A 144,179-nucleotide genomic window follows, 5' to 3' on the forward strand; every position below is an offset into this window, starting at 1 on the left:
AGAGACCATCTGCCACTTCAACCACCCCCTCCTCTCCCTGCCCCTGTCCGTGGAAAAATTGTCTTCCACGAAACTGGTCCCTGGTACAAAAAAGGTTGGGGACTGCTGCTTTAAGCCACTTCCTCATAGCTTAGAGCTACTGGATAGATATGGCAGTTAGTAATCGCTTTATTATTTCTAGCTCTTGATTCTTTTGTAAATGTCCACTTGCTGCATCCACTAATTGCCCCCCTTGCCTCTCTGAAGTAGGCATTATTGAGTCACATCCAGAGTTTGCTTAATTAGGACCAATAAACTGAATTCACAGGCTGATCTGATATTTAATATCCAGAAGAGGGCAGTAGGACACAGAGATTAAAACCTACTTAACTAGATGCTATGACTAACAAAGGTTGCTATCACCTACTCAGTGTTAGATCAAATCGTTACCACCTTCCCTTTGGCATATCATGGGCAGCGTGGTGTGGCTAAGAAAACAAACTAACACTTACTGATCTCCTATTACATATAAAGCACTAACCAGTTATTTTTCATGTGTTAAGTCATGACAGTCCTGAGATGTAGGTATTATATTATTCTCTGTTACATTGACAAGAAAATCAATGTTCAGAGACTTTAGGCAACTTGCCCAAAGTCACACAGCAAACTAAGGTCCAGACTTGACCCTACAGGCTCTGCTCATCCATATCAAGGTTTGGTTACTGACACTACCACTCACAAATTTATTGACTTTGGGAAAGTAGTAATTTAACCATTCAGTACTTCAGTTTCTTCATCTGTAAAGGAAGACTAACTATCCTCTTAGTCTTTAAGAATTTGTCTCTAGATCAACTTCTCCATAATCAGCTCTGCCCAAATGGATAGATTTTATCCTTGAATGATGTTTTAAGTTAGAATTTAAAAATTGTACAAAATTAAGTCTAGAAAGGATATAGAAGAGCTTGTCCAACCCTTTTAGAGAAGATGAAACCAATGCCTGGAATGTTCAAATGACTTTAAACTCAGTAGTGACAAACACTAGAACTCAGGATTGACAACTTTTACCCAGATCTCTTTTCTTACCTCTCTTTATCATTTGTTGGGGATACAGACACATAGATGTTGATGATGGCAATGCTGATGATGGGGTAAAAATAACAATAAGTGTACCTTAGGAAATATAGAAGAATTACTTTATTTTGGAAGTAATTTATTTTGTTAGGAAGTCTTGGTTCCCTTGTTCCATTTAAGAGGCCAATATATGTGATTTGTCTTCAGACTTCTAGTCAACAAGGCGGGAAAGGTAGGGTATGCACCTTTAACATACTCTTTTTTTTTTGAGACATAATCTCACTCTGTTGCACAGGCTGGAGTGCAGTAGTACGATCTCGGCCCACTGCAACCTCTGCCTCATGGGTTCGAGTGGCTCTCCTGCCTCAGCCTCCCAAGTAACTGGGATTACAGGCACCTGTCACCCCGCCTGGCTAATTTGTTTTGTATTTTTTTTTTTTTTTAGTAGAGACGGGGTTTCACCATGTTGGCCAAGCTGGTTTCGAACTCCTGACCTCAGGTGATCTTCCTGCTCAGCATCCCAAAGTTTTGTGATTACAGGTGCGAGCCACTGTGCCTGGCCAACATATTCTTTAAATGAGAAATGCTCACATGTGGGCTCCAATCAATGCTAATCTTAGATTCATATGATTCTCTATTTATCAGTCCATCTACCTGGCTTTCCCAAGGATCTGTGATAGAGGGGCTGGCCACTTAGAAGCAATGTGGGCAATTCATTTAATGTAGAAATGTCTCCTTTGAGAGATTTTGAGATAACCAGCCATCTTTTATTTCATTTCTTTTAACTTTTTCCTTTGTGAATTTGTTATAACTTCCTAGTACTCAAAGTCTTGCACTCATGAGGAATTGGATAATAGGAGAAAAAACAGAAAAAGGAAGGAGGAAAGGGAGGGAGAGAGAAATGCTTCAGTCATCATCATCAAGAGGCTGAGATGTCAAAGCACCTTGTTTATGTGTTTAAAGGATTCCCCAGGTTCCATTGGCGTGTGGATTTACGGACTATACCTAGGAAAGCTGATAGTCAATTAAATAGATGCAAAGAGCGTTCTATTTTAAAATTACAATCAGAATGACTTGCTCCCCTAATTTATCCAAAGCTGGCATTTTATGTTAGAAATTGTTTGGAAAATGGTGATTTCTAATAGTTTAGGTCATCTATCTCTTTGCTCACCTTGAGGGTGGTTTCCCAGATCTCACACCTTCCCCTTAATCATCAAATCCATAAGGCTCTCCCTTTTCCTTTCCCTTCTGGAAATAGAAGTTCTCAGGGATGTGGCGAAAAGCAGCTTACGTGGTGAGCCATGAACATATGTCCTAAGCACCAGGACATATTCTGGGCTGTCCTGGAGGCTGAGGGGGAAAGGATGGGTGGAGACCAGTAACGTCATTGCTTCTGAACTCAGCACCTGAACACCTGCGGAACTCATTGACAACTAGTCCTGTGTCAAAGCCTTTCCAGTTTTCTGTTATCACCAGCCAAATTTATATTTTATTTGTGTTTTCTGGCCTGATACTTTGCCTCCATTCCAGGTATGCACAATCTGATCTCACATCCAGCACCTAGAACAGTGCCATGAACACAGAGTTACAGCCATACTTATTAGTCATCTCAAATGACCCATTGAACTGGACACTTTTGACCTCTGCTAATTTACATGGACTTTTTGGGAAACTAGATTTTGAGATGTGAAGCACAAAAGTAAAGAAAGAAAAGAAAACAGTGTTTGGCAATGCAACGTGGTCCCTTTAAATGCAGAGTTTAGCGTATTAACAAATCTGACATATTGCCTGTAAACTGCTGAAATAACTCTTGATATATTTCTCACTGGATGGCACCAAATTGTGGTACAGGGTTGCCAATGATAACCCTTTGTGAGAGGTGATAGGTTCTTGAGGGTGTAGCCTGCCCATTCTACATTGTACAGAGGTCCTGCTGACTTGGTATACTATTATTTCAGTATGATAGATGTTTGATTCAAGTTGTAATAATTTTATCTCCCACAGAATTCTTGGAAGGAAGTTGATGGAGACACACACACACACACGCGTGTGCGCACAGACACACACACACGGAGGCGTGTGCATGATTTTTCACCAAGAAGCCTTTAGTTATCCATAGAGAGATTATAATTTCAGATGATAGAAGGACCAGGAAAAATAGCAGATAGTAAAATTTGAGAATGAAATGACCACAATAAGCATTAAATGCTTGTATTGTCTATGATAACAAATGAGGGCTGTTGCTCCTTAAAACATGGTCAGTCATATAAAAGGTTAACGTGGTCAGTAGTGTTTAATACAGATTAGTGGCGTGTTGAGTTATGAGAAGAACAAAGGTCTGACTTTGCCATTTTTACAATAGGTCCAATGATGGATATTCAGAATATCCTGTATCTCATCACCCTGTAATACCACTATCACTTTTATCATAAAAGAATTATGTTACTCCATATATGAAAAATGCATTCTTGAACCACTGTGAATTAGTTTTTAATGTACTGTGACCTTGGATTGCCCTGGGATATTAATGTTAAATGATTACTTCTGAATGCTTTTTGAATAGCTGCATAGTGCAATTAAATGTGCAATACATCATGGATGACATAGCTAAACGCCTCTTCTGGTCAAGGAACCCAAAGAGGCCTTGGGAATGATGGTAATTCTGCATTGCTGAGGATAGGAGAGAAAAGATTCTTTTGTTAGTAGCAAAATAAGTACAGACTGAAGTAGATGATAACCTTTTCCTGGGGTTAGTCAATGGGAAATAAATTTTTGATTAATAACCATAAAGGAAGATGATTTTTGATTACTGACAAAGTAGTATTTCATTATATCTGCCAAATGCTCAAAGTGAGTAATGGTTATCAGTCTTTCTGAGTGACAAGTTGCCAAATAGTATGTGTGGGCACATTGTGTGTGTGTTTGTGTGTGTAGATAAAAGAGAATTTGGTTCATATTCTAGACCGTTTCCTAGGATGGGCTTATATTGAATTACAATTTGTGTCAGTGTGGAACCTTGTAAATCTTGCACTTAATCAAATCTCTTTTTATCAGATTATTAGGTTTTGGGAAATTATAACAGATGAGTGGATGGCATGGTAGAGCCATGATGAAGTAAAGGACCTTTGGCCTATTGATCAGTGACTTAAATCCAACCATGTTGGCTGGTGGCTGAAAGTGATTACTGTCCTGCTAGTTGTGGACAGGTGGTCAGAACCTAGTTGTCAGCTGACCCCACAGTTGGTGGCAAGGCCCTTAGTCCAGTGAGACCCCAGACAGAACTGGGCTTAGCTGTCTCACAGATGCTCCTCTCCTTATCCTTTAGGTGACAGGAGTGACTCTGAAAAGTCTGCTTCAAAAGGACCCAACATTTGCTGGCAGGCTGGCGGGCACCTTGTAATCCCAGCAACTCCAGAGGCTGAAACCAGAGGATCCCTTGAGCCTGGAAGTTTGAGGCTGCAATGAGCTATGATGGTGTCACTGCACTTCAGTCTGGGTGACAGGGTAAGACCCCATCTCTTAAAAAAAAAGAAAAAGAGGGCCCAATACTAGAAATGTGATCTGAAGATTTCAATCTTTGAGTTGTCAAGAAGAGGAAATTTTAACTACTGCAGAACTCAATTTTTATTTAACTTGTAACATTTGAGAAAGAAAGTATTAATAAGGATTTTGGTTTGGTGTCATGAAAACAAGCTGCAGTTCTGCAAGTTAGCCCAATTTCAGAACTCAGACTTAAGTACATCAACCCGACCAGGTCTACCCTAGCTGTGGCCTCAAGCAAGACCTACTTGAGGGGCTGAATCAATATTGAAGTGCTCCAATGAGCCTCTCCCAGAGATCTCCTGGAGATTTTATGGGCCTCATTAAGCCCAGAGACAGAAAACAAATTTCCTTGTAGGGTAGACTTCCTTATACTGAACCTTTTACTCTTTGTGCCTGCAACTGTAAGCCTTATTTACTGTTTGAAGACTGTGACCTTATATTTTAAATGTTAGTGTGTTTGAGTAATAGCACCAGCCTAGATGTACCAATACTGCTTCCCTAGAATGATACTCATATAAATTAAATGTCAATATATTCACACTTTATATTAGTTTTCACATTGCTATAAAGATACTACCCACGACTGGGTAATTTATAAACAAAGGAGGTTTAGTTGATTCACAGTTCCACATGGCTGGAGAGGCCTCAGGAAACTTACAATCAGGCAGAGGTGTAAGCAGGCATGTATTACATGGTGGCAGGAGAAGGAAGCATGAAGGAGGAACTTCCAAACACTTATAAAACCATCAGATCTCATGAGGACTCACTCACTATCATGATAACAGCATGGTAGAAACCACCCGCATAATCCAATCACCTCCCTCCTTTGACATATGGGGATTACATGTCCCTCCTTTGGCATGTGGGAATTACAATTTGAGATGACACTTTGGGGAGGGGGACACAGAGTCAGGCCATATCACACTCCCATCTCAACTGACTGACTGACTTCTCTGGGTTAGTCTCCTGGGACCTTTCTATGTGTACACATATATAGCTGCTATTCTAGAGTTTTACTTGTTTATGTATTTATTATGTGTCTCCCCATAAGACTGCCAGTTTCATAAGGAAACAACAGTGTTTTGTTCATCCTATGCACCCTAGCACAGCGTTTGCCACATAATGGGTATGCAATAAATATTTGTGAAGTGAATAAATGAGTAAATATATAGACACACTTGTTCGGATCACATTTACATGCCTGTGTGAATGGAAGAAAGGGCCTAGGAAGAGGAAAGGGTAGAAGATTAATTCTTTTTACCTAATCAAGTTGAGTTTGCAACTTAATTACAAAAGATACAATGTGAATCAAAGAAATTCAAAGCTTTTTCATGAGGCAGAGCAGAATCAAGGAATCTTTCAGTGCTTCCTTGCTGGCTTTGCAGCTCACTAGCTATGAGCTAATTCCCTTCTTAAATGTATTTGAGAAGCTCTATTTCTCAAACAGAGTTTCTCAAATTTTGATGAGAAACATTGGGATTATGGTGAGAGCTCTTTAACTTCTCTGATCCATGAGTGGCCAGAGAAATCTTTGCAAAATGCAAATCTGATCATGCCACTTCTCAGTTTAAAACCTTTCAGTGGAACCCAGTTCCTGTTAGAATAAAATCCAAACTTCTTCATGTGGTTCACAAGGCCTTTCTTGACCTTCCCTTTCTCTAATGCTGCACCCTCTTGTCTCACTCCTTCTGACCACCAACTGCAGTTTCCTGGGAAGCCAAGCTCCCCTGCTGCTCTGTGCTTTTGGAAGTGATAGTCCCTCCCTCCACTTTCTTTTGCCTAGTTAATTCCTTTCTTTTCCTTCAACAACAAGTTTAGGGTTTACCTCATTTTGATACTCCATCCATACCTTCCCATTACCAGGATCCAATATACCTCTCTCCTTTATGCTCCATGTACTCATTTGGGTCCTTTAGCTCTGTTGTTGTGTGGCTTTGGCCTGTTATTTCACCAGATGCTGAGCCCCTTGGGGGCAGGACTCTTCCATCCCTGACTCTCTGGTGCTCATGTAACCTGCACATTCTCATTGCTTGTGCTGATCCCTGCTTCCCGCTGTGTGTAGCCACTCATTTCTTTCTGTGTGTTCCATACTTTCTCACCTATCTTGGTCCATTTGAGCTGCTATGACAAAAACGTCATACACTGAATAGCTTAAACAGTTCATTTCCCATGGCTCTGGAGGCTGGGAAGTCCAAGATCAAGGCATTGGTGGATTCAATGTCTCGTAAGGGTCTGCTTTCTGGTTCAGAGACAGCCATCTTCTTGCTGTGTCCTCATATGGTAGAAAAAGAGTGAGGGAGCTCTCTGGGGTCTCTTTTATAAGGGCACTAGTCTCATCCATGAGGGCTCTGCCTTCATGACCTTATCACCTCCCAAAGATGCCACCTCCTAATGCCATCATCTTGGAGTTTAGGGCTTCAACATATGAATTTTTGGGGGACACAAATGTTCAGTCAGAGCACCACTTTAGTGTCTTTTATTTGGCTGTTTCCTTTTTCAGGGATGATCCATCTTCCCATCTGCATATGTTCAATTCTTTCCCAGTCTTCTTTCACAAAGTCGTCCCCTGATCACTTAGGGGATGTAATCAACATCTACATTCCACGCTCTTGTTTGTTAGAGACAGTCTTGCTCTGCCACCCAGGCTGGAGTATAGTTGTGTGAACATGGTTTACTGTAGCCTCGACCTCTTGCTCGAGTGATCTTCCTGCCTCAACCTCCTGAGTAACTGGGACTACAGGCCTGTACCACCACACCCAGCTAATTTTTTATTGTAGGGACAGGGCCTTCCTATGTTGCTCAGGCTGGTCTTCAGCTTGTGAGCTCAAGCAGTCCTCCCGCCTCAGCCTCCCAATGGGCTAAGATTACAGGCATAAGCCACTGTGCCCAGTCTCCACGCTCTTTATATTCTTTTAGAAGTTATTTGTTTCATCTTGTTGAGCAGGTTAAGACCACAGGCTATGTATAGTTAAAATTGAATTTGAACTAAGGGTCTGCCACTGAACTACTTCTTAAAAGTTGGGTGAATTTCCTATCTTCTGAGTCTCAATTGCCTCATTTATAACTAGAGGTTAATAATGATTGTTTCATAGGATATATCCTCATATGATATATATTCTCATAGGAGATATTTGATAAGTTATATAAAGTGATTTATCACTTTGGTAGTCATTACCCAATATAGTTATGTATTTACTAGATAGGATTTCTCTGCTTCCCCTTTCTGTCCCCCTCAGGAACATTGCACAGAGTAGGTACCATATAGATATTTGTTGATTGAATGAATGAGCGAAGAGAATGATGCTGGCAAGAAGACCATAAGCTCAACTCGCAGTGAAATTAATGATGTTAGACTGAGACTTGCTTCTTTTTCCTGGCTTCTTTTTTCGGCTCATTGCCAAGATTTCTAATAACTTAGGCCCAGTGGTGGCTTTCCCAGATCCAGTGGTAGGGTGGAGAGAGAGATGGAAACCATTACAAAAACACTTAGAAGATGTCTTCTGGTGGAGGAGCAAAGAAAGTGGAATGAAATATTCTCCTAACATACTTGCAATAGGAAATTACTGTTCAATGACCCCAGATAAAACCATTGTATGTACCACTCCAATAGTTTACTAAAAGTGTCTTTTTTTCTTCAAATTATTGCAGATTGAATATATAATTATTTCAAAAACTGGGTCTAAAATTTGCCTTGCAAATCCTTGACTCACTGAAGGCATTTATCAAATGCTAAGTGGCAACTCCAGAGCAGTAGTTTACCGGGTAATGAAAATACTGAAATGAAAAATCACAAGCAACATATTTTGGAAATCTTGTAAGATACTAGTGCTTTAAAATAAGTACACTTTATTTTTTATAAGCCATAAATAGAATCACAGCTCATCTTAAAGCACTATGTTCATTTAACAATCCAAAAAGTGACTTGTAAATCAAGCTAAGTGTTAACTACTTTATTAAATTGGAATGTTGTCAAATTCTTGGATGACTGTCCCTCCAATGAGGACAACCTAGGAACTGTATGAGCACCAGCAAAGGAAGAGCCCAGATTCTGGCAAGGCTGGAAGCCTCAACCCAATGCTAGAGTGCGACATGGCCTCTTGGTTGGTGCTAAATGTGGAGATAACTTGATAAACATTTTAGCAAATCAGGTTCTTTTTCTATGCCCTGGGTATTAGTTTTTTGTTGCCACTGTAGCAAATTGCTACAAATTTAGTGGCTTAAGACAACACAATGGCATTCTCTTACAGTTCTGGATGTCAGAAGTCTGAAATGAGTCTTACAGGGTTAAAATCAAGATGCTAGCAGAGCTGGGTTTCTTCCAGAGGCTCCAGGGGAGAATCTGTTCGTTGCTCTTCCATGTCTAGAAGCTGCCAGCATTCCCTGGCTTCTGGCCGCATCACTCCAACCTATGCTTCTGGAGTTACATGGCCGCCTTCTCTACAGTAGTCAAAACTCTTTCAACCTTTTGTGATTTACATTCAGCCCTGCCCAGATGATCCAGGATAATCTCCCTATCACAAAACTCTTACACTTAATCATATCTGGAAAGTCCCATTGCCATATAACATTCAGAGGTTCCAGGGATGAGGGCATGGACATCTTGGGGTGCCATTATTCAGCTCATCACACCTTGTCTTTCAAAAAGCTTTTCTGTATCCAGACTATCATACTGACTTTTAAAAAACATTGACTTTCCCAGAAAGGAAAAATAAGGCGTTTCAAAAGACTATGGGTTTTTGAGGGTAGAGAGTAGGGCAGGAAGGTTCTGATTTTGCCTCTGAATTGTGGCTCATGTGGTTTGGTTGCCACCAGTATAGATTGTCTCTGTCACTGTGAGCTTGTGTTTGCTTCTATATGCAAATCTAAGTGGCATATATACATCATTATGATTTTGATATGAGAACCATCATAGAACTCACTTCATCTTGCACAAAATGGATCTGTAGGCACTTAATGGTCTAATCAAGTATTTATGTAGTCCCTCTGCCACACCACCTATTATCCCTGTGCAATCTTAGGGTACTAGGGTCACACTGTAAACCTAGTAAATTACTGCTCAAAGTGGAATTGATTTTTAGTCTGCTTGAAATTAGAAATGGAAAAATTCATCTCCACCTTCTCCAATTATTGTATCTTTCCTTATAACTCTGGGTAGAGAATAGTTTAAACCTTAATTCTGATAGTTCTTAATTTTATGAGTTACACTAAAACCCCTGGGAGTCATTTAATTTGATGGAGTTCAATGCTAATATCCAAATGCATTCTTTCTGAAATACATTTTTACCTTCTATTATAGAGATTGAGCTCCCATTTTTAACACATATGTTCTTAGTGCTTATGCAAATTCACTGCTTATCTTTAAAATTGGCATATCATTGTTATTGTTATTATTGTTATTATTATTGTGTATTGGCCAAGTTGAATGCCTCATTCTCAAGGGATTGCTGTCAGAGTTATATAATACAAGAACAATGGGTGAATGTTGTTCATTTTAAATGTGAAATTATAAATCAATTACAGTGGTGGCTAAAACCCCTTCATGACATGCCACAATTTACTTCCAATGACATTTAAACCTATCTCACATGCTGAACAATCTGTAATAAATTATGATTTTTTTTTTTTTTTGCTTCTGAAATGAAGCTATAATTATGACAGTTGAATTCTTGTTCTGGGAAATAAGGTGGCATTTAATTCCTTGAGAACAAATGACACTCACAAAAGAACAGTTAATTATTCTCAGCTGCAAAGGAAGGGAGGAGGGGAGAGAAAAATTATGAAAAAGAACATGGTAGCACTTTATGTGAAGTATCTATTAACTAATCCTTAACTAAGGCTGAACTACAATTGAACTTCTGGGGCTGTCCCCAGCCCAGGTAACACCTTTTATGATTTTCATTCTCAATAAAACCTAACTAGGAGGAATTAGCAACCTGAAACTTTCTCTGTTCCTTGCAAATTATAATACAAATGTTCCACAATCAGCCTTTGGTTCCAAGAAGGCAGACACTCTAACCCAGTTAAATGAGATCTGGGGGTGGGAGGTAGCATGGTATTAGTTTTCAATTATGACTGTCCTAATTCAAATCTTCAACTGCTGTAGTCATTCAATCCATATTGCAAATAAGGGAAAGGAAAACATCGTGCCTCAGAAATTTTTGTTGTGTTTGTTTCTAGTTTAAACAGCAGCTACACTTCCATTGGCTTTTCTCTGATAGCCGTTTCCTGTTCATTCTGGCAAGAAGCCCTGATGCAATTGAATCTGCCAGCAAACAGTAGGCCACTCCTCGTGCTAGTCCTGACACCATCAGCTGCAATGTGAGCAGCCTGCTATTAGAAACGCCTCTTTCTTTGACTTCCCTTTCTTCCTTGGGAGGAATAGATACTCTAGAGAAGGGCCCTGCTGAGTGGAATTCCCCATTTTGACTGCAATTAAGGATTGTGACTTGATTGATTTGGGGGCTCTCTGAAATGTAGCAGGATCAACACAGTTGCACACAAAACAAGGCATAATCCACTGGGTTAAATTAACGTTAAATCAGAGATGATTGGATTAATTGCTATTACATTTTATCTTCTGTGCACATGTGCTGTTGGCAAGCTTTCAGAGTCTTTTTAAAATTAGCTTAGAACTGGATGAAAATGGTACAGGTGCAAATGATTTGTGCACTGGGTCTTTCAAGTACACAGTGGGCTCATAAGAAGGTGCATTTTTTTTCCAAATTATATTTTGGATGTGATTTACAAAAAACTGCATGGAGAATAAACTTGGCATCAATGTACAGAAGCTATAGATGTGTTAAATGACAAAAGGACTCTGTTGGCTGGAAGATAATTTGGAAAATGGATCTCCTTCAAATTGGTGGCCTTGGCACTGTCCATCTGTTCAGTTTGTTCCCCTCGCGTGATTTTCTTCCCTTGTGGGTGTCTTTAGGGTCCTGGAGACCAATGCAGCGGAGTGCTTAGCATAGCATCTGATGTCCTGGAATATACCCTTCCAAAGCTGTACCCCTTCAGCAAATTTTAAAGGTAAAATGTTGGCATGATGTTTGTTAACAGGATAAATCTGTTTAAGGGAAATACTTCAGTTATGTGATTGAAAGCTTAGTGCAGTGACTAGATCAGGGACACAGCAAAGATAATCAAAGGCTATAGTCTTTTTATGTGCTTGTTTCCCCATCAGCCAGTGGCCCAGGCCCACTGCAGGGCTTACCATGTGAAAACTTATTAAGCTACTTGAAGGAAAGGTTATGTGTTTGTTTATGTTTTAGGAAACTGGGTGAATCAACAACTCTCTTTTAAAGACCATTGTGTGCACGGACTATAAACAGGTACTGTGGAGGAGACAAAGACTTCATTCTGGGGCTGATCAGATTTTGGATCAATACAAATAGACTAGTAAGAACATGATGTCTTCCGTCCTTGGCCCTTTAAACTCTGCTGGTAATGTCAGGCTCCTGATTGCAAGCTGTGAATATCAACAGCGTTTTCTTTCCTGGGCCATCTTCCTTCTGCAGGTCCTTTATAGCTTATGCATTCACTTTTGTCTAGTTTCTCTGACCTGTACTTCTTGGCTTCTTATCTGGCTTCATCATTCCTGCTGCTGGCTCTGTTCAGGCTGGTAACCATCTGTACTTGTGCCCTCCTTTCATGAACTTGTCTCTGCTTGCCTCTTGGCTTTCAGCTGCCCTTGTTACAGCTCATGGGCACTTGTTTCCCAGCCTCTACTCCAGGCCATATCAGTTTCTCCAAGAAAGGACGGTTTGAGATATATATATATATATATATATATATATATATATATATATATATATTTATTCCATTGTAACAAACAATTTTTGGGAGCTGGGCTCACAAAATCATTTCAACTTATTAAAAAATATATCATCTTTTAATTTATTATTTTGAAAAAGTAACATGCACATGATTAAGTTTACATGAAGGCAACAAACACCATTAAGAAAAAAAAGCTCTCTTTCCACCCAGGACCTCTAGTTTCCCACTTCAGAGACAGCCTACTGAGTTGTATTTTTTACCTACTCTTCCAGGGACATTGAATACCCATACTGATAGGTATTCAAGTAGTTTTCAGTCTTTTGCTTTCATGAAAAATGCTTGAACCTAATTTTTAATACACTTATGCATCATATCTAAATAGTAAAATTTCCAGAAATAAAATTTCTGATTTAAGGATATTATTACAAAATTTTAATTTCTTCATATGTGAAATAAACACACTTAAGAAAGGAGGACAAAGATATATGTGCTGGCTCAGTGGATTGCACATGGAACACCTGTGTAATTACTGCGTAGGTCAAGAAAGAGATTGTTGCCAAGACCCCAGAAGGTGCCTTCCTGTGCCCTTCTGGTTTTTACCTATTTTGCTTCTCTACTTCCTTTACTTTAATATTGCAGTTTAGGTTTTCATGCTTTTGAAGTTTCTGTAATTGATTTACACAGTGTGTAATTTGTGTGCCTTGCTTCTTTTATTTCTCATTGTGTTTGTGAGGATTGTTCATGTTGTTTCATGTAACGGGAGATAGGCCATTTTCCCTGGTGTATACTATTCTATTCAATGGATATATCACAGTGCATTTATCCAGTCTTCTGGGTTGTTTCCTAATTTGGCTATTTGGAATAATGCTGCAATGATCCAACAATCCCACTTCTAAGGGTAAATATTCACTGTCATTGGCACTGCCATTGGGTATATACCCTCAGAAGTGGGGTTGTTGGATCAGAGGTTCTATGTATGTTTGACTTTACTATATAATGCCAAACTGTTTGCCAAATTTGTATTCATACCAGTATGTATAAGAATTCCTATTGCTTCACATTCATGCAAATATCACTCTTAAATTTTTTTTTTTTTTTTTTTTTTTTTTAGACAGAGTCTTACTCTGTCACCCAGGCTGGAGGGCAATGACTCACTGCAACCTCTGCCTCCCTTGTTCACAGGATTCCCATGCCTTAGCCTCCCAAATAGCTAAGATTACCGATGTGCATTACCTTGCCAAACTACTTTTTTTTTTTTTTTTGTATTTTTAGTAGAGATGGGGTTTCAGCCATGTTGACCAGGCTGGTCTTGAACTCCCGAACTCAAGTGATCTGCCTGCCTTGGCCTCCCAAAGTGCTAGGATTACAGGCATGAGCTGCCGTGCCCAGCCAATTTATTTTGTTTGTTTTAAGCATTATGGTAATTTCATAGTAATATCATTGGAGCTTTAATTCATATTTTTTTTATTACAAAATAAGTTGAATGTGTTTCCTTATTTAGATATACTCTTTCTGAAGGGCCTGTAGAAGTTTTTTGCCTATAAGGTTGTTAAGAACCATGAGAGTGTTTTATATATTCTGGATAGAAGCCCTTTGTTGGTTTAATAGATATGACAACATTTTTTTCCCAACTTATGGCTTGCTCTTTCACATTTGTAATGCGGTCTTTTGATTAAAATTCCCTAGGTTTTGTAATTCAACTTACAAACTTTCCCTCCATGTTGATTCTTTTTCTTGTGGCACATGTGTTGCTTAAGAAATATTTCCTTACCTTACCATAGTGAAGATATTCTCCTGCATCATAAAGTGCTACTGTTTGCTTCTACTTACTTGGAATTTATTTTTGTGTGTGGTGTGAGATAGGAGTTACGTCATTTTTCCCATAAAGATATCCAACTGATTCAGCATAACTTACTGAAAAGAGTATCCTTTTGCCTCCAAATTGCGTTATTATGTTGTTATAAATATCCATATATTTGTGGTTCTATTTCTGGACTTTGTTTTATTTCATTGGTTTATTTATCAAACCTTGCAACAATATTGAATTTCTTCTATCCAAATACTAACCAGACCTGATGCTGCTTAACTTCCGAGATCAGATGAGATCAGGTGCATTCAGGGTAGTATGACCTTAAACCAATATTACATTTCTTAATTACAGTTGCTTTCTAGCAAGTCTTGCTATCTAGTGGAGCAAATTCTCTCACTTTGCTCTTTAAGAAACTTTGCATATTCTTAGCCACTTGCATTTCCATATAATTTTAGAATTGGCTTGTTGATTTCCTCATGAATAAATGTTGGAGTTTTGTTTTAGTTTTGTAGAGACAGGATTTTGAGATTTCCCAGGCTGGAGTGAAGTGGCACTATCATAGCTTACCACAGTCTTGAACTCCTGGGCTTAAGTGGTCCCCCACCTTAGCCTCCTGAGTACTGGGACCACAGGTGAGGCTACAGCACCTGGTTAATTTTTTTTTTTTTGATAGAGATGGGGTCTCTCTTTGTTGCCCAGGGTAGTCTTAAACTCCAGGCCTCAAGCAATCCTCCTACCTCAGCCTCCCAAAGTGGTGGGATTACAGGAGTGAACCACTGTGCCCTGCTAATGTTGGGGTTTTTAATAAGATTTCTTTGACAATCTGTAGAAAACCTGAGGGAAAACTGATATCTTTGTACTGAGTCTTGCTATCTATGTGTATTATTGTAATCCTATGTTTATCTGTAAGATTGGCCCATAATTCTTCTTTTTTGTAATAGTTTTGACAGGTTTTGGCATCAGGATTATTATAGTCTCATAAAAATGAAATATTTTTATATATTCTCTGAAGAGTTTGTATAGAATTATACCTATTTCTTAATCGATAAAACCGGAGCCTCAAGTTTTCTTGGTAGAAAGGTTTTGATTTACAGATTTCATGAATTTAATAATTATAGGACTGGGGATGATCCAAGATGGCCGAATAGGAACGGCTCTGGATTGCAGATCCCAGTGAAAACTCAAAGGCTGCTGCAGGTGATCCTCAGACAAGCAGGGTCTGGAGTGGACTTCCAGCAGTCCTACAGCAAGGGGACTTACCGTTAGAAGGAAAACTAAGAAACAGAAAGAAATAACTTCATCAGCAACAAAAAGGACGTCCACTCAGAGACCCTGTCTGAAAGTCACCAACCACAAAGACCACAGGTAGATAAATCCACAAAGATGGGAAGAAACCAGTGCAAAAAGGATGAAAACCCCAAAACCAGAACACCTGTCCTCCTCCATGGGATCACAACTCGTCACCAGCAAGGAAACAAGGCTGGATAGAAAATGAATCCAATGAATTGACAGAATCAGGCTTCAGAAAGTGGGTAACAACAAACTTCTTTGAGCTAAAAGATCATGTTCTAACTCAATGCAAAGAAACTAAGAAACATGAAAAAAGGTTTGACAAAATGTTAATGAGAATAAACAGCTTAGAGAGGAATATAAATGAATTGATGGTGCTGAAAAACACAAGAGAACTTTGCGAAGCATACACGAGTTTCAATAGCTGAAACGACCAAGCAGAAGAAAGGATATCAGAGATTGAAGATCAACTCAATGAAATAAAATGAGAAGGCAAGATTAAAAAAGAGAAAAAAGAGTAAAAAGAAATGAAAAAAGCCTCCAAGAAATATGGGATTATGTGAAAAGACTTAATCTACGTTTGATAGGTATACCTGAATGTGACAGAATGAATCCAAGCTGGAAAACACTCTTCAGGATATTATCCAGGAGAACTTCCCCAACCTAGCAAGGTAGGCCAACATTCAAGTCCATGAAATACAAAGAACACCACAAAGATATTTCTCAAGAAGAGCAACCCCAAGGCATATAATTGTCAGATTCACCAGGGTTGAAATGAAGGAAAAAATGCTAAAGGCAGCCGGAGAGAAAGGTCAGGTTACTCACAAAGGGAAGCCCATCAGACTCACAGCGGATCTCTCAGTGGAAACCCTACAAGCCAGAAGAGAGTGGGGGCCACTATTCAACATCCTTAAAGAAAAGAACTTTCAACCTAGAATTTCATATCCAGCCAAACTAAGCTTCATAAGCAAAGGAGAAATAAAATCCTTTATGAACAAGCAATTGCTCAGGGATTGCATCACCACCAGGCCTGCGTTACAAGAGCTCCTGAAAGAAGCATTAAACATAGAAAGGAACAACCAGTACCAGCCACTCCAAAGATGTACCAAATGGTAAAGAGCATCGACACAATGAAGAAACTGCATCAACTAATGGGCAAAACAACCAGCTAGCATCAAAATGGCAGAATAAAATTCACACATAACAATATTAACCTTAATGTAAATGGGCTAAATGCCCCAATCAAAAGACACAGACTGGCAAATTGGATAAAAAGTCAAAACCCATCAGTGTGCTGTATCCAGGAAACCCATCTCACATGCAAGGATACACATAGGCTCAAAATAAAGGGGTGGAGGAAGATCTACCAAGCGAATGGAGAGCAAAAAAAAGCAGGAGTTGCAGTCCTAGTCTCTGATAAAATAGACTTTAAACCAACAAAGAATGAAAGAGACAAAGCAGGGCATTGCATGATGGTAAAAGGATCAATGCAACAGGAAGAGCTAATGATCCTAAATATTTACGTGCCCAATACAGGAGCACCCAGATACATAAAGCAAGTTCTTAATGACCTACAAAGAGACTTAGACTCCCACACAATAATGGTGGGAGACTTTAACACTCCACTGTCAATATTAAACAGATCAACGAGACAGAAAATTAACAAGGATATCCAGGACATGGACTCATACTGGGACCAAGCAAGCCTAATAGACATTTACAGAACTCTCCACCCCAAATCCACAGAGTGTACACTCTTCTCAGCACCACATCACACCTACTCTAAGATGGACCAAATAATTGGAAGTAAATCACTCCTCAGCAAATGCAAAAGAATGGAAATCATAACAAACAGTCTCTCAGACCACAGTGCAATCAAATTACAACTCAGAATTCAGAAAGTAACTCAGAATTGCACAACTTCATGGAAATGAAACAACTGGCTCATTTCATTTCACAATGAAATGAAGGCAGAAATAAAGATGTTCTTCGAAACCAATGAGAACGAAGACACAACATACCAGAATCTCTGGGACACATTTAAAGCAGTGTCTAGAGGAAAATTTATAGCAATAAATGCCCACATGAGTAGCAAGGAAAGATCTAAAATTGACACCTTATCGTCAAAATTGAAAGAGCTTCAGGAGCAAGATAAAAAAAACCTCAAATGCTAGCAGAAGACCAGAAATAGCTAAGATCAGAGCAGAACTGAAGGAGATAGAGACACAAAAAACCTTTCAAAAAATCAATAAATCCAGGAACTGGTTTTTTGAAAAGATCAACAAAATAGACAGACCACTAGCCAGATTACTAAAAAAGAAAAGAGAGAAGAATCAAATAGATGCAATAAAAAATGATAAAGGGGATATCACCACCAATTCCACAGAAATACAAACCACTATCAGAGATTACTACAAACAACTCTATGCACATAAACCAGTAAACCTGGAAGAAATGGATAAATTCCTGGACACTTGCACCCTCCCAAACCTAAACCAGGAAGAAGTCAAAACCCTGAGTAGACCAATAACAAGGGGTGAAGTTGAGGCAGCAATTAATAGCCTACCAACCAAAAAAAGCCCAGGTCCAGGTTGGTTCACAGCCGAATTCTACCAGACATACAAAGAGGAGCTGGTATCACTCCTGAAACTATTCCAAACAATCCAAAAAGAGGGAATCCTCCCCAAATCATTTTATGAGACTAACATCATCCTGATCATAAAACCCGGCAGAGACTCAACAAGAAAAGAAAACTTCAGGCCAATATCTATGATGAACATAGATGCAAAATCTTCAATGAAATACTGTCAATCCGATTGCAACAGCACATCAAAAAGCTTATCCATCACCATCATGTAGGCTTCATCCGGGGATGCAAGGCTGGTACAACATATGCAAGTCTAGAAACATAATTCACCACATAAACAGAACCAAAGACAAAAACCACGATTATCTCAATAGATGCAATAGATGCAGAGGCAGCCTTCAGCAAAATTCAACAGCCCTTTATGCTAAAAACTCTCAATAAAATAGGTATCGATGAAATGTATCTCAAAATAATATAAGCTATTTATGACAAACCCACAGCCAATATCATACTGAATGGGCAAAATCTGGAAGCATTCCCTTTGAAATCTGGCACTAGACAGGGATGCCCTCTCTCAACACTCCTATTCAATATAGTATTGAAAGTTCTAGCCAGAGCAATCAGGTAAGAAAAAGAAATAAAGGGTATTCAATTAGGAATGGAGGAAGTCAAATTGTCTCTATTTGCAGATGACATGGTTGTATACTTAGAAGACCCTATCATCTCAGCCCCAAATTTCCTTAAGCTGATAAGCAACTTCAGCAAAGTCTCAGGATACAAAATCAATGTTCAAAAATCACAAGCAGTCCTATACACCAATAACAGACTTAGAGAGAGCCAAATCGATGATGAACTGCCTTTCACAATGGCTACAAAGAGAATAAAATACCTAGGAATACAAACTAACAAGGGATGTAAAGGACCTCTTCAAGGAGAACTGCAAACCACTGCTGAAAGAAATAGGAGAGGACAGAAACAGATGGAGAAGCACTCCATGCTCATGGTTAGGAAGAATCAATATCATGAAAATGGCTATACTGCCCAAAGTAATTTACAGATTCAATGCTGTCCCCATCAAGCTACCAATGACCTTCTTCACGGAACTGGAAAAAGCCACCTTAAACTTCATGTGGAACCAAAAGAGAGCCCACATAGCCAAGTCAATTCTAAGCAAAAAGAACAAAGCTGGAGGCATCATGCTACCTGACTTCAAACTATACTACAAGGCTACAGTAATCAAAATAGCATGGTACTGGTACCAAAACAGAGATATAGACCAATGGAACAGAACAGAGGCCCAGAGGCAATGCCACACATCTACAATCATCTGCTTTTTGGCAAAACTGACAAAAACAAGCAATGGGGAAAGGATTACCTGTTTAATAAATGGTGTTGGAAAAACTGGCTAGCCACGTGTAGAAAGCAGAATCTGAACCCCTTCCTGACACCTTACACTAAAATTAACTCCAGTTGGATTGAAGACTTAAACATAAGACCTAACACCATAAAAACCCTGGAAGAAAACCTAGGCAAAACTGTTCAGGACATAGGCATAGGCAAGGACTTCATGACTAAAACACCAAAAGCATTGGCACCAAAAGCCAAAATAGACAAATGGTGTCTAATTAAACTCCAAAGCTTCTGCACAGCAAAAGAAACAATCATTAGAGTGAACTGGCAACCAATAGAATGGGAAAAATATTTTGCAATCTACCCATCTGACAAAAGACTTATATTCAAAATCTGCAAAGAACTAAAGCAGATTTATAAGAAAAAAAACAAAGAACCCATTCAAAAGTGGGCGAAGGATATGAACAGACACTTCTCAAAAGAAGACATATATGAGGTCAAGAAACATGAAAAAATGCTCATCATCACTGGTCATTTGAGAAATGCAAGTCAAAACTACATTGAGATACCATCTCATGCCAGTTAGAATGGTGATTATTAAAAAATCTAGAGACAACAGATGCTGGAGAGGATGTGGAGAAATGGAACACTTTTACACTGTTGGTGGGAGTATAAATTAGTTCAACCATTGTGGAAGACAGTGTGGCGATTCCTCAAGGACCTAGAAATAGAAATCCCATTTGACCCAGCAATCCCATTACTGGGTATATATCCAAAGGATTATCAATTGTTTTATTATAAGGATACATGCGCACGTATGCTCATTGTGGCACTGTTTACAATAGCAAAGACTTGGAACCAACCCAAATGCCCATCGATGATAGATAGGGAAAATATGGCACATATACACCATCGAATACTATGCAGCCATAAAAAATGATGAATTTGTGTCCTTTGTAGGGACATGGATGAACCTGGAAACCATCATCCTCAGCAAGCTGACACAAGAACAGATAATCAAACACCTCATGTTCTCACTCATAGTCAGGTGTTGAACAATGAGAACACAGACACAGGGCAGGGAGCATCACACAGTAAGGTCTATTGGGGGTACTAGGGGAGGGACAGTGGGGGGTAGGGAGTTGGGGAGGGATAACATGGGGAGAAATGCCAGATGTAGGTGACGGGGGATGGAGGCAGCAAACCACATTGCCATGTGTGTACCTGTGCAACAATCCTGCATGTTCTTCACATGTACCCTAGAACCTAAAATGCAATGAAATTATATATGTGTATATATATATGTGTGTGTGTGTGTATATAATAATTATAGGACTATTCTGACTTTTCTATTTCTTCTTAGTTATTTTTGTTTCTTAGGACTTGTGTATTTCATTACATTTCAACAATAACTTTTTAAGATTTTTTTTTTTTTTTAACAATACCTTCTTAGGATTTTTCAGTGTCTCATGATGTTTCCCACTTTATTCCTAATATAGTTAGGGATAGTACCTTTTCCCTTTTCTTTCTTGATGCATCTCATGGGTGTCAGGTTATCAAATTTATTGATTTTTAAAATAATGAAGCAACTTTTGGCCTTGTCAATCCTCTCAATTGTGTATTTGCTTTGTGTTTTATTAGTTTCTATTCTTATCTTCAGAGTTCCTTCCTTCTACTTAGGCTTATTTTATTGTTCTACTTCTAACTTCCAGAGATGGATGCTTAACTCATTGATTTTCAGCTTTTCTTCTTTTGTGATGGATATTGGACATTTTCCCTCTGAGAATCGGTCCAATTACATCCTACAGTATTTTACCATAGTCAATCAAAATAAGAATTGTGTTTATTAATTTCTACATATATGGAGGCTTTCCAGTTATTGTTTTGCTAGTGATTTTAAGCTTAATAAAGCTGTGGTCAGGGAACATATTTTGATAACTTAAATCTTCTGGAATTTGTTGAGCTTTCTTGATGGCTCAACATATGGTTAATTTTTGTCAATGCTCAGTATGTGTTTGAAAAGAATATGTATTCTGCAGTTTTTGGGTACTGTTTTCTATAAGTCAATTAGCTTAAGTATGTTGATCGTGTTGTTGAAATCTTCTAAACATTTACTGATCTTTCTATACTGCTATCGTTTGCTAAGAGAGTTTTGGCTATGTCTTCCACTGTGATGACTGGCTTTTCTATTTCTCCTTGTAGTTCTGTCAGTGTTTGCTCTCTTTACTTTGAGGCTGTGATATTAGCTGAATACAAACTGGGAATGGATTAAGATGGATTGACCCTTTCCTGTGAAGTTTCCCTCTTTGTCTCCAGTTATTTATTTATTTTTGTATACTTTACCTGATAATAATACAGTTTAAACAGCATTTTTTTTTTTTTTTTTGGTTAAGGGTGTTTACATGTTGGATTTTTTTTTATCCTTTTATTTTAAACTTTTTGTTTCTTTATCTTGAGATGTGTTGTTTAGAAGCAGCATATATTATGTTTTAAAATTTCAGTCTGACCATCTTTGTCTTTTAATAGGAACATATGATTATTGACATATTTGGGTTTAAATCTTTCATTTTATGTCTGTATTCAATTTACCTAACCTGTTTTATGCATATTTTTCTTCTTTCTTGCCTGTTTTTTTTTTTTTTGTGATAGATTAACATTAAACATAAACATCCCCATCAATATCAGGTTGGTAGCTATGCAGTTATTGACAAATCCGTGGTCAGCCAGGAGACCCGTGTGGGTGGAGTTAAATGAATGTGGCAAATATTAGTGGATGACGTTAGAGGGATAGTGAGGTTTTTATTATGAGGTAGCAAGGTGAGAGTAGAGGAAAGACACTAAGGCCTTGTAGAAGGATTTTGACTTATTATTATAACATAAAACCCAATTTGAGAGAAATTATAGAAGTTGAATGTAAAATACAACCTTTTTTTTTCTTTTCGCTTACATTTTTTAAAAAGAATTAATTTAGACGAGGCACTGTATTAAGGACATTACATGCAGGATTTTATTTAACAGTCAATGGATAAGAAGAATAGGGGTTTCACACAGGTTAATTAACTTATGCAAGCTCACAGCTTATATGTAGCAAAGGTAGGAGTAAAGTCCGTGTGGTCTGTTAGCAACAATTCCGTATTTTTCTGACTCTCTTTGTCATTTAATGGCAGAAAATTTAACAGTTCATCTGGAGAGATCTAGCTCTGAACTCTTTGGATGGCCTTGTCCACTTGCTCTCCTTTCAGTATACACAGCACCAGCACTGGCAACCAGTCCCGAGACCCTTGGTTTATAACATGGATCTATGCTGTAGGTTTTACTTGCCACACACTACCTACCTAGTTCTGGGCATTTGTTTCATAAGTGCCCATTGCCAGGCCATAAGGATGGAGAAAGACGTCATGGATGGGTCAATCTAAATTGAACACCATTACTGAAAAAAAAAAAAGCTCATGCCCCATAGAGGACACTGGTGCATGTTATTTTAATCTATTATAAAATGTTTTTTCTACATCTGAGCGCCTAATTATGCTCCTTTTTGACTTCTTATACTATAAAATAAAAATTAAAATGGGTAGAATATGCAAGAAAAACTTGTGCTTAAGACAATCCAATGTTATATTTGTAATGTCACGAATGAGTAGCACATGCATTCTTTATCACCTTTCTAATCATGCCCAATGAACCCTCCTCAGAAGGAGGAATGATGGCTAGCCCAGCCCCTGTGGAACAATCAGGAGGCTGGGCAATTCACTTTATTTTTACACGATTTGGCTAGAAAGCTGAAGATTTATTGATGCAACGTAAAATATTAGCTGGCAGGTAAAAATAAGCCTGTTAATGAATGTGATTAGAACAGCAGCTGGAATGAATTGCAGTGTTTGCAACATCAATGGAATTAATAGACCTTAAAATATTCAGGGAATCAATTAAAAGTCTTCTTTGGGATTCAAAAAATGTGTGTTCATGTGCTTAACTTTAAAATGAGCACCGGGAGAAGAAATGGCCAAACCTTCTGTCAGAAAAGCGTTTAAGGATTCCAGGGGCATCTGACTATTTCTGGGCCCAGCCAACTACTGAAAGAAACCCTGGTGGGCTGAATGGCAGGCATCTTGACTGTGCATCTTGACACAGGCTCCAGACTGTGCTTCCAAGAATTAAACAAGAGCAGCACGTGAGAGCAATTGAAATGGGTAGGCCTGGCCACGTTCCCTGAAGGTTTTGCAACCTCGTTAACCTTTGAGAAGAGCACAGCTCCCTACCAGGATGAAAGAGTAAAGGAAGGTGATAGTTTCTGAAGCTTGTTCTTCTTTAATGGTCACCCCAAAGACCTTGAAAAGTTTTCAGGCACGAAGTTTTGAGCTGAATCGTCTTGTATAAAAGTCCTTGGGAGGAATTAATTGGACAGCATAATGTACAAGCAACTGAAGTTAGATATTATCTAGCTTTTCCAAAACTAGATTAATTAACCTCCATTCCCCCTACTAACAACAAATTAAATAGGTCTTTTAAAGCTAGGCCTTTATGCTTGTACCTTCAGGGAAGAGCCAAGAGAAGTATCTATTGTCCTTATAATTGTTCTATAATGCAAACTTGAAGATTTCTCCTCAAATTAATATAAAATAGAAGCATAAGATAATCAAGCTGGGGACATTGTTTAGTCCAGGCCGTGATTTGCCCAAACACCTATTTTAATTCTGGGAATAGACTCATGCCCTGTTGTATGTCTAGGTCCAGAAGATACATACTTGTTCACAGGTTAACTACGACCTACACAATTTGTTTGTTGCTTTTTTTTTTCCTCATGATGTCAATAGGAAGCTGGGCAGGGTCAGAAATCCTGCAGTCAGAACAATGGTTTCGTGAAGCTGACTTTAGGATTTCTGAACTTGTAAAATTTCCTATTGGTGTTTATTGCCCACATAGCTCCAAGCTTCAATGTAATCCTTAGACCTGAGCAGCCAGGGCACTCCTTGGTCCCATGCTGCTCATAGACATCTTCTGGCTGCCCTTCCTGGGGACAGTGGAGTAAGCCAGGGGGATGTGCCCACCCAGAGTAGTCCGTTCTAAACCATGCTCCAGGGACTCGGGACCTTAAAAATACTGCTCAAACCTGCAGGTTGACATTCAAGGTCACAGCTCATCCTTCCCAAAGTGGACTGTGATGCTGTGGATGTGTGCACACATAGGTCTAAGTAGTAGCCAGAGGGTGGTTGCTTATAGGGAACAGTGACCACTGGGGAAGAATGGGGCTTAGTCATGTGGGGTGGGTTTCCACAGCATGCATCCCAGCCCTACAGGGGGGCCAAATGACCCGGGATAGGTAGACCGGAAAACTGGGGCTGCCTACACAGTTAGGGAGCCTCTAACTTGCTGCCACAGCCAACCCTGGCCACACTTACACCAGAAGATGGATGTGCTGTCTGAGTCTTGGGTCCCTAAAAATGGACGGAAGACACAATTTGCATTCTCACCAGTATTCTCTAATTGTTTTCTGCAGGAACTGAATTACCCACTTGACATTTTATTGGTGACATTATCAGAGGCAACAAGGAGTAAAGTAATGCCACCAATTGTTCTACCTAGTCCTAGTCTTGGCAACTTGTTTCCTGTTTCAGTATCTCTTTGGCTCCTCCTGTTTAGTTCTTCCTTTTCTGGCAGTGTCCTCCCCTCCATGATCCAGCCATCACCCATAAATGGCTTTTGTTGTCCTTGCCATGGTCCAGTCCACTAATGATGGAAATTTCAGGTGGAAGGAGGGTGTGGTGTCATTATTGCTGTGTGTGTATGCGCGTGTTTGCCAGAGATGGGGGTAGGGAAGCACAGTGAATATTCTGCAGTGGATACCATAAAACCACAGAATCATGAGGCTGAACGTTCTTTTGGAGTTTATGTTATTTGTCAATTAACCTTTCAAATACCTATAAGAAGAAAAATGCATTTCCTGTGAAGAGTGCTAAGGCAAGCACGTTATTATCATTTTTTAGACAAAGCTGAAGAGGTAACATGTAAACGTCTTAAGAGCTCAGATTCTCATCTGGGGACAGGAGGGAAAGGCAGATAGAAAAATAGGTTTAAATTCAACAAATTCAGGAAAATGTATCAATTTCAGACCAAGAAAGATCATGCATTTGAATGGTGAAAACAATGCTCTGAACTTTCATGAGTGGAAGGACTTAGTTCTTTCTTATCATCAACTACGTGTATGGCCTCAGGCACTTTATCTAACTACTTTAGCATACCTTCTTTCCTGGGATCTTAGAGAGTGGTTGTAAGGGTGAATTGAAATACTGAGTATGAAAACAGTTTGTTTACTAGAATACGCTATGTATACATGGTTGAGCCCCAAGTTCAGTTTGTGGCTAAGATCCAGACATGGTCAAGGCCAGTAACATGGTGCTGCTCTTGCAGCTTTGCACTACTGCTTTTGCTTCTTCCTTCTGATTGTCCCACAAGCTGTTGCCCCCTGGATATAAAAGTTTGTTGTCTAAAGCCAGGAGTGGTAGCATGTGCCTGTAGTCCCAGCTACTTGGGAGGCTGAGGTGGAAGGGCTCAAACTTGAGCCCAGGAGTTTGAGGCTCTAGAGTGAGCCCTGTTTAGGAAAAAAGTTTGTTGGCTGGGGCTGGTGGCTTATACCTGTAATCCCAGCACTTTGGGATACCGAAGGAAGCAGATCACGAGGTCAAGAGATCAAGACCATCCTGGCCAACATGGTGAAACCTCGTCTCTACTAAAAATGCAAAAATTAGCAGGGTGTGGTGATGCGCTCCTATAGTCCCAGTTACTTGGGAGTCTGAGGCAGGAGAATCGCTTGAACCCAGGAGGCAGAGATTGCAGTGAGCCTAGATCATGCCACTGCACTCCAGCTTGGTGACAGAGAGAGAGTCTGTCTCAAAAAAAAAAGAAAAAAAAGTTTGTTGTCTCATGAAAATAGTGTGGGATAATCTTCTACTTCTGTCATGGGGTCCTTTATTTCATTTTTTGTTTGTTTCATTTTGATAGTGGAGACCTACATATATTCTGGTGAGACAAAAAGATCATACCTAGAGTTCCTTATGGGCAGGATAAGTTCTCTTTCCCACAGGAAGCCTACTATTGAGGGGTGTGAGCAATTTAAGGATTAGGACAACAGCTTGGCCACTGATGAGCTGTGATGAACTTTGGGCATAATATTAATTAGGCTATTAAAATGCTAGGCTCCCTCAGCTACAAAAATAATATTCTGAGTGATGTAATTTCTAGGATCCCTTCTAGGTTTAATTTCTAGGATTTGACATCTACCATACATATCTGCTCAGCTTTTCTTTTTCTTTTTGAAATGATGAGCAAGCAAAGAAGAACCAACCAGAATCTAAAGAATTAAAATTATAAACTGGTTAATTAAATATTTTATTCATTCAACAACTGTCTTTTGAACAACTTTATGCCAGTTGTAGGTACTGGGGACACTGGGGAAAATGAGAGAAAGATTGTTGGAGCTCACTGCTTAGTAGGAAAGACAGACAAAATAAGCATATAAGTGAACAAGAAACATGTTGAATAGAACATATTTCTTATTAATAAAATGAAAAAATTGGAAAAGAGAATGGAAAATTTTAGGTTCACGAAATTAGCCATAAACTTTTCTCACCTCCTTCAAATGCCAACATTTCTGGTTACGTATTATCTTTTAATAGATCTAGAGCATCTGGTTTGCTTGCATGGATATGGCAAAGAGAAGATAAGTTGAAAGGGGTTTAGGAAGTACTGAATCTTAGTTCGAAATCATTAACTCTTCCCATAGTTTGGGCAGAAAAACTAGACAGAAAAGTGAACAAATCCTGGTTTTAGATACACCACTGAATATATGAGGTTTGTTTATGGGAAAACACTGAATACTAGAGTCATCAACTTAGGAAGGTCACAATTCAGTCATTCATTTGCATCTTGATCAAATATATTGATAGGGCAGAGACTCCAAATGAGATGGAACTAATTGGAATCTCGCACATTCTTATTAGCTCAGCAAAACTAGTCACTCTATTTAAAATTTAAAAAATGAAACAGAAAAGAATACTAGTATAATGCTAGTAAATAAAGCAGAAAGCCTAAAAGTGGGTACGATGTTTTGAATTTTATATTGAATGTCAGCACTTGAAGCAAACTTGTCAAACCAGAGCCACATATGACATAAAGTTAGAGGGAGAAGACTTTGTAGACGTTTTGGAGAGGCAGCAGTGGTCGAGGGGCTGGGTCCTTATTATGGCATAATAAGGCATAATAAAGCCACTTCCAAGAGTGTGGCTTTCTTTTCCCTGGATTCAGTGGTGTCATAAATGCTATGCTTAGGCCTCTCAGTCATGATTATAGTCATTTTATTTGACTCATAAATAGAACAATGTAAAGGGGAGAAGAAAGGGCATGTGAAGAAGGGTTGGGAAGAGAAACGGGATGGAAGGAGACAAGAGTATGTGGTTACTTAAGAAAGAAAACTTGTCTGAAATTCAACCAGTAGTGAGAGGGAAAGGCAAGGATGAGAAGGAGAGGTTGGAAAAATAAGGGTATTTATCTTGTAGGCAGAAAGGAAGAACTAGTATAGAAGAGTGCAGCAATGTGCTTGGTGCTGGTGACACATTACAACCTATAATTTCTATTTAGCAATTTTTTTTAGATCAGATATTGGTAATGTTCAAGTATGCCTATTGTTTGAACATTTGCCTTTGATCTACCAGTGTTTCTAACCATATAGCATTTTTTTAAAAAAGACAAATTTAATGCTATTCTTTGTCATTCTCCAAATCTACTGTCAGGAGTGGATGATTTGCTGACATTTTAGCACCAACTACAATCTATTTTCCCCACTAAATGCTGAATTAGACACTTTATGTTCATAATATGGATTTAAGAAATTTCCCTGCAGAGGTTAATGTGCTTAAAGGTCAATGGAGTGGGATGTGTTTTGGAAGAATGTAATATAAAGCATTTAAAAAACATAGATTTGGCAGGTCTTTTGTAAACTTTATTGTCTAAAATGTAATGCTTAGTTTCTGTGAGATTAATATACTCACAAAAGAAATCATTACTGGTACTTTGACAGAAAGAATTGTTTCTGAAGCTACTGTAATACCAAATCCATGCTGAACACAATGTTCACAGGGTGGCAGTGAAGGTATAACTCAGCCTCGTGTGATTATGATGTTTAAGTGGAAAGCAAGATTCAGGGAAAGTGTTTTGCAACAATGTCCTGTCCAAACAACAGAGTATTTACTGATTCATCAAGAAAATGCCAGTGTTCAAAAGGACTGCAGGTGTCACAAGCAATTAGTGTGTCGATGAAGGATCTTCTGCAATTCTCAGAGAAGACAGGAAAATGTTATATAAAGTATGAAATGTAGGGGTCATTTCAAACGTAATGGATACAGACACAGAGCTACAAACAATTTTAAGGTTTACACATCACTCAAAGAAATTGGATTAGAACCAGAGAATAAGATGTCTTATATTACAAAAAAAATCTTAAGGGCATTTGGTGCAAGACACCGTAATATCTACCTTCTTTTGAAATGTGCTATACATGAAAGCAAAGGATTCTGTCATTTTAGAGGTAACATGTTACCATTTTGAGCATATTTTATTTCAAATCTTTATCCCAACAATAGCCTGAACATGTTAGAATAGTTTCTAGATAGTATGTAAATACAGTACCTAAATTCTAGTGTTCAATCCCCTGCTGAATGAATTTATCAGATGTTTCATAGCCTATGCCTAATTCTCAAATAAGAGCAGATTGCCATTTGTTTTTCTTGTAAAGACACACTAACCAGCTTAGTGTTTTGACTTAGAATTGAACCCATAATTGTGGGCATTGGTTGACTTGGGAGAGTGGTTGACTCTCTGAGGCTAGACTCTGGTAGTCGTCATGAAAGTTAGCTCTATGTGGGCATTGTAGTGCTTTCAATGGTGGCCTCCCAAAAGATATATTTACATCTGAATTGCTAGAATCTGTGGGTATTACCTTATTTGAAGAAAGGGTATTTGCAGTTCAGTTAGGGATTTTCAGATGAAGACATGCCCTTGGATTTTCTGGGTGGGCCCGAAGTCCAGTGACAAATGTCTTATAAGAGAAAGGCATACCAGGCGCAGTGGCCCACACTGGTATTCCCAGCACTTTGGTATGCCAAGGTGGGAGAATTGCTTGAGGTCAAAAGTTTGAGACCAGACGGGTCAACATAGTGAGACCCCATCTCTACAGAGGGAGAGAGAGAGAGAAAGAGAGAGAGAGAGAGAGAGAGAGAGAGACAGACAGACAGACAGACAGACAGGCAGACAGAGAGAGTAAGTAAGTAAAGCCATATGGAGACACAGAAGAGACAATAATGCAGCCACAAGGAAAGGAAGCCGAGATATGCCAGCAGCTATCAGAAGCTGGAAGAGGCAAGGAAGGATTCACCTATAGGAGGTCCTGACAAAGAGGCTGGCCTGGCTGACACCTTGATTTTGGACTTAACAGCCCCCATAACTGTGAGTGAATACATTTCTATTGTTTTAAGTTGCCCAGTTTGTTGAAACTTGTGACAGAAGCCGTAGGAAACAAATACGAAAGCCTTTAACTCCTGCGATTCTTCGAGGCCTGTTTACCTACCATGTCTCATTCTGCACTCATGGGAGGTGACAGTAACACACTTGGAGGTGACAACAAAGGTGGAGAGTGGTTCTCAATTCCAAATGCCAGATTGTTCAGGTACCTGTAGTTTTGAGTTGAGGAAAGATAGGAACCATTTCTATCTGCATGTTTCCCACTCTATCTCTACCTGCCTCCTTTTTCCTTGCCTGCTGTCTACAATTTTAGCCTTGGGAAGAGGAGAGCAGGTGAGGCATGGGAAGGGGAAGGCACGAAAAGAAAGGAAGAAATAACGTAATAAAGAAGAAGTAATCGCTGGGTTGCTAACGGTGTACAGGCATCAAGCTAAATAAACAGTGAGAGGTACTCATTGGCTTTGGTGATTAGTAGCTCACTGGTGGCCTTTTTAGTAAATCACAGGCCTTTTCAAGGATATAGAATCCACACAAACCCTGTTCCACACCCAGATATGTGTGTGTACGTATATACACACATATACATGTGTATTTAGGTCTATGTATACATATATATATAAAATATAATTTTGACTCCAGACTTTGGAATGCCTAGGCTGGCAAGTCTACTATACTTTTGTAGTTAGGGACATAGTCTAGATTCTCAGCACAAAGAGATATCTGGCAAAAGTTAAAGAAGGAAGATATACTCCTGTGCTGTGGATATGATTTTAATCGTAACTCCTATTGTATGCTATAATCTTATACATTTCATCGGATTTTCTAAGCTCCATCTGCTTCCCAGGCCCTTGGCTGCCATGGAGACTGATTAGTTATATGGAGGCACGTGCAATTTTGTCATCTGAGGCTGTACTCCTGGGGGTCTCGAACTCCTTTGGCCACTTCTAGCCTTGGATGCCCAGAAAAACTGCAGCACTGGGATGGGCTTTTTCAGCAGCTGTTGTGGGAGTTGGATGTCATGACCTGGAATTTGTTGGGAAGTAACTCACTCTGTGGTGAAGCTAGGAACTGAGAGATGGTAGGAAACCGTACAGATAAATTCTCCCTGCTTCCTTTTTGAAGGAACTGCTTTGAGCTGTTTCTCTGAACAGCCTGTCTGGAGATATCCCAGGTGGCTGAATGGCTGCACCTGCTGAATGAGCAGCTGTGTGTCTTTGAGGTTCATGGTAAAGCAGTGGCCAGTGCAATGACTCAGCAAGTGGGGCTTTCCCCCCTCCCTGTTGCTCTTCCTTTTTTCTCTCTCACTACCTTGGGACTCCACCTTTCAAATAAAGCACCCTGACCAGCCCCATTTTCAACAGAACACAGGCTGAGACATTTGTTTATCTCCCATGTCCACCTAGGTTGCTGGTTATTTTGGTAATACCAACAGCAAAGCTCAGACTTTTGTAGCCAATAGCTGATCTGTCATCTCCTTCCCAACTTCAGGGGAATTAATAGGGCAACAACACCGCACAATTTTCATGGCCTGAATAGCTGGCTGGGATTCATTTTGACTGATAATCTGCCTGTTATGCAAAAGTTAGAAAACTAACTTGGATAAAGACATTGCTGTTTATTTTGGAACAAAAATGCAAAATCCCCAGTCCACCTCCTCACTAGAGCACCAGGTTCTGACTTACTTTCCTTGGCTGCATGTGGCTGGAGAGCAGGCCCATACAAACGTCAGGAAGAAGGTGATTCTCTCAAGGTTCCACCTATGTGCTGGTTCCATCATCTGGGCCCCCATCAGTGTGGATGTAAAATTATATTCCTATTGAAACATGTCCTTTAGGTTAAGAGTAATAAACAATAACTTAATTGAGAGGTTGTTTGGATTATTTCTTAGGCTTTTGGCAAATTTGCAAGAAGAAAGGTGAATCCAGATACACTGGAGGAAAGGGAATAGGTTCAATGCCTAGTTCTGGAGCGAATCTCTAAGTAGCTGGACGAGAGCTGGGAGAGGAAGGGAAGTTTTTGAGTAGGCATTCCTATATAGGACCCCAGATGGAGGGGAGAAAATAAAATCAGCACATGCTGGCTTCTATGTCTTTATTTTGGTTATTTGTGGAAGAATAGATAGGATGGTAGAAGCAGAAGCTAGGTCAAGGTTTTCATCTTTCTGTACTACTTTTTCAATATTAGGTAGACTTTTGTTTATTTACAGGCTGAGAGGAAGGAGCCATCTGTTGAGTTACAGTGTAGCCACAGAGGAAATGTTTCTCTTGCTCCCCAGATGGCTCTTGGAATCTCATGTGAGTTCCGATACTTTATGATCATTTTGTCTGTCTGGACTTGCTTTTCCTTACTGGCAAAATAAGGACAGTGCGCTAGGTGGTCTCCAAGGTGATTGTGATAAATGGTGGTTTATGCACATTCATTTTGCTGTATAAGGCCAAGTTATGAAGCTTGTATTTACTCATTTTCAGGCCTCCCACCATGTACTTCCCTGATTCCCAGAGCAGAAGTGTGTATGCCACTGACTGCCCTTGTTCTGTTGTGAAAGTTATGATTCTGAACATTTCACATGATGAAAACATCGGGGTGGGACAGTAAAAAGGAATTAAAAAAACAGTCTTTGATAGATGGACTGCAAGATTCTGAAGTCCTGTGGTGTTCAAGGAAGATGGCTGAAACGTAGATGAATAGAGCTTTGGCCAACTGTGAACAGGGTGAGGGGCAGTGTGGGGAGAGAGGGAAAGAGAGAGGAGCACAGGGGCATATGGAGGGAGGGAGGAAGGGAGAGAAAGAGTCAAAAGAGAGACAAGGAGGCAGGAAGGGAGGAAGAAAGAGGGAGAAAGAGATATAGAGAGAAGTAATGGCTTTACCATAGAAATAAATACCAGGAACCCCAGGTTGTGTTTTCAGCTGGGCAAAGCTACACTCACTCTGAAACCTACAAGCCCTCTCTAAAATTCAAACTACCACACCTCCCTTTTGTCTCTTGCCACCCTGTGGGAAAGGTCTGCATAGACAAGAGCCTTGCATCTCTTCCCTGCTTATTCTAGTTCACTGTTGCGACATATATTTGCTGAGTGCCTCTACTATGCCAAGCACTGTGCCCCAAGCTGGTGCACTGCAGTGTGCAGGACTGAGAGGACCCTGTGCTTGTGGCCCTTCCAGCTTTGGATCAGGCTTTCTCTTTGGGACCTGATCACATATTCTGTGAAACATTCAATACCTTTTTCTAATTTTTCATAGATAATTTAGAAAAAACAATACAGATTTTATTCATTTGTCATAAAAACATTTGTTGAACACCTGCTACATACTGAAGAACTTTCTAGATGTTGGGGTTAGTGTCAAACAAGACAGACACTGTTCCTGCCTCCTTGGAGTTTATGTTGTAGTGTGGAAAACAGAAATTGAACAAATAATTACATGTGGTAAGTGTTGTAAAGAAACTACAGAGAACCTCTGGAAGATCAGGACAATCTTAGACTTTGCCTTTAGATCTAGGTTTATTTCTCCTTCAGATGCAGTGCTGTTCAGTACCCAACCAATTCTATCCTAAAATAGCCCTGAGAGGTAGCAAACAGACTGAACCACACTTCAGAGACCCTTTCCACGTGGTTCCAGGACATTTGTGATTTAGATCTACAAGAGACAGAAACTAGCTTTGAAATTTACAATGTAGTTGTTTAGTTCTTTTCTCTTTCCTCTGTGTGTTGTTTACCCTTCGTGGTCTTGCCAGCTGTGATTTCTGAGCCTTTGAGGGTTGGAACAAGGTGAAGAAGAAGAGCAGGAAGGGGCAAGAAAGTGTTTCATATGTTGAAACTTGACCCCAAGGTGGTGGTATTAGGAGGTCAAGCCTTTGGAAAGTGATTAGGCCACGAAGGCTCCACCCTCATGAACGGGATGAGTACCCTTTTAAAAGAGGTTTGAGGGAGGTTTTTGCTCCTTCTGTCATGTGAGAATACAACAAGATGTCATTTGTGAGGAATGTGCCCTCACTGAATTTGTTGGTACCATGATCTTGGATTTCCCAGCCTATAGAACCATGAGCAGTAAATTTGTGTTGTTTATAAGTTCTCCAGTCTAAGCATTTTTGGATCTGACTTTTTGTCAGCATCAGCTTTGCAGTCCCCAATCAATTTCAGCCTGACGTTCTCTTACATGTATAATGGATATGTACATATCTGTATGTGTTCATGCATATGTGTATAAAACATATTGTGCTTGGCAGATGAGCACATAACAAGGGCTTAATATGTGGTTAAATTAAAATAGTCACAGCCTATTTCCTGCTGTTAGGTCTCAGATATTGGATTTGCTGTGTGATTTGGAAACAAAGGCCACTCAATGTTGTGGCAAAGGCACAGGTTATAACTTAAAAAGTGAGGAGGATAGGCATCATCAAGAGTGGAACAACCTCTTGATGTGAAATATCTCTGCTTATTTTTATTTATTTATTTATTTTAGACACACCAAAATGAGATTGCCTAGTGGTAAGTGGTAAGTCTCATTCCATTGCCAGGCTGGAATGCAATGGCACCATCTCTGCTCACTGCAACCTCTGACTACCTGGTTCAAGTGATTCTTCTGCCTCAGCCTCCCAAATAGCAGGGATTACAGGCACACGCCACCACGCCCAACTAATTTTTGTATTTTTAGTAGAGACAGGGTTTCATCATGTGGGCCAGGATGGTCTCAACCTCCTGACCTTGTGATCTGCCCGCCTTAGGCTCCCAAAGTGCTGGGATTACAGGCATGAGCCACCTCACCCGGCTGAAATATCTCTGCTTCTTAACATCTCATTCCTAGGAGTTATTTGCTGAAGTAGTTAGGGATGAAGTGGCCTGATATCTGTGCCTAACTTTCAAATGCTTTTCCAAAATAATACACACATACATGCAGAATAAAGCAAATGTGTCAAAATGTTAACAACTGGTAAATCTAGCAGAAGGGCATATTGTACTATTCTTTCAATTTTTCCGTACATTAGAAAATATTTGAAATAATTGGGCAAAAATTAAAGTAAGATTTTTACAATATCGAAAAATATGTGGGGAGGCTGGGTACAAAGTAGGTGCTTATTAGTATATACACAAAATATATGTGGAAATGGTGGTATGGAGAGCTTAGGCTCTTGTTTCAGGGTCACCCAATTAGTCTGTAATGGACTTTTTACTTACAATGAACAATTCATAAGAAACCCAGGTCCTTCTGACTCTTAGTAGTTACTGTTACCGTGGCATCAAGGCAACGTGCATACTACTGTCTTCCCCTTCCCTTTTTAGTCCCCACTCTTGGTCTTTCTTTAGCATCTTTTAAGTAGAGCCAGAAATGTTTATCTTAATGTGATTTCATCCACATAATGATGGACATAGGATGTGGAAAATCTTCTGTGCCTTATTTGACACCCACACCAAAATGAGATTGCCTAGTGGTAAGGGATTCAGGGTCTGCTACTTCTCTTCTCAGAGGTGGGGAACACATTAGTGGCACATGGAACTGCACAGCACTGGCTACCCTCTGCTACTTTTTGGAGTTAAGCAGCAAGCTCAAGGAGTCTTCCCTTTTGCAACTTTGCATTTGTAGTTAGATAGCGAAGAAAGCATAATGAGTAGGAGGACTGTAAGCTTCAGAGACAAAGGAAATTGTGTCCAAACTTACCTTTTTGATTTACCAGCTGTGGAAGCTTTGTGAGACAGTTGTTGGTTCAGTGGTTAGTTTTCTAATTGGAAAAAGAATAATAATAATAGCCACTTTGTGGTGTATTGGATAATCAGAGATAATGTCTATAAGGTATATGGCATGAATGGTAGCTAATAAGGTTATTTTGAAAATACTCCTAAGTCTCTTTAGTGCAGGAGTTTATCAGCACAGCACATACTCATCCATTCTCAGTCTGTATCAAATATTCAACGTGGCCTCCAACACATTTACTGCTTTGAGAATAAAAAAACATTCAAGCTGAGGTTATTTTTCTCTTCCACATGTGGTTTCTCATAGTTCTACATGTGTGGCTTGGTTTTTGGATTCCACCCAGTCATTATGCAACATCCTGATGTTCCAAAGATGCTGTGTTGGAGAGAGAGGTACACTTAAAACAGACACCAGTATCAGAGTCAGACCCTTGGTGCTGGCAAGAGATGAACTTGACCAGATGTTCCCCAACCTCCCATAGGCTGTGACTCACAGGTGGCCCTTGGTGCTGTGTGCAGCAGCTCAGAGGATAACCTGTTCTCCCAATTGAGTTCTCCATCATGGTTAGGTCAGAACCCTGGTGTGGCCCCAAATTTACGAGCTCCTGGCAAGACTGAATGCAGATGGAGAAAATGTCAATTTCAGCTTTTGTGAGAGGATCAGGAATTACCTTTAGGAATTGTCACTGACATGAATTATTAGGGAGTTCTATCCTTCTGAACCCTTTCTTCCATGAATCTCTCCTTGGCTGCTGACTTCTTTCCTTTCTTCTTTTCTTATTCCCCCTTACAATCAGTAACTATGCCTATGGATCAAACACTTATTCTTGACATCCTCTGCTCTTGATATTAGTTAGAAGTTTCTTCTTCTGTCTACCATCCTGAACAGATCTGAAATTCCACATGGTCATGCACATTCCCTGTTAATGACACAACTCAGAATATGGGATTGCATCATTCAGAGAGCTTGCAAATTGAAGTTGTCTTAGCTTTTTCTTCCTCAGTGGTCTTTATCATGGTCTTATACCAAGTGAATTGCATTTCTTGGCTGTGCCTTTCAATGCTAATGAAATGTCTTTTGTATTGAACAATATGTCTTTCCATGCATTTCTTAACCCTTGGTCCAAAAAAAAAGAAAGGGGAAAAAAAGTGTTTATAGGAACAGAAAACTAAACACTGCATGTTCTCACTCATAAGTGGGACTTGAACAATGAGAACACATGGACACAGGGAGGGGAACATCACACACCAGGGCCTTTTGTGGGTTGAGGGGCCGGGGGGGCTGGGGAGGAATATCTAATGTAAATGACAGGTTGATGGGTGCAGCAAACTACCATGGCATGTGTATACCTATGTAACAAACCTGCACATTCTGCACATGTGTCCCAGAACTTAAAGTATAATAAAAAAAAAAGTGTTTAATGAGCACAGTAGCTCAGACCTGTAATCCCTGCACTTTGGGAGGTTGAGGCAGGTGGATCACCTGAGGCCAGCAGTTCGAGACCAGCCTGATCAACATGATGAAATCCCGTCTCTACTAAAAATATAAAATAAGCCAGGCGTGGTGGCACATGCCTGTAATCCCAGCTGCTCAGGAGGCTAAGGCAGGAGAATTTCTTAAACCTGGGAGGTGGAGGTTGCAGTGAGCTGAGATCGTACCATTGTACTTTAGCCTGGGCAACAAGAGCAAAACTCCGTCTCCAAAAAAAAAAGTGTTTAATGTGAGTTGCTTGTCTTTAAATAGAAAATAAATGAAATACCCTAGTCTATGAACCATAAAAGGTTCAGATTAAGCAGAATTTATTTTCCACCGAGTTCTCTAGAAATAGTCCTTTTCCATTGCTAGCCTTTTTGGTGTATGACTCCCCAGCCTCTGTTCTAGCCAACAGCTGCTGACAATTTAGCAGTGAATCTCCCCTTTAATTAATCAATTGGAGTCCACATGGAGGAGGTCTGTATTTACTATGTCAAAATTTTGACAAAAGCATGCATGCAGGGGAATCAGGCATGCACAGAAAATCCAATTTCTTTCCAATAACATTCAAATAGTAATAAGAAAGCTTCCTACAAGCAATATGCAACTGCCTTTGCATAGGCAATGCATGTGTCATTTTTTTTTTTTTTTGAAAAAGAGAGGCGTGCTTTCGTTACTAGAAAAAACAGTACAATAAGATCAAGATCAGAAGAATATGTTTAGGAAAGAAAAACAAAGTTCATTAATCCAAGAATTGGAATAACAGAGTTTTTAGAGAATGAAAATCAGAGAGGAGAGGGGAGAGTTCCCATTCTTCCCCAATATAAGCAGAAAGATACTCTGAGGATATATCTTGCTCCAGAAGTGCTATTAACAGGGGACAGTTTTGCTGACAGAGAGTGAAGGACAGTGAGGGAGGAGGAAGGGTAGGAAGCTCACTTCCTGACATATTCTAAGGCATGTGGAATGTGGGAGAGTGGACACATGAGTCTGAAAAGACCACAGGGGATGTGGGGTTCCTCCTGTAAAAGCCAGATCTCAGTGAAGATGGGCAGCAAAAGGTGTGTCCTCTGAGGAAGTTCAAGATACAGGAGTGTTTGTTTAGATGGAAAGGGCTACACCATGGGATGCATTTTATTATTTGCCACATTTTGTCTGTGTGTGCATATATATTCACATACACATTATTCTAACTTTTATCAATTTCCTGCTTTTTTGTTGTTTAAAAAAATAAAGTTTCCATGACCTCAAAACATTTGTAAAGTTTAGCAAGTCTCTTTTACCAAAGTGATTTTTTTTTTTTTACTGTAAAATAGCTGAATTAAAACAAACAAACTGGCCAGGCATGGTGGCTCATGCCTGTAATAATCTTAACACTTCAGGAGGCTGAGGTGAGAATATCATTTGAGTCTAGGCATATGTGACTGCAGTTAGCTACAGTTGCACCACTGCACTCCAGCCTGGGTGACAGAGGAAGACCCTGTCTCTATAAAAAAAAAAAAAAAGAAGAAAGGAAAAAAGGTAACCGAATGTAGCACAAAAACTCTGGATGAATGATATATACAGATGAATGACATGTAATCCATATATTCATACATGTATATAGTATTTTTTTACTATATATTACCTATATATAAACTATGTATATATACAAAATACTATATATTACATGTATAGTATATATATTACAATATATTACTATGTAATAACTATATATACTATGTTATATAGTACATATTTTCTACTATATATTACATATACTATATGTTATATAGTATATATTTTCTACTATATGTTACACATATGAATATATGGATTACATATTATTCATCCGTATATACTATATATAAAAATATATACTATATATAGTATATCTATAAATATATACTATATATTATACCTATAAATATATGGATTGGATAGATATGAATGTAAATATCTACAAGAAACATGGAACTGCATGGACAAAAATCAAAGACAGGAGTTAGGAAGTAGATGGAGTTGTGTAACACCTATCTAGAGTGTCAGGCTTTGATAATGACATGGTTTCTACTTTTTTGTAATCTTTAGTCACCAGTGTCAAAGAGTGCTAGTCTCAGGGCCCCTCTGGGACATCTTCCTTTCACAGGGAGTCAGGAGTCATATTCCTGCCAGGATGTTTTGGGTATAGCCCGAGTGTGTGGGTGGAGGGGCTTTTGTCTTTTTCTTCTGCTTCATACATTGTTTCCCTGTGTTAGAAATGCCACTGCTGACAGTGTTCTTTCTCGGCAGTTTCCATGCCACAGAATGTGCTGAAGTTGTCTGGCAGCTTCCATGATGAGGGTAATCAGGCTGGCAGGCACCAGCCCTCATGCACCTGCACTTCGCTCCCGCGCAGAGCAGTGGATGGATAGAGGGAGGGCTCCACCACAGCGCTTCACCCTGGTCCTCCCTCCCTCCCTCTCTCTCTGCTGGCTCAGGACTGATTTCTTCCTGCGGAGAAGTGTGCAGCAAGGGACTTGGGCAGACAGGGTGAGAGGCAGAGTCTTTGCTTACCTGGAGGTTGCCTCCTAATGTACTGGGCTCCTGGGAGTGCATGAAGGCTTCTTAGATGAAGAGTAATGGGGATGTCTTACACAGCAAGATGAGAAAACACAGACCACTTGGCTCTCTAGCAAGGACCAGAATTTGAGTCAAAACTATATGGTAAGAAGCAACTTTTGTGTGTGGGACTAATGTCTATCTCTCATGAAATGTTCTCAGAAGCATCACCAAACATTTATTCCAAAAAGGGAACTAAGTTGTGGCTTGAAACATAAAGGCAGTTTGTTAAATGTAACAAGTAGTTATTGAGTGTATTGAGTGCTGTCTGGTCCTGGACACTGCTAGGAGCAAGGGAATCCTAAAGGAAAGACTAATTAGTGCCTTTTCTAAGGAACAATCCATTAAAAATATTTAAGAAACAAGTGCTTAGTTTCTATTGTTATAGAAAATACATGCAATAAGAACTAAGAGGAGAATTTGTTAGCTGAGGGCTGGGACTTGGGAAAGGTTCCCCAAATGGCATGGATTGGATGCTGGATCTGGAAGGAAAGGCAGGATGTACACATTGGAAAAAGGAAAGGTCATGGAACAATGCATTGGTTTTAAATTCTTCTAGCCCATGTCAGATTTTGATGTAATTAGGAATCAGTGTTAAATTCTGTTTTGTAAGTGTTAAGTCACAGGGTGTTTTCACCAAAATACGATGGGAGGGGAGAGAACTAGGGACTGCTTGAGAATACATTTTCATCCATGTAAAGCTCATATGGCAGGAAGAAACATAGTGTGTGTGCAGGTGTGTGTGTGAGAGAGAGAGAGACAGGAAAAGAAGGAAAGGAGGACAAGGAGGAAGATGAAAAAGAGAGACAGACACAGAGAGAGACAGAGACAGGGAGAGGAAGCGGGTGGGAGGAGTGGGGAGGAGGCCTAATTACTCCAAAAAGGAGGAATTAAGTCTTGAGATTTTAAGAGTTGAGACATTGATATTCTCAGAAGGCCTAGGACAGTGCCACACCAGTGTTTTGCACATGTGATCCCACTGATTAACAGCTGGAAAGAAGCCCAGATAAAGGTGCTTATGCTGGGCTGTAGCTAGGAGAAAGGCGAAGGAAGATGAATGAGGACACCTGCCTCAGTATGAATGGCATTATGTGCCCTCCTTCTTTGGTTCCAGAATTGTTTTTTAACCACCTATTTATTGCTTTGTATTAGTCACAATTTTATAAAAGTTAATTTAGCCATTTTTATTGTGTTCCAATAAATAGTAGTTTTCTCTATTAAAAACACTGCAAAATAAGCTATCTGGTATAGGAATACTTGTGTTCTGTTCACAAAACTTAAATTTCTCAGCCTCTGTTAAGGTGATGGGTACCTGTAATCATCGTGGCAGGTGGGAAGCCATCCCCCAGGTCCTGGCTGCCATGTTTGACTTCTCCCCTTCCATTGCCCTGTGTCTCATGAGCCACCCCATTTTCTTTCTGTAGTATCTCACACCTTACCACGCTTCTCCACGCCCATGGCAGCTATCAGTGATAGAAACACATTGATATGGTTTGGCTGTGTACCCACTCAAATCTCAAATTGCGGCTCTCATAATTCTCATGTGTCATGGGAGGGACCTGGTGGGAAGTAATTGAATTATGAGGGTGGGTCTTTCTCATGCTATTCTTGTGATAATTAATAAATCTCGAGATCTGACTGATGGTTTTATAAAGCGGAGTTCTCCTGCACATGATCTCTTGCCTGCCACCATGTAAGACATGGCTTTGCTCCTCCTTTGCTTTCTGCCATGATTGTGATGCCTCCCCAGCCATGTGGAACTGTGAGTCCATTAAACCTCATTTTCTTTATAAATTACTGAGTCTCAGGATTGTCTTTATTATCAGTGTGGGAATGGACTAATATACCCCTGCCTTTCAGCATAGCCTCATTATTGCAAACACTACCATTTGGGCATCAAGGTAGGAGCTGGGATTGCAACTGTGCAAGAGAAACAGCCCCGGCTTTTCAGTTGCTCACAGTCTAGTTAAGGAGCAGCACAAGCAAGCTGACAGTGGAAATATGATTTTAGAGCAAAGAAGTCAGGATGTTTTTAGTATATGAGAGGGCTACCCACCCCAGGGAGGGGGGTAGGGGTGATTTTCTAAAGAAGGAAGCAATGCCAAAGCTAGTCAGAGAAAGCAGAATGGGAAGGGAGTGACCTGTGCAATGATTTGCAGATATGAGGGAGCATGGCAAATGCAGGGAACTGCAAGGTGTCCTGAGTTACAATGAGACAGTAGCTAAGCAATTGGACAGGATCAAGCTGTGATGGGTCTGTGTTTCATCCGCTTGCCATTTAGTCATTTCTATAATCAGGGCTTTGAGTATTCAACATGCACAAAGCAAGACATTAAGGACTGTATGTTTAAGAAAACTGAAAAATACGTCAAAAATGTGTTAATGAAAGAGACCACAGGTGTGGTGTAGTAAGAAGCTGGATGCAGAGAGGGGAAAAGGGTTGATACTGGACTAATGTCCTGACCAGGGTTGTCCTCGTGCCTCTGCTCTCCCCAGTCCCTGCCGCAGAGCACAGCTGCAGTGACACTGGGCAACTAAATATCAAGTTAACTTGGCTCTAAAAATATAAATGTAGGAAGGATGATGGGGTATTCAGCAGTGAGGAAATGAGTCAGGGACTAAGTAGAAGCAAGCTAGATGGTTGAGCAATTTTCTTAAACGATATATGAAAGGAGAATCTTGAAAAGGAATGGGTTTAGACTTTATATTCAGAACTTATAAAAATGCGGGGCAACATGCACTCAGCAGAGCATTAGTGCATTAGGAGCCATAATCTAGTTGAGTTTCTACAAAGTAACTCCAAGAAATGAAAAATGAGGGTGTTCGATTTCTGTAGAATCAATTTTTTGAAAAAAAAAAAAAAAGTAGTGAATAATGGATACAACAGAATAGAATAATTGAATAACACAATGGGAAGGAATTAGGAGCAAAACAGGGAAAAGTAAGTGCTCAAAGATAATCTGATCCATGGCAAAGAGTTATACACTACTATTTAGCAATAAAGATATTGCCAGGGAAAAGAACACGAGAAATAAAAAGTGATTTAAAATAAAAAATCCAGAAACGTGAAATATAACACTTGCACCATGCAATATTGAAAAGACAGAGCAAAGTTAAAATAATATATAAATTCTGACAATTTCCACTTGTTTTTAAAGCCATGTTTCCTGGCCGAATGCGGTTATAATACCAGCATTTGGGGAGGCTGAAGCAGGAGGATTACTTGAGCCCAGGGGTTTGAGACCAGCATGGGCACGATGGCAAGACCCGCTTCTACAAAACAAAAACAAACAAAACCATGTTTCCTCAGGCTGACTCCCAAACTCCTGCCACTTCCTGGTGGCCCTTGCTCAACTCCTTTTGGGGAGACACTGGGCACCACTAACCTCTTGTGTACCTCTCTCATCAGGCAATTTGGAGTTCTCTTTCTGCATTCACTGCTCCAGCTGTTCAGCTGGTTGAGTTCCTGTTAAATTTCAGCTCCTATATCAGGTTCTTAGAAATCTGGGTTAAGAGTGTCTGCTCTTAAGATAGGATGGCAAAGGTTCTAGAGAAAAATGATGAACAAAGCAAATGAAAGGAAAATAAACTCTGAAAAGAGACGTGGTCATCTTCTTTTGGGAACTGTATTCTAGGGCCAAAAAGTCTCTTACCCTTTGAGCTTTTCCCTTGGATGATTTCTCTACATCAGGGATCCTCTAAGAGTGCTTTGTGGACCAGCAGTGTCAGTGTTGCTTGGGAACTTACTAGAAATACAGATTTTCAACCCTCACCCCAGATCTACTGAATCAGAAAGTGATTCTGGGTGAGGCCTAAAACCTGTGTTTAGAGGAGCTCTCCAGCTGATTCCAATGCACATCCAGGCTGAGAACCACTGCCATCTTTTGGTCCACTTTATCCTCAGCATTTATTCCTCAAGGAAGTCCAGCCAAGAGCTAGGTGCTTCCGCATGCAATGTCTTTCTTAGTCCTGGAAACAGCCTTACGGAATAGTTCGTGTTACTTGCCATTTCTATAGAAGACTAAACTGAAGCTCAATTAGATAAAAAGTACTTGCCCAAGGTCACAGTGATACCAAGTGTAAAAGCTGCAATTTGAGTCTAGGTCTGGTCTCATTCCACAGCCCAGGTTCTTCTCTACATGTTGTTGTTTTCTCAGAACATCACAACCTTTTCTAACCCAACTTTTCATACTCCCAATCAACCGTTCCTCCTTTGAAGTCTACTGTATCCTATCTAAAATATATATCAGTATTTGTTCCCTCTTCACTGTCTCCTGAGAGAGAGAGAGAGGGAGAGAGAGACAGAGGCTCCTTTCCAAGGCTAACCCTTCCAATGTGTTGCCCTTGGCCATGACTCTGGAACTTTACTCCTTTCTCTTCCATCTCTCTGCCATTTTGTATCTATTCCTGTCCTTTATTTTCTTTTCATGAGCCCTTTGTACCCTGTTTATCTCTTCCACAAATTACCTACTTGTCCCTCCCTCCCTCCCTCTCTCCCTCTCTTCCTTCCTTCCTTGCTGCCTTTCTCTTTTTGTCTCCCTCTCTCACTCCCTTCCTTCCTTTCAGTTTTTATCACCAGGTGCCCCTGGTCTATCATTCTTGTTTTATATTCTCTCAATGAGTACTCCCCTCTTCCCAGGATCTCTCTTTAGATGAATTCCAGACCTCTCTCTCCCATCCTGGCCTCTTTCCTAAGCCTCAGACCTATGGCTTAAGCTTATTCCTGGGTGTCTTATTCAACCTCAGCTTAACAAGCCTCAAACAGAGTTGATTGTCTTTTTCTCCAACCTGTTTCCTATCTTTTAATGATGCCATTCTCCATCCAGTCTGCCTGGAGAGAAAATTTGGCATCTCTATTCTCCCCTCTCTTTCATACCCTGTATCTTATCAGTCTTTGTGATCTGATAATTCTTTCTTAAGATATTCCTCAGATCTGGTCCTTAGTTATATTCTCTAACTAGCTCCATGAGATGTGGGCAGAATCTCACTCCCCTTACATCTCTGTGCCTAACTCATTGCCTTGACTATTATAAGTGCTTAAAATATTTACTGAATATATAGATAAATTATGGGGAGTAAAAAATGTAACAATTATTATTCTCATAGGAAAAGGAGAGAAAAAGCAGATACTCTAAAGGTAAGTTAAAATAATTTATTGACAGTCAAGGTGAGTGTTAAAATGCTAGCTGAATTATTAGCCCCAGAGGAGCAAGAGGATGGGACTTGAAAGACTTATCAAATAAATGAATCAAAGAACGGTCCTTGTAGCGTCCTGTTAAGAGGCAGAGATATTTCAACATCTCAAGAATCAAGTACTACAATCTTTTATGAGACTAGAAAATCATTGTAGGTCTCATAAATTTCCCTCTTCTCATTGTTCCAAAGGCTTAATTTAGGATGAGTCACTCCATAAATCTAGGCAAGGATGACTAATGATTATAATAACAATATCATAAATTATATAGTGCTTTTCCTCCAAAGGAAAACTGTATCTAATTTATTCTCACAATATTCCTCATTGGTGGCTAGGGCCAGGGATCATTATCTCTATTTTTCAGATATCTGGGCATGGAAATGTGCTACCAATTTATCCTCATTGCCATAGGATGCCCTATGGCTGCATCCTCATGTCTTGTGAAGCTTACTTCTGAGTGGATTTCCACACCTTCTTCACCTCATTTAGTCTCCAGGCCTTGGCTTGGTTTTCTTTCCTTCTGTTTGTCATAACACATTCCCAACCTTATCTGAGAAAATTTTGTAACTTAGTCATTTTCTTTCTTTCTATTTTTTTTTTTTTTGACAGAGTCCCAGACTATAGCCTGGGCTAGGATGCAATCTTAGCTCACTGCAACCTCTGCCTCCTGGGTTCAAGCAATCCTCTGCCTCAGCCTCCTGAGTAGCTGGGATTACAGGCACCTGCCACCATGCCTGATTAATTTTTTGTGTTTTTAGTAGAGACAGGGTTTCACTATGTTGGCCAGGCTGGTCTCTAACTCCTGACCTCGTGATCTGCCCGCCTCAGCCTCCCAAAGTGCTGGGATTACAGGCATGAAACAGGCATTTTCTAACTCATTCTAGAATTCAGGAAACCTAACTGGAGGGGAAATAGAAAAGGTGAAAAAAAGGAAGAAATATATTTGAGGTCAGTTTCTTGCTAATAAGTATAATACTAGTTAAATTCTCTCCTTTAACAAATACTTAAAGGTACCATAAAACTATGGACATCTTTTTTTTTGGTATATTCATTTCAAATAATCTAGTGTATAGTCTTCTCTTTGTTAACTACAATAAAACAGGAAATATACATGTTTGATATAGCCTCAATCACTGTTTACCAAATTATGCTAGATGATTATTAAGCACACAGTTGTTTACTAAATGGCTTGGTTAATGTCACAGGGTAAATAACACTATGATCATAGTGTTTCAGTCACAAAACATGAATCCATATTTTTAAATACTAAGTTTATCATTTGGTTCATACATCCATTATTGTGTAAAACCTTAAGGAGAACTTCACAATATTTTTGTCCTAGTAAAATGCTACTGGTGGGTTAATCTATGAACAATGATTTTTAATTATGTAAAAGCAAAACATGATGCCTTGGGTTTAATAATTTACTTATGAATTCAAATTGCATTGTGTATGTTAATTAGAATTACTTCATAGGATGGTAATGTAAAGAACACTCATATTCTTGCATATTCTTGCCTTCCCTTCATAGAGTTGCTAATACTCTTCATTCATCTATTCCTTTATTCCACAAATATTTGTTGATTGCCAACTGTATGCTAGGAGCTCTGCTGGGTGCTGGTTATACAGTGATGAACAAATCAGGCATAACCCTTGTCCTCCAAGAGCTTAGCATATTAAAAGAGATAGAGACAGGAGCAAAGAGACACATAAAGGGATGCATATCTGGAGATCATGACAAGTGTCATGAAGTGAAATAATGGGAGGAATGCAATTTACAGTGAGGAATCCAAGAAGGCCTCTTTAAGAAAGAGACATTTTTTGTGAGGTTGAGGGGTAAGAGTTAGGCATGCAGATGAATCAATGCATGTGAATAATTAGAATGCAGCTGAGAACCTGCAAAGCAGAGTGTGGCCTGATGGCAAGGAGGGGAGAGAGTTTACAAAATGAGGTGGAGAATGGAGGCAGGGAGGGCCTTTGCCAGATGGTTTCTCATCTATTATCCATATGAAGAATTTGAGATGTTAAATTAAGGGTAAAAAGAAACTATCAGAAGGTTTTATGGAGGTGATATGGTTTGGCTATGTCCCCACCCAAATCTCTTCTTGAATAATTCCGTGTTGTGGGAGGAACCTGGTGGGAGACAATTGAATCATGGGAGCAGTTTCCCCCATACTGTTCGTGTGGTAGTGAATAAGTCTCACCAGACCTAATGATTTTATAAGAGGTTTTCATTTTCCCTTGGCTCTTATTGTTTCTTGTCTGCCTCCATGTAAGACGTGCCTTTTGCCTTCTGCCATGATTATGAGGCCTCCCCAGCCACGTGGAACTGTGGGTCCATTAAACCTCTTTTTCTTTATAATTTACCCAGTCTTGGTATGTCTTTATCAGCAGCATGAAAATGGACTAATACAGCAGGGAAATAATCAATTTTTTATTATAAAAGGACCACTCTGGTGACTCTGTTGGTGTGTAGGTTGGAGACGTGTCAGAGTGAGGTAATTAGGAAGCTCTTGAATTAGTCCAGGTGAGTAGATACCAAAGCGATTATGGTAAAGGTAGACTGATATAAACTATAGTTTAGAGTCAGATCACCAGAGCTTTGTGATGAATTGGATGCAGTCAGAGTGGGGGATGTGGGAAAACAAGATTCTCTAGGTCATTGAGTCCCTGTTTGAGCCAGAAGGAGGTTTAGACAATATCTGATCCAACTCCCCCATTTCAGAGCAAATGGAATTGAATTTCTGAGACATAGAAAGGTTTCCCTCACAAATATTTTACTAGAAATAAAATTTGTGTTGCTCAGAACCAAAAGGTTGAACCAATAGAATTAAATGCTGTCTACTGATATTTAGTTCTTACCTCTAAGAGAAACACCTTGGTAACTTAATATAGTAAGATACTTGCCATTTATTTTATAAATATTTGCAATGTACATGAGGACATACAGAAAAAAGTTTCCAGTTCTTCTTCCTTTATGTTTAAGTGACTCATCATTTGGGAGAGCTGCCTCCTCATCTGGTTTGTTTCATGGTCTAATGCTTCTGTAAAATGATTCCTTGATGTTTAGCTCAAGTTTATGCTTGTCCAGTGTCAGATGTTATATTTTATTTGGAAAAATAACAGAAACCAGTATTTCCTAACTTTTCCCCTAAAAGGAAGATAGGGAGCTTTATTTTTTTCAGGAACGGTTTTCATGCATACCATTTTTTTAACTGCTGCAAAAAGAATGGGCTGCTGACAAATGAATCACAGTCCATAGTCCTGTTTGATTGATGTAGCATATTCCTTAAAAATTTGGTTATCAGTTAAAATAAATTATAATTTTTCACCATTGTCTTGGAAGAATGCAGCTTTTATTCAGTGATAATCGCAATTATGTTTTAATAATGATAGCTAAACAAAGAGAGACATTTCCTATATGCTGGGCACTGTACCAGAACTGTTAACATTCACTCTTTGCCTAGAGTAAGACAGCTAATAGTGACAGAGTTGAAATTCAAGCCCAAATCTATATGATTACATAGTACATGTTCAAAGCCATTTTTCTGTACATTCATTCATTCAATAAATATCAAGCAATTGGATGCTAGGACTGTTCCAGGAGCTGGGTACATAGCAGTGAACAAAATGGACAAAAATTCCCACCTTCAAAACCTTATATTCTGTTTTGGAGTGGAAAAGGGCAAGATTATAAAGCATAATAAATAAAGTATATAGTCTGCTAGAAAATGGTAAGTGCTGTGGAGAAAATGAAATTTGAGTATAAGGGAGCAATGTTAAATACAGGAGATGGGGAGAGCATCACTGACAAGGTAACATTTGAGCCAAGATTTCAAGGAGATGAAAAATTGCGGTCTGTGGGGAAGAGCACTCCAGGCAGCGGGAATAGCAGTGGAAGGCTCTCCCTGAGGAGTTGCTAGTTGCCAGGCATATTTGGGGACAGGCAGGGAGACCAGTGTGTCAGGGGTGGAGGGAGGGAAAGGGGTCTAATAGAAGGCCAGGTCATCCTGTAGCATCTTTCAAGACAGGATAAAGTTTAAAATGGATATAGATATATATAGTGCCATCAATCTGGTATAAGAATGCTATTTGTCACACTATTACAAGGTAAGCCTTACTCACATTGTGCTGGGTGTCCCAGAGAATTGATGAATGACAGCGTTGCTGCTCTCTGAGAATGTCTGATCCACTGAGGAAGCAGTGCTCGCTCAGGAAAACAGTTGCGTAGTGGAAATTTTGGAAACCCAGAGTGGCTTGGGTTTTGTTCAGCTTTAGAACAATTCCCTAAATCTGTCTTACAGTGCTTTAGAGGAGCCCCTTAGAAGTGCATATTGATTGCCTTGAGGATGGTGTTAAAATGCAGGGTCTGGTTCAGTAAGTCTGAGGTTGGGCCCATGAATCTGCATTTCTAACATGCTCCCAGAGGAAGTCAGCGCTGCTAGGTTGTGATCCAGACTTTGAGAAGTAGGGCTTTAGGGTTGCTGGAAGACTTTCCAGTACGTCATCTCATTTTAATTTGTATCTTCATTGAAGACCTGAGTTAATTGGTTCAGGTATTATCATTTTCCTTTACAAATGAGGAACTCAAAGCTCAGAGGGTTGAGATGACCCGGCAGAGGTCATATGGCCAAATGACAGAGCTGTGACTTGAATTTAGCTCCTTGGCTTCTAGACAACAGCTGCCCTGATGGCTTTTAAGCTCTAATACATAAAGCACATGCTAATTAATGTTTTTGGCTGGTGCACACATGTGTACACATACACATACACAAGCACACATACAAGGCTGTAGTGGGGCATGGGTGAGGGATGATTAGGCCCCCCTAAAGCTGCAGCTGCCCAGAGGCAGGCCTTGGCAGTGGTCTCTGGAACTGATCCAATCATCACAACATGCTCTGGAAATATGCCTGTCTCCTGCACAATGCCCGCCCTTACCTCAGATGGGAGCATTTTCTTCACAATTACTTTGCACATGAGCTAAATGGCATTTCATCTACCTTGGAGGTAATCTGGTCCCATCCTTTTGCCCAAGTCAGAAAGTTATTTACTGTCAAGCTGGAAAATTCTGTTCTTCTCACCCAAGGAGAGCAGTGTTCTCAGAGATGAAGCACATTGCTTCATACTGAGCTTCAGCTTTCTGGGAAAAGCAGAAATCTTTGAAGCATTTCCAACCAAATCCTTGGAGAGGTAAACATATTTTTCAGCTGCAGGATTCCAGGTTAAAGAAGTGTGTCCCCCACTTGTTTACAAAGCAGCGCAGCAGCTGTTAGGAGGCCTCCACCCCCACTGGACAGTCAGAGGCATTTGGAAGATGCACTGAGCCTTCCCATACAGTCTGCTCAGGCTCACCCCTCCGGGAAGACCTCATCACCATCAGCCACCAGCAGCGCTGAGAGCTCAGGGGTACAGGAATGGCAGATGAGACACGCCTGGCTTCTCTGATTCAGTTTTGCTGTGCTCTTTTTTATTAACGTTTTAAGAAAAACATGCTGCCTCTCAACTGTTTTTTTTTTTTTTGCAGATGATGGGTAAAGAAAAGCCTGCGCCATCTCCTGCTTCCTATTCTCTTGTAGGAAACATGGCTCCAGAGACATAGGCATTAGTTTCTTGGGTGTTGTGATGAGAAGAGCTCTCCTCCCTCTCTTCTGCTTGTGTGCCCCTGCTTCAAAATCCTGTTCATGTCCTGTGCTCTCTATGAAGCCCTTCTTGAACATACAAGGTTGCAGTGGTTGCTCACTTTCCTAATTCCTAGAACACTTAGTGTTTTCTCTTTGGATATTTATTTTGCACCGTTTTGTACGGTTAAGAATGATAATAGTGACAATAATAGCTAGCATCGATAGTGTGATTGCTATCACACTGTGCTAAGCACTTCATATGAATTATCCCATTTATCCTCAGAACAAACCTCGTAAGGGCAAATTGCTTGAGCCCAGGGGTTCAAGACCAACCTGGGCAACATGGTGAAACTCCATCTTAACAACACATACAAAATTTAGCTAGATGTGGCGGTGTGCCTGTAGGCCCAACTACCCAGGAGAGACTCATGCTCATATAGTTCTTAGTACCCACAATCTCGAATTTGACCTTCTAGATTAGTTTGTGATTGGTTTGACCCTGATCCGTATGGAAATGTTTATTAAGATAGCTGAAGAAGGAGAATCACTTGAGACCAGGAGGTGGAGGCTGCAGTGAGCCAAGATTGTACCACTGCACTCCAGCCTGGGCGACAGAGTGAGACCTTGTCTCAAAACAACAACAACAAAAACAGTGGATCCTGTAAGATTAGCATTATTATTTATCCTAATTTTAAGATGAGAAAATCAAGACATAGAGAAATGATTAGATATGCCAAAGGTCATACAGCTCATACATTCAAGAGTCTGGATTGGAACCAGTTTGTTTTAGAATCCTTGTTATCTTCTCAATATGTAATGATAATGCCTCTTCTATTATGATGGAATAATAGTAAAGTCTGTGATGAATAGCAGTACTTTAATAAACATTTCCATATGGATTAGGGTCAAACCAATGAGAAACTGAAACAGAAGGTCAAATTTGAGATTGTGGGTACTAAGAACCACATGAGCTTGAGTTTATCATAAGCCATCTTTACCTCCATATGATTAAAGCCAACCCAAGAAGAAAGTCACATAGCAAGTAGAGCTGAGAGATGGAAAGATACTGTTTTAATGATACATTTGAACCCCTGATCCAGCTGGGCTTTATTCCTAGATTTTTCAGTTATAGAAACAAATTTACTGTTTTGCTTAGGCTATTTTTGAGTTTTTTCCCTTGTAATCAAATGAGTCCTGACTAATATAACCCATTAGAAAACAACCACCACCCCCAAATTAAAACCAACACTGAAACACAGGACCCCTCTTCCTTTAAATAATGGAGTGGTTTGCCAAGCAGGGGTTTGCGCTCTCTCTCTCTCTCTCTCTCTCTCTCTCTCACTCTTTTTTAAATCTAGACCAATGCTGTCCAGTGTTACTTTCTGTGATGATTAGGATGTTCTAGAAATGGTCTAGATCTGTACTGTCCAATACAGTAGCCATTAGCCACATGCACTATTAAGTGCTTGAAATGTGATTAAGCGCATGTGGCTAATGGCTAACTGAAGAACTGAATTTTTAATTTGATTTACATTTAATTAATTTAAACAGCCAAATATCGCTAGTGGCTATTGTATTGGGCAGCACAGATGCAGTTCATCTCTGTACTTCATGAACGAATACAGAAACACCTGATGACTCCATTGCAGTAGGTAGAATGAATTATAGCTCACTCTCTTTTTGTTCCTGGTGGGTCCCCAGGAGTCCTTCTGATATGTCTGTGATTCCAAAGCCCACGCTCCTTCCACATATGAGACTCAGAGAGGTAAATAATAACTTGCCAGATCTTTTAAAGGTAAATACCTTATTGGCTCTGTTAGAGCAATGGCTGATGAAGGAAACTCTCTTACTTTATAAACATGGTTACCCCATCTTAGTCTGTCTATCCTGTGTGAGACTTCTTGTGTGACTGGCCCTGTGACCTCATTATAGCTGAAATTTTCACAGTCTAGGTTATGCCAACACTTGTAGAAATGGATAAAGAAAAAGAGACACAGCAATGTCCTGATGTCTTGAAAATTTTCATCTAAGTTTGCAGAGAGAAGGTGGAGACAAGTCATGAGGTATTAATTTAAGAATTAAATTAATTCTTAAACTAGGTGAATTTAAACTAGAAATTCCCCTAGTCATCAAGAGCCTGTGGAAACAGGAAGCCTGGATCTAAATCCTGACTTCTTCTCTTAGCACATTTATAAGACCCCAGTTGAACCGCTTATGCTCTTTAAATGGTGAGTTATTGCAACTGAAAAATGGGAATACAAGTACCTATGTCATGGTGTTTTAGTGTGTATTAAGTGAAACAATACATATTAAGGACTTAGAGTTCCCAGAATGTGGTAAATGCTCTGTAAATGTCCACTGTCATCGTTTCATATGATTATTGATATTCCTGGGGTGATATAAGCAATAAAAAGCACAGCCATGTTGTTGATTCTCTAACAGACTTTCTGCATTGTGGATCCTCACTAGCCTGCAGCATTTTTTCAGTATGAAATTTGGCTGAAAGTTAGAATGAAGTTCCTTTCCACAAATTAGTCTCGACTGAGGTAAATGAAGATAGCTGGTCAGAAAGATGAGCTTCTGCTTGGTGCTCACACTGCTTTTCGCTGTTTCTCAACTTTCTTTTCATCTTTCATAGATGTCAAGGGTTCTTGGCAGTGAGATTAGAAAATGGTCTTTGCTGTTCCTTTCCCAAAGCTTAAGTGTTCAATGCCTTAACAATGACATTAGGCAGCAGCTCCCCTAAAACACTGGTGAGGAGGCCCATGTCCCCACCCAGGGTAGCTGCCTAGGTGCTGTTCAAAATAATTAGATTGACATTCAGGAATCATTTATTCTAAAAATATTGATTGAGCTTGTCCTGCTTTGCAGACATCATGCTGGCCACTGAGGATATGGTAATGAACAATGTAGACATAGTCTATAGCTCCCCTCCATAGTCTAAAGATTAACTGAGTCTGGGGGATGTTTTGGTGCCTTGTTTGCAGAATACTGGTCATCTTTAAACCATCACCTCTCATTAGGACAGCACCACTGGTGAAGCCTATGGGTATGTACACAGAGTTTGAGAGAACACTCTTTGATTAGATGCTGCAACTCCTATTTAGCTTTCTATGCTCTTCATGCAAAGGGAAAATTTCTATGTTCAAGTAAAATAATGTAATAACTGGATTCAGGTATAATGGCATAATTCTATCCATTAGAGGAAAGAAGAAATATTATAACATATTTGAGTCCCACAAATTGTCAGCTCATTTTATCCAGACTTGTCTATAATACTTACTACAGAATAAAATGAAAGCATTTAGCATCTAGACATTAGGAAGCAGGCTCATCAGCATGAAGCATCTCACTAGCTAGAGTAGCCATTCAAAGTATCCATTCTGCAAACATTAATATAGTACCCATGTTACGCCAGACACTGACTCAAATTTGGAAGCACCGATGCTGCTCAATTCTCAGGGAAGAATGAATACAGTTTTCAGTAGCTTAAGAGTAGTAGACTTCTGTGCATTTACATGATTGCAAAACATTCTTTTAATGGAATCCTGCTTCTCATTTCTAAAAAAATATTGTGTTGGGATTGCAGAGGAAAAAAATCAAGGAATCAATGGGCTTGCAAAATGAGTCTTTCATATCTCATGGTGTATTCAGATTTATCTCCATCGTAGGTGACTGCAGCATGCAACTTTAATAATTCAAAAGGGACAAAAAATGTAGAAGTTTCAATTCATTTTAGTTCCTTTTACTTTAGCAGATATTTATGGAGTCATATGCCCCATGAGGTACTGTTAATAATAGCACACATTTACAGGGATTATCTGATGTCCTCTTGCTGCATTCTGACATAGGTGCTATTTTTGTTGCCATTTAACAGATGAGAATATTGGGAGTCAAGACTTACATTGAAATGGCTGTGATTAAGCTGCTGAGAAAAGGCAGACATGGATTGCATGCAGATGTATTTGACCTCAAAGCCCATTTTTTAAACTACCATGTCTGAGGACATGATTACATTATCAACATCCTTTTAGTCCCTGCAATGCTTTATCTATAGAGAAAGCTCTCAATAAATATTGATCAATTGTAAGTTTGAGGACTCTTGCAGAGTGGGGTAGGGGAGTGGGAGAGTCTAGCCTTAATTAAAAAATATTTTTCAGTACCTACTTGACCTGGTTGTCACCTGTCATTTCTTTATAGCTTTGAAATTCAGATAAACTGGGTTGGAGTCAGAAGATTTTACATCCAATTAATACCAGTTTCTACCTCAAACTTTCTTATCCTGCCACCATACAGGTTCTGTTTCTGAGCTGTCTTGATGTAAAATTTACCCTCTGCGAGTGTCTGCAAGACATTTAACCTCACAGTATGATGTTTTTCTAGTACTTTTCTTGAAGGTATTGGGATTACATTGCATGGCTGTCGATATTTTTTGATTCTTTCTCCTTCTACTGCTCCTAATCGCCACACACCTAAAACTGCATACATGCTCTGAGTCTTCTAAAAGTCTGAGCTTCTGCCCCCACTGGGATACCCCATTCTTGCAGCTTCCTCATGAAGCATCATCCGTTCTCCTCTAATTTTCTTCCACTGGAAATCTGGTGAATAAAATTTTGTACATTTTTACACTAATAGGTGTTTTGTGATTTTATGTACATTCTCATGTAATGCTTGCAATTAGACGTTAGTGTCCCCATTCTATGATGAGAGGGGAGAAACAAAACCAGTCTTGAGCAGTTAGCACTTGTCTGAGTCCAGTTGTCACTGGAGGTGCTGTGTTGGGAAGCTTAGCCCTCTGCCTGGACTCTGATGCTTTTTCTGCTATACCCTGCCTCTCCAGTCCAACTGAGCCATGTAGCAGAGAGGAAGAAAGTGGATTCTGTCTTAGGTAGCCAGCTCTGGCAGTATTTCTCAATGGGATGCTCTTGACACTTTGAGTAGGATGATTTGCTGTAAGTAACTGTTCTGGGCATTCCAGGTGCTTGGGATCTTTGGCTCCCATCCACGAAGTGCTGGTCGTGTCCTGTGCTCATTGTGGCAACCAATGAAGTATCCTTATGCATGTCTAAAGGTTTAAGGTATGTAGAGAAGAATAGATCGTCCCTGAGATCAGTGGACTAAGTCTTTATTTCGATACTGGGGTCTTCATTTCCATATGAATAGATTAACTGAAAGGTAGTGTGAATATAGCAGCTACTACTAATGTTAAAATGGTAATGTGAAACAAAATGGTGAGGAAGAAGAGAGTGGCAGTAGGAAAACTAGGGTCCTCCTTTCCCCCTACATGACACATGGGTCCCGTGGAAGGCTCGGGTTACAGTGTCCTTCTCACTCCTGGAATTAGGCTGTGGGTAGAAGCCAAGATAGAAAGGAGAACAAGGCAGGAAGGAAGTGGTGTCTTGGGAAACAGCAGGAAAGAGGGAACCCGCATTTGGTGGTGGGGGGATGATTGGGCAAGCAGGGAGGGCATCAAGATAGAGCCTTTGCTTGGTTGCAAGCAATTGTGTAATCTTGAGTAGTATCCTCTTGACATGCAGAATGAGAGAGTTGGATCAGGGCATAGCCAAGAGTCTTGGCCCTGTTTCTCAGTTCAGGGACTTTGGGGGATCAGAAGTACTGGTTATTTTGTTTACTGATATTTCTTAATACTTTGGTTGTTGCGTACAGTTTAGCCTGCTAATGGTTTCCATATTTGTCAGCTGCTTCAGTCTGAATCATCTTTATTCTTTAGGAGGAAGGAAAGTCAAAGCCCGTGATTTGATTCTGTCCAGAAACCATAACCCTCAGGCTCGGGCTGGGGGCCTATGCCTCCCTATTTATTCCTGCTGGCAAGTTGCAAGCTCTGGGTGAGGAAGATACATGATCTTAAGTGTTTGTAGAGTCAGATGTGCTCAGTGAAAACAGTCTGGCTGACTCACAACAGATTCCCAGCCCCCTTGGCTGTCCTCCAGAAATCATGTCTGGTAGGATTTCTGCAACAGATCTGATAGTTGCTGACTTAGGGAACTTGTTAGTTGCTTGTGAATTCATGGTGATGGTCCTAATTCCAGACGCAAATTCCCATTGACAGTAAGAGGCTAGAAATTTAGAGAAAATGCGTTGAAAGCTTATTTGTGAAATGTGTGGGTATATCCGTGTGTGTGTGTGTGTGTGTGTGTGTGAGAGAGAGAGAGAGAGAGAAAGAGAAAGAGAGAAAGGGAAAGAGAGAGGGAGAAAGGGGGAGAAAAGAGAGGAAGAGAAAGAGATATTATGTAGATGATATAAAAATAAAAATAATTTATATTGGTAGAGGCTGGATACTCTCTAAATGGAATATTTTGAAAGATGGCTACTTTGGGAAAGAAGTTAGGCTAGAATGATGATCTCTGATGATTTTCCTAACATAGAACATAACCTCATAAGACATTGTCCCAAAACACCATGCTCTACCAAAAGGCTAGTATATAACTTTTGAGAATGAAGAGAAAGAGGATGGGCAGATGGAAGACACAGGAGAGCTGATAAACTTTACCAGAATTTGCAGATTGCAAATTTATTTATTTTGTATTGCAGAACATTAATCAGATAAACTTTTTGGGTAGATGATCAGATTATTTTAAGAACTCTTTTCCTTTTTGAAGCATAATGACATTTTGTTTATTTGTTCAATGCATGTTCCATTGAGCCTTCCTCTATCCAGATAGTAAGCACAGACTACTGTCATTTGCCTGAGTTTGTACATGAGTGTGTGAAGGCAAAGGGTAATTTGTGGAGATAGTAGGATAGATGGGAACTGGCTATTTTAATATCTTTTGCAGATAATACCAAAAAAGTGGAGGAAAAATAATGTCTGATAAGTGATTTGTGGGACTCGGTGGAAAATGTGCTTTTTAGTAAGAATTTTAAGGTGACAGCATCAGAGAATTAAACCAAGCCCAGTGTTCTTCCTAGTGTGGGGGCCTGTGTGACTGTGCAGATCACATACTTATGAAGCACCCCTGTCATGGTGCATGACCCTCTGAGCCTCAATTATATCTTTCAATTGGTAATAATGCTATCTACCTTGTAGGGTAATTGTAATGAAAACTTGAAATCATGTTGTGTGACAGTGTTTATTAAGTTTATTAATATGCTCATCAAGCTTATTAAGCTCATATTAGGTGTTTAAAATATAATAATATTCGAATGTCATGATAGAAAGTTGAATTAATAGCATAAATTAGAATTTACTTGGAGGACTTGCAATGCCAAGAGTGTTTTTTGTTTTGTTGCTTTTTGTCGGAGGAACCATCTTGATAAGTAATTTTACTTTTGTCCTAGATTTTTCTTTTCAAATTAATAGACATTTATTCATTTCCTGTTCAAAGAAATAAGAGCTTGGTTGCAGGCCACATGTGTGTCATAAATCAAACCCTGGGTAGAAAATATATAAAATGTAAAGAAATGCTTGACTCACATGCTTACTCACCTTATAATATTTGCAATCATAAAAATGTTTCCTCTGATACTTTCAAACTGGAGTAGAATATCTTTTTCACAGAGTACCATAAATAAGCAAGTTTCCAGGTTCTGTAACATTCCTTAGAAATGCTTTCGTTACTTGAGCTATTGGAAGGAACGTTTTATACCAAAAGCAGAAAATGTATATAGCTCTTTAATATTTAACAGCTGAAATTATTTAAGCTCAAATATCATCTTCAAACCCAAAAATATCTTGGAGAAAAAGCAACAATAAAAACTTTTAAGCCATAAAGAACATTTATTTTATTTTATTTTCAGATGGAGTCTTGCCCAGGCTGGAGTGCAGTGGCATGACTTCGGCTCATTGCCACCTACTCCCCCCAGATTCATGCGATTCTCCCACCTCAGCCTCCAGAGTAGCTGGGACTACAGGCACCTGCCACCACGCCTGGCTAATTTATGTATTTTCAGTAGAGACAAGGTTTTGCCATGTTGGTCAGGCTGGTCTCTAACTCCTCATCTCAAGTGATCTGCCTGCCTTGGCCTCTCAAAGCGTTGAGATTATAGGCGTGAGCCGCCACGCCTGGCCATGTAAAGAACATTTAAAAAAGTTAGGAGTTAATAAAAAACAGGACCATTGATTTTCTGAAAAAAATTCTTTTGACATATTTTTTCTTACCTGGACAATAGACTTGTGTAGAAGTAATAGTTACAGAGTTTGAAGGTGAATATCTGTTATATTCTCATTTTCCTAGTGAGTTATCAGGACAATGTTTCAGACAAAATCACTGAAAATATTCAAATTTATTAATACTTAATAGAAACAGAAAGGGAATAAACTCTGTGAGGTGATAGCATTTTCTTTCTTTTGATTGCAAAGTCATTTTTTCTCTCTCTGTCTACACTTTAGTGTTTGTAGATGATCTCCAGGGTAAGAGTATCAATTGTTTTTATGGTGGATCACCTCTAATTAATAATGCTATTAAAATCTGGTCAAGAATCCACATATGAGTCTTTTGTCCTCTGCCCATGCAGGCCCACAATACATATAACTCAATGAAGTGAACCCTAAGATTTTGAAGGAACTTCCTACCCAGTTCGTGGAGGATCAGATGTTCCTATTAAAAAGCCAGAGTTGCTGACCTTGAACACTCTGGACAGATGAGGACTTGCTGCCCCTGTGCAGGATCAGGGCATGTGCAACCAATCCTGTGTCCTTTAAGACAGAAGTCCCCACCCCTGGGCTGCAGACTGGTACCTGTCCATAGCTTGTTAGGAACTAGGTCACACAGCAGGAGGTGAGTGGCCAGCAAGCATTACTACCTGAGCTCTGCCTCCTGTCACATCAGCAGTGGCATTAGATTCTCATAGGAGCAGGAACTCTATTGTGAACTGAGCATGTGAGGCATCTATGCTGCATGCTCCTTATGAGAATCTAATGCCTGATGATATGAAGTGGAACAATTTCACCCTGAAACCATCCCCACCACCTGGTCCATGGAAAAATGGTCTTCCACAAAACCAGTCCCGGGTGCCAGAAAGTTGGGGACCGACTGCTGCTTTAAGGGGTCAACTAAAGAAAAGCTGAGCTGGGACAGCTGCTTTAAGGGGTCAACTAAAGAAAAGCTGAGCTGGGACAGACCAAAGGGCATTACATATTATGCTTTCCATCAGAAAGATTTCCTGTGTCTTTCTGTGTCATTTCTGAGCCTAGCTCCAGGTTGTCCACTAATACTGTCTGGGACTCCAAAGTGTATCTTCCCAGCTGGTGATCCCTTCATTCTGTTGCCCACTTTCCTTGAGCTCCATTGGAGTTTTGTGCCCTCTCATGCCTGGCCTCACCTGCACCATTATACCTGTGGGAATTATCCACCTGTTTCACATACCTGGTGGTTTCTGCCTCATGCCACATTGTACTGACCCAGTATTCCTCCACTGCAGCAGTTTCTGGACATTTCCTTCCTGACTTGGGAGAACATACTATTTCTATGCACACTTGACCTGGTGAATTCTTCTAGAGGCCAGTTATGGGTTAGATTGTGTTTCCCTCCAAGTTTGGGTGTTCAAGTTCTAATCCCTAGGGCCTCTGAATATGGTGTTTTTAGAGATAGGGTCCTTGTGGAGATAATCAAGTTGGGATGAAGTCATGAGGGTGGGCCCTAATCCAATATGACTGGTGTCCTTACAAAAAGGGGAAATTTAGGCCAGGTGTGGTGGCTCATGCCTGTAATCCCAGCACTTTAAGAGATCTGAGGTCAGGAGTTCAAGACCAGCCTGGTCAATATGTCAAAATCCCATCTCTACCAAAAATACAAAAATTAGCTGGGCGTGATGATGTATGCCTGTAATCCCAGCTGCTTGGAAGGCTGAAGTAGGAGAATCATTTGAACCTGGGAGATGGAGGTTGCAGTGAGCCGAGATTGTGGCATTGCACTCCAGCCTGGGCAGTAAGAGTGAAACTCTGTCTCAAAAAAAAAAAAAAAAGGGAAATTTGGAAATAGACTCACATACAGGGGGAAGACCACAGGAACATGAAGATGGCCGCCTACAAGCTAAAAAGAGAGGCCTAGAAACGGATCCTTCCCACAGTCCTCAGAAAGAGCAGATCCTGCTGACACATTAATTTTAGACTTCTAGCCCCCAGAACTGAGAGACTATAAATTTCTGTTGCTTAAGCCACTCAGTTTGTGGCACTTTGTGGCAATTTCCTTAATAATCAAATACAGAGTCTCTTCGAGTAGAGTTCTCAACCCCTTTTCTTGTCTCTTCTAGAGCATTCAAAGGTTCAAAGCCCATGAGGGGACAACCACTCATTCTATGCCCAAGATTATGTCACCATGAAGGTGGGAAGGTTTACTTCCATGTCCACAAGTTCACCACTTTCTGAAATGTGTTTGGTCTGCGCAGTGCAGGTCTCTCTGCTTTCTTGGGACCCACGTTTCTGAAGGGGCTTCTGGACTGATGATGTCTACATCTCTAGTTATGTGTTGAACCTGTTTTATTTTTTGAATACAAAGTATTCAGTCATCTCTTCAGACCATCTTTTTCTTTCTTCACTGGCTTCTTCCTAAGTGGAGTGAGCGAAAATCAGCCAGCCCTCAAATCCCCTCCAGTGAGGACAGTTGCCAATGTCTGGCTCTGCTGCTTCATCATGGAGGGTGACAGTGGGCCAGTCATGCCATCAGGGGCACAAATCAAATGTAGCCGATCCCTTGCAGTCAGATACAATATTGTTTCCTCTGCCCTCCTTATGAGCGAGTGGTCAGACCATAATTACTTCTGATGGCAGGTGGCAGGTCTACATCACATCTTGACATTAGCTTTTAGTTATTTTTTTTTTTTATAGCTGCAGTGTGCTCGGTCAAATACCTGTCTGTCATCACAATCAGACAGGTCTTAATGTCTCTGCATTACAGAGGAGGACCTCAGCTCCCTTTCAGCCCGTTTATTATGGTCCCAGCACAGCATTTTATCACACGTTCCTTAAGCATAGCCTCCTCTCTACCACCACAGAAATCTTCCAAGTTGGCAGCTTTAGTGTCTACTGCCATTAATCTTCACTAGGCTGGGATCATGGGGCAAAGGATGATTTATTGCAATTACCTGTTATAGTGCAGAGCTCAGGTGAGCTGGACTCAGATGCATTTACTGGGCTTCCTTCAATTCTCCCACAGCCAAGGAGGAAAGAATGTCTGCTTTGTTTCTAGGTGTATTTGCTTTCATTTAGCCCATCAAATGTTAATTGATTAACAGGAAAGTGGAGAAATAGATTTAGATAGTATTAGGGTTATGTATAGACATGCTGAAGGCTGGCTGTTCAAAGCCAGAACTGACACTGACATTTGACAGTCCATTTAATTTCTTTGTTGTTTCTGCATTTTAAGAAATATCCAAAGGAAATTCGAAATTGCACTTACCTGACACTTTCTGCGCCATCTGTTCCAGGTGATTAAAACCAATCTGCATATAGTGTTGTGTTTCATTTCCAATTTCTCACTCCCTGGGATGGCAGGGGGCAATGCGTGAAGTGGGGATAATGAGTGCTTGGGTTCTTCTAGTAAGGGAGAAAAAAGGGGTGATGGTGATAGAAAATAAATGTGTTCTTAAAAGCGGCCCATTGTTTTCCCATTACCAGCTCCGATGGCAGCTTCTTGAATGCTCTGAGTCAAAGAGCCTCAATATTCTCATGTCCTTGGCCTGGTGAAAAGTGGCAATTGTCAGGATAGATGAATGAAATTAAAAAGCTTTTTTGCTATTGTACTCCAGATCTGCTTCATTCTCAGATTTTATGTAATGTGTAGAAGATACTATTTGGTACCCTTATTATAGGCAATAAACCATTTGTTTCCTACTGGATGGTCAGGTAGAGGAGGGCTGGACTAAATGAGCCTTAAAGGATTCTTTCTGAGTTTCTGACCTCCTAAGGGGACAGTAGAATTAAGGAGAGAATGGCTGCTCCACAATTCCCAGCTGAGACAGATACAACATTCATGTCTATCTCTACATTTTCCCGCTTTGTTTTGCTCCCTCTCAAGTTTGCTGTAATTCTCTGCATGGGCTGCTGAGAATGGGGATGCTGGAATTTTATGCAGTCCTCCCTCAATGCACCTTCCTTTCAGCATTGATGGACATTTATTTCCCTTACATCCTGCTACCAACATGGGCTGTCTGGGATTTCACAGAATCATTGACGAGGCTGCAAGGAGCCAGCAGTTTGCCAGCAAGACCCAGATTTAGCCGACATCCAATCTGCTGGGTTTTCACTGGTTCTGCAACCTAGTGCGGAGAGTATATCCTTCAGCATATATTTGAGATAGAAAGAGGGACTTTTTGAAAAATATCTGTTGCCAGGAATGACTCCCTGGCAAACGCGTATCACCAAACTGAAAGTTTTATGAGAAGACTTTTCTTTCACATGTTCTTAGAACATGGTAGTAGAGGAGGACAAGTTTCCATCGTTAGGGATTACTAATTAGGAATTAAGGCAAAGAAGAAGAATGCATGGAGAAGTTTGCATGTTAACCAAGAGAAGTGGAGGTTTAGCAAAGTTAAGTAATTTGCCTAATATCTCATAGCCAGTAAATACTAAGGTCAGCACTTGGCCTTCAACAATTGACAAGCTTTTACATCGACAGATGGGTTAGGTTGCTTCTAAAATGGCTCCCAGTGATCACTGCCTCCAGTCTTTATTCCCTTATGCAATCTCCTTATGTGTGGGTTGAAACTGAGGACTAGCTACTAATGAACAGAATATGGTGCCAGTGATAGGATATCCATTTTAAGATCAAATTATAAAAGACTGTGATCTCTGTTTCCCGACACCCTGCTCTGATGAAGCTGGATGAATGCTGTAGGCTGCCCTATGGAGAGATCCATGTGGGTAAGGAACTCTGGCCAACAGATGGTCTGGGTGGTCTCTGGTCAGCAGCCAGGGAAGAGCTGAGAACCTCTGACCAGAGGATTATGAGAAACTGAACCCTGCCAGTGAGGTGAGCTTGGAAGCAGACCTTTCTTCACTTGAGCTTTGAGATCACTGTAGCACCACCTGACATCTCAACTGCATTGTAAGAGAGCCTGAGTGACAGCATCTAACTCAGCCATGCTCAGATTTCTGGCCTGCAAAAACTATGAAATGGTAAGTGTTGCTTTAGGCCATTATATTTTGGGACATTTTGTTATACAGCTACAGTTGGTATGTATGTTATACATATCTATAGTTTATTAGATAACTAATAAAACAAGGAAACCTTAAATACACAGGAATCTTCTTCTGTTTGCTATGGAAAGGGATCTGGGAGAAGACCCATTTGTCTTGGAATCCTGCAAGGAGTACTAAATGAGATCAATGAACAGGTAATAATAAAGGTATTTTAAAATCTCAATGGCACAGACACCAACCACTTCGAAAGTATCAGCCATCTCCCTATGCAGGATGCCACAGGGCCAGGTTCTAGCCCATTCATTGCTGGATTATGGAGGACTCCAGGTGGTCTGCGAAAAGGAATGGAGCAATGTGCAGATATTTGTGAAGCTCAGGGAAGAGGGTAACTTCCCTGGGATGAGTCATGGGATAAATATGTTTATATTTTAACAATCTGCCTGCCCATTGGGCCTCCCTCCTGGCTATGAAGCCTGGGCCAGTTCCTAGAAACTCATTTCATGAACATCATCTGAATCAGAAGGCACAAACCTAGGAGGTCAGTGGGATAGTGGGGAGATGGGGATCCCTTTTTGTTCTTCACTCTGACTTACTGAAGAGACAGTCTTGGGGCTCCTAGGCTCCAAAGACCACAGCAGCTGCCTTTTCCATTTGCTTATCAGTAAGTAGTCTACTACAAGCTCAAAGGTTTTGGAGAACATACCTTCCAGCAGTTGGAAGCCCAGGCTTTGCTCTGACATCCTTTCTCCAGTTTTCATGCATTAGTGAATGTAATTCTTCAGTATGCAGGATCCTGGGCAAAGGCAGGTCTTTTAAACATTCAGCTGTGTGCTTGAACTGGGGAAATCACAGCTGCTCCTTGCTTTTGATAATGCCAAGGAAATTGGGTAAATAAATAAATAAATAAATAGAGCCCAGGGTTCATTCACTAAATACCCCAGTATGTGCAAGCAAGCTGCAACAGGCATATCAAAGGAAAATAAAAGCATAATTTAGTAATAACATGGTCTCCTGCAGCCTCCTGCTTAACTCAAGTGTTAAGTTAAAAGAGGTAAATCAGGGGTTTTGAAACATGATTTTACACTTAGTCTTCTTTTTCTTAAAAAAACAAAACAAAACAAAAAAAAAAAACAGGATTTGGGACCATTTCCTATGTTCACAGGATCTGGCACAGCTTTCCTTTCTGTGAAAGGGAAGAATTTAAAAAGTAATTGTTAACAATTATTCTTTATTTACCCTTCAGCTAGGGAATTTTCCCGCATGTAGGAAGCATGCCATGTTTAAAGTGTTTGCAAGTATTTGAGGGACTTAAAATATTTCCCATGTCAGAGATTGGTTTTCAGTTTGAGTTTGGCAGAAACACTGCAGCGCCCATACCCCGATGGAAGAAATTAATCTGCAAGGAGAAAAAAGACACTGGGACATCTTCCAAATTATCTATGCCCAGGGATACCCAAACTCCACACCTATATTATGTTGGAGAACAGACCACATAGCAAGGGCATTTGGAGTGTCATGGTCAGCCTTCATTTCTTGTACTTGTACTTCATTCTTGTACTTCATTTCTTGCAGCCTCTGCACTATTGCTCTGACACTGTCCTCCAGCTTTTCAGTGCCTCTTTAGAATTCACCCCCACCCTGGGGCAAGCCTTCCTGCATTCCTCCCACTTCAGCTTGGTGGATTTATCTCTGCCTTGAATGCCACAAACCCTGTGCGGCCACACCTCTGTGCATCTATTTGCCCATTGTGCCCTGATTCCTTACTCCCTGACTTCTACCTTGGTGCTGAAGTCTTTCAATCAATATTGAAAACTGCTTCTTCTGTACCCACTCCTAACTAAAATGATGTCTTTCTGTCAATCATGCCCTTCACTGAATGCCCTTGCCATGCAAAGATGTGTGGGCTTTGACTGATTAGTCAGCCGGGTTTCAAATACTACCCTTCCTCCCTATTAGCTGTGTAATCTCAGGCAAATTACTTTAATTTGCTGAGCCTTGGCTTCCCATGGTTAAAATGGAAACTTCTCCAAGTCTTGTCTTTTCCTTAAGTGGGAATCAGTAATCCTTAACTCATAGGTTTGTTGTGAGGATTAAATGATTTACATGTGTAAGCTGTTTCACATGCTGATTGGCCACATAGGAAACCCTCAATAATTGATATGTACATATGTGATTTAATACTACCCTACTACTGCTGATGCTTTTTTGAACATTAGATAATTTTATCCTGTTAACCTCCCTACTAGATAAGTACCATTATTATCCCCCTTGCACAAGTTATACATCCATAGAGAGAGGTTTGAATCTGGGTCTGAATTCAGCATCTCACTCTAGCTTCTCTTAAGATGATAGATGATTTGCTTACTCTCTCTTTTCTTACTCTTCATCTGGCCAAGAACTGATGAAGTGTTTACGTTTCAAATGGTTTATCCATACAATGGGATAAATAGAGAGACTTGAGAAGTCAACACAGGTGTAATTAGGCAGATCATCGGCTGTTGATAGCATCTCTCCCAGATGTCAACAAAACAGGCTTTTAAATAGACTGGATGCTGGTAGTAAACTTTAAAGTCGGCCATACCTTGAAAGATGAAAAATCACTGCTAATGAAAGGAGCAATAGCATAATTAATTCAACACATAGATTAATAATAATTTACTTTTAGATTTAGAATCTATTTGATAATCATATTAATTCATGTGAAGATGTTTAATAGTTCAACATTTGGAAAAAGAATCCTGTTAAGATTCCATCTATAAGGTGCTCAAAATGCATTCCTATCCCTCCACTTTCTTCTTCCACTTTCATTCCAGAGAGGATGCTACACTTTCATCTTAGGGAAGTTCCTTGTAAGTTTCCTACCTTCTTGGTGATTTGAAGAAAAGGAAGAAAATTCAGTGTTTTTTTTTCTTAGACTAAATCTGAAGTGGTTGCACAAGGGATATGATCACATCTTGATAACATTTACTTATTCTGATATGGTCTGTAGTCGATTAAGCATCTGAAATTCCTTTGGGCAAGCTGCTATTGACTTCAGTTTTGTTATAGGAAAAAATGAGAAACTCCCAAATTCAAAATCTTTCTAGATTGTTCTGGGCTGCAGAAGAAATATATAAATCAACAGGGGATGAAGGAATAATAGAAGTAGAGAGAACCAAAAGCAGAGTCTTTCTGAAGAAAGAGGTCAACATTCAGAGTTTATTAAAACTTGCTGCCAGATCCGAAGTTGCGGGGTCATGCGTGGGACTTGCATACCAGAAGCATGCAGATATTACTTGGTCTTTGGTCTTGAAAACAGTTTGGGTTTTATTGCTAATATCTATAGATTGGACAATTTCATATAAAAATCTATATTTCTGCTTTTGCTTGAGATATATAAAATTCTAGCAACAGTAGACTTGCATTTTTCTGAATAATAATCAGATGCGAATGAGTAACAACTAGCCTCTTAGACAGAGAGGCTCACCAGTTTTACCCAGTCCTGAGTAGGGCAATTTCTGTTGTTTCCTGGCTGTCAGGATGAGTGCATTTGCCACTCATCTGGATAGTTACTTATTACAAGGGTACTATATATATGTATATAAAACATATATGAAAAGTTAAGGTAATTATAATTTAGGACTTTATATGGGCAACTTATATGAATGAAGAATATACTAAACATGGTAATATTGCTAGACAGTTCACTTGAATATTTATATAATATCTAACATTGCTTTCTGTCTGGTATTATATGGGCACATCACATTTCATTAGTTCCTCCTAATAGTCCCATGACAATATTATGATAACTGTAATATTATAACTGTAATATTATGATAACTGTAATGATAATTACAGACCCAATATTAACCAACATTTTATAGATGAGGAAACTGAGGAACTAACAGCATTAGTGACTGCTACATTGCCCAGCTGGCATGTGGCAGAACCAGGGCTCCAAGCCAGCAGTCCAACTCAAATGCCCACTTTCTTAATCACCACCTTTCTTGCCTCCTGTCTGCAGGGAAGAGGGATCAGTAGTAGCTCCATGGCACTTTAGGCAATCTCAGGTGGAAGATTTGTGAAGAGTGAAATGATTATTAAGTAACGTCTACAGGGACTCCCACATGAAAGGTGAAAAATAGCAGCACATGTACCTCCCCTGGTAAATTTGATTGTGCATAAGCAATGATGGAGCTTGTTGCTCTGCTAACTCTGGCACTAAGAAGTAGAGACATTGGCAGAGTTTCTAGCTGCGTCCTGTATTGCCATTAGCAGTCATGGTGACTAGATATTGGGGAAGACCAAAGCAGTAGTTGGTCTTGTGTCCTTGTGGGATATCTGGTGGCTGCTGGTGTTTTGTGGACTGGTAATGCTGGTGCTGCCAGCAGCCCTGGTATTGCTGGCTAGAGAGCAGTTGCACTGTGGTGGAAGGCATGCGATCTCTATATGTTTTATTTTCTTTGTGTCACAGTGCTAATGAAGCTATAGATAGCTTGTTAGAAGAAAACTTAAACCACCATCATAATAATTTACTTTTAGATTTGCTAGAACTATGTAGCAAATACCATGTGTCCTGCTGTAAATGTGGAAAGCCTCATATACTATATTACTAGACTGGGAACTAAGAAATCATTGTGACTAAGAATGTGATTTTAGGGGCTCCAGTGGATTTGGGTTTAAATTCTAGCTTTGACTGTCAATGCTGTGTGACTTTGGGCTTGTTAATTAACCTCTTTGAGTGTCATTCTCACAATTTATAGAATAAGGACTAATTTGAGTAATGTGAGTAACTGGTAAAATCATATTTTAAATATGATTAGAAGCAGATGGAAAAATATGTGGTTCTCTTTTACTAGCACCGTCACAGGCTCTGCTAAACCATGACTCTTTGATTCCAAGTCATGCTTAGTAGTACCATTGTCAAAATGGTGACTTCTAGTGAGAAAAAGACACACTAGCACATTGAACTAATTTTAAGGCATGTATTTTTGTTTGTTTTTTTTTGAGACAAAGTTTCACTCTGTCAACCAGGCTGGAGTGCAGTGGTGTGATCTCCCCTCACTATAACATCTGCCTCCCAGATGTTGTAGAATATGTGATTCACAGAGAATCAAGTGATTCTCCTGCCTAAGCCTCCTGAGTAGCTGGGATAACAGGCACTCACCACCATGCCCAGCTAATTTTTTTTTTTTTTTTGTATTTTTAGTAGAGATGGAGTTTCACCATGTTGTCCAGGCTCATCTCAAACTCCTGGCATCAGGTAATCCACCAACCTCTGTAAAACTAAAAAAAAAGTATATCTCAAAATCATGGAAATGCGATGTATCAAGCCTGAGCTGTATCTGGTCAAAAAGACTTTGCTTTATTAACCTTCCAGATATCTTTTCCCAAAATTGAGCCTAACTGAAGACTTTATTTCTCTCACGAAGGCTTTGTTGGGCCCTTGTCATTCTGTTTCACACACTATGGAGTAGCAGGAAAAAACACAAGTGCCTCCTATTGGTGGACATGTGGGCAAGTGACTCTTCTCTGGCTGAGCCTCAGTTTCTTATCCTTAAAATTGGATATTACCCATCTCATGATTGAGATTTAAATGAGACAACATTGACAAGTCCCCCACCCTGATGCCTTCCACAGAAAAGGAGCTCGATGTATTCTGCTTTTTCTTGCTTTCACACAACAGACTGTGTGCTACATGAATTAGAGCTAAATGACTTGTACACAAGGAAGTGGTATGGAATGACATGGAACATTGCTGAATTAAAAAAAAAATTAGACCGCTGAGAATTCTCAGCCTGTGTATTTAGCCAGCACTCATTGTGTAATGAGCACCAACATGCAAGCTGGCTGCAAAGCCCCAGATTAATTATGCTAACTGATGCGGGATGGCCTACAGATTATGACTCTGGAAGGGTCTACCTGGGTTTAGCAGAAGAGGGGCTCCTCTGATGAATCAGTGATTGTATGGAGACTCTGAGAGGTCAAAGCAAGCTTGAGAAACAGTACTCCTACTCTCTCCAAAGAGTCAAAATTTTCATTTATTTGTTCAACTATTATTATTATTATTTTTTGAGATTGGGTCTCATTCTGTTGCCAAGGCTGAGTGCAGTGGCATGATCATGACTCACTGCAGCCTCAACCTCCTGGGCTCAGGCAATCCTCCTGCCTCAGTGTCCCATGTATCTGGGACTATAGGCACACTCCACCACACCCAGATAATTTTTTATTTTTTTGTAGAGACAGAGCCTCACTATGTTGCCCAGACTGGACTCAAACTCCTGAATACAAGTGATCCTCCTTCCTCAGCCTCCTAAAGTGCTGGGATTACAGGTGTGAGCCACCATGCCTGGCCTATTATTCTTAAAGTACCTCTGCTATAGTCTAAATCTGTCCCTCTGAAATTCGTATATAGAAAGGTAGTTGTCAATATAATAGTATTAAGAAGTGGGCCTTTAGGAAGTGATTAGGTTATGAGGATGGAACCCTCAAGAATGGGATTAGTGCCCTTATATAAGAGGTGTGAAGTAGCTGTTTGCACTTCTCACCATGTGAGGATGCAGCACGAAGCACTGTCTTTGAAGCAGAGAGCAAGCCTTCCAAAGACACCAGATCTGCTGGCACCTTGATCTGGGGCTCTCCAGCCTCCAGAACTGTAAGCAATACATTTCCATTATTTATGCATTAGCCAGTCTATGGCATTTTGTTACAGCAGCCCAAATGAACTAAGCTCACTGCCAGGCATTGTGCTAGGCTGAGAATACACTGGTAGATAAGAGACATATGTGACTCTTGTCCTGTGGAACTTGGAGTCTAAAAAACCAGATAGACAATAAACACAGGAAAAAAATCAGCAAGGAATTATAACTTGATGTAATTATCACAAAGGAAAAGAGCAGAGCACAGGAAACCTTAAGAGAATGTGGGATGATTGAGGAAAGTCTCTCAGTAGGGCTGACATCTAAGCTGGAAGAACCAGGAATTCAAAGCACAAAGAAAAGTGTTCTTGGCTGAGACATTGGTATATAAGAAGTTTCTGAGGCAGGAAAGAACTTGGCATGCTGTAGGACCTGAAACAAGCCATTGGGGGAGGCTCTTCTCAAACAATGGATTCACTTATTACTTCAGTCATGTGTTTTGGTAAATCTTCATGGATAATTATAATGTGACCCAAATACTTGAACTCCCAGAGGGAACATGCAGGAAATAGAACATGCAAGGAAGATGTGTGGGGGGCTGATTGTCTTTTTCTTCTCCTGGTGCTACATGTTACCGTGCCCCATGCATGTTTTTATGCTGTGATTTGGGTCACACTTGGCCTCTCCAAAAGTGAAGGTTCAGAGAATGAAGGGAGGCTCCTGGGGTTTGGTTTCTCCAGCTTGTACTTATTTCATTCTGGCTGTATGGACTGGTCATTTGGTTCCTGGAACTGGACCAGATCTTCCTGGAAGCAGTGAGCTAAGAGCCCAGCAGAATGTGAGAAGATGTTTTTCCATTAGTAGAGTATTTGAAAGTAGTGTCATTTGCATTTTATTGAGGGATTGGTGGTCTAGAACAGTGTACATCTTAATAGGTATTGGATGAAAAATTAAACTAGGGAAAAAATAAGTTTGGGAAATCCTGGGTGGTAAACAATGCTGGATTGCTTTATTACAGGACTTCCTGTAAGCCTTTTATAGACTTGCAATTTCTCAATTACTGTAATGAATGTTTATATAGTCATGCGTCACTTAATGACAGAGTTATATTCTGAGATATGTTCTGAGACATAAATTGTTAGGTGATTTCATCATCATGCAAATGTCACAGACTAAACTTATACAAAACTAGGTGGTATAGCCTACCATGTGTCTAGGCTAGATGGTATAGTCTATGGCTCCTAGGCTGCAAACCTGTACAGCATGTTACTCTACTGAACACTGTAGGCAAATATAACAATGTTAAGTATTTATGTATCTAAATATATCTAAACACAGAAAAGGTACAGTAAAAATGCAGTATAAAAGTTTAAAAAAATGGTACATCTCTATAGGGCTCTTATCGTGAGTGGAGCTTACAGGACAGGAAGTTGCTCTGGGTGAGTCAGCGAGTGAGTGGTGAGTGAACGTGAAGGTCTAGAATGTTACTGTACACTCCTGCAGACTTTATAAACATGGTACACTTAGGCTATGGTATGGTTTGGCTCTGTCCCCACCCAAGTTTCATCTTGAATTGTACTCCCATAATTCCCACATGTTCCCCCATAATTCTCCACCTGGTACAAGATAATTTGAATCATGGGGGCAGGTTCCCCCCTACTGTTCTCATGGTATTGAGTAAGTCTCATGAGATCTGATAGTTCTATCAGTGGTTTCTGCTTTTGCATCTTCCTTATTTTCTCTTGCCACCACCACGTAAGAAGTGCCTTTTGCTACCTGCCATGGTTCTGAGGCCTCCCCAGGGATGTGGAACTGTAAGTCCAATTAAACCTCTGTTTCTTCCCAGTGTTGGGTATGTCTTTATCAGCAGCATGGAAATGGACTAATACAGTAAATTGGCACCAATCGAGTGGGACACCGTTGAAAAGATACCCTAAAAAGTGGAAGCAACTTTGGAACTGGGTAACAGGCAGAGGCTGGAACAGTTTGGAGGGCTCAGAAGAAGATAGGAAAATGTGGGTAAGTTTGGAACTTCCTAGAGACTTGTTGAATGGCTTTGCCCAAAATGCTGATAGTGATATGGACAATACGGTCCAGGCTGAGATGGTCTCAGATGGAGATGAGGAACTTGTTGGGAACTGGAGTAAAGGTGACTCTGTCATGTTTTAGCAAAGAGACTGGTGGCATTTTGCCCCTGCCCTAGAGATTTGTGGAAGTTTGAATTTGAAAGAGATGATTAGGGTATCTGGTTGAAGAAATTTCTAAGCAGCGAGCCATTCAAGAGGTGACTTGGGTGCTGTTAAAGGCATTCAGTTTCAAAAGGGAAACAGAGCATGAAAGTTTGGAAAATTTGCAGCCTGACTGTGCAATAGAAAAGAAAATCCCATCTTCTGAGGAGAAATTCAAGCCGGCTGCGGAAAGTTGCATAAGTAACGAGGAGCCAAATGTTAATCCCCAAGACAATGGGGAAAATATCTCCAGGGCATGTCAGAAGCAATGGCAGCCCCTCCCATCACAGGCCCAGAGGTCTAGGAGGGAAAAATGGTTTTCTGGGCAAGGCTGGGGATGCTTGGTGCTCTAGAACATGACTAAAATGGACCAAGATACAGCTCCACCTGTGGCTTCAGAGGTTGGAGCCCCAAGCCTTGGCACCTTCCATGTGGTGTTGAGCCTGCCAGTGCATAGAAGTCAAGAACTGAGGTTTGGGAACCTCTGCCTAGATTTCAGAGGATGTATGGAAATGCCTGGATGTTCAGGCAGAAGTTTACTTCAGGGGCTGGGCTCTCATAGAGAACCTCTGGTAGGGCACTGTTGAAGAGAAATGTGGGGTCTGAGCCCTCACATAATGTCCCTACTGACACAACACCTACTGGAGCTGGGAGAAGAAGGCCACCATCCTCCAGACCCCAGAATGGTAGATCTACTGACAGCTTGCACCTTGCACCTGGAAAAGCCACAGACACTCAATGCCAGCCCATGAAAGCAGCCAAGAAGGGGGCTATACCCTGAAAAGCCACAGGAATGAAGCTTCCCAAGCCCATGGGAATCCACCTGTTGCATCAGCATGACCTGGATATAAGACCTGGAGTCAAAGGAGATCATTTTGGAGCTTTAAGATTTTGACTGCTCTGCTGAATTTTGGATTTGCATAGGCCCTGTGACCCCTTTGTTTTGGCCGATTTCTCCCATTTGGAACAGGTGTATTTACCCAATACTTATACCCTGTATAGGTTGCTTGCTTTTGATTTTACAGGCTCATAGGTGGAAGGGACTTGCCTTGACTCAGATAAGACTTTGGACTGTGGACTTTTGGGTTAATGCTGAAATGAGTTAAGACTTTGGGGGACTGTTGGGAAGAGATGATTGCTTATGATTGGTTTTGAAATCTGAGGACATGAGATTTGGAAGGGCCAGGGGTGGAATGATATGTTTTGGCTCTGTGTCCCCATCCCAGTCTTATCTTGAATTGTACTCCCAGAATTCCCACATGTTGTTGGAGGGACCTGATGGGAGTTAATTTGAATCATGGGAGCAGTCTCCCCCATACTGTTCTTGTGGTATTGAATAGGTCTCATGAGATCTGATGGTTTTAACAGTGGTTTCCACTTTGCATCTTCCTCATTTTCTTTTGCCATCACCATGTAAAAAATGCTTTTTGTCTCCCACTGTGATTCTGAAGCCTCCCCAGCCATGTGGAACTGTAAGTCCTATTAAAACCTCTTTTTATTCCCAGTCACAGGTATGTCTTTATCAGTAGCAAGATAATGGACTGATACAGCTTACACTAAATTTATAATAAAATTTTTAAAAGTAATAAATTAATCTTAGCTTACTGTACTTTTTTTACTTTACAAACTTTTAAAACCTTTTTGACTCTTTTGTTATAACACTTAGCTTATAACATAAACACATAATATGTATATAGCTATAAATAATATTTTCATTCTTTACATTCTTTTTTATGAGCTTTTTCTGTTTTTCCTTTTTTTTTTTTTTACATTTTAAACTGTTTTGTTAAAAACTAACACACAAACATAGGATCATCAATGTCACTGTCTTCCCCCTCCACATCTTGTCCCACTGGAAGGTCTTCAGGGGCAATAACATGCATGAAGCTGCCATCTCCTTTGATAACAATACCTTTTTCTGGAATCCTTTCTGAAGGACCTGAGGTTGTTTTGCAGTTAACTTTTTTTCTATAAGTTGGAACACACTTTAAAGAAATGATAAAAATTATGGCAAATACATAAACCAGTAACATAGTTTTAAATTATTATGACATGTTAAGTACCATGTATAATTTGTGTGTTATAATTTTATATGACTGGTAGTTCAGTAGATTTGTTTACATCACTGTCACCACCAACATGTGAGTAATGCATTTTGCTATGATGGTAATATGGCTATGATGTTACTAGGTGACAGGAATTTTTCAGCTCCCTTATAATCTTATGGGACCACTGTGTATGTGTGGTCCATATCTGGCTGAAACATCATCATGTGGTGCATGACTCTATTTCTCTTAGGGTAAATGTCAAATAAAAGGAAAAATTTTTAAATGATATTTAAAATTTCTTCAAGATATTTGGGAAAGACTCAACTTATGATAATATATGCCATAATCAAGATTGATAGCATTGGACAATTAGGAGTTTGAATCAAATTACATGCTACAGAATAAGAAATGGAATGGAATTTGAGCTGTAACATGAAAGGCAACGTATGTATCTAAGTTTCAAATTAATTCCCTTCAGAAATAAACAACACACAGCCATGGTCAGCAAGATATACCCCAATGAGTATGTGAGTGAAATGCATCTCTCATGTGGCTGGAATCATAGATTTGTGAAGATGCGTAGTTTGGGGGAAGAGTCTGCAAATAAATGCCCTCTGTGAAAATAGGATGAGCTGGAAAGGGAAGGAGAAGGAATTATTAAGAGAGAAGGTGGAGATGAGCCTAGCCATATGGTCAGTGCCACAGCAGGCAAGCCTGTCAGGGGTAGGCACTCTGGGAATGCAGGCGAAAGCGAATTTGTCCTGAAAGAACCACATGCATTCCGCCATGAGGAAATGAGGACAGAGGGCTGTGGGCAAGACTCTGTTCGGTGAGTGACACTTGCACTGATTGGAGCCAACACTGGATATTGAATCATTTCTACACAAAGTTGATTAGGATGGATGGGAACCTTCTAATGCCCTAAAAACATTCCATTCAAGGCAAACCATACTCATCCAAAGTGCCATAAACAAGATTGGCTTCTGTTTTGCAATGTATGTGACTAAATTTACTCAACTGATTAGAGGCATATAAATAGATCTTTCAAGAAAGTCCTCTTTTCTCTGACCAATCTCTGTTCCAAATGTCTCTCTATAGCTACCATTTATCTATTAAAATATTGATTATTTTATAATTTCAAGCTTTCTGGATTAGACGGAAAAAATGATAACTTTAGAGATGTGCCTTTCTCTATGCAGACCCTGTACCTTTGATTAGAGAAAGAGGACTTTCTTGAAAGATCGATTTCTATCCCTCTAATCAGTTTAGCTATGAATACTTTAGAATTTGCTAAGAGTAAGGATGAAAATACTTTTTTTTTTTCTTCAGCTTTCTATCCCCTCAGCAGGACATAAACATGGGGCTGTTACAAGAGACGTGGTGGTTGATCATCCCCCATTTCTCTCTCATGCTGTGTGCACGCAATGCTGATGGAAATGCAGCCAGGTATTTGGAACACTATAAATGGCACATGCGTACTGCGTTTTCCAAATTAAGCCTCTTTCTTGGTAAAATAGATATATATTGGTTATAATGCCGTCCACCCTGACTTCTAACATAAAAAGCAGGAAAAAGATTCTAGCTCATTTATGCTTTGCTTTGTCCACTTCCCCATTCCGTACCCACTGTGCTAGACGTTACCTTTTCATGAAAAATCACTATACCCCAAGATTCTCAGGCTAACTTAATAGACCTAGCATTGTTAGCAAATTAGTCTCTCTCATTCACACACACTCACACATAATCACACAAATACATTATAATCTTTTAATGTTCTACTGGAAGGATTACTTGAAATTTTTGCACAAAAGAGTAATTATCACAGTTATGGTTATATTATAATGTGTACAAATGACCTTAATGTCATATAAAAACACATGTCCCTAAGAAAACTCTTGCTTCAAATCCTAATAGCAAAATTGATATTATGAAACAAGGTATTTTATGATATAATAATGGCTTAATTTTCTCATAACATTCCATAAACAGTTGCTCAAATTACATCATCCTTTCACTAGTGACAATGGTTTAAAATATTTTGCCTAAGTAACAGTTTGTTATATTAGGATATATAATGTGGGTATAGTTTTCTAGAGACTTGAGTTATTTTCTTGTATATAGAGATAGCAATAAAAACGTTCTTTTAAAACAAAATCTAGCTGTTCTTCTCATCATAGAATTTTAACATAATGATCTTCACGGGGTACAGCATCTATTATATTAAAGTTTTCTCTTGTGATGCCTACAATGTCTTATGTAAAAGGGGACCCAAGGAAGAGACTAGTTTGATATAAGGCAAAGTACTCAAATGGCCTTGGCTGATGCTGCATGCTGTCTGGTTTTAGGATATTATTTGGGGCAGTAAATCATGTTACTGCTCTTTGTTCCGAGTCTGGTGTTTGGACTGGGTGAAAGGGCACTCAGTTGGTGAAAATATGTTATTCTTATTTGTCTGTACATATTTTTAAATACATTTTCCTTCTTGTCAAGAAGCTCTCTCTCATACTTTCTTGCTTATAAAGTTCTTCTAGATCTTTGTTGTTGGCTTTATCAAGTTTCACCAAATTACTTAATATTGATGCTGCTATTTGATCCTATATATATGTCTGAATACAAACATTAAAAACTTGGCAGCATAAAGTAGGTTCAGATAGGTGTATCGCTTAATCAGTATATAGCCAACCATGAAAGTCTGGGATTCCCATTTGAGTCTACACAATTCTCTGACTCACAGGAAAAGAAAAAAAGTCTTATTCTAAAATTGGGACCTGATTTCATGTCACTGAACGCAGTACTTGTCCACACTATGTTGGGCCTAGGAATTACAGAATGCAATTATACAACTGATAGACCTTTTGAAAAGATGCTTCAGTAATTTGTAGAAAAGCACATCACTCTTTTAAGTCATTGAAGCTGCACTTTGTGAATATTGTTTTTAATGTAGACTTCTAAGAATATTGGCCTTGAATGCCCCACTCAGTATACGTATATATCTGCTGTTCTCTGTGGCTTTCTGGAAATGCCTGTTAGGAACAATAATAATGAAGAATTAAAGCTGGAGTCTCCTTTGATTCTTTATTCCCATCCTGAAATCTAGTTCATGGCTGTTTTACTTTGAATTATACAATTCAACTTGTATTTGTAAAGCACCTGCTATATATCCAGTCATTGGTTGTGTGAAGAGTTCTCAAAGGCATTCAAAACTTGGTCTGTTTGGGAATTTACAGTAAAGTAGAGAGACTGGACTCACATTAAACAACCAAATGACTGACATGGTAATGTCGTTCCAAGACATATGATCTAGAGACCTTTGTCCTCAAAGTGTGAAATGTGGACCAGCAGCCTCAGCATCACCTGGGAGTTTACTAGCAATGCAATCTGCATTCTCACAAGATCTACATGTTAAAGTTCAAGTTGAATCACTCAAACAGTGAGCACCTAGGAATCTAGTTCGGGGTGAGGCTAATAGAGACTGGAGTTGTGGGGAAAGGCTTTATGGATAACCACAGAGGTTCTTGGGAGAAGGGTAGGATTTAGGTAATGTGGATTTTGGACCAGAATGTCTGAAATTGTCATTTGTGTGAAACCCACCTCCCTTTGGGTGCTTGTTTAAAATGCTGATTCCCGCAACTCCCTTTCCATGCCTTACTGAATCAGAATCTCAAGGGAGGGCCCTACGAAAATGCGTTTTTAACAAACTCCCCAGGAAAGTTTCTAAACTAAATTTGAGAATCACAGATGCAGTTAAAAAGGAGTGCATTCAAGACGGGGAGATTTTGCCCACAGAAGCCACATGAGTTTTGTTGTCTTTATTTCTTCCCTACTGCCCTTGCCTTCATCATTTCTCACCAGTTTCTAGTTTATCTTCCTTACTGTTGCTAGATGAACTATGCAAAACCAAATCCAACTGCCTTGCCAATTGCAAACTCTGCTGTTGCCTAAAGCTAGGTTCTTAGAGTGTGACTGTGGCAATAGCAGGCCCTTTAAACACTGGCCCTGCCTTGCTTTTCCATCTCATCTCCTAGCACTTTAGTTCTATTGCCATCAAATTCCAGGCAAACTAAACTCACTCTTCTCAGAACATGCTGGGCCCTTTCACTGCCTAAGGATATTTCCTTATAATGCCCTTCTCTTCTGGCAAACTCCTTCTTCTCATCCCTCATCCTCAAAAGCACTCCTGGCAGGGATGAAAATAAAAATTGTCTTTTTGCAGAGCTGTTTGCTTTCCATAGTCTAAGGTTGGCAACTGAAGGCAGCATTAGAAAAGGCAGTGTTTCTCTTTTCTGGGGAAAGAAATTTATTGAGCTTTTGATTATTGCAAAGGTCAGGCATATTCTGGAGAGAAGGGTCTGGGAAAAGAGAAGCAAAGCTGCTCTTTATAATAAAGTATGAATGTCTTTTTTGAGACAAGGGAGATCGTTATAACGTTTCCTTTTTGTTTCTGTGTTTGCTTGTTTGCTGTATGCAGCCTGCAGAGCCAATAAAATGGGCCTGGTAAGGAGATGGGAAAAGGGGACCTTCTGACCTTCCAGTATCGCTGGGGCCAGCTACGGGTAAAAAGAGAGGGCCAGGTAGGGACACCTGGGAGGGGCATGGATAGGGTATTCACTGATCATCTGACAGCCAGTCAGTTGATCACACAGTTTTGGCTGTGTCTTCTCCAATTTCTAATTCCTCTATGTTATGGTGAAGTCGTCAGTTAAGCTGGCTCACTGGTATTGCCCCGTTTGGGTCTTAATTGGTACCCCCTGGGGGAATAAAAGGACCAGCTCTATCCATATCTTGGAACTGCAGTGAGGAGTGAGCACACTGAGTTGAGGAAAAACTCTGAGCATCGGCTTGGAGACAGAGAATTCGTTGAGTAACAGAGTAGGTACACTTGTCAGAAGTCATCATTCATTTATTTATTCATTCAATAAGCATCAACTGAGTACCCACTGGATGTCTGGAATTGGTCACCTCTCTTCTTCGTTTCACCAAGGTCTGTGGAGGAAATGACATAATATTTCCAATTGTTGTCTAATTCAGACTTGATGCTCAGCAATTCTTTAACTCAACTCTGAGTGACTCAATTATTCAATCCCCTAGAGCAGTTAAAACATTTCAGTATTTTCATTAAGCTACCTATTTCCTCAAGTCTTGCCTTGCACTTCACAGAAGAATAGAGATGAATTTATTCTGCTTCCTGTCCTTCTGCTCCAATATTTTTCTGTTTTTTTTTTCCCCCATCTTTACTTCCTTCCTTCTTAAGGAAACAGTATCTTAGGTCTTTCAAGTTAATAGTGTTATGATGATTAAGAAGGAACAAATAACCCAACACAGAAGTAGTTAAAAGCATGAACAAGCATTTCTCATTGGAGGAAATACATGTGGCCCATGCATATATGAAGAGAAGACCAAACATGACATGCCCACTTTGCCCAGGGTCTCATTGCCTCTCTCTTTTTTAGAACCTTGCTCTCTGTGCCTATATTTCAATCTCTCCTACTTCCCCAGCTTTGCCATCTTCAAATAATCAGATTTCTATTCTGTTTTCCTGGGTGCTGTTGCTCTTTCTTTTCCGCCTTGCTATAATAATTCTTGAAAACCCAGCTGCACTGTTGGTTTCCTCTTGGCCTTTGCAGTCCCCATTCCCTGCAAGCTGGCTTTCATCTCTGTCACTCCACTGAAACTTCTCTGGCCAAGACTGTAATAACCCCCTTACTTCTGAATCTAAAATCCTCTTTCAATCATTACTGCCATGGTCTGAACATTTGTGTCCCCTCAAAACTCATAAGTTGAAATCTCAACTTGCAAGATGATGATATAGAGGTGGGGCCTTTGGGAGGGGATTCTTTGGGATTGGTGCCCTTATAAAAGAGGCCCTAGAGAGACCCCTCAGCCCTTCTGCCATGTGAGGACACAGGAAGATGTAAACAGTCTGCAACTTGGAAGAGGACCCTCGGCAGAATCTGACCATGCTGGCAGACTGACTGTGGACTTCCAGCCTCCAGAACTGTGAGAAATTTCTGTTGTTTCTAAGCTACTCAGTTTATAGTATTTTGATGTAACAACCGGGACTGACTGAGATACACTGTTATAGCAATATTTAAAACTGTTGATCACCTAGTCATTTCCTTCTTGAGTTTTTCTCTTCTTGGTTTTTTTCTTGCCTCTCTGTTTTCTTCTTGGTCTCTTTCAGTATCTCCCATCTCCCCGTGTGGCTGTGCCTCAAGATGCACCCATGGTGTTTTGCTTCGATCTGTCTTTGTCTCTGTCAAATACTTTCACTGAACAAGTTTATTTATCCCTCTTCCAGGCTTTGGCTACCACTGTAGGCATTTGGTTCTCAAAACTCCAGCCTCCCAATTCTTGATTTATCTAGTCATATTTCTAGCTGCAACTGAAATAATTGTAAATAGCAATAATAGCAATAACTGTAACTTAATGTTATTGCTTTTAGTTGCTCCTACTCTAGCTTTTAATGTTGGGGTAAACTGAGATAGTGACTGTAAAAAGCTTAACATAGTGACTGGCATATTGCAAGCCCTCCGTAATTGTTAGCGGCTGTGTTCCTCACAAGAATAGAAGGATAACAAAATTATCATCAGTGTGATGGCTACAGAAGAAAGGCAGAATATTGTAAGATCAGTATCAGGCTGATTAAAACTCCAAGTCAGCTGTGGCTTGAAAGCAAACTGCAAAAAACCTCTAAATGGGGTCTTCATGTGATGTTAAAATTAATTCTTTTTGCCAAATATATCCAGATCTCTGCCTTCTGAGTACATGGTAGGATGGTATTTCTTGGAATTCCTGGGTTTGGTGGGGTTCTGTGGCTACCTCTGGTCAATGAGATGGGAGCAGAGGTGATGTGTGTCGTTTCTAGATCAGGTTTTAAATTGCCAGTGCAAAGCTCCCTGGAGCACTCTCTTCTCTCTGCCAAAATGTTCTAGATAACAGTTATTCTATCAGCCAGGCTTGTTGGTGCTTATAGACAAATGACATGTAGGTTCACTGCCTCTTCTTTATATGACGGGGTGAGTTATAAAAGTTACTAGTTTGGTATACATGAATATAAATGCCTCTCCAGGGTTGGGAGAGGAAATTCACACTGCACTGTGTGGTTTTGTTGCTGGTTGTACTACAAAGCTCCCACTATGTAAGCACATATCTAGCAGGTGGAATGTTCGAAGTTTAGAAAGAATCTTGGCCATACTCATTGGCTCATGCCTGTAATCCCAGCACTTTGGGAAACTGAGGCAGGAGGGTCCCTTGAAGCCAGGAGTTTAATACCAGCCTGAGCAACATATTGAGACTCCATCTCTACAAACAAAAAAAAAAAAAGAGAGAGAATCTTTTATTGTAAGTGCACCTTGAGTTGGTTGTTGCTTTTAGTTGCTCCTACTCTAGCTTTTAATAATTATTATTGGTTTATTCATGTTGATTTAATTGGTTGTGAGCTGTTTAAACATAGAGTGTATAGAATGCATTTTAATTTCAACAATATTTTTGACCTATAATTTTCTAATAATTTGAACATAAGGCATAATGGTATTATAGCTCAAATGTAAATAATCTGCATATTTTTCTTAAAAAATGTGTCTGTACTTCATCTAAAATTTGCTTCCACAGTAATAATTTGTTGGTGATAATGCTGTCTATAAATCTGTGCTACCACAAACGTAAGTTAAATAGTTATAAGATAATAAGATGACCAGGATATTTTTAATTTATAGGGCCTTTAAAATACATTTCACCTTACTTAATGCTTACTGTGATTTTGAGAGAAAAATTTCTCCGTTTTATAGAAATGGAGAGACAGACATAGGATGGAAATTTTGTATAGGATCATATTTTTCTCCCTGGAATAAACAATGAGCAATTATATTGTGTGTTTAGCAGTACATTTATTGAAGCATTTAAATTTTGACCCTCTATCATTGTTTTTCATTACTAAGTTGTGGATAGTGGAAAGGATTGGTGTTGTGGGTCCCAGGATCTTTGGCACTGAGACGGGGGGGCTGGAATACAAATGTTGGAGAGTCACTGACAGAAGTCCTCTTGAGTGGCCTGGTGAAGAGCTCAGTCATTGGCATAATCTTATTCAAAACATCCTCAGACTTTCAAGATGTGAAGGGTTCGAAAGAAGAAGGATTAGATTTTTCTTACATGGGTCACAAAAAGATTGCAAACTCAAGTTATACTCGTGACCAATAGGCAGGTAGTATACATGATTGGATAGTGAAGTACAGGAAAGAGTCCTGGGCATTGTGGAGAGCGTATCATTCACTTAAAAGCAACAAAAGATAAACAAATGACCTCAAGCAGCAAAACAGGCCTGCAGGCTGCATTCAGTGCATGGACCCTCAATTGGCACTCCTTGTTTCAGAGGGCAGGCACAGGTCCACGAGAAGGAAAGGATATTCTAGAGGACTTTGGTTCAGCATTAAGACTCATTTCTAGTAACTGCTCCTGTGTGAAGTTGAAAAAGGGCTCCATGTAATCCTGCTGGATGTAGATGTCAAGATTTAATCATTCTTAATTCTTAGACTCTAGAGAATCTACATTTTTTTCCCCTCAAAGGATAAATAATTGATTTAGTTTTTTTTTTTCAATAATTTCTATTATCTCTTCATCTTCCACCATTGGGCCTGCTCAACCTGCAGCATTTAGTGTTTCTAGTGAGGCAGGGCATCTCAGTACACCATCAGGAATTTAGGCACAGCAAAAGTCTGAGTGGGCCTTTTTTCCCAATTTTGATTTCTCCTGAATTATTATCAGTGATTCTGCATTTCATCAACAAGTTATTGGGGATAATATATATCTGGATCAAGTACTCAAAAGCAACAATGGATTATCTTAATCTTTATTTGTCATAAACTTTGTAACACCTTGCAGTTTGGAGATTATTTTTCTTGATGAAAAAATGTAAGCAAAACTGATGGTGAATAATTCTGCCCTTTATCTATCATCTGCTCAACATTGTATCACCTATATACCAAACAGTGGGTCCATCCTTTATACTTCTTTATACTTTATTACTTCTTACTTTATACTTTATACTTCTTACTCCTCCTAGCCCTCCAAAATTTTTAACAACATTTATGTTGTCCTTGGCATGATACCCAACTTTTCACTTGTTCTGGACTTAATTAAGCAGATGCCAGTCCTTCTTGTTTGTCTCTCTCCTTCATGTTTGATGACTGACACGTTTTGATCAAAATCTTTTAGAGTCCTAGTTCACCAGAGAAATCCCTGTGTAGCCACATCTGCTTCTTTATTGCCTTCCCTCTCCTCTTTCCACCTTCGACCATAATTAACTTAACTGTCAGAAATTTGTTTGACTATAGCTTCCTACTTATGAATTTAATGTCTGTGGTAACATACCTGCTATCCCCTGCTCAAACACTTTGAAATCTGCTCACATAAAATGAAGAATACACTTATAAATATGCCTTTAGTTCTTTGCATTACAATTCAAACTTACTGTCAACACAACTACTTGCTTTCAGTGTTATCGACATTTTCATGTTATCTACAAACATTCCACAAAAAGGTCCATGCTTAGTGGGAGGCAGTGTGGTATCTTGGAAACGGCACAGCTCTGATGAGCTGTATGGCCTTGGACAAGTTGGTAAACCTATTCAAACCTCAGTGATGTTTCTCATCTGTAAAATGTGGACCATACTCACCTTGTGGGGGGTTATTGTGGCAATTATACTTAAGAAATGCTTTTAGCAGAGTACCTGTTATAATACTGTATAAGAGTTCTGTAAGAGTTAGCCATTATCTTATTTAAAGGCATAAAACTTTCAGTGAAGTGAGTTGAGAGTTCACCAGAAGCTTCAGTTTTAGCGGAAGAAGTAACTTCTGCCATCTGATGGTAAAAGGGATGATGGTAACGATGACTCTAGCTCACATTTACTGAAACACTCACTCTGTGCCACCATTTATCTCTAAGAGCAGCCCTATACAGCAAGTAATTTTTATCATTTCCATTGTACAGTTGGGGAAATTGAGGTATAAAGAAAGAGGAGGTAAGTAACAGGGGCTTAAAGTAGCAGAGCTGGGATCCAAACCAATATGTACCCGACATTGATGTCTGTGCTCTGGAGGTTTGGATGACCCCTACCACTCATCAGTACCAGGTCAGCCATGGCCCCTGGCAAGTCTGTCCACACAGTCCACCAGGAAGCTCTGGGTCACACCCTACAATGATGCCACTTCCATGCCCACCTCTTTTATCCTGACCCAGTTTTCTCCATACTGTCATTGCTCTCTGCTCTTTGTACTTGCACACAAAGAGCAAATATGCTTCTGAAGTCTCAAAATATGACATTTCCCTATGATTTTGTTTTCTTCCAACACAGTTATCATTCTGTTGTGTTGAACTCTCCTTTCCCATTTTGCACTTGTCTTGATGAGATCTTAGTCCATTTCCACAAGTTTCTAGTCCCCTTCAGTGATTAACACAATTTCATCTTAGTAATTAAGATTAAGTCATGCTGATTTCTAAACTTCAGTTTTTGATTTGATTCAAAGCTCTCTTCTCTCAGGGCAGAGAATAGTTCCCAGCATGGGTCTACAGCAAAGTGGGGGTTGTCTGCTCTCTTGCTTTCCCTTCCCTCTTCTCTGCAGTGAGGCTGTTGGGGTTGGAATAGGAAGGAGGAAGAGGAAAGCAGTCTGGCATTTTGTCCATCTGTGGTGAGGTGTTTTTTTTTTTTTTTTTTTCCTGCAGCACAGTAGATAAGAATTGTGACGGTTACTTTGTCAATTTGGTTAGATTATGTTGACCAGAAGTTTGATCTAACACTAGTCTGGATATTGCTGTAAAGATATTTTAGAGATGTCATTAACATTTACAATCAGTTGACTTTAAGGAAAGCAGATTGTCCTCCATAATGTGGGAGGCCTCATCCAATCAGTTGAAGGCCTTAGGAGCAAGGACTGGGGTTTCCCAAAGAAGGAATTCTGCCTCCACACTGCAATGTAGACATTCTGCCCAAGTTGCAAGTCTTCACACTGACGACTGCAGCATTAACTCTTACCTGAATCTCCAGGCTGCTGGCTTGCCCTACAGATTTAGTTGGACAGCCCCAACAATTGTATGCACCAGTTTTAAAAAATCTCTCTTTCTATACACACACACACACACACACACACACACACACACACACACACACACAGAGAGAGAGAGAGAGAGAGAGAGAGAGAGAAAGAGAATGAGAATCAGCCTTCTGTATCTGTGTATTTTGCATTATGACTTCAATCAAATGCAGATCAAAAATATTCAGGAGAAAAACATTCCACAAAGTTTTAAAAGCAAAGTTTTAAATTTGCCATGTGGTGAGTACTATGTTGAATCTACCTGAAATAAGTGATGTACAGGTATCGTATTAGGTACTATAAATCATATAGATGATTTAAAGTATATAAAAGGATGTGTGTGGGCTATATGCAAATACTATGTCCTTTTACATAAGAAACTTGAGCGTTGGTGGACTTTGGTATTTGTGGCAAGCAGCAGGGTGTCTTGGAACCAATGTACCATGGGTACTTAGGAATGGCTCTGTATCCTCTTGGGTCTGTTTCTGTGGAGAACTCCGACTAACACAGTGCTGATCTCTCAAAGGGGGCATATATACTCAGGGGAGGTGCAAGATACTCCACTGGGATGCTGCAAGAAAACATGAGAACTTCTATCTATAGAGTTTGTGTTAATTCAAAGAAATAAAAAAATTCAGCTTCACTAATGTTTAATGTGCATGTAGACACCAGCATCTCCCCTGGATCCATATGTCAGCTGGTCTTGTTTAATGAACAAGGCTTGAAGATTCAGGGGCTAGGAGGGGAGTTCCACAAAGTACAGGTCTTGCCTACACTGCTCTCCCAGTCGTTGGCTTTTCGTGTATTCAGACACTTTGCAATTTATTCTTGGAGAGTTAAACGTATTTATGGATAATATGAACTAACTTTAGAAAAATCAGTCTTGATACAATGGACAAATTGTTTCAGATGATCTCTGCAAGGAATACGTGGGTTGGAGTAGATGTGAATAATGTAATCACAAATGAACAAAGGGCATAGCAGATATTTCTTGTGCACCCTCTATAAGAGCTTCTTCCTCTCTATGTCATGGGAAAGGCAGAAGATCTGAGACACTCCAATCAGAGATGACCAAAAGGCAGCCAAAAAGTTTTTCTAATTATCAAGGAGACTGTTAGAAACATGGGTTTGCATTCATCTTATACCTTAGCTTAATTTGCTTTACTGTGTAGTCCCTTTTTATAACCTCTGAGATGAACAATTGAAACATAAGCATCTCCTGATCCAATTCTGTTGCCTGCGTCCTTTATTCCCTGATATTATATGAATAGATGTAGGGAGGGAAGGATTATTTCAAAGTTTTATCATCCTAGGTGAATCGGTGAGTTGCAATATGGAAAGTTGGGAACTTAATTATGGATGGTGTTCCTTTTTGGACAAGCTACATCTGAGGTCATAAGACATTTAAGAATGAACTGAATCACACACACACACACACACACACACACACACACACACACACACGGTAATACATATAGAGATATATACTTCAAGAAAGAGCCTATTTTGAATAACATAAAAAAATGAATTTGTAAACTTAAATTTGTATAAAGTGCCCTGCCACCGTACGTTAAAACATGTACTATATTATACTTTAAAAAATACAAATATTAACTCTTCAGCACATTTATAAATAATAATGCATTGTGAGGGAAAAGAGTTGGTTCCAAAGTGGTGGTGCTTAACAAAGTGTAAGATTATGTTGTTTAATTGTACATTTTGCAAATAAAGAATTGTCTATTATAATGTTTGTTGCTTGTGTATACAATTTACAAATCTGATTTTTTCAAAATGCTTTCCTACTGGAAGTATGTGGACTGGTGAGAGTATAAAATGATGATGCCATTGTCAGCTCAGAGTGGAGAGAAACCGGAGGACTCTTGGGAGAATCACTGTATCTAAGCCAAGTTAGATGCATTTCATGACCCTGCAAAATCTGAGCCCATTATAAAAGAGACACCTTAAGGCTGAGATCAAGTCCTTGTTTTCTTTTGCCTTTGGACTTTCCTGGTCCTTTCCTCTCCCTGGCCAACACTCCTCTCCCTGCAACACATTCATCTACTGTCTGCTGGGACACTGGACAACAAGCTGATAAAATTGAGTCAAACCAATCTGAGTTGAGGGCTTTTGAACCTTTGAGTGTTAACTAGTCTGAGTTCATCTTACTCATTTAGCCTGATCAAATTCCCTAAATGCCATATGGCAGCAATGAGAGTGCAGTGTGGAGTCTGTGTATACCCTGAAAGACTGGATTGTGCAGATCTAGTTCTTTAAAAAAAAAAAAAAAAAAAAAAACAAGGAAGAAAACATCCCAAATCACACAGTAGTGTGAGGCAAAATATCTGATTACAGAGTCTAAAACTGCTTTGTGTATGTAATTTTTGAGAAGAAAAAAATTACAAGCCAGCAGCAATGAAGTGCTTAGTGCAAGATTTCAGTTTTCAACCTTGCAGCTATTACATTTCAATCTGAGCAGCAGGAAGATTCTGCTGATCCTAAGCTAACGAATGTCAAGAAGGAAATGGCTTTTTTTCTTCTTTTAGCAGGTGGTTATTGTTTTAAAAATGACGAGCCTTAAACCTGGCTGGAATCCAAGGCATGTCACATAATCTTGATCTAGAGATCTGCGGTGAGACTCCCCAACCCCCAAATATTTGATTAGAGCATATGTAAATCATCCTATGTTCTTGGCATGGGCTGAATCAGGAATGACAATGTAGATTATGATGTTCATATATAATCAAAGGTTATTATTACTATTTTTTCCCCAAAGGAAGTAAGACTTGTTTAGTTGGGGGATCTGATGCTGCTTGGTATGGCAGATACTTTCTGCCCATGTTCAGTAAGGAAATGCACAATGAATCAAGCAGTTCATGACATTTTATAAATATAACTTAGATTTCTTGAAAAGTTAATAACAATGCTAACACTGAAATATGTAGTCATTCAAAGAACTATCAGCAATTTTCTTTACCCCAGTTTCTGAGGAGTATCATAATTGATCCTGAGCCCTGAATCAGAAAATTAGATTTCTGATCAAATATATACCAAACTCATTTAAAAAATTATATACTAGCTAAAATATGAAAGAGATACGTTTTCTTACTATACAACTAGTTGATGAGGAATTTCAACATTTTATCTACTATCTGTCTGAAGCAGCATCTGGAGATGTAAAAATCACTGTAATCTTAAATGCCTAAGTTCAAGGCTCTGCAGAAAACAGCTCCATCCTCTTGCTAATATCCCTGGTTTGATCCCATGGATTGTGCTCTTCAGAGTAAATGCTCTAACCCCATTCCAAATATAGTTAAAAGAATGCCAGGTAAGGCTCCTCTTTGCATTGTGATACACACAGGAGGCACAAATTTATCAAGAAAATGACATTGCTGTGAGTTAACACGATGGAAAAATGGATTTATATGTAGATAATATAACTTGTCATCAAGTTATATTGCTGTGTATCTACAGAGCAAATCCAGGGCCGGGGGGGTGGTACGCATTTCACACACATCACATGCACAATTTGAATAGCAACCGGAAACATGTTTATATCTCAAAGTTGTCAGTTTTCAAAAAAAAAATGCAGGTGAAATCTTTCCTGTTTAACTCCAGAAGTAGTTAAATTATTAAATTAAAAGTGCTTCTTGCTCATAAAAATGGAAAGGGGGAAGGGTTGGAAACCGAGTGCAGACAAGAACCAGTCTTGCCTGGAGATAGAAATGTGTGCGATGCCTCAGAACAGACAATAGGAAACTAATGAGGTAAAAAGTCTGGCAGGATTGTGATCTGATTTTCACAGATTCAACTAATGTCAATGAGGAGAAAAGAAGAGTGAATGAGCCTAAATGGCTTTGAGACACCTGCAAATAATTGTATTCCCAGCAATAGATTGTATGGGCATTGTTTTATACAGCATTTTACAACAGAAGGAATGGAATGGGGATTTGGAGAGAGGTGGTATTCTTTTCCTCCAGCTTCTTCTTGTCCAAACAAGTCCCTCCCTTAACCGCCTCTCTCCATGCATGTCCCAGGAAGGGGCTGCCTGCTGATACCCTCTGCCTTTTAAAATCTTACAATTCTATTGATAAGAAAATAAAGTCACTGAAGCTGGAAGCTGTACCCCAATCTTTAGAAAGAAACATTCATAGTGCTAGCATTTTATAGCACGTTATCTGTATAGTATGTGTATGGGTTGCAATTCTTGGCAGAGTACTAGGGGCTATTTTTGATTCATTTGCTTTATTTTTTCTATTTTGGGCCATTGATCAGATATTCCTGGGCATATATTTTACTTAGAATTCAAGTGAGGTCCTCTGTAACCAATTGAAATTTTTTGACTGACAGCTCTGTATGAGAGGACATGTTCCCATTCCTATGGGCAACACCTATGAAACAAAGTTATAAACAGTTCTCTAAGCACTAGATAAGGACGAGGGAGAGAGGTTAAATCTATACAACTAGGCTTATGATCTGAAATCTTCCATTACCATTTGGGAAATAATAAAAATAAAATCGTTATCATTGCAAGACAATGGCACTTTTTGTACCCTCTGGAAATTAATTACTAATGTGGTAGATATGTACTGAAAACTTTATTTCAGAGTTTAACCATATTCAATTATGTATCTGATTAGCTTAATATGACTTTATCTTACTAGAGAACAGTTTGAACTACAAAGAAAATTTGATTTTAAAGGAGGTAACACAATTCAAATCAGGGTAAAAAATTGATGTTGACTTTTCTACCAGTCTTTTCTTTAAAAAACAGAAACAAGTTTATTGAGCTATAATTTGCATGTAATAAAATTTCCACTTTTGGATATGAGTTCTGAACAAACACAGGCATTCAGGTAACCACCACCATGATCAAAAGGTAACATAGTCTCACACCTGCAAAAATTTCTTCAGGTCCCTTTGCATTCAATCTTCTCCCTCACCTCCAGCCCCTTGCAGCTGCTCATCTGTTTTCTGTTGTATAATTCTGTAGTTTTGCCTTTTCTAGAATGTGTTGAAAATATCGTATATATAAACCTTCTGAGCCTGGTTTTTTTCATTTAGTATAATGTATTTGAGATTCGTCTACATTGCTGTGTGTATCAGTACTTCATTTCTCTTTATCACTAAATAGTATTCCATATAGTTACAGTTTTTAAAAAGGAATATATATGGTATGTGGTTCTTCCATTTTGGTTATGATAAAGCCAAGGGCAGACAAAGCCTCATTCTGGTGGCACTGGGCCCTCCCTGCAAATTCTCCCTGAAAAACACCTGGACAATAGGTTTTTAGTGTGAGAGAAACCAAACCAAAGAAGCATGGTGACGCTATATATGGACTGTGTTCTTATCCCATGTGGGGGCAGTTCTGATGAGACATGAGTGTCTAGAGCTGTTAGATACCTAACTAAAGTACTAATGATACCAGGGACAGTTTAAAAAAAAAATTCTGCAGATACGCCACTCAACATTTATTGCTTTTCTGAAAGAAATCAACACAAAGAACCATTTGGAGGGTTAGGGAAGATCTTTAAAGATGATTGAATTGATGACTGAGATCTTATTTTTCAAACTAATAGTGCATGCATTTATCTAGCACCTTCTAATATCCAAGGCATTTCCCACGTGTGCTATCTCATGTAATTCTCATGGTGATCCCATGAAGTCAGCAGGGCAGATGTTATTACTCATAATTTACTGATGAAAAAAACTGAAAGTCCAAGGACACAGTGGCTTACTCAAGATCAAGCAGTCCCTAATTGTCAGTGCCTGCTCAAAAGCCTGAGACTTCTGACTGGCAAGCTAGTGAGAACTGACAGCACAAAATTCTGATTAATGAATTTAAGCAGCAGTAAATATTGTCAGAGTTTAGTATTTAGGCTTGTAATAGCTTAACTCATACAAAAATTCAGCCATGAGTCTCTTGTTAATTCATAAAAAATTGGAATTTTTAAAGGGATACGATTTCACCATGTTATTAGGTTAAGCACTTCTAACACAAGCAAACAACGATGTATTATAAATTAGACCATTTTGGAATTTGTGCAATTTAAATGGTTGACTTATGTTAGGGAAGTGGCTGCACAATATTCATTAGCTAATTTTCATGATTTAAAAAAAAACACATTGGACCAAATTACACTTTTAGAGATGTCTACAGAATTTTAATTAACATAATAGGTCTAACTTTGGTTCTTTAGTGCTTCTTTTTGATTCAAGAACGTGTTGAGTATTATAATTCCCCCTTTGTAAGGGGAAAAAATCGATTTTTGCAGGCTGAATTATATACCCACCGTCCAACCATGCATTGCAGAAGCATTCATCATAGGTGTGGGTTTCGTGAACTTGCCCTAATAGTGGGGCCAGTGGGTAAAACTGGTGATATCCACATTTGTCCTATTGAATGGCTTAGTTATGCTATCTTCTCTAGACCCCCACCTGTTCTCTTTTAGATTTGTGGAAGTCTGAGAATTATGGAAAGAACAAGGACCTGAGTATATTAAATAAGTTTTTAAAATATCCTAAAAATATTGGAATAAAATTGAAATTTTATTATTTATATTTATATGGCAGCATGTCCCACCAAAGCTTGTCAGTATTGTCACTATCCTCCAGGGAGGTAAGTAATAATATTTCTAAGCCAACTGGCTTATTTAAATTTAGTTCCTATATGCATATGATTTTTAATCAAATGCGCTCAATGATAAAAGCAACCCTACATAACAATAACCTAATCTGTGTCATTCTGATGCCTGCTGGTTTAAAGGATTGAACGTAAATATATGGAACCTAAACAAATTGCATTCTGGGGTTAGGATCTCCCTGAAAAAATAGAGTTACTTTTAGCATCTGAGAGCTATTATCACTTGTCTCATGGATCTATGATTTAAGAAAAAATATATTAGCAGGAGCTAGGGAGTACTCAGTGCTTAACATAAGCAGCTGTTAATTGTAAAATGGCAGTCATTTATATTTTCCTAAAAATGTTCATATGGCTTTCAAAGAATTTTTAGGAAGACATTAAATCCTTTTCATCTCCGTGTCTGATATTTATGCTTGCTACCTTCTCCCCCCTAAAGAATGCCTATTCTCTCTTCAGAGCTCTATCCAGGCTCATAAAACCAATAAAACATCTTTTTGGAGGAAGCCAAAATGTATTTGAAGGAATTAGGGCTGATTTGGGAGATGCAGTGCTAGTGTTATAGCAAATTAGTCCTGTTAAATATGAGTAGGATGAGTATTCTATAGATTGTTTTGCAATACAATATATTTCATGTGCATATATGTATGTGAAGGCAGTACATTTACATAGAAAGCTGCTTGCACGTATCAGCAGGTGTTTAATCAAAGTAATACGGCGATAAAAATAAAAGCTTGGCCAAGAACAATAGGTTTTTCCGTAGAAGCTGTAGACACAGTGTACGACATATTTCTTGCATTCAAGCCTATCTTTTATTTTGTTTACACAACAAAGTTATTATGCTAATTACATAGTAATATGCTGCCCCTGAGGACTTTCTACATTGATAGCATCTACTTGAGGATGCAGATTTGGAGCCAATATGTGATTATTATGATTTCAAAATGATATGATCAGATTGACAGTTTTGCTTTCTGAAAGGGAGTTCTCTCTGGCTCTTTACTGCTGGGTGTAGTTTTACAATGAATGGTAGAAAACATTCAGGAGAGTCTGGGGAATATTTTTTCATGTTGTTTTAAAAGAAGTTGGGGTGGACAACGTTTTGGACTAACAAGTCAAATCTAAGACTCTGTGGGTTTGTGTGTGTCTGTGTGTGTATGTGTGTGCGCGCGCGCGTGCAGACGTGCGTGCATGCAGGAGTTCACACTATGTGTGCAACTTCACTAGGGGGAGCTCTTGGCTGGCTGTTCAGCAGCTTGACCATTGTCTGTAGGAGACAATTTTTCTTTGTTTGAAAATTTACAAATCATCAATGAAAATGCCACAGATATGGTAGAAGTTTTGGGGCTAAGCCACTAGTTCCCAGTTCTGCCTTCAGGTGGGATTGGGAGTGATGATGTGTTTTCCCCCATGGTCCCATTGCCCAGCAATTATTTTCCCATATTCTCACAATTTAACAGATTTCAGAGCTACTGTGAATATTTCCTTTCACCCAGAGATAGGGCTTCTCTGTAGCCCGCTCCCTCTGAAAGGCTCTCCACTGATGCTTGATGGTTAACAGTGAAAAAGTATACATTTTCAAAAGCCCAGAACTCAGATCAATTAATTACATGATGATAAAAATGTGATTGCCATAAATGATATTGCAAGGCTGATTTGAAATGGAAAACTTTGTGATTACAAACACACTTGATTAAAAGAGTTATTGGGGGAAAATGATCAACTAAAAAGACAGAAAAATTATTTAAAAATCTTTATAATGTAATCACGTTGGAAAAGAAAAAACAATATGCCAGCTTTAGGAGCAGAGTGACACTGGTTTGGACGGTTGTAGATATTATTGTCCTTATTCTCTGAATGTTCTCTCCCTATCACTCACTGTTGTGTGTGTGTGTGTGTGTGTGTGTGTGTGTGTGTGTGTGTGTATGTGAGAGAGAGAGACAGAGTGTGTCTGTCTTTTTAAATTGGAGGAAAAAATAAAGCAAAGTGCTTCGTTCCCTACCATGTTCCTTTCCTTTTTTCTCCACTCTAATGACATTTGGCAGGCTCGGCTGTGTAATGCTTGACTGGTTTTATTGTTGTCTGTTCCCAGTGGGGAATAGTTGACACTGCTCTCTGTTTTCAATTGATATCCATTTTCAACAATATTGCTTTCTATTAGATTCCTGCACAGTTTGTGCCAAGCAAACTGAATATTTACTGGGCTGACCTCAAAGCCTTCAAATCAACAAACACTAGAATAAGCAAAATATGCATTTTTAAGATCAAATGTTTTCAAATGCTCTTTTCAAAATTATTATTTTTAAATGCACTGTGTACTGCAGATTAAAGGATATTATATTGCCACTCTGTCAGCCCAATTTTATTTATTTATTTCCTCACATTAAATAATGGGATTAAACATTGAAAGAATAGTTGTATACGTTACCTGGGCAAGCTTAAAAGGAATTCAATTTTTTCATATGTAACAATCTCTCCTAGGCAATCAAGCATTTTTTTTTTTTTGCTTATTACTTTTTAACATAGGCATAGTTAATAATATCCTATTGAGCAGAGCCACTTAATCTGACAAACCAGAAGACAGGAAACCATTTCAAGGCTACCTGAGTGTCAGGGGGCTCTGTGTTGGAAATTGAGGGGTAGAAGATTAAATTTAGCCAAAAGAAAGCCAAATAGCCAGTGAGTTACATGCATTTTTCTAACATATTTCCTTCAATTTGCTAAGCAAAGTTTTCAAAGTCTTAATTGTACACCCTACCTACATCTGCCTGCAGCTGGCACATAGGGAAGCGATATGATTTATTTTTGGAGATAATCAAGAAAAAGATTAAAAAAGAAAAGGATTGGTTTTATGACGAGCACCTCACAAATTATTGCAATACAGTCAACTATGTTTAGTTACTTTAGAAAAGGCTTATCCTTCTTTTACACTAAAGTTAAAACAGCCCATAATAGGACGTGTCTGCATTAAATTTATTGGTTAGGTTGGGGTAACTATTGGTAACTCAAGCAAAGAAGACCTCACAGTGAGGTGGGAGTTGACCCTTACAAGGGTAGGGTTAAGAAATATTATGTCCAAAATATGTTTTGTGAATGATATTTACATCACCAAAACCACCATGTTACAGAAGATAAAACCATTTAATGAAACTCCAGCGAGTCACATGAAAAGGACATGAACCCAGATTTCTATTTTAAAAGACTTCTTCCCTCACTTGCTTTTTTTTCCTTCCTTTCTTCCAAAAATATTTATTGAGCATCCAGATCAGCAACTTCATTTTTTTCAAGGCAGAGACTAATTTCTCTGTTACCTTTCTTGTGCCCACATTACCTGCCAGCTACCTGATACCAATCACTGTCCATATGCATCATTGACTCCTCACAACAACCACACCCTCTGAACTTGTTGTTTTACCGCCTCTCAAAGTATGCGCGTATTGCAGTTGAAACACTGGAGTCTTTAATGCTCATCTGCCATTTGAGGTCTCTTACCCAGAAAATGTGGCCAAGTAGAGATTATGCAGGCCTGGCAATGAGTGGCCTGGGTCTGATATGCCAGTGGTTCTGGGGAAATCCCTTACTCAGCTTCATTTTTCACCATCTGTGTCTCTCAGTTTTTCTATTTGTAAACCAGCCATAATTAAAACTGCCCACTGGGCCTTTCACGGGCATGTTGGGAGGATTAGCAAGAGACTGCAAACTTTCCTGAGCTCTTTGACAGAGAGGTGCTATAACAAATTCAAGGCAGGAGGCTTGCATGCAAGATGTTGGATGCATTTACATTTAAACCTCCATTTTTCTAAATTAAATATGGCATTCTTTGGCTTGGACACAGAGCACAATTAATCAGATGGGTCTCTATAAAAAATATAATTTTCATGGATTCCAGGAATGCCTGGAGGCTTATGGCCAGTATGGAACTAGCATAATAGATTGATGTGCTGCTGGATGTCCTGGATGGATGTTCAACAAATTTGGGTTCCGATCAAACGCCATCACTAACTAGCTGTGTCAACCTTGGCAAGCAACTTACCCTCCCTGTGCTTTCCCACTTGCAAAAACAATGCACTTTCTGACTGCCTCACAGGGCTGTGAAGGGAATAAACCAAGGAATGTGCAAAAATATGTGGAATGATATCACGCATCATTTGTATGTCATAAGTGCTATTGGTGATTTTTGGAGAATGGGATGAGATAGTCCCACACCTTTCTCTTTGGCTAATTGCAGTTGCATTAAAAAAGGCATTACAGATTTTTTAAGGAGCAAAGAACTCCACTTTTCTTATCATGTCTCTATGTCCTTCTTGTCATTAAATCTCCTCCTGATTGAGGACGGAGACAACTATAAGACAGCAATTTCTCACAGAGTTGTGTCCCCAGAAGTATGCTCAGATGAAAGCAGAGTTTCAACTCTTATGAAAAATGTACATGACATGATCTGAGAGTGTTTTATGAACCTAGTCCAGGAATCTGCAGGTAAAATATATGGTGTGCTAGCTACGCAAATGATTTTCCTTGTGTCCCTGGTACCATCTTAACATTCTCACATCTATGACCGTCTTTCCCAAGTGGTATCAGAATTCAATTATGCTTTACTTGATTCTTTTCCAAATGTAAATGATTGTTAATCAAAGCAGCGAGCACACAAATTACAAAAAAAAAAAAGAATATACATTTTATTGAGATCTGTTACTTTGGTGAATACAATTTACACTGGATTAGTAAGGTGAAAATTATATTTTCTCTCCATGAGTTGCAGGCCACTCTTAGAAAGTAGACTTGAAGCCAGGTCACCTGGGAAAGTTGATGTCTCAAGGTACCTGGGATCATCTTGGTGATGGATACTATAGGTGTGTGGGTATAAGTTATTGAAAAGATGTGGCGAGGCACAGTGGCTCACGCTTGTAATCCCAGCACTTTGGGAGGCCAAGGTGCGTGGATCACCTGAGGTCAGGAATTTGAAACCAGCCTGACCAACATGGAGAAACCTCATCTCTACTAAAAATATAAAATTAGCCAGGTGTGGTGGCACATGCCTGTAATCTTAGCTACTTGGGAGGCTGAGGCAGGAAAATGGCTTGACCCTGGGAGGTAGAGGTTGCAGTGAGCTGAGATTGTGTCATTGCACTCCAGCCTGGTCAATGAGAGTGAAACTCCGCCTCAAAAAAAAAAAAAGTTATTGCAAAGATGTAAGAACAAAAGAAAGATATTAGGCAAAGGAATGAAGAGTGGAAGAAATCCTGGTGTGTTCCCTTAATCCCATTTAGGAAAAATTTAGGTTAAAATGAATTTTTCTACCATAGAATGAGGGAAAAGACAAAAAACGTTAAGAAAAAGGCAGACTAAGATGAAGGGGAGAAGAGAGAGACAATCATATTCTGCTCCTCTCCCCTTCCTCCTCATATGCCATGATCTTCCAGTATTTCAGTTTGTTAAAGTGTAGGGATGAATCCAGGCATGGAGGCTCATTTCCATGTCATGCCTTGGTGGGGTTTAGAGTCCCAGATATCCATCGAAAATATTTAGGACCTGACAAGCATCTGCAGCTGGAGTATGGTAGGATGTGACAGAGAGCTTTGGAACCCAGAGAGGAAAGAGTAAAGGGTAGAAGTAGCAAGAGACAGTGGGGGTGGAGATGTCATTGTGTCAGGATGAAGACATAGATTTTAGCAGTGGAGGGTGAGAAAATTGGCACAGGAAAAAGGAACATGAAGCTGGCCTGGTGTATTCACTCAGCTGTCATGCTAACTAAAGTGTCAGAAGATCAGGTACGTTATCTCTAAAAAGGGAGTTAAAAATGGTTGACCTTTAGAAAAGTTGAAAGTAACAAGTGGGATAGGATATGTAAAAGCATTTTGTCCAAATTATCCAATAGTGTGCAAACATAAAGTTCACTTAGGATTGCCTAATTGCAATTGAAATTGATTCAATTACAAGAACAGCAAGGGCAGCCTGAAAGAGTTTTAGGATTGAAGTCATGGCATTCCTACCCTGTCCTCAGCCATCAGAATTATTTGTGGGCAGCTTGCTGTGCAAGTCCAGGATGCTGGGTCCATCTCAGCATCTCCTTGGCAGATGCGGGCTGTGCACTGAGCCCCCAGTTAGTGAGGAGAGGGGGACTGTGAAAACCCAACTCATGCAGAAAGCTGCTTATGAATGGAGGTTGTGAGACCGGACCTCACAAGCTTGGCCTCAGGAAGCAATGCAGCAGAGGACACTACCCAGGAAGTGTCTTGAGCAGAAAGAAGCAGACTTTAAAATGCCCTCACAAATGAAGAAAATATCATTATTTCACACACAGATTCTTTAAAGGCGTAGTTTAGTGTCTGCGGTTGGCTGGATTTCATAAAATGAAGAAAATCAAACCAGAGTCCTGTTTGTGGAGTTGAGGTGTGATTGTATTTTTAGTTTTCTTAACTAAATAAATCCATCAGTTGACAAAGAGCAGAGTGTAGTGGATTAGACAGGGAAGGTATGATTGAAGACTTGAAGGCAGGGTCAACTCGAGACACATTGATCACAGTCTCATTAGGCCTGGAACAGAAACAAATGAATTTGAAATGTGAGGATGGGGAGGGGAAGGATAGAATGGGGGCCAAAGGGAAATATTGGTATATTTTCCAACAGTGGGATTCATAACACCCAGATGATCTCAGACATGGAGATACAATTCATCGCTCAAATTCCTGACAGACTGAGCCAGGGTAAAGTGTTTCTATCAACCCATCTTTCTCTCTCTCATTGTCTTTCTTAGTAAAGTACCCTGAAATAAATTTCATAGCATCAAAAAGGGATTCTGCTCCTGAGAAATATTTTTAATGTAAGACTGAAAAATATATTCCAAGGAAAGTTCAAGTCAGATGCTGGGAGAGAGACCAGTAAGAGCCCAGGCTATTGTTACTATTGACAGGTCAGTTTTCTGATTTAGATAGTGTGAAGCATATATTAGTAACGAAAGAGATCTATAAAAGTGCTGATTGCATATTTCATTAAACTGGTAGTGAAGCTGATCATAAAATTTAATATTAGGAGGAAGTAGAATAATTGGAGCAGAATTAAAACTTAATAAAAACTTAAATTTAGTCTTCAAAGCCCCTCAGTAGCTGCCTTGCTATCTTGTACCTCATCAAACTTCTTTCTTCATTTCTTTTTCCTTTTTTTTTTTTTTTTTTGAGGTGGAGTCTCTCTCACCCAGGCTGGGATGCAGTGGTGCCATCTTGCTCACTGCAACCTCCACCTCTGGCGTTCAAGCAATTCTGCTGTCTCAGCCTCCTGAGTAGCCGGGACTACAGGCGTGCACCACCATGCCTGGCTAATTTTTGTGTTTTCAGTAGAGGCGGGTTTCGCCATGTTGACTAAGCTAGTCTCAAACTCCTGACCTCAAGTGATTTGCCTGCTTTGGCCTCCCAAAGTGCTGGGATTATAGGCATGAACCACCGTGCCCAGCCCATTATTTTTTATTTGTTTAAAAAACTGTTATATTCCTCAGGTTACTTTTCCTTCTCTACCTACAGCTTCCTTTCTTTGCGCAGGCTATTTTCTTTGGCTTCCTTCTCCTATCTCTTTTATCTCATCCCAATTACATCCTTCACGAACTGGTGGAAAGTTTTCTTTAGCAGTTTCCCTTGAGTAACCCCTTCCGGGATTCAGAGGAGCCCCAGGATGAACACTTTTCCCCATCTGAGTTCTGGCGCATTTGAGAAATCCACAGAAGTAGGACAGATGAAGGTCAAAAGATGATCTTTATTCTGATATAACTGATGCTGCAGAAAGTGGCAAGTGAGATGTGAAATGTATAATCCAGAATCAGAAAGGCATGGTCATCCCTTTGCAGGCAGAGCTGCCCCCAGCAAGAACCCACGCCTGCCAAACCTTGAGTGGAGTGTGTATTTTTGGTGAGCAGGCAGCTCCCTTCCAAGAGAAGGAAAAAGTGACAGAGCTATGCAGACCCACTTCCACATCCCAGACTCATCAATTGAGGAGGATACTGTGGATGGAGAGAAGCTAGGAGGGTTTTGCTAGTGGACCATCGCCTACATGGAAAAAAAGAAAATCTGGAGTGGGGTAACTACTACGTCTTCAAATGCACCTCCATTTAAAAATTTTTCTTCAGGGGCTTGTTCTATGATGTCATATTTTCACATACTTTGACTCAGTTGGGATTCAGTCAGGGGAGCAGAGCCATTAAGGGTAAGAAGGGATAAGGGGTTTATTATAGTATATTAGACCTTACACAACTGTGGAAGGAACTGCAGATGTGGAATCTCAGGGGAGGAGCTGAGGATCCGAGAAGAGTCACTACCTGTCCATCCTGAAGCATGGTGATACCTCACAGCCTGAGGAGGAATTCTGAGAAGCCAGGACATCAGCTGCCACAGGGGAACAATAATCAGGAAGCTGTTGCCCCTGGGTAGCTCCTGTCTCCATGGTTCTGCCGTCAAGCTTCTAGTGGTGGATGCGGGGCTGCTGTGGTCAGCAGTGGCTTGAGCATTGGGCACCAGCCAAGGAGATCTGGACCAAGGCAGAGGAGAGTGAGGATGAGCTAGGACACTCTTGGCACCCCTAATCAGTCTGTCGCCTCATCTAGTGTGAAAAGCATTGAGAGTCACAGACACTGCTTCTTTTTCATCTCCTTGGTTAACTCTGGCCTGGAATTATATAGGGGAGGGGATTCTAGCAAAACTACTTCCAAGGTTAAACACATTGATGATAAAACAATGCAATACAGTCAACACCTTGATAACTTAGCATCTGTATACACGTCTTCTAACCATGTTTAACTTCAAAATAAAGATGAAAATCTTGCTTCTGCTTAATGTGATACAATTAAAAACACTCTAACTCACTCCCCAAAAGAGGATTGGAGTTTTCATGTGTCAATTTACTCACTGGGGAATGTTTATTCCTCCTCTAGCTCAATCATATGCACCCCTTGATATCTTGTAACTTAAATGTTGATATAATGTAAGCAACTATGGACACATCTTACATCAGATAGTAGGGGAATCAGAGAGGAGAAGAAAGAAAAAAATATGTTTAATCAACGTATGAAAGAAATACTTGTAAGTATGACTGTCCTTTTTTCTGCAAGTAGTCACATGGTCTTAGCTGGTATTTAGAACTTCCTTCTTCAGAAGCCATTCCATATCCCTTTGCTCAAGCAAACACCTCAGCTCATCACAGTTCCTAGCCTGGTGGTGGGAAGGGGACCTAAGCCTTCACTCCTAAAGGTCTGTGCTATCAGCAGCTTCACCTATACTGGGTTATTGTAGTTTTGTATTTACTTTTATCAAAAGCATGGGAGTATTAAAAGGCCTCTATCCTCATTGTGCAGTAATGTGGTATAATAAGAAAAGAATTTGGGCTTTGTCTTCAGTTTCTGGCACAGAGCTCCTGAAACCCTTGAAATTTCCTGAGTGATAAAGGTGAAAGGAACATCTTTTGTTCTCATGTGGTGACCCCTCTTGGAGGGTTCTTGGATAGCTGCAGGATGGGGGTTGATTGCCAGATGAACCAACCATGTGATTAGAGGGTTGGAACTTTCAGCCCACCCCCAACCTCTGGGGACGGAGGGCAGAGGGCTTATAGACAGAGATCATCAATGGCCAATGATTTAATCAATTCTGCCTACATAATGAAACCTCCATAAGAACCCCTCAATGACAGTGTTCTGGGAGATTCTGGGTCGGCAAACACATCCATGTAAAAGGAGGATGGCACACTCCAACTTTGAGGGATAGAGATTCCCGCATTTGGGACCCTTTCAGACCTCACTCTCTGTACCTCAGCTAGTTGTTCATTTGTATGTCTTATAATAAACTATAATCATAACATTTTTCTGAGTTCTGTGAGTTGTTTTAGCAAATTATGAAACCTAGGAGGGGGGCTATGGGAACCTGTGACTTTGCAGCTAAGTTGGATGGATGTGCGGGTAACCTGGGGAACCAGTACGTGTGACTGGAGTCTGAAGTGAAGGCAATTTTGTGGCACTGTGGAGTTCCTTAAACTTGTAGAGTTTGACAGATCACTGTGGGTAGAGACAGAGTTAAGAATTGTGTTGAATTTTAGAATGGAGTAAAAAAACTCTCAAGTGGTAAACCAATTCCCCTTGACAGAATTAATCACTCCAACTGATGCAGCAACTCTTTCTTTGACTCTTGGTTTTCTGGCATGAAGACTTCATGTGTCTGCATGTCTCTCTCAGCTTCTGGTTTAATGAAACCATTTTCTTCTGTGAGCCCCTGGAAGCATTTCTTTATAACAACAAAACTAATTCAGCAGAGCCCAAAGTTGTGAGGATAGGATGCAGGCATTTCACTAGTGGCTGATTAGGAGAAATAGGAGAGGAGCCATTCTATTTCCATCCCTTGATTCTTAGGTTCTGAATCCTATCCATGTGGAAAACGATACAATGTATTAAACATTAAATTGGAACCTCCACTGCATCCTGGAGGATATCACACTCACCCTGCAAAGTGTAGGCACCCCAGCTGGCACCATCACCAAGTCTTCAAAGGCCCTTCTACATTCTACCAAGCCAGCTGCTTTGGTGAGATGAGGACCATGCAAGTCCGGTAAATTTCATGAGCATAAGCCCATGACCCTCTTACCTATTTATTTTCTTGGTAGGTTTTCCAGAAATGTGCCATATCAGGGGCTCAGTGTTGGTCTTTTTGCTGACTGGTTGCATATTTGGCAGTGATTAAAACCAGAGCAGCCAAGTCAGTGTGTGGTTGGGCCCAACACAAATTGTTGACCCACAGAACTATGAGAAAATAAATATTTAAGCCACGAATTTTTGATGTAGTTCGCTGGGTGGCAAAAGCTAACTAAGACAGAAATTGGTACTTAGAAGTGGGATGTGCCATAACAAAAACCTAAAACATGTGGCACTGGTTTTGGAGCAAAACAATTAGAAAACTGTTGGATGTGGTCACTTGGAAGATAGAACGTTTATCTAATAAACTTGTGGATCTAGTTTAGAAACTTTCCAGGAGATTGTTAATAATATATGGGCTGAAAGAGATGGACTAAAGAAATAACTTTTATTTACACGTAGAAAATAGAAGACATATAGAGGGCTCAGGACTTTCTAAATTAGAAAATAAACTTGTTTTTCATTTCAGTCTCTCTAGTTTGCAAAAGATTCTTGCGAAATCTAATTAAGAGTCTACTTTAAGACTCTTGTAAAGACCTCAGAAGGATTTGTGGTTGTTCCTAGTAGATTATCTCAGCTCAACAAAATAACTTCTAAAGATCTTGAGGCATTAACTCACAACATCCTAATATACTGCCCAAAGAAGAAAGGATGCTGCATCAAAAAGAATGTGTGTGTGCCATTTGTCTGTTGAAATGGATGACTCCCTGATACATAGAAAACCCACAAAATATTAAAGGAGGCTGTATAAGCTTGCATTAAAAGAGACTAAGACAAAATTTCTTAGGGCAGGAAGCAGGATGAGAAAAGCTCTTTATCCGTAAACAAGGGCTATTTCTGATGGTCATATGCACATGACTGTATTCCTGAATTGCTGTACCAATGGCTCCCATGTGCTCCCTATTTCGCCTTTTTGAATGGGGTGTCTATTATGATTATCCTCTTGCCATCTCACCATTGTATATTGGGTATAGGAGAGGATGGAGATAAACTTGTCTGTTTAGTTCACAGATTTCTGGATTAAGAGGGGCCACATGCAAGGAGCTATAACAAAAGATCCTTATCCATACCTGGACCAAATGCACTTCTTGAGATCCTGGACATTCAGTTTGTTGATATGATTGGATGAAACTTTTGGGAAGTCTTGCGATGGGGTGAATTCACCTGGCATATAGGAGAAACAGATATACTTATAGCTAACAGATGACTGTAGTAAATTAAATATGGCCACAGATTCTTTACAGCTTGACCCATTAAAAAGAGGGAGTAGGTTTCTCCATTTTTTGAGTTATAGCTGACTCATGACTTGGTTTGACCAACAGAATGTGGCAGAAGTGATAATATTCAAGCCGTGAACCTAGACCACTGGAGGCCTTGCAGCCTCTGCACTTGTTCTCGTAGAACTTGTACACTTTGTGAATAAGCCTGCCTGCTTTTTCCAATGAAGAGAAAGATCTAGCCACCCCAGACTTGCTAGCTGTCCCAGCTGAGGCACCAGATATAGGAGCAAGCTCAGTAGACACTACGTAGGGTAGTGATGAGATGTCTAAGCTGAGCCCAACCCAAAGTGCCAACCAAAGGATAAGTGAATAAATGATTATTTTAAGCCATAAAGTTTTGGGTGGTTTGTTACCTAGCAAAATCTAGTTAAAACTCACCTACATTTGCACATCTTTCATATATAGGTATTCTGTCTTTCTACTGAGATTGTAAAAACCTTGAAGGACGTTACCTTTTCTTAAAATAGTTTTTGTGACTTCTGCAACATTTAGCACAGGACTGGGGACAGAACATTGCTTTATGAATGCTTTTGATATGCCTAAAATTCTCCTTCCTTTGTTTGAAAATACAGAGTTTGAAAAGTAAAAGAGTTTCAGAAGAAAAGTTTAGGTTAGCTTGGGCATATCATAGTATCTTGTTTACCCTTACCCTTCCCTGAAATTTTTTTTAACTAGGGAAGAAGTTTGGTCTTCAGGATCAGAGATAGCTGGATTTTAAAATTTGTTTCTCTGTTAGACTCTTAGGGAGTGGCAAATAAGTGCCCATTGGCTAGACACGGTGGCTTGTGCCTTTAATCTCAGCATTTGTGAAGCCTAGGCAGGCGGACCACTTGAGGCCAGGAGTTTGAGACCAGCCAGGCCAATATGGTTAAGCCCTGTCTCTACTAAAAAATACAAAAAAAAAAAAGAAAAGAAAAAAATTAGGCACAGTGCCTCACACCTGTAATCCCAGCTACCCAGAAGGCTGAGGCACGAATCACTTGAACCTGGGAGGCAGAGATTGCAGTGAGCTGAGATTGTACCACTGCACTCCAGCCTGGGCAACAGAGCGAGACTCTGTCTCAGTGGGAAAAAAAAGTACTATGCAGCCATAAAAATCGATGAGTTCGTGTCCTTGGTAGGGACATGGATGAATCTGGAAACCATCATTCTCAGCAAACTGACACAAGAACAGAAAATCAAACACCGCATGTTCTCACTCATAGGTGGGTGTTGAACAATGAGAACACATGGACACAGGGAGGGGAGCATCGCACACTGGGGTCTGTTGAGGGGGACTAGGGGAGGGACAGCGGAGGGTAGGGAGGTTGGGGAGGGATAACGTGGGGAGAAATGCCAGATATAGGTGATTGGGGGATGGAGGCAGCAAACCACATTGCCATATGTGTACCTATACAACAATCCTTCGTGTTTTGCATATGTACCCCAGAACCTAAAGTGCAATAAAAAATATATATTAAAAAAGGTGCTTAGTACATAAAGAAGCAAAAATTACTAATAATATATTATTTTTATATAAATATAACAGTAATAATAATAGATAAAATGAGAACCAAAAGTTTTTTGAAAAGGGGAGTATTGACTCCAACTCTGAACCTTACAGTCAGTGCCTATGTCCATCACTGGATCTAATAACCAAATAACTAAAATAACCAGATAAGTCAAAAGCACGCCAGTGAGAGAACAATGGCCTGGAATCATCTTGCTTTCTTCCTGATCTGATTCTACTTTGCTCCTCTTTTATCCCAGATCCTGATCTCTGGCTTCATTTCCCATTTGCAACTGACTCTGTCCCTTGGAACTTAGCATTGCTATTAAGTTTTCCTGGCTTGGACCATTAGCAATCTGTACAGATAGTGGCTTATTTGGATCTTTCAGTCAGAGCTGCCTTAGATGGATACCCTGCCCTAATTCAGCTCCCCATAGACTGACCACCTATCCCAGATTTCTCCCAATGAAGAAGAGTTCAGACTGCCAGTAGTTTTCACAGACAAAATAATGGGGTAATGGCAAAGAGGGAATGAGACAGATTAGGGAGAGAACAGAAAGGCCCTGATCACATCTGTCAACTATGACAGGGGACCACCTGGTTTACTTAGGACCTCAGAAAAATTCTCCCATGGGAAAATTCTTGATGCTGGAATGGTATGCAATCATAAGAGAACTTTTTTTTTTTTTTTTTTTTTTTTTTAAGACGGAGTCTCACTCTATTGCCCAGGCTGGAGTGCAGTGGCATGATCTTGGCTCACTGCAACCTCCACCTCCCAGGTTCAAGTGATTCTCCTGCCTCAGCCTACCAAGTAGCTGGGACTACAGGGATGCGCCACCACACCTGGCTAATTTTTGTATTTTTAGTAGAGATGGGGTTTCACCATGTTGGCCAGGTTGGTCTCAAACTTCTGACCTCAGGTGATTCACCCACCTCAGCCTCCCAAAGTGCTGGGACTACAGGCATGAGCCACTGAGCCTGGCTGTACTCTTCCAAATCTTTCTAACTCCTCCCCAAGGGCTGTTCAAGCTCTCAAGGAAGACATGTTCTCTCCAGGTCTCTCTTGTTTATTGTGGGAGGGTGCCCTCCAGTGATGCTGCAAGAAATGAGCTGATGGGTAGGTGATTTTATGCATTTCTTGTGCTGTTGGGTCTAAGAGATAGTTGGTTCAAGTCAAGGCTGACCAACCAGATGAAAGGAAAGAAAATATTCTGATATTTAAATGCTGAAAGTGTAATAATTTCCTTGTGAAATGATTATACGACATATGTAATGTATACTGTATAGATTTGGACTTGCTGAAATTTAGAGAGGTGGGTCTCAGGCTGTGTACAGCCGGAGCAGCAAGTGTCTGCAGAGCTGTGTTGAGGGCACCTGCACCTACACCCAGCAGACAGCTCTGCGTCAATCTGCTTAAATGTGGGCTATGTATAAAAGGTTTCTGTAAAAGGATTCTGCTGGCTTGGAGAATCCAGTGGAAGGCTTTAGATATTAAGTTCACATCCCTTTCATTTTTCCAGCCTAGTACGAGAGCTCACTATAAGAACTTGCTCAGTAAATGTTTGTTGACCAACTGCCTGAATATATCTCCACACTTTATAATGGCAAGTTGCTTTAAAGGCCATGGAATGACTTTTAATTTTGCAATAATGTGACTTGTTCCCTTTATGTTTCTTTGAAGAGGCACACATGAATCTCTAAAGTGATAATTACTAAACATGTGGGTGGGCAAAGTTAGTGAATGACAATACTGCCTTTCTATGTATGAGGCCTCATTAATACTTCAACATTCATCTAAAAAGAGAAGGGTGTGTGTCCCATCAATTCCCTTGCCTCCCATTATGTTCGTGCTTGATTACTGCAGGTGTGCAAAAGCCTTTTCCGTGTGAAGCCACATGCCTCTGCCTACGAGCTTGGGGTTTGGGAGTACATTTATCAAATGCATGCCAGCTCCTGCAAACTCCCTGAGAAAATTGTAGAACACCTGCATACTAATGGTTTTTATTGTTGGAATTATTTTATTGCACAATCAAAAACCTACAATCATATCATAGAAACATACTACATGACTCCAAGTACAGAAACAGGCTGTGAACTTCACTGCCGACACTTTATTTCTTGTAATTAAACTTTTACTTTTATTTCACCTATTTTATCCCATAAACAGGGAAAGAAAATAAAACATATGGAGTAAACTGCAGGATGTTGTGGTTTATTCCATGTTTTGGTATTTTTAGCTGCTCCCAATGAACCTACAGGTCTGAAGTTTCTATCCGAAGTGTATTAAAAATAAATTCATTAGCTAAGGAATATTAAAAAGTTGGCCATATATTTGGGTTGGATTTTCTTGTTTTGTAGGAAGCAACAGCCCTCAATTGCCTGCATTTTCTTTCCTCTTCAAAACCACTTCTGCTCCAAAGACCATGAACCTGAACTGAAGAAACGACTCTTTCCTGCTGGCATGAGATAATTCAGTCTCCATGATGTCTTAATCCTGGGCCTCCCTTAATTGACTTCTAACTGTGCCGAACTGTGGCTGTGAGGAGTTGCAATGTGGATTGCAATTTACAAGGCACTGGAATCGTTTCTTGTCTTCAAATTAGTCCTGAGCTGTACTCGAGAAAGAAAAAAAAGAGGGGGGGCGACCTTTACTCTTCTTGCTGTCTTGCCACCTCAAGTGAGACTTTCTTACCATCTCAGAATGGATGATTGCCTTTTAACAATTTAGTTAGGGACAGAAAGGAAAAAGAGGGTTGCCAATACTTCGTCAATTTTGTCTTAATAAAGTTGCCTCACATGGCCTATCTTGTCCTGGGGAATGAAGAACTCCTAATGGTTTTAGGCTGTCATGATGGAGTAGTCATTATTTTGAAACCCTGTTCTGTGGGAAATCCAAGATAGAGCAAGGGTCACTGCTTTTTCTTTCTCCGTGGATATCTATAGGATGTATTTAGTAATTAAGAAGCGTTCTAGTTTTAAGCAGCAGGAAAAAAAAAAAAAAGGAAAGGAGTTATTTCTTTTATGGCCTTTTATAGCTACTTAATATCTATTTCTACTTCTCCTCCCTAATTTCTTCCTTTCCATCTTGGAACCCTAAGTTAGAAAGTTGTGGTACACATACACCTTCCCACCAGTTGGTATAGGCACTCTGTTAGACCCTGGGGGTAAATGTGATGTGGTTAGCACCCTCAAAGGAAAGATACACATATAAATGATAATGATGATGCAACCTAGGAAGGTATACACGGGAGATGTTTATGGGAGCATGGAGGAGGGACACCTATCAGAGGCTGGGGAAAACAGAATGGAGGAGGCGGAAACCGAATGGGCTCTTTAAGAATGATTCTGAATCAACCAGAAGTATGTGAAAATGGGATTTTTAGGCAGAGGGAATAGATGAGAAATGCTTAGAACCACATCCTCTTCTATGTCAGAGCAACTCAGAGAGTGAGGTGGAGGAGTTGGGGAAGCGCATCAGGCTAGAGGGGGTAAGCAGGGATCAGCTACAAGTGGCCTTACATGCCATGCCAATGAGCTTGGACTTCAGCAAGTAGATGGGGAGGCCCTTAAGCAGGGAATGGAACTGATCAGATTTGTGCTTTATATATGTCCTTCTGGCAGCTGTGTCCAGAATGGATTTGAGCAGAGGAGGCCTAAAGCTAGAAGTTAGATTGGAGGCTGGTGCAGTTGTCTGGGACAGAACTCTGAATAACGGAAGTGAGAGCAAGATAGAGAGGAGCTAGGGCTGAGAAATAACTAATAAGTTGAAAACTGGAGGGACTTGGATGGAGTGCATAGAAGGTGACTTAGAGGTTCATTAAGCCTACAGAATTGCCACAGCAGATAATCTGGCTTCAAAGAGAATGGATCTTCTATTCGAGACCTGAAGATCCTTGATTGTGCAAGGTAGACTGAACACCTATCACTGTAGTGAGGCTGGTATTTTAGTGAACCAGGCATTATGGGTGGGAATTTGGGTATGAAATCAGTTCTTATAAGAATTCCATAAAGTCTGGCCCTTCTCATTCTTTGGACCCTTAAGACATCTGTAGGGTAACTCTCCTAGACAACTAAGGATGAATAGGACTGGGATGGTTGGAGCCATTTTTTGTTTTTTTTTTTAGAGAGAGTCTCACTCTGTTGCCCAGACTGGAGTGCAGTGGTGCAATCTTGGCTCACCAAAACCTCCGCCTCCTGGGTTCAAGCAACTCTCCTGCCTCAGCCTCCTGAGTAGCTGGGATTACAGGCAAGTGCCACCACACCCAGCTAATTTTTGTATTTGTAGTAAAGATGGGGTTTCACCATGTTGGTCAGACTGGTCTCAAACTTATGACCTTGTGATCTGCCTGCCTTGGCCTCGCAAAGTGCTGGGATTACAGGCTTGAGCCACCGTGTCTGGCCTGCTTTTTTTTTTTTTTTTTTTTTTTTTTTTTTTTTTTTTTTTTCTTTTTTTTTTTTTTTTCTGTGAGATGAATTTTCACTCTTGTTGCCCAGGCTGGAGTGCAATGGTGTGGCCTCAGCTCACTGCAACCTCCACCTCCTGGGTTCAAGGGATCCTCCTGTCTCAGCCTCGCAAGCAGCTGGTATTACAGGTGCCTGCCACCACGCCCGGCTAATTTTTGTATTTTTAGCAGAGATGGAGTCTCACTGTGTTGGCCAGGCTGGTCTCAGACTCCTGACCTCAGGTGATCCACCCATCTCAGCCTCCCAAAGTGCTGGGATTACAGGCATGAGCCATGGTGCCCAGCTGGTGCTGTTTCTTGGCTATGAAGTCTAGGATTTCCATTTCTAAGTGTTCCCTAATTGAGAGACAGTCTTTTGTCAGGGGAATGCCATTTGGCCCCAGAATGATTCCTCAGAACTTCCAGGAGAAAGCCAGTACCCTAGGCTGTGTACAGGAGGGCCCTGGCTAGTCTGTCCCCATGTCCTTTACTCTTGTCTCCTGCTACTCCACGCATGCGCCCTTTCTCCATGCTGCCCTATGGAATAATTCATGGACGTTTTCAAATATTATTCTTACCTCTGAAATTTTCTCCCATGATTTTTCATCAAAATATATTTTATGGCTGATTGTGGTGGCCCACACCTATACTCCCAGCACTTTAGGGGGGCCAAGGTGGGTGGATCATTTGAGGTCAGGAGTTCAAGACCAGTTTGGCCAACATGGTGAAAACTTGTCTCCACTAAAAATACAAAAATTAGCTGGTGGTAGTAGTGCATGCCCATAATCCCAAGTACTCAGGAGGCTGAGGCAGGAGAATTGCTTGAGCCTGGAAAGCAGAGGTTGTGGTGAGCCGAGATCTCGTCCCTGCTCTTCAGTCTGGGCAACAGAGCGAGACCCGGTCTCAAAAACAAAACAAAACAAAAACCTTCTATGCACCTTTAAAAAGCGTCTTATTCTTCAGGAATATTTCACAAGTCCCAGGTCTGATTTATGTCTGTGTTTTCCAGCTGAGCCTGTCCACACCCCACTCGTGCACTTACCACACTGCTGTGTTTTCTGTAGTTTTCCTGTCAGTCTTGTTAGACGGTAAGACCTTTAAGGGAAAGAAATTCACTAGAGCATTTGTGCGTGTGCATGCATTCTCACTGGCTAGCACAGTGCTTAGCCAACAACTTTGAATGAATGTTGGTAGATACATCTCTTGTCCTATAGCAGGCTCAGAATTGTGAGAATTTATAAATCATGAGTATGACTTAAAACTCTCAGGAATAAAAATTTCCTAGAAAAAAATAAAGCATGTGACAATACTTTAAAAAATGTAAAGAGAATTGAATGAAGTATATTACCATATTATACAATGTAAGTAAGTATAAGAACATTATATTATTATTGTAATGGATGCTGTGTTCATCCACGTGTTTATTTAGCTAATACCTATTTGGCAAAAACTGAGCAAAGCACATGTAGAACAGGTAGGGCATGTTTAGGAGACTTACCTGATTGAGTTCAGATCTTGGAAGACTGGAAGTTCAGGTACAATGTTGAGTGGTTTACTGACCTCTGTATGTTGTAGAGTGGCTAGCTGTGATTGTGGTGTTTAGTAGAAGATCTGAGCTCTAATTAGCTGATTGGCCTTGAGTAAAATCACTTTCAGAGCTTCAGTAGCTTCTTCTGTAAAGCCTGGATAATGTTAAAAACCTCCAGTATTGCAGAGTTATTGTGCTATTCAGTAAATGACAGGATCTAATGTGAATACTCACATGTGTGCCTGGCACCAGGCTTGGCTGCATCGGTGTGAGACCCATGCAGCTGCACAGGGCCTTGCCTTCCTCTAATGCTCTGCCTTTGCCATCCTGGAATTCTTCATGATTATTGAACAAGGTACCTCACATTTTCATTTCACTCTGGGGCCCTTAAATTATGTAGCCAGTTCTGCCTGACACACAGTAGGCACACAATAGTGCTCACAGGAGAGCCCTGAATTCTCACCTTGGCATTAGAAGGGAACCCGAGGAGCTACTTCCAGTGAGTGTTGTGTTCTGATGATGTCTTCATTTTGCTTTTCTGCAGAAGGTAAGCGGTGCCTCCTCCTATTCCCACATCTGCTTCCTGTGGAGTACATAGATTTTCAATTCTGCCATCCACTTTCTCTCATTTATTTAGAAATGCCATACTGCGATCATTCTTTTATCTTAACTACTACTTTTATCCCCCACCTGCCCCCTCTTCCTACCAAGATAAACACATTGGCCACCAGCTGTACATAAAATCAAAACGCAAATTCCTTTTTGATTCCACCAAGGTTTGAGTTGCAGTTTTTTTTTTGTGGTGTTAAAATACTTTTCAAAAATGTAAATTTTTTTAAAAAAGAAAAAACCAAGTCACTGAGATAATTTGATTTTGGCTTCTACCATGTAACTTTAAGATTTAAGTATCTTTGTTGGTCCTAAATTGACTATGAGTTTTGCTCTGATGAAAATTACTTGTGCCAGAAAGCTACAGTAGGTTGAAACATTCTGCCACAGTAATCCCTATGGATTAGAGCATATTGAAGCACAACCATGGGAAATAGAATGATTCTTTTAAACCACTGAGCCAACAAATAAGGTCATTTGATGCTGAGAGACTGTGATCATCCATGAAGGAGCTAGTTCACCAGAAACATTAAGCTGGTTTGGGTGGACCCATATGTTGGTGGTTAAAACACTGGGGCTTCTTTTTCCATCAATCCTCCTTTGGTTTTTTATCCTTCCAAGTTCCAAGTTACAAGATCACAAGCTTACCAAATAACAAAACAAGGTGGTTGTATCCACACCCGCCTAGAGCTAAGTCAAGTTTTTGTACAGAGTCTGTTGCCTTTCAGCTTTCTGTTTAAATGTCTTAACATGGCAATGTGTTAGGCATTCTAAAGGGGAAATTTCCAGGTGTTATGTCTAAATGACAATTCAGAGATATTTACTTTATATTCCCCTAAACAGTCTGAGAGGGAAAACTGAAGGAAAGAAAACTGGAAAAAACAAAACCGGTTGGAATCATGCCTGGCTTGTTTACTTTAGGAAATCTCTTAACACTCATTTTAATCAATTGAAAAGAGATGGTTCATCAGATCATAGAATTTTAGAGCTGAAAGGAGCCTTAGAGATTATCTCATCTGATTCTCTCATTTTATGGATGGGGAAACTGGGGTGCAGTGATGGGGAAAGGCCTTCCTAGTGTTCCTTGGCTAATTAGCAGCTGGGCAGACAACCCAGGTCTCCTAATGCCCAACCTGGAGGACTGCCTGAATTTTATACCCCTTTAAAGACAGTATATTTCCAAATCAAAAAGGCTCACAAAAGTAACTTAGTGTGCACAGGAAGAATATATTTTTCAATGGAATGAGATCTTTCAAGTATGTTTCAGAATACTGCCTGTATTGAATATTAAATTATTTTGCATATAGTAGATACTCAAAAAAATTGTCAATTGATAAATCTGTTCAGAAAAACTTAATTTATAAGAATAAAGGGAAAGAAAGCTCCTACAGAAATAAGCCTAAGATCACATAAGGAAAAAATGCTTATATTTAATATTAAAGAAAATAAGTCTCCAAAGAAAATAAAATCCCAAAGGCAAGATCAGGTGTCATTTTCAAAAATAAAAAGAAACCTAAATGGTGGGGTATTTGCAGCCTCTCTAGGTCACATATCAAAAAGGTGGACCATACAATGTATTGTCCAAACTGGGACATTTTTAAGAGTGAAAGTGGGCATTATAAATATTTTTGTTAAGGTGACAAGTATAAATTGGGACTTTCCAGGGCAACTAGGACATATGGATCATCTTACCTGTGAAAGCAGATAAAAAATTTGCATTGATTATCTACCCTGTGCTAGATACTTTACTGTATTTTAAAATTTTATTTTAATTTTGGGGGTACATGTGCGGGATGCACAGGTTTGTTAAATAGGTAAATGTGTGCCATGGTGATTTGCTGCACCTGTCAATCCATCACCTAGGTGTTAAGTCCAGCATGCATCTTTTAGTGGTGGGGCAAGTAAAGAATTTAGTAGCATTTTATTATAACAGGTTCAATATTATATTGAGAGGTAAAGATGTGGGGTCTCATAATTTTCATTTCCTACAATGAACGATCCAGATATCTTTTTTGCTTACTTATATAGAAAGCAATAAAGGCTTTTTGTGTATCTCTCTTGCACTGTCTATTCCCTGCCCTGCTGCAATTTCTCTCATAAGTCCCTCTTTCTAAACTTCTATGAGTGGCAAAATTCAAATAGGATTATTCGGTATTGAATATTTCTCTGAAAACCCGCTTCCTAGTGAGGAAGGTTTCTTTGTTTTGACAAGATAAGTTGCGGCTGAATTTGCTTTTCTTACTTTTAGTTGGTTTTATAATGGGATTGTTGAAAGCAATGAACAGTTTAGAAAAATACCCTTGGTGCTGTGAAATAGGGACTATTTCCAAAGTTTGTTCAAAATCTGATTACATTAGCAATTTCTCAAATCCATTGTACTGGCTTTGTAATTTGCTTCCATGACCCACGGTGTCTATTGACTCAGCCAATGAATTTCGTTGTTGTTGTTTTTTTCTTAAAAAAGAGAAAAAGACATGACTCTGTTTGGAAAATACAAACATGGAAGAACTTAGAAACAATAGATTTCTAGACTGGCTGGAAGGTAAGCTCTAAATCTACTGATTTGCTTGCCTTTGTTTGTTCTGCCTCTGTCGATAGCTGGGACTATCCCTAAATAAATCTTTGGGTTTTTCCACAATGCTTTAAGTAACACCCACAAGCTGTGCTCTGAGGAGTTTTTTTCGTTTTGTAGGTGATATGGTTTGGTTGTGTCCCCACCCAAATCTCATCTTGAATTATAATCCCCATAATCCCCATGTGTCATGGGAGGGACCCAATGGGAGGTAATTGAATTATGGGGGCAGTTTCCCCCATGCTGTTCTCATGATAGTGAGTGAGTTCTCACAAGATCTGATGGTTTTATAAGTGTCTGGCATTTCCCCCACTGCCACTCATTCTCTCTCTTGCTGTCCTTGGAAGAGGTGCCTTCCACCATGATTGTAAGTTTCCTGAGGCTGCCCTAGCCATGTGGCACTGTGAGTCAATTAAATCTCTTTTCTCTATAAATTACCTAGTCTTGGATATTTCTTCATAGCAGCATGAGAACAGACCAATACTATAGGGAAGGAGAAATCTAGATATTTGAAAATAGCTAATAGGGTTATTGAACCTAGAACATGTGCCTAAACGTTAGTACCTACTGTTTTCCTTATAGTATTCTCACTTCATCTTTACAACAATCCTCTGAAAATGTAAACCATTATTCAACCCAGTTTGCAGGTGATGAAGCTGAGGCTTAGAAAGGCAGCCTGGCCAGGCATCCTGGGAGCTGTAATTTGCAGGCAGCTTTGTCTGGCCCCAGGGCTATATACTTAGATCCTAATTAATCACTCTGCTAGGCTCTGTTTGAAGAATCTCTTGGCTTTATCTAAATTTTGAAAGAATTTTCTTCATGGAAAGCCAAGCATCCAACTATCAGAGCCAGAACATTGCCTGCTACTATGGGTTGAATTGTTTCTCCTCAAAAAGGTACGTTGAAGTGTTAACCCCTAATATCTCAGAATGAGACTTTGTTTGGAGATAGGGTCTTGACAGGGCTTAGCAACTTAAAACTAGGTTATCAGTGTGGTTACTTAAAACTAGGTTGTCAGTGTGGTTACTAGTATAACTCCGTGTCCTTCTTAAAAGGAGAAATTTGGACACAGAGGAATAACAAGGTGAAGAAACAGAGGTAGAAGAAGATGGCCATTTACAAGCCAGGGCTTCTAGAAGCCAGGGCAGAGGGGTGGAGCAGACCCTCCCCAAGAACCTTCAGAGGGAGCATGACCCTTCTGGCCTCTAGAATGGTGAGAGGAGAAATGTCTGTTGTTGAAGCTACCCAGTCTGTGGTACTTTGTTTTAGCAACCCTAACAAAGAAATACACACGCTCGCCCACCATTTCAGCGGGTGTGGACTTGCTAGTGAATGGCCAACTGTCTCATCTACTTTTTCTGACTGCGGCTGGTGCAAGGAGCAGGAGCCAGGTCTAAGCTGGAAATACCTGAGACGGAGCACAAGCCAGTTGCACCCATCTCCAGGCTCCAGACTGAGGTGAAGCCCTCATAGCTCCACCCTGAACCCTGGAGAGAGGGAGGGGAGGGTCTATGTGGTGGCTCTGACCTGCCCTCCAGACACGGATAGCAGTGGTTCCAAGAGGAGTCCTTTTCCTCCCTTTCCAACCCCCAGTGGTTTCTAATATTCCCTCCAGTGACATTAATTGATGGGAGAATGATCTGTCACAGCTGTTGAATAATACACATGCTGATGATTTCTTAATAACTTAAAAGCCCTTGTGATGGAGCGAGGAGAAGGAGGAAAAACATATCCCACCTCTTGCAAAGGGAGAAAGAAAAGCCTTCATTCGAATTTTTCACAGAAATAACCCTAGAACTGCCAGGTGGGACCTGTTCATCAACTTCTAGCAGAAATAACCTGGGTTTATCGAACTCACTACCAGCTCTAAGCACAACTGGAAACACAACACTACTATTAACTAGAAATAATAAAATGCTCAATAAACCTCAAATTATGAAGGCCTAGCCAGGAAACTCTCAGACACTCATGTTTACAGCACACCTGGCAAGTAGTTTCACAATAAAGTGTAAAATCTGCCCTTTTAAATAGCACAGAACTGGTGGCACAGCACATTTACACTCTTTAAGATGTAAGCCAGAGTTTGTAGAGTTTATAAACGCCTCATAAGTAATTGCTACAATGTGAAAGTTTGGAATAAAATGAGCGGTTTGACAAGCTGTAGAGTTCAAAACAAACAGCTTTTCTTGTCTGGAGAAGAGAAAGCCAACAAGAAAGTAAGTATTGTTGTTATGGAATTGCTTTGGCCCAGGGGGAAAAAGCCTGTAAAGACAATTTTGTTCTGCCTTCTCTTTGATTTCTACTTTAGAGTTGAGGACAAACTTGGAAAGAAGAAAGTATTAGTTAAATAGGGTGTTAGAACAGTGATGGCCCGTGTAAGGGCAGCATTTCTTCCCATCAACATGGAGGAGCCAGGTGGGGCTGCCTCTGGGGACTTGTTCTTTCAGTATGCGTTTCTGCTGTGGAGTTGCCATATTTTGTGGTCTTTTCCTGATTCTGGGATTTTCCATGTCCATGCCAAGCCACTCCATATCTCATCCTCACACTTCTCCCAGCAGCTTCCCAGTTCCTTCAGGGCGTTTTCATTCTTTAAAAAGCAAAACTCTTTCTTTTCTTTTTTTTTTTTTTTTTTAAAGACTCTTTAGAGGGTCTTGCTCTGTTGCCCACAACCATAGCTCAATCATAGCTCACTGCAGACCTGAACTCCTCAGCGGAAGCAATCCTCCTGCCTCTCAGCCTCCTGGGTAGCTGGCAGTACAGGCTCGCACCACTACATCAAGCTAATTTGTATGTATGTGTGTACGTGTGTATGTACGTATGTATATATGTAGAAACAAGGTTTTGCTTTGTTGCCCAAGCTGGTCTCAAACTCCCTCCAAGACATTTTCTGATATAATCACTAGCCTCAGCAGCATGTTGGACACTCATTCCCTCCCCAAATTCTTCTCTCTTTTCTCTGTGGAGTCCTAGCCTGCCTTCACCAATGGCAACATATATTTTTCTAAAACCCTCTGTTGCAGGTTAGGTCCTGAGAAATAGACTATGAGATGGAGATTGGGAAGTGGTCAGCCCCTGTGTGAATAAAGGAAGCAGGATGGGGCAGAGAGAACAGATCCTGGTGCAGCAAGAGCCTCCGCTGGCCCCCTGGGAAACCCTTCAGAGTTGTCCCCAGTGGAGGCCAGGGGCTGGGTCTTGGTAACCCACTATCAAACAGTGCTGGGGTGGGTTGCCCTAGGGAGGAGGATGATCTTAGGCGAGTCACCTCTCTTTGGCTGAGGGCAGCTCTCTCCTAGGGAGGGACTCAGTTGGGAGCCCTTACCTGTGAACATGCCAATGCTTTGCAGCTGGGGGAATGGGCATTGAGTCTCACTAGAGCGGATCTGGGTGGGTACTACTGTGTTGAATACACCCTCACTGTAAAAGTCACATGTGAGGCAGAGAAGACTTTATAGAGAGGGAAGCAAGTAAAGTTAAGGAAAACCTTAAATCTAATTTTTCACATCTACTGAAATATAACAGTGAAACACATTAAGTACAAAGCTATTTTACATATTGCTATTCAGTAGTTATGTTCTAATAGTTAGGTTACTTATTATTTATCTCCTTCAGGATCTGTCTCCTTCTTAGTTTTAATAAGATAAATGTGTTTTTCTTTGTTACAAATAATATAACTGCCACTAATTGAGCACAGACTATATTCCAGATATATTTTATTAAATCTTCATAAGACTCTGCAAGAAAGATAACTTGGTACCCACTTTATAAATGACAAAAGCAAAAATGACTTGTCCAATTCACACATAAATGGCAGAACTGGATCTGAACCCAACTGACCCTGGAAACTACTTTTAAATCTATTATGCTGCATTTTATCCTAGTAAACATTTTGTTTTCCTTTTTGTCCTCTTTCCAAATATCCAATCCCTCTCTGATTTGTTTTCACTCCAAGTTGTGAAAGTCCATTCCTGAAATGTGACTGTAGTCCCAGAAATAAAGACATGGAAGAGACACTGAGAACCTGTGCATAACCTCCTCGGAGTAACTAGGTGGGTGGTCCACAGAGAGCCCTCCAGGTTCCCAGGCTGGAACTGGCCTGGGCTTCCCGATGGTGTCCCACCTGAACTCCCTGTCATCCAGTGATGCAGGGCTGTCTTGTTGGCCTTTCCTCGGTTCCCTGAATCGCTCAAGATTTCCCTGCAACAACCTCAATCCATACTTCACTATGCTGTTCACCACCCAACCTTCAGTTCTTTTCCTCTACTTGCTAATAGGAATGATTACTGATGACTAAAAATTCAGATCTAAAATCCTCATGACAACAAAAAGAATAAATGTATATGTTCCCACATCCTAAAACCTCAGACACAGGGAAGAGTGAGTTAGAAATGGCTACTGTATATACAGTGACTTGAAGAGCCATCTTAGTGTATCTTTTTACCAGCATATTCCATGTCTAAAGTCTGGTTTGGTCAAGACTAGAAATTCCTAGAGTTTGATACTTCAGGTAAAGAAATTCCTTACTTAAGCATTTCAGAGATTTCAAATTTAAGTAAAGTCAACCCTGTGTCTCCCCATATCCCCATACACACACACACACACACACACACACACATATAAAATATAATTTTGTATTATATATCTATATTATATATAAATATATATTATAATTTATAAAATTATAACAAAAGAAAGTTTCAAATTTAAATAGAACCATGACAGGTTGATAGGTGCATCAAACCACCATGGCAAATGTTTACCTATGTAACAAACCTGCACGTTCTGCACATGTATCCTGGAACTTAAAAAAAAAATAGAACAAATTCTCTCTATACATACATATAAACACACATACAAAATATGTATCTATATTATATATCTATTACATACATATTACACGTAGATATATCTACATACAATTTATAAAGTTATAACAAAACAAATCTTATCTAGCTAGCTCTATCCCAACTTAAAATGTACCATGTGGGCTTTAGAGAAGCAGTCAGAATGGAGTGCTTTGCTGAGGCACTTTTTTATACTAGAATGGTAGAATTATTATCTCTGTTTTTGAAATAAAAAAAGAATAGATTTTCGTCTGTCTGCGATAATGTAATATAACCTACCTGGAGGCAGAGGGGAATGGAGCACATGATTCTTCTAGTCATTTCTCGCTCCATAATTACATTTTTAGAGGGAGAGAATAAAGATTCCTTCTGCTTCACCCATTATTATACCTTTTGAAGAGGATTCAGAGTTTAATATTTGTCATTCAGCCACTTTCCTAATTTTATGTGTAATTGGCCAAGAAATTGAAGTTTCAAAAACATTCTCAATGTGCTAAATTCCCATATGTATTTCAATTCAACACACATTTGTTACATTTTTTTCTAGGAATTAGGGGCTGAGGGAAGGAGGCTGAATAAGGAGGCACAGGCCTGTCTTTGCAGGGTTGGGCATCCATTGAGGAAGGAGGACTTCTTCACAACCTACTAGCATGAACTGCTGAGCTCCCAGCAGAAATGTCATTTAACGGAAGCACAAAGGCAGGCTCATTGAATTCTCTTGAGGGGTTGGAGGAGGACCAGGGAAACCTTTACAAGGGGCTGACATTGGAACTGGGTCAAAGATGAGTGGAATCTACCTGGGGTGCAGGAAGGAAGAAAGGAAGAAAAATTTCTTTGAGCTACCTCTCTGCTGGCCTGTTGCAACTTGCCCTCAGTCATTGTGTCTATTCTAGGGTGTCTGAGGGATCAGGCATGAAAGGTCTGAATCTCTGCCAGGATTCTTTATTTCAAGATGGTCCATTGTTCCCCATCTGCACTTCTGATTAGGTGAAGTGTTGCATCAGGGCAACTCCACACTTTTAGTCAACCTAGGTGTTTTGTATGTGAGGCCTCTGCTGCATCTTACCATCTCATCACCGCATAATCAGAATGCTCCTTCCCAGAAACTCCACCATTAAAGCAGATTCCTGATGTGAATGTTCTTCCTCTCAAGCCTGTCCTATCCTCCTAATCTTTAAAAACGATTGCACTGTGTCTTCCAGCACTGCTGTGCCCATAGAGATAAATCTCTCCTTCCACAGTTGTATTATTTTGCAGGATATTGTTGAAAACGTCTTTGCGTAAATAACATATAGTAAAGCCAAGGTGTATTTACTTTTCCCTTTCATGAATTTGGCTTTGACAGGCATCATATAGTTGAAAAGGATGCATGCTTTTTTGGGGGTTGTTGCACAGACACATGACCACAGCACTGTGCTTGAGGCCAGCACACATCTTCACATGAAGGCAGTGAACTTGGACTTCAGTACAGTTCACTTTCTTTTGATTCCTAGCCACCCTCAAACTCAGCCTGCCCTTTTTGCCATCTGCTAGTTGTTAACTAATCCCTCTAAACTGTGAATCCTTATCCTTAAGATGTCTACCCCACAGAAACACAACCTATTGATGGAATCTCACGCACCGTAGAAACGTGTAGTGAAGGACCCGCCAGCCACATGTCAAGGAGCACAAATGGCTATTGGGGCTATTATAAAGGAGCCTTACCTAAACTTTTATAAAGATAGTGCAGCTGCCCTTTCTGTACCCACAAATTTTTACCAAAAATATTTGGATTTTGTAACTTCTAGGTACTATTGGTTGGTGGTTTCTTTGACACTGAATTAACCCTGCCTACTACCTTTCTTGGGTTTTCAGATATAGAGGCACCTAAGACGCCACTTCTTATTCACAGGTGAAGTAGAAGCTCATCAGCTTTGAACTCCTCATCATTCTACTCCACTTCACAGCATCTGTTTCTGTGCGTGCCTAAGCATTTCTACTCTACTGCCTCCTCAGACCCGAAGCAATCCCATTTCCTTGTGCTCTAGATTACACCGGCTCACACTTCTCAGGAATCTTTCCATTGGTTTCTCTCTCTTTCTTTCCTGTATCTTCAAACTATTTCTCTCTGTTTCTTGTGTGGTTCTTTCCATCACATAAACATGTGCAAACCCTTCTCACCTGAGCATCTATAGTCCCTTCTTTGGATTGGAAGACATACAGCCTTATCACCTTTGACTGTCTCCCTCTTTGGCTTCAGTTGATCAAAGTTGACAGTCTTTTTTTCCAATCGGATATGGCTCTTCTTTCTAATGTCACCAATGACCCTGTAGGGGTCGATCTCCATGGACCCTTCTCAGTCGCCTTACTTGATTTTCCCTGCAATGTTTAACACTGCTGATCTTCCCATTCCTCTTAAATTTTCCCTCCTCATTTTGTTTCTTCCTTGAGCTCCTTGTGCCTTTTCTTGGTCTTTCTAAAATTTTCTTTCCTAAATATTGAAATTTATGTAAATATTGATAACATAAATCTCTCATCACTCTCTTTCTCTTCTTTAGTTCTGGGGCTCTCCCCAAAACTCCAACAGTTTACAATCCCTCTTTATGCTGTTGACTCTGAACTTGTATCTCCCACCTAGACTTCTCTTCTCTTCCATGCTCCAGATATATGGACTCAAGTTTCTAATGGGCATCTACATCAGGTCAACCCAGACATCTTAAACTTGCTCCATCCCAAAGTATGTATTTCCCCTTCCACTCTCTTCACCTTACTTTCTCTCTTATATTCCCTAACAGGTGCCTGGTAATACTGTGCACCTGCAGTCCTCCTGGATTTATTCCCCTCCTTCAACTCACACAGCCAACTGAAGGACAAACTCATCAGTTGCACCAGCACCAGACACTCCTTGGCCATGCCCGCTTCTACTTCTTTACTACTACAGCCTCCATTTGGGCAACCATTACTTCTTATATGGACTGTTTTTCTGTTTCTGTTCTCACCCTTCACCAGCCATACACCCAAACACCACTATCTGCCACCAGTTTGATCATGTCAGAGTTCTTTAAAGACCCTTATTGCTTAGAGCAGAGAGAACCATGGTCTGTGAGCCGAATCTAGCCTACTGTCCAGTTTTATCGGAATACAGCTACTTTCATTCATTTACATGTTGTTATGGCTTCTTTAATGCAAAGGCTGAGTTGAGTAGTTGTGAAAGAGATTATAGGACCTGTAAAACCTAAAATATTTACTGCCTGGCCCTTTACAGAAAAAGTTTGTTGGGACTTGGTTTGGAGTATTAATCAAATCTTCATAGCCTGGCACAAAAGACCCTTCAACAAATCTGTTCTGTCTGCCTGTCCAGACTCATGTTCTTTGATGTCTTCTTTAACAGAAAGCAATACTGGATTGTTTTTTTTTTTTTTTTTTTTTTGGCACATGAAGCTGTGTAACATGGTGGTTAAAGTTCAGCCAGGATACCTGGTCTGAATTCTGGTTCTGCTACTAAACAGCTGTGTGATCCTGGGCAAGTTACTTAAAATCTTTGTGGTTTAATTTCCCCATAAAATGGAACTGATGTTCCCTTTTGCATTTTAGCATAGCTTTGAGTGGTAAACAAGAGCTGGGTGAGATTTCAGATGGTTCCAGTTCAAACTCTTTCTAATTTAGTCAACTATTGAAACATATTTATTGCTTCAGAGCCTCATTTTATTTGGTTTTAATTTAAAGCTCATGAAATGGTCTTTTGGGTTATAGTTCATGGTGGTAGAGTATACTAAAATATATTTTTGAGAGCAATGGTAAACATCAAAATATTCTCACTGGCATAAACTCTCTTGTCTCAACTGACTTATCTGATACTTTGTAGGAACAAGTATTAACACGCCAATGGAAATCTCAAAGGGATGAGAAAAGGAAAATAGAGGTATCTGTGAGGAGTGTTAACATTTATTTAAAAAGAGAAAGACTATCTCTTTAAAAAAACAATTATTTAAAATGTATGCAGGTGCTATATAAACGAGAAGGACCAAATACAGATAAGATATTATATGTAGATCTTTAGCAATCACCCATACCTGATTGTCTTCATCTGAGTTCATGGGAGAATGAGCCTTTTTGGTCCTCTTGCAATTAGGTAGGGGTCATGTGACTTGTTTGGCCAACAAGCTGTGCCATTTATTACTTCCTGCATGAGGCATTGAATTGCTGGTCAGAGACTGGGACTCTCTTCTCCTGCTTGATAGAACAGAGAGGGCACTATTCCAGATGGTACCTCTAGGTGATGGTGGCATCACCATGGAATTTCTGAGTCACCCTCTGGGTGACTGTGGGGGCAGTTAGCCCTGGAGTCACCTGGACCCACAGTGGATTTTTGTGACCGTGAGAAAGAAATGTTGTTGGTTTAACTCATAGCGATTTGAGGCTTCTTTGTCATTGAGAATAACCTAGCCTATTTTGAATTATTATTTTATAAGATAATAGTGTTTTCCTCCACTCATGCTCATAGATGGCAGACTTACGTGGACATACCTGGAAGGGTAGAGCCGGCTTCCCCACATGCAGCCTCGCATGGGCAGTGAAGGGAGCTGGTTGATTGTTCTGTGCTGATGAGGCAGGGATGCCCCTTTGTGTTTGACTCCTGGTTGTTTTCTCTCTTATAATTAGCAGTTTTTGTTATTGTACTTGTGAGGCGAAGCTTTAGGAGCAAAGGCCACAGCTTTCATGATAAATGCCTCCTCAAACATTTCCAACCTAAAAATAAAGTAACATAAAACCTCGCAAATGAATGTGGTAGCAAGCTGCAAATGTCAATTCTGCCATTGTATGGATTTAAAATCAAATGTAAACAATGTTTGAGAAAACATTGACCTGAATCCAGGCTTTTTTCACACTAGTAATTAGTTCTCCAGCAGCAGGCTCCAGCTGAAAGCTGGGTCAGCGCCCTCTCCCCTAGGAAGCCGAGAAAATTCTCACTGCGGCCAGACCACGAGACAGGGCCCCTGGGGATGTTGTCAGCTGCGGTTGCCACTTTGCCCACTTGTGGTAAAGGGCAGGCTTCTTGGCAAATGCTCTCCTACCTTGGCTTGCAGGGAGTGGGCAGAAATTCTCTCTTCACTGTGGGCAGTAATTAGAGGGGAGGGGTGGAGGCAGGTTCATAGAGGTACAAGAGGGCATCAGCCAAAATTCTAGCAATCAGCAGACTTCACCCATGGTGGGAATATTACAACTGAAAGGATACTTTAACTTTTTTAAAAAGCTTAATAGTTACACTTTTGTAGATATTTAAAAAAAATATTCTGAGATGCAATGCTGACCATGAATTCAAATTACCTGAGGATTTCATAATTTGATTTTCATTCTGCAGATTCTTCAGTAATCAGAACTTCTGTTAACATATATTCCTGAATCAGAAAACATTGGATACGTATGAATGTCTTCAGAAATTTGAGATTAAATTCCTGGTTTCAGTTTCCCATGGTGAGCACTGTCATGTTAGGCCCAAGAAACAGACATTGAATTGTGTATAAAAATTGTGTATTTATTCAGTGAATAAATAAGAACTCAAGTCTTTGGAGCTGTTATTCAGAACTGTCTGCAGATTCTGACATCCTTATGAACTTCCATGGCACTTAAAAGTTTATCTGAGAGCCTTTGCTCTAGGACCCTCAAGATTATTGTCTCTGTTTCTAACTCAAAGAACTCAGAGAAAATAAGATTCTACTTAGTGAGGTGAAAAAAATCATTTGAAAATCAGATAAATTCCAAAGAATTCAGTATTAACAATTTATTATTATACTATTCACTGACATTAGGCAGGCTGGATAGAAATTTTCTCTAAAGTGCTAAGCAGAAAGAATTTAATGATTTCAGTTTAATTCCCTGTTGACCTGAAGTCCATTCTGGAAAGAAAAAATAAAAACCATCAATGTGCATTATACTAAAGGTCTGAGTCTCAGACGCAACTCTGATCTTTAGCTGGGGAAACAAAATATCCAAAAATGTGTCCTGAGTCTACTGAAATTTCATCATGATTGAACAAGGTTAATCTTATCAACAGCTAGTTCCTATGTTAGGACAGTAAATTAAAATACCACTCTTTGCCTTAACAAGAAAAATGAATAAGAAGAATAAGAAATTTAAATGACTTTGCCAAATCAGTTCTTTGGCTTGCTTTTTTGCAGCTTCCCACTGCTGAGACAAGACAGGGAAGAAAATGGCTCTTACCTGTCTGCTGCCTTTTTCTTTCTTCTAATCCTTCTGGACTTTGCTCATCATTTTTTTCAGGTCATTACATCCCTTCTGGATTAATTTCTTTCATATCCCATTGGCTGGGCTGCCAAAACTCATTTCTTCATTACTGTTCTTTGCTTAAGGGTGGCAGTTGCTGAATCCTCTGCCACATCCCCTTTGATCTGCCTTGGATTTTATTTTTTTATAACATATATTCCTTTCTTTCCTTTGTTTATCCCAGTGGCAGAAAAAGAGGATTAATTATTTCTATGAAGCCAGCACTTCTCTTTTTGTCAAAGTGCTGGCAAACAGAACACATTTACCTTAAGATAGTGCATTTCTCTATAGGCTGTGATTTTGGGTTCTATAAATTCAATGTTAAATTTCCTGAGAGCAGGATCTCTGTTTGCAAATTCTCTTGGAAGGGCCCATCTAACAGTGACAAGCATCTGCAGGTCTAAGTCCAACTCCAAAATAAGCCTCCTTGTCCCTAGCCCCAGTGCCTACAAATTCATCTTTCTGAAACATAAGTAAAAATGACTGTAATCATGTCACTCCTCAGTCCCAAATATTTCCTAGGCTCTTTGCTACCTTCTCAAGAAACCCAAATTATTTAAATGACATCAGGACACTTTTCCCCCTGCTTATTTCATCTCTTTGCATTCTCTACAGATCTAGTATCTTGCATTTTAGTCCTACTAAAATGTCTGGGATTTCCAGATTGGAGCTTTTGGACCTGCTATTTTCTCTTGAAGTGCCTTTCACTCCTTTGTCTATTTGGTAAACTTCTCACGGTTTTTAAGAGTCAGCCTAGAATCAGCCTCTCTGAAAACTTTCCCCATTTACCCAAGACCTACAGCTGCACTGTCTCCTTAGCCTTTTTGTTAAACTTCAGTGTTGAACTGATCACATTCAATGTCACTGTCTACCTGCCTGGATCACCCAGTAGGTTTTGATCCGCTTAAGGGCAAGATTTTGATCTAATTCATCTTTGGGATCTCCATGCCCTATTAAAGAACTTGGTATTTCATAGGGCTGAAAAATACTATGTGCTCAGATGAGTGAATAAGTGAATGATGGATTGCAAAGTAACTCAATATTTCTCATTAGTTGCATGGCATAAATTATGAATTGCTGTAGTTTTATTTTTCTTTTTGGTAGGCAATAAGAGTATTCCCGAATGCAGGTACTTAATAGTTGTTACTGCTGTTATTCTAATTAATTAGGATTCATGCTTTGAACAATATGAATTGATTGTATACACAGTCTAAATTTTTCAGGAATTTGTGGCTTCCTTTTTACAATTTTATGGAGCTTCTCATCTTTTTCCTAGATAAGCTACATTTCTATTGGTTTTCTGGAGAGCAAATACGATTTGGACTCTGTTCACTTTAAGAATGTCCTGACTCCTAAGGAAAAATTGCACTAATGGTCTAAATTTACCAAGGCAGTGTTGGATTCAAAATTGGGGTCATATTATATATACCACAGTTGTTTTTCTACATTTCTCTGTATTTCATTATATTGTTTTATTGTGAGTATTGTACCATGTTATTAAACATTCTAGGTAAATATAGTTATTGATTACATAATACATAATTGTGTGATTGTACCCTTTCTTTTTTCATTCCTTCAGTCACCACTTACTAAGTATTGTTTCATCAAGCTTGTACATGTGCATGTGTATTTTTGTTTATATATTTATATGTTTGTACTGTGTTATGATGTTAAATGTATTTCTTATTATAGATTGGGATCAGTAGGGTTTAGATGCCACTGACTTACCTATAGGGTAGTTCTGAGACTACATATTCTCCCCTAATATTTTTCTTACAAAGGCAAATTAGATTATAATAAACCTCAAGGAAGGCAACTTGGAAAAACTTAGTATGTCTAAGATGTGTGTAGAAGCTAAGCTAGTCCTACCACACAGGATAATGAAATATATTATTAATAAATATAATATACTCAGTTTCCTTATATCACTTATGGAGACTGTATTCATTTTTTTAAACTCACTCTCCAGACCTACATTAAGCCTCCTAATTGTTCTATCTCCCCGTGTCCCTGGTTCTTTGCCACTTATGACAGGAGACTGGGGATACTCCAAATGGGGGGCCCAAGGCAGTGGACTCAGTTCAGTATGGTCAATAGTCAAGTGTTATTCCTACCTCTGGCCAGCCAGCCTCAATCCTCTGCTGTCATTCCTGCCATGTTCAATCCATTGTCAAAACTGAGCCATGTCTCAGAAGTGGGCAGTTTCAGTTAAAGAAATGAGAATAGTAGTTGCTGCTTTGAACAATTACATTCTATATTTCTGCACAGCAATATGATTATTGATATAGGAGATTAATATCTTCAGAACTCTTGAATCTTGTTTTTCTATAATAACACCTAGTACACCCCAACAGCGCATGGTAATTCCTCTTGTGTACATTTTCTACAATTCATCTTGGTGATTCACCATTTCTAATGTTGGTAATTTACTGTAATAAGCCATGAGCTGACACCCAGGCTGGGTGAGACAGAGACAACTTTCAATCTACAGCAAGTGGAGAAGAGTACTTGAGGGATACATTCTCTACATTCTGAAAGCATCTTAATGATCCTAAGTGGTTTGGATGTTTAGAGGAAGTTCACAGGCACTGAATCAATTGCACATTATTAAAAAAATACAATACATAAGACTTGGGAGCTAAAGGAATGCTATCTGTTTCCCCTCCTATAGACTGAGAAGAAGGAGAAGGTGGCAGCTTAGGAGAGGATTGGAGCAATGTTTTTGTTCCCTTGCATGACTTATGAAGCATGGGGTAAATGCGTGTTTTGTTATGTGTTCATGTCTGGCTTCCATGTGTGCCTGGGCAAAAATGAATGCATCCAGGCAAGTTTGGGGATCATGGAACATCCCAATCTATTGTTTTTTCAAATGTCTTGCATTTAGCAAAGCACTACACATCTTTAGCTGAACACTACTTCATATTAAATTATTAAATACACAAACACACACACACGCACACACACACACACACACACACATATCAGAAGATAGAATCCACATGTTTCCAAGGCCTTTCACTTTTTTTTTTTCAACAAGGGTAGTCAGATACCTTTGGAACTGTGCCCTTTATAACAAATTATTTCTTTTGTGATAATGAGAATGAAAAATCTGTGGTTATTAGAACACACACACATTATCACCATGTAGATTGAAATAGTTCAGAAGGTCAATTTCCTAATATAAGAACACAAGCCATCAATTTGATGAATTGCATTTTCCTTTTTTTTCAGAGTGGGCCCTTTAATTTGGCTTCATTATTAAATAAAGCAGACAATTCTAGTACCGGGAAACTCCTGCCAGCTATTTTTAGATTCACATCTATGTTTCTCTCCAGAACTGTGGAAGGCATCTATATATCTATGTAGTGGAAAAAACATGGCCATTGGCTTCAGACAGTCCTGGGTTGCTGCTGTGACTGGTTGAGTGGCCCTAGGCAAGCCACTTTACTTCTTTAAGGCTTCATTTCTTCATTGGTGGAAAGAGCACAATAACTCTCCACACTGTGTTCTTGTGAGAATTAAATGTCTAATCTGTGGCAAGTGCCTAACACAGGGCCCATAGGGAGCAGAGGCTCAGGGAACATTAGCAGTTAGCTTAGAGATGCTGCTCTAATCACTCTTTTCAGTTGTTCAATCAATGCAATTGGTCTCTCAGTCGCAGAGACCATTGCAGAAGGTGCTCTGCTTTCTCCACCTCTGGCACTTCTGTGTGTTCCCTGCCTTGCCACTATTGCCTTGTTGGCTGGTCCAAGACTATTGCAGCTATGCTATTTAGTTGTTTAGGCCGAACGCCAGTTCAAAGTCAACAGTGTTGCCCTTGATGACCACACCATAGAGCTGTCTTCCCTGAAGCACTTGAGAATTTCTCACCTCTGCATTCTCTGGATTACTATGGCTTCCTCACTGCATCTCACACTCCCACCCTGTTGGCAATAGTCTCTCTTTTCCTGTGCTGAAGGCAGCATAAGAGAAAACTGAGCCCTTTGTGTTAAATACATTTCCCTCTCTCTTTTTACATTGGTTCAGTGACCACAAGTGTCATAAGGACCGTGAAAGCCGAAGTAACTATGTCTAGCCAGCAGACTGCAAGAGGAGTAAAGGTAGAAGTAGAAAACTGGCAAAAGCCACTGCCACTGTTGTCTATTGCCCTGTTATCACAAATCTGGTCTTGCTTCCTTTGTCCAAGAGACCAGATGTAGGGCAAAGCTCATTCCTATGATATGACACAATATGATACGATAAGATTATGATATATTAATTAATCTTCATCATTCACTGAGTCCATATGTGACTTCACCTCTTCAGTAACATTTATTTGTAACTCCAAAATCAATATTCCTGGTGCTTTCACAATCATTCAGACACATGCAGAGCATGAAAAATTTGAGACCTGCTAGGTACAAATTCCCAGCTGAGGTTAAACAAGGCGTTCCTCTGTTCTTGTGTCCTCTCATGCAGAGGTGACAGAGGATGCAGACAGTAGGGGGCAGGGCAGTGTAGGACAAGAACCTCTGGCTTTGGGGCCAGTTGGATGGGGTCTGAATCCTAACTCTGGCACCTGTGAGTGGGGTAGCTTCAGTCAAGCCTCAACATTTCTGAGCTGAATTTTCTCTATTGTAAAATAAAGAAAATAGAATCTACTAATCTATTACCAATATCTTGCCTGTAGCAAAGCACCACACATCTTTAGCCTAACACTACTTCAAATTTAATTGTAAAATTGATGTATATGTATATCAGAAGATAGAATCCATGTTTCCAAAGCCTTTTACGTTTTAAGTTATTTTTTAGGATTCAAGATTATGATCAATCTACCTATGTATATCATGCTTTGTATATATATGTATACACACAATATACATGTGTGCATATATGTGTATATATGTGTGTATATGCATACATGTATATTGTGTGTATACATATATATACAAAGAATATATATACACACACACATACAAGTGCTCATCGTTAAAAACAACAGTTTTGTATTTGCTAATCGAGTGTTTGCAGAGACTTTATAGAACGCTGTAATGAGAATGTTCTGTTGTGTGTAGGTGTGTGTTACACTACTTTTCCACTGTACTCTTTCTACTCTTCCACTGGAAGGTGTATGTAAATTCATCTCTCTCTATATATGTCTATATATGTGCATATCTTATATATCTTTCACTGAAGATATATATGTGTATATATATATATATATATATATCTTTCAGTGGAAGAGTAGGCAGGGAATAGTAACTAGACCTTGGCTTCAGTTCCATTTCTATAAAGAGGGTCCACTTTTATGTGAACAGAGACCTTACTTTATGCCCCATAGTTCTCTAATATATAAAGTTGGGATCAAGGTGTCTGCCTTCCCAACAAGAGGTTGTTGTGGGTATAAAATGAGTTTAACAGACATGAATATACTTAGTAACTTTTAAAGCACGCTAATAATAGGCATTAGTACTGTCTGGCACATGTCCAGGCAGCAGGAACAGTCAGGAAGCTAGGATGGTCATTCTGTGGGGGCTGTAGTCTACACTGGATTGTTTGAATACAGTGTTCACTTCTTTATTGATTTATTTATTCAATCTTTCAACAAACTTTTGTATTGAAAGATGGTGGTGCCCAGCCCTATGTAGGATGCCAAGGATACAAATGAATAAGTGAGATCTGTCTCTTAAAAAGCTTAGTGGGGAAGGAGAAAAACATGCTATCTGGATTCTGGGAAGGGGTAGTCTAGGCTTACATTCTTCCACCAGACCCAACTTTTTCACATGGCCCTGGGTCTCTATATGACAGTGGAGACTCTCTTTTATTGGTGCCAGTTGTGTATGGGTCTGTGCTTGTACACATGTGTGTATGGATATGAATGTGACCAGAGGTAGGAGTGGGGATGTAACATACATTGGTGCTTTCAGTAAGTGCACTCTCCTAGGTGTTCTGCCTTCATTCATACTCATTCCCTTAGTTTTATGATTTTGTAATCCTTTCTCTGGGATGTTAGTAACATTCCTTCATGTCTATAACTACCAATATAGGGAAATTTACACATGCCCACATGATTCCTGAGAGACAAATGCATTCACTAAACAAATGCATGCACTTCAGATGTGCTCTGTGAGAAGCATGTTAGGCTCTTTTTGTATCCAAAGCCTGAAGGTCCCAGCCTAAATATACTCACTGACATAGTTCCCTCATGTATTATTTATCTGGTAACTTCAATTCTCTGATCTCATGTGAAAGCAATTCTTAGATAATAATGTGTGTATGAGCCAAAAATATCGGCTTAAGGAGCCATAAAATTGCAAGTGCTTTTTAAAACTATCTTGATTATATATGTAAAATAAAAAGAAAAATTTTAGACTTCTCTAGAAATTTGCCTTGCCATGAGATCTGAGTGGTCATAGAATCTGTCTTAAAAGAGTTAAAAGAAAACTGAGTACTTACATGAGCCAAATCCTTCATTTCACAGATAAGGTCTAGAGTGACGAAATGGATTTCCAATGTTTGAATTGTTTGCATGAAAATATCATGAAATCTGGCTAAAATACAATGTATCTCAGATCTTTTCTCCCATCTCTCTTCTCTTTGATTTTTCTCTTTTTTCATTCATACATTCTTTCATGCATTAGTTTATTACTCAGAGTGGACTGGCAGCCTTTATGTGCAAGGTATACTCATAACTAAAATTCCTTTTCTAGAACATTTGCAATGGGGATAAATGAAGTAGATATCCTGATATATAGTATTTTGGGGTGATGTCCAGCATTATACATCTGCTACATTTTAGCAAACTCTTTCACTCTTATTAAAGGTAGCAGATATTTTCCTTTCAGTTTGTAAAAGTTAAAAATATCTTAGCCGAAGTAGGGTTGGGCTTTCAGTTCTAACATATATTAATTTTAAGATGTCATCCCTGGCTTCTGGCAGGATAGTGAAAAGGTCAAGAGCATTGCCAGATTGCCTAGAGCCAAACCCTGGCTTTGCTGTTTTCTATCTGTGAAGCTGGATAAGTCACTTAATTCCTTTACACCTTGTTATTCTTACGTGTAATGTAAGAATAAATATTCTTACTTTAGATATAAAGTAGAAATGATTATATTTATTTATAGGGCACTTCTGGGAAGTTAAGTGAAAAGTCCTATAAAGCACATAGTCCAGTACCTTGCCCACATTAAGTACTTGATAGATGTCAGTTGTTATTGTTTTGGTGTTACATAATGGAAGCAATTTCTTTGATTCCCGGATTGATTTGTTAGCACGGTAGATACTGTCTGTCAGAAATTTTATATCTCTACTAATATACTTCTTTGGGTAATATAGAGCCCATAAATTAATTACTCCTCAAACCCTAAATGCCAGGATGGGGGCACAGCATTGATAGGCTCTGTCTCCCACCAGTGAGGGAAGGGAGGTGTTTCTTGTAGCTGTATCTGTAGAAACAGATTTACTAAGCTACAGAAACTAGGAATGGTGGAATGGAAGCAAAAAATAAATAAATAAATAAATTCATGGAAATTTCACTCATATTTTTATATCAAGGAATGTATTGGTGGTTTTTGCAAACTTAGCCTTCCATCAGAATCACCTGGGAGATTTAAAATAATATAGATTTTTGGACTTCAGTTAGGACTGAATACATTAGAATTTTCTGAAATGTCTATTTAGAAAGTAAGTTCCCTGTCCCACAACTCCCCCGGTAATTTATACACAGCTAGCTTGATACCAGCATTTGAGTACTGGCATACACTGTGATTAGTAGTTGGTGCCATTATTAGGTAGACATCTGGGCCAGGTAGAAGGGATAATTTGCTCCTTAGTTTGGTCTTGTTGAAGGCATCCTAGGGCCTATGTGCCCTTACTTCTGGATTGGTGACATCAGGGGGATGAGAGGAACTAGAGAAATGAGAGGCTATTGTAATTTGTGTGGTGATCCTTTGTTTTCTGTGAATCTCCTGGAACTTCATCTTAGAGCTTAGAAGAAATGTGCCATCTCTCATCCTTTAGCAACAATTCCTAGTGCTACATGTAAGTACTTCATCAAATATCCAGTTCATGGTTATAACACCTGGTTTGGCAAAACCCACAGGTAGCTGAGAAACAGAGATGAAAATTTAAAACACCAAAACAAACACCATTGCCTCAAGAAAACAGTTTGCTTGAACATTTTAGGTACTACATTTTGTTTCTAAGAATGTAGCCCTTTTTGCTTTGACTTCTAGAAAGCTCAGAGCCAAGTTCATAGCCGACTTTTCACAAATACAGTATAGTATGTTTTGCCAGGCATTTTATGTATTCCTCTCACTCTTGGACTCTTTTTTCCTATCCATATTTACTCTTTGACATGATTTCTTCAGTTATCTATTTTTTATCCTAATGTACCATGTATAGTATAAAGCATACAAAATCAGTTTTGGAACAAGTGGGGTTTTGAACAGATAGAAAAAATATGTTAGGCAATTGGCACAAAAGATATTATTCCTGCCCCAAAGAGCTCACAATTTAGTGTCCAGAGAGACACATAAAAACATAAAACAAGTTGCAATACTGTTTTGTAAGAGCTATCAAGGTGGTGTAGACACAGTGCTCCAAGAAGTACAACTGAGGATGCATCACCATTTGTTCGGTAGCATGCATTCTGTGCCTGTTATGAGCCAGCAATTCTTTTAGGCCCCACAGACACATATTCCCTTAGCCCAAAGGAGCTCAAGTCTGAGGGGAAGACAAGTACATAAGAAAATAACTACACAGTCATGTGCCACTTAATGATGAGGACACATTCTGAGAAATGCATCATTAGGTGATTTCATCATTTTGCAAACATCAGAGTGTGCTTATACAAACCTAGAAGGTATAGCCTACTATATTCCTAGGCTGTGTGGTATAGCCTATGGCTCCTAGGCTACAAACCTGTACAGCAAGCTTGTCCAACCTGTGGCCTGCTGTCCACATGTGGCTTAGGATGGCTTTGAATGCAGCCCAAAACAAATTCATAAACTTTCTTAAGTCTTTGAGATTGCGGCTGCGTATGGTGGCTCATGCCTGTAATCTCGGCACTTTGGAAGGCCAAAGTGGTTGGGTCACTTGAGTCCAGGAGTTGGAGATCAGCCTGGCCAACATGACAAAACCCTGTCTCTACTGAAAATACAAAAATTAGCCAGGCATGGTGGCACATGCCCATAATCCCAGCTACTCAGGAGGTTGAGACACAAGAATCACTTGAACCCGGGAGGTGAAGGTTGCAGTGAGTCAGGATGGTACCACTGCACTTCAGCCTAGGCAACCGAGTGAGATTCTATTTCAAAAAACAAAAAACAAAACATTATGAATTTTTTTGCCATTTGTGTATTTTAGCTCATCAGCTTTTGTTAGTATTAGCGTATTTTACGTGTGGCTCAAAACAGTTCTGCAAATGTGGCCCAATGAAGCCAAAAGTTTGGATTCCCCTGCTATATGGCTTGTTACTGCGCTGAATATTGTAGGCAGCTATAACACAATGATAAGCATCTATGTATCTAAGCATATCTGAACATGGAAAAGGTACATTAAGATGATGGTATTATAATCTTATGGGACCCCTGTTGTATATGTGGTTTGTCATTGGCTAAAATGTCATTATGCAGCACATGACTATACTATAAAGAGATTCATTCTAAAACCGAGTATATATAAAATGCTGTGAAAACACAGATGAGAGGCAATTAATTCTGTCTGGGAAAGGAAGTCTTAAGGAGAGAGAGTTACAGAGAGGTGATGACATTTCAGCTTGATCTTGTGCATAACAAATGACTTCCTATAAGGTATTTTCCACCTGTTTTGAATTAACTAAAATGATTAGGTCTTAGAATTTATAAAGGTCATCTTTACTAGCATGAAAAAAGTAGATCACTCTCGTAAAATAACCATTTAAAATGCAACAGCCTGATTTTTGAATGGGTACTAGGATGAATTAATGCTGAAGTTCAGAAGAAAGATTTGGAAATGGAGATGGATGGGGGTAAAATTATCAGGGATTTGACAGAAAATAATGCTATCAAATATATATATAATAATTACAATATAATTCATATAATATATAATAATAATTATAGCTTCCTGCCACACTACATTGCCTTTTAGTTTGTGCTTGACTGACTTAGGCCTCACTACTGGAAAACATTTACTGACTAATGAGATCATCAGAAACTTTGTACTCTGTGGCAGAAACAATGCTATGTATTCTCCAAACCTGCTTCCTTTTCCTTCTGGGTTTACTGCTAAACTTGACTTCCCATTATCCTTGCAGATCTCTGCCACTTCCAGAACTGGTCTGTCGAAATCTCCTATGCTTCATCTTTTACTCTCTTGCTTTCCCTTCCATTGGGACCTGCAGGTCACATGTTGAGGACAATAATGTCAAGAGGTGAAAGGAGCTTGAGTCCCTAAGGGACACGTAGAGGAGAGCACCCTAAGAAAGCTGTTTAACCAGGGATATCTGACTGGATTTTGCATGAGTGAGCCAAGTATCATTCTGTATTATGCATGGCCACTGAAATTGGAGGTTGCTTGTTACAGCAGTTATTCTATCCTAGTACACCCTCTGTGAAATTATGTAAACACTTCTGCTTTTATATTTACTTCTTTTAGCTCCCTTCCATCCATCCTCATCATCATGTAACATGCTGTGAGGAATTTAATGAATGTTTACAGAATTCATGAATCAAGATATTCTTTTCAGATATTGAGCAAGGTTAGTATTGCAACCTCAGTCTGTCAAATACACATAACTTAGGAAAATAAACAGAAGACCATTCAGTTCTCAGAGGAGCTATATTACATTTACCATGATGCATTTGTTCATGTAACACACACAAATGGAATATCTCAGAATGTGGTCCCTGGGCCAGATACAGGACACACACACACACACACACACACACACACACACGCTCTCTCTCTCTCTCTCTCTCTCTCTCACACACACACGCACACGCACACGCACACACACTCTCTCTCTCTCTCTCTCTCTCTCTCACTCACACACACACACACACACACACGCACACATACACACACACACACACAATGTGAGGGGAGCATTCCCTTCTTCATTGTGTGACCATGTTTGGTACAGGGCCTTCCAGGATATAAGAAATGAGTCAGGTCACTTGGCCTTAGCTTTAGAGACCTGGATTTGTTTAGCAAATCAGTAGAGTTTTAAAATAGCTGTTTCCACTAGTGAGTTATGACGTTATTTCTATGGCATTCTAATGGACTTGAACAGTTTATTCCATACAGAATATTTCATAAGTACCTCCTGCATATTAAATAGGCATTGCTATAGTTGTTGGGACTAATACAGTGAACAAGAAATATGGACCCTGCCCTCAAGAACCTTATAATCTAATGGCGAAACAGACATGTAAAATACAGTGACAGTTGTTATCATAGAGGCAATCCAGGGTATATTGATTTTTTTTTCAGCATTTCCTTCCCATTCTGGACAAAAAGATAAGGCTATACTACTTCTGTCGTTTAAATCCAAAGCAACACCAAAAGGAATTTCTCTATGTGTGAAATTAAACTCAATTATTAAGTTCTTTAAATTTGTTTTGTCTCCTTGATCATGATGGGTATGGCATGGCTTAGGAGTTGGAGGTAAGGTTTGGGAGTGGAGGGTACATTTTCAAACATGTTAATTTATTTTAAGGCCATGGTGGGGCCATGTATATGCATTAATCTGTAAATAGGTAACCACATATTTCTAGGTAGGCAGCAATATACATGAGAATTTCCTTTTTTATCACTATCACTAAGTTTCTTAGTGGCTAAGTCCTTATTAATTCCTTAGTTAATTCCTTAATAAGGTGTCAAAAATAGTGAATTATTAAACTTACGATTATTGAACCTAGTTTGCTTGCATTCAAATTCCCATGTCTCTAATACATCCTCATATTGCCAAGAGGTTACTTTCCTTAAACTTTACTTATTACACCTGTTTACCCTGTTGAAAACACCTTCAGAGGCTCTCATTGCTTAATGAATCATATCCAACTCTATAATAGCATTTCAGTGCTCTTCACTGTCTACCACCATGTATGTTTCTAGTTATAACAGCACCCCTCAATCCATCCCCCCCACACACCCAGAGTATCGAATACTCTCATCTCACAGTCCCTCAGTACTTTTTCTTACTCTCACCCCTTCACAGAATCCTGAGGCTGTCCCATGACTCTTCACCCATTATGCTTCCTGAATACCAAGATGCCCTGCAGAAGGACTGTGTTGTCAGGGATTGGAGCTGAAGGTAGGTGAGCTGAGCTCAGCACCTGCGGATGGGTCATGGGAGGAGATCACGGCAATGGTGCTGCCCCAGGGCATCTGTGGATCTTAATGTAACTGATGTTCAGGGGACCTACTCAACTCCACCTGTCTGACCTCTTGCTAGAGAGTCTCAGACCTATTCCCCACAGTCAATATCGTCTGATCTCCCTTCTTCAGAAAAATGGGTGTAGGGATGATGGAACCTGAGCCACTGCTGCCTAAAGAGTCAGGATCTGGAAGTGTAGTCTCTTCCTTATGTGTGCTGTCAGTCACCTGCCCTGTCATCATCTGAATACTTATAAAATGCAGATTTCCAGGCCCACAGCAGACCAACTACAACAGACTTTCCAGGGTGGGAGTATCTCTGACATTTTCACTTTAAACAATTATTCTTTGTATTTGATTCAAGTCTGAGAGTCACTGCTCCCCAGATGAGCAAACAGTCTGTGAGAAAATCCTGGTATCAGTCCTTCTAGTGCCACCATGAAATTGAGAGTTGGCTGGGCACAGTGGCTCACTCCTGTAATCTCAGCACTTTGGGAGGCAGGGTTGGGCAGACCATTGGATGCCAGGAGTTCAAGACAAGCCTGGCCAACATGGCAAAACCCCATCTCTACCGAAAAATACAAAAATTAGCTGGGCGTGGTGGTACGCATCTGTAGTCCCTGCTGCTTGGGAAGCTGAGGCACAAGAATTGCTTGAACCCAGGAGGTGGAGGTTGCAGTGAGCCAAGATTGTGCCACTGTACTCCAGCCTGGGCCATAAAGTGACTCTGTTTCAAGAAAAAGAAAAAGAAGATAGTAAGAGTTAATTCACTTTCCTATCTTTGTCTAGTTGATATTAGTGTTTTACTTTTCTACCACCATGTGGATAATAGGAAAGTGGAGTAGAAGGAGTGGTAGGGTGAGGATAAATAAGGAAGGCACCTCCCCTGGTACTGTCCTTCACTGTCATAAGGAAGGGAATAAAATGTTATCGGGAGTTTGAGAAATTATACAGATATCCTTATTACCCATTAACTGTTTTCTTGAGCATTAGGTATTGGGCAGGCAAACTGAAAAATGTCCACAGTCTCTGATGTCTCCCATTGCTTGTCCTTCACCCCATCCCCATCCTGTTTCTATAATCTTTATCCTCATCTCTAAATCTTGGTGACATTACTGTAACCAGTGGTGAGATATCAGAAGTATTAGGGAACATGTAATTATTCCTTTTTATTTGCATCTACTTATTGTTGCTTTCTGAGTTTTTGTTTTTGTGTGCATTTTATAATGTACATGATATGTAGTGAACCATGTATATGTATAAATGATAATACATATATTCAGACTGAGTGCTTACTTTTCTTTAACCGATCACGAATACCCTCAAAAAAACTTCGCTGTCAACTATCTTGTTCGTGCAGCAACCTGATCCTCTGAGCTTTAGCCAATGACTGTCTCCTTTTTCCTGATAACTAAGGCCTGGGAATTCTGTGCTTTGGACTCTCCCAGGCCTTTAATAAATTTCCTTTTGATGCTCGTCCAATGGAACTAGCATTGCTATTTGACATTTTGAATTTCTTATTTCAGCATGTGACCTTGTAGGGTGTTGTTTTGAGGGAATCAAATCTTGATCTCAATCCAGTGAGCTTAACCCTTGCATGTTTATCCACCAAGGTCATGGCCAGTTAAATACTTTGGTTATTCATATAATGCCCCAGAAAATTAAAGCTGGTCCTCAATTAAAAGTTTATTCTCTTCAACCTATGTGTGGCCTAACTCAAATTATTTGGTATGACCTTATAAATTTGAGACACAAAATGTTTATATTCTTAGCTTCTTAAAACCTCCACCAATTAGATATGTTAGAATATCTAGTAACCATTTAATAGCAAATACCTGTCTCTACATATAAAGAGCAAAATGTATATATACAACCCAGGGTCATTTAATTTCTTTTTAAGTTGGATTCTTTTGGGCCAAGGGATGGTTTTTTTTTTTAATATAATAGATCTAAATTTATACACTTGGCTACTCTTCCAGGACAGCCTTGTCCCCGACATAAATCATCTCATTTCAGTAGCTACAGTAAATAATTGGGCCCCTGGGACATTGTTTTCCATCTCCTCTGCAGAGAGCCTCCTACAACCTCTGGGTTCTCCCCTGGGTGTGCAGGGTGATGGTGCCATTGCCTCTGGCCTTTTCATTTATTATTTATTTCATTTATTTCAGGATTCAGAACAAATTGGAATTGGCAAAAAATGGAGAGAGTCTGTAGAAGGATAAATCCAAGGCTCTCATAATTACCAGAAACTCTGGGGAAAGCAGAAAGGGAAAAAAGAACAAGAGAAAAACAAAATGAAATATTTCAAATCAGGAGACTTAAAAGAAAAACACTTACAACAGTGAATTCTCAGGTCTCAATAACAAAAAGGCTGTTTTAATAAAGTTTTTTTGTTTTGTTTTTGTAAGGCCAAACAACTTCCGTTGCTAGCAGGCGGAGAGGGCTGGGTCTAGGCCAGGAGCTCTACCAGGAAGCTGATAAAGACTTACAGTATTGCCTCCCTGGGGCCAAGAGCATCCCTATAAGCCTCTGTTTTTCCTGTAGTAAACACCCATGGATTATTTTTCCCAGTCCCTAGAGTATAAAAGGGTCAGCTTACTACCAAGTTATAATAAAGTTTTCTCTTTGGTTTCTGGTTTATGAAATACTTCCCAGCTTTTGTACAAAGATTAATTTGCTGCAATAGAACTTGATTACAATTCAGTAGCTTTTATCCTACAACTTTCACCTTGAGCCAATTCCTGTAGAAACAGAGTTTTTAAGTGATACAATCCCAACCGATATCAAGCAAGGCATCTTACTCAAAGGCAGTGTAATGTGTGCGAATGCTCGTTAGCCCAGAAACCAACATAGAGTCAGCGCTTAATAAAGTGTCTCTGTTTTCTTCTCTATATAAATATAGATAAAATCAGTATCTAAACACACATATACATTTCTGCCATCCAGAATTGGAGAGTTTGAATGAATTCTAGAGAATTACATAGTTCAGCAATGTGATAGATAAGCACTATTATTATTCATGTTGTTCAGATGAAGAAACTGAAGTCTAGAAAGGTGAAATAACTTGGAGAATCACAGTCAGGATTCAAATGCAGACCTGTGTAACTCCAGTAATTCTGTCCTAAACACTATGTTAGATTTCCTCCTAGGTCCACTCAAACTCATGGCATCCTTTTGAAAGTATTCACTATTTATTGCAGTGTAGCAAATCATCCCCAAAATTAGTGACTTAAAAGAACAATGATTTATTTTCTTGTAAAGTTTCTGTGGGTTAGGAATTCAGGACTGATAAAGCAGTTTTGACTCCGCATTTTTCATGAGCTTGCAGTCAGATGTTGGCTGAGACCGCAGCTATCTGATGGCTTGCTGGTGCTGGAACATGCACTTTCAAGGAGTCCCACTTGCATAACTGGCAAATTAGTGCTGATTCCTGGCTGGGGCTTCTGCAGCTCTCCATGTGGCTCTGTCCACAGGACTTTTGAGTATCCTTATAGCATGGTGGCTGGCTTTCCTCATAATGAGTGATCCAAAAGACCAAGGCTGAAGCCATGATGTTTTTTTTTGTATGAACTAGCCTCAGAAGTAACATACCATTATTCCCACCACACGTCTATTGATCACACAGCTACCTTTAACTCCATGTGTGATGGACTATATACAGGTGTGAATACCACAAGGCTATCATAGCAAACCACTACTTATTCTCTTTTTGCATAACTCCCTTCCAACCCTACTGTAACCTGTCAGTCTATATTGGCCCATCATGGACACCTCAATAAATATTAGCCTAGCCAATGAACTTAATAAACATTTGGATTCAGGAAGGTGAAGAAATGCTTCCAATTTTTTGAGCATTGCTAGAGAAATTATGGAACTTAAGCTTTTGAAAATGACTCACTTTTCCCACCTGCTTTTCCTTTTCAGAAACTCTTGGCCTACATTCCCTACAACCCTGTAATCCAGTAGTTGTGCAGGGAGCCTCACAACCGAGGCTGAACCTTACCACTGCTTTGTCTGCCTCCACTGAGAACATGAGAATAGGTTTGGCATGATGGTGCTTCTCAACTGATCAGCCTTTTTCCTGATTAACTGCTCAGGAGAACTTCTAATGGAGACTCTAGTCCTAGAGACAGCTGTGAAACAGGTCTCTTAGACACTCCAGAGTCAGCCACAAGCCAATTTCTGTAATAATAAAGAGCTATACATATCCCCATGCATTAATAATGCTGGTTTTGTGATGGGTATTTAGAAATACAGTGTATTGAAAAATGCCTGTTTGGAAAGAAGGCCATTTGTTTTTGTTACCATCAGCTGACTAATATTCTTTTTCTTATGTATCTCTCCATCCTATATGTTACATAATGAAGATAAGCCACCAAAGCACTAGTTAAGACAGGAATTGTGTCTTTCCAGAAACAATGCCTGGTGTGATTTTTAAAAGTACAGTGTGCTTCCAGCCCCTGCGTCTTTCTTGTTCCAAGGATGTCATCATCAATGCTAATATAAATTTTTCATTGCTTGAGCCATTACAATATACAGAGAATAGATTTTTCAATTTTTCCAGTTCCACTGAGTATATTAGCAAAATTGTCTGTCTGTCAGCAGGCGTGTGGTGACGCCAGTAGCATCTCTGATTTTGATAGTTCTAATTCTTTTTATGTTTACAGATCTCCAGTGGAGAAAAGGCCAAGGACTTATTTGTAAACTCTTCTCCCATGCACTGCTTCTGATCACTTTCTTTTACATTTCTTATTCTCTTGCATGAGTCTTTAAAATGACGAATACTAAGAGCAATCTAAAGGGTATGAAGTATGTATACTTCATTGACAAAAGTGTAGGCTTTTAAAAATCATACTTTAAGATGCTTTAGTTTATTAGTTATTTTTTATACACCTGTAAGTTAAAGGCAGATCATGAGGAGGTTCTTGATCTATGCAGAATTTTCCCACATATTAGGGGCAGACTCAGAGTGGAGACATGTTCTAACACCTGGCTTGGTGAAGATTCTGGACTCATATACAATGAATGACCTATGGCAGACTGAACTCTCAACTCTTTTGTAATCTTCATGAATTATAAATGTTGCACATGCCTGCAGAATGAATTTTAGTTTCATTGTGGGGTAGTATGCAAGAAGAATCCTGGAGAGGGACATGTTGGGAGGGACAGATTAGAACATAGCAAGACTTCTTCATTGAAAAAGTGAAGTTTCTCAGGCCAAGCAGTAATATGATAAAATTATAGAATGGTATATTTGGGAAGTAGCTTCAAGGTGTGCCTTCGAGTTCCTTTCAAATTAAAATGAAGAAAGAGAGAGCAAGTGCGTGACTTAATGTTACTTGGTTAAAGGAAGATGAGTGGGCCTTAAATCAACATCTCCTGCCTTTCAGTCAGGGATTTTCCCCAATACACTGGATTATCTCAGGGAAAAAAAGAATATGAGATTAATCATGGATTTTTTTAAATTTAGATTTTTCAGGCTTAGAGACTAAAAATAAATTTTTATTTGTTTGTTTGAAATACGTGGCTCAAACAACTAATTGGATAGACTGAGTTCAACAAGAAGTCTTTTATTGTAGTGTATTGTTTGTATCTACCCATTGTGCTTCAGCTTGCAGAATAATATCCATGACATTTTGCTCTTACATTACCATGCAGACAACCTTACCAATGGATCCAACGTCATTAATATCTGTATTAGTTTCCTATTGCTGCTGTTGACAATATACCACAAATTTAGTGATAGAAACAATACAATTTAAATTTATTATCTTAATGTTCTGCAGTTCAGAAGTCTGGGGATAGGCCTTATATGGCTAGAAGCAAAGTGTGGGCAGGGCTGTCTGCCTTCTGGAGACTGCAGGGAAGAATCTGTTCCTTGCCTTTGCCATCTTCGGGAGGTTTCCCACATGCCTTGGGTCCTGGTCTCTTTTTACCAGTGGCATCATGAGGACCTCTGCTTGCCATTAT

At 39.7% G+C, this 144,179-nt stretch overlaps 2 long non-coding RNA genes across 3 annotated transcripts in view; both read left to right on the forward strand.

Annotated features, from left to right (window-relative positions):
• Positions 1 to 39,323: 39,323 nt before the first annotated feature.
• On the forward strand, positions 39,324 to 108,295 carry LOC116530859. The gene is made up of 2 exons (XR_004260154.1): positions 39,324 to 39,764; positions 107,976 to 108,295. It is a non-coding gene; the product is annotated as an uncharacterized LOC116530859 (long non-coding RNA).
• Positions 108,296 to 118,377: 10,082 nt separating this feature from the next.
• Positions 118,378 to 144,179, forward strand: part of LOC116530864 — a 51,278-nt gene continuing 25,476 nt past the window's right edge. The window contains exons 1-3 of one of the 2 annotated variants that reach the window (XR_004260156.1): positions 118,380 to 118,814; positions 138,052 to 138,147; positions 140,378 to 141,646. This is a non-coding gene — a long non-coding RNA (uncharacterized LOC116530864). Of the gene's footprint in view, positions 118,815 to 138,051; positions 138,148 to 140,377; positions 141,647 to 144,179 lie in introns of those variants that run through there. The other variant, XR_004260162.1, reaches the window with a different exon arrangement.

The sequence above is a fragment of the Sapajus apella genome, unplaced genomic scaffold (assembly GCF_009761245.1).
Source record: "Sapajus apella isolate SASKATOON/1434 unplaced genomic scaffold, GSC_monkey_1.0 scaffold3, whole genome shotgun sequence".
Classification (NCBI taxonomy): Eukaryota; Metazoa; Chordata; class Mammalia; order Primates; family Cebidae; genus Sapajus; species Sapajus apella.